At 34.6% G+C, this 122,161-nt stretch overlaps 15 protein-coding genes and 3 pseudogenes across 16 annotated transcripts; 13 read left to right on the top strand and 5 right to left on the bottom strand.

The window, feature by feature from the left end:
- The first annotated feature begins 4,925 nt into the window (after positions 1–4,925).
- On the top strand, positions 4,926–8,712 carry LOC145577514 (cysteine-rich receptor-like protein kinase 25). Its single transcript, XM_081635001.1, has 7 exons — positions 4,926–5,474; positions 5,572–5,766; positions 6,284–6,417; positions 6,505–6,715; positions 7,554–7,793; positions 7,934–8,084; positions 8,188–8,712. Exons 1-5 carry the CDS (start codon positions 5,015–5,017, stop codon positions 7,613–7,615), a joined length of 1,062 nt encoding a protein of 353 aa, XP_081491127.1. The 5' UTR covers positions 4,926–5,014; the 3' UTR covers positions 7,616–7,793; positions 7,934–8,084; positions 8,188–8,712.
- LOC145578337 (cysteine-rich receptor-like protein kinase 10 pseudogene) lies at positions 7,705–8,511 on the top strand (annotated as a pseudogene).
- Positions 8,713–9,963: 1,251 nt separating the features above from the next.
- LOC145578336 (cysteine-rich receptor-like protein kinase 25) lies at positions 9,964–14,216 on the top strand. Its single transcript, XM_081635674.1, has 3 exons — positions 9,964–10,732; positions 13,820–13,942; positions 14,074–14,216. Exons 1-3 carry the CDS (start codon positions 9,964–9,966, stop codon positions 14,214–14,216), a joined length of 1,035 nt encoding a protein of 344 aa, XP_081491800.1.
- Positions 14,217–14,245: 29 nt separating this feature from the next.
- LOC145578335 (cysteine-rich receptor-like protein kinase 19) lies at positions 14,246–16,539 on the top strand. Its single transcript, XM_081635673.1, has 5 exons — positions 14,246–14,257; positions 14,432–14,642; positions 14,760–14,994; positions 15,084–15,234; positions 16,012–16,539. The coding sequence occupies exons 1-5, from the start codon at positions 14,246–14,248 to the stop codon at positions 16,327–16,329; spliced, it is 927 nt and encodes a 308-aa protein (XP_081491799.1). The 3' UTR covers positions 16,330–16,539.
- A 1,359-nt stretch (positions 16,540–17,898) lies between these two features.
- Positions 17,899–24,421, top strand: LOC145577501 (cysteine-rich receptor-like protein kinase 26). 2 transcript variants are annotated; one of them, XM_081634982.1, is made up of 8 exons: positions 17,899–18,756; positions 20,557–21,276; positions 21,367–21,492; positions 21,598–21,716; positions 22,995–23,205; positions 23,307–23,544; positions 23,694–23,844; positions 23,952–24,421. In XM_081634982.1, the coding sequence occupies exons 1-8, from the start codon at positions 17,952–17,954 to the stop codon at positions 24,267–24,269; spliced, it is 2,688 nt and encodes an 895-aa protein (XP_081491108.1). In that variant the 5' UTR covers positions 17,899–17,951; the 3' UTR covers positions 24,270–24,421. The 2 variants fall into 2 exon arrangements, with proteins under 2 accessions (XP_081491108.1, XP_081491106.1); XM_081634980.1 differs by having other exon boundaries at positions 21,367–21,498.
- Positions 24,422–30,441: 6,020 nt separating this feature from the next.
- On the top strand, positions 30,442–40,723 carry LOC145578334 (cysteine-rich receptor-like protein kinase 26). The gene is made up of 9 exons (XM_081635672.1): positions 30,442–30,671; positions 31,590–31,837; positions 38,087–38,806; positions 38,897–39,022; positions 39,113–39,231; positions 39,452–39,662; positions 39,763–40,000; positions 40,151–40,301; positions 40,406–40,723. Exons 1-9 carry the CDS (start codon positions 30,442–30,444, stop codon positions 40,721–40,723), a joined length of 2,361 nt encoding a protein of 786 aa, XP_081491798.1.
- A 238-nt stretch (positions 40,724–40,961) lies between these two features.
- LOC145578333 (cysteine-rich receptor-like protein kinase 10) lies at positions 40,962–49,422 on the bottom strand (annotated as a pseudogene).
- A 10,616-nt stretch (positions 49,423–60,038) lies between these two features.
- LOC145577519 (cysteine-rich repeat secretory protein 1-like) lies at positions 60,039–66,486 on the bottom strand. The gene is made up of 2 exons (XM_081635005.1): positions 65,612–66,486; positions 60,039–60,289 (listed from the first exon to the last, which is right to left on the bottom strand). Exons 1-2 carry the CDS (start codon positions 66,426–66,428, stop codon positions 60,252–60,254), a joined length of 855 nt encoding a protein of 284 aa, XP_081491131.1. The 5' UTR covers positions 66,429–66,486; the 3' UTR covers positions 60,039–60,251.
- On the bottom strand, positions 63,759–65,231 carry LOC145579652 (uncharacterized). Its single transcript, XM_081636892.1, has 2 exons — positions 64,049–65,231; positions 63,759–63,812 (listed from the first exon to the last, which is right to left on the bottom strand). The coding sequence occupies exons 1-2, from the start codon at positions 65,229–65,231 to the stop codon at positions 63,778–63,780; spliced, it is 1,218 nt and encodes a 405-aa protein (XP_081493018.1). The 3' UTR covers positions 63,759–63,777.
- Positions 66,487–70,043: 3,557 nt separating the features above from the next.
- On the top strand, positions 70,044–70,880 carry LOC145578332 (antimicrobial ginkbilobin-2-like protein). The gene has a single exon (XM_081635671.1). The coding sequence runs from the start codon at positions 70,044–70,046 to the stop codon at positions 70,878–70,880; it is 837 nt and encodes a 278-aa protein (XP_081491797.1).
- Positions 70,881–71,969: 1,089 nt separating this feature from the next.
- On the top strand, positions 71,970–73,707 carry LOC145578331 (cysteine-rich receptor-like protein kinase 10; annotated as a pseudogene).
- A 4,167-nt stretch (positions 73,708–77,874) lies between these two features.
- Positions 77,875–81,892, top strand: LOC145578330 (cysteine-rich receptor-like protein kinase 19). The gene is made up of 8 exons (XM_081635670.1): positions 77,875–78,598; positions 78,937–78,962; positions 79,652–79,733; positions 80,320–80,417; positions 80,500–80,633; positions 80,748–81,044; positions 81,453–81,603; positions 81,695–81,892. Exons 1-8 carry the CDS (start codon positions 77,875–77,877, stop codon positions 81,890–81,892), a joined length of 1,710 nt encoding a protein of 569 aa, XP_081491796.1.
- Positions 81,893–91,890: 9,998 nt separating this feature from the next.
- Positions 91,891–95,278, top strand: LOC145578329 (cysteine-rich receptor-like protein kinase 15). Its single transcript, XM_081635669.1, has 7 exons — positions 91,891–92,692; positions 92,972–93,100; positions 93,422–93,609; positions 93,745–93,955; positions 94,051–94,288; positions 94,694–94,844; positions 94,940–95,278. The coding sequence occupies exons 1-7, from the start codon at positions 91,891–91,893 to the stop codon at positions 95,276–95,278; spliced, it is 2,058 nt and encodes a 685-aa protein (XP_081491795.1).
- A 9,075-nt stretch (positions 95,279–104,353) lies between these two features.
- On the top strand, positions 104,354–105,716 carry LOC145578328 (cysteine-rich repeat secretory protein 9-like). The gene is made up of 2 exons (XM_081635667.1): positions 104,354–104,837; positions 105,640–105,716. Exons 1-2 carry the CDS (start codon positions 104,354–104,356, stop codon positions 105,714–105,716), a joined length of 561 nt encoding a protein of 186 aa, XP_081491793.1.
- Positions 105,717–106,593: 877 nt separating this feature from the next.
- Positions 106,594–107,421, top strand: LOC145578327 (antimicrobial ginkbilobin-2-like protein). The gene has a single exon (XM_081635666.1). The coding sequence runs from the start codon at positions 106,594–106,596 to the stop codon at positions 107,419–107,421; it is 828 nt and encodes a 275-aa protein (XP_081491792.1).
- Positions 107,422–110,100: 2,679 nt separating this feature from the next.
- On the top strand, positions 110,101–110,841 carry LOC145578326 (antimicrobial ginkbilobin-2-like protein). The gene has a single exon (XM_081635665.1). The coding sequence runs from the start codon at positions 110,101–110,103 to the stop codon at positions 110,839–110,841; it is 741 nt and encodes a 246-aa protein (XP_081491791.1).
- Positions 110,842–111,263: 422 nt separating this feature from the next.
- On the bottom strand, positions 111,264–112,910 carry LOC145578324 (peroxidase 56-like). The gene is made up of 4 exons (XM_081635664.1): positions 112,692–112,910; positions 112,347–112,532; positions 112,086–112,251; positions 111,264–111,893 (listed from the first exon to the last, which is right to left on the bottom strand). Exons 1-4 carry the CDS (start codon positions 112,908–112,910, stop codon positions 111,475–111,477), a joined length of 990 nt encoding a protein of 329 aa, XP_081491790.1. The 3' UTR covers positions 111,264–111,474.
- Positions 112,911–117,544: 4,634 nt separating this feature from the next.
- Positions 117,545–120,611, bottom strand: LOC145578323 (cysteine-rich receptor-like protein kinase 19). The gene is made up of 7 exons (XM_081635663.1): positions 119,822–120,611; positions 119,530–119,652; positions 119,067–119,188; positions 118,744–118,954; positions 118,396–118,636; positions 118,112–118,259; positions 117,545–118,014 (listed from the first exon to the last, which is right to left on the bottom strand). The coding sequence occupies exons 1-7, from the start codon at positions 120,555–120,557 to the stop codon at positions 117,703–117,705; spliced, it is 1,893 nt and encodes a 630-aa protein (XP_081491789.1). The 5' UTR covers positions 120,558–120,611; the 3' UTR covers positions 117,545–117,702.
- Positions 120,612–122,161: the final 1,550 nt, after the last annotated feature.

Raw genomic sequence — 122,161 nt, 5'->3', positions numbered from 1 at the left:
AAAAAACAATACTTCCTCCATTTTTTTTTATTGCTCCATTTGCTATGGGCACAAGATTTTAAAAAAGGTGAAAAGGATGGAGAATGTCATATGTGCCCATATGAAACAAACAAATACTCCCTCCTTCCCTTAATGATAAGTCCTCTTTGGTTAAATTTCACGAAAATTAAGAAACTTAAATAAGTACGAGTAGTAAAAAGTACTAAAGGTAAATTTATGTTGGGAATGCAAAATTGTAAAGAGAGAAAATAATAAAGTATATGGAAATGCAAAATTTACTGGAGGAAGTTAAATTTGCATAAATATTGTTGCAAATTGGAGGGAGTTTTGGTAAACAATTTATATTAATGGCTGGAAAAAACAAATAGGATGAACATTTTGAGACTAAAATTTGGCCAAAAGAGACTATTATTAAGAAATGGAGGGAGAAAGAGAGGTGGTGTAATAATTGTTGTTATTACATGCAAACAAGGGTAATAATGATATTTTGTTTGTGAACACATTTAAAAGTGTATAAAACATATTTTGTCCGTTTTCTTTTACTTGCAACATAGCCTTTAGACACAGAAATTCAGAAGAAAGTATGTTTTCACTCAAACGACACGAGTATTTTAGAGGATCACATGAGTATTTAAGAGGACGACATCTTTTAGAGGATCACATAAGTATTTTCACGGAATTTTAGAGGATTGCATGAGTATTTTCACTCAATTGACATGCATCAATGGATTTTAAGCTGAATTAGTGTTATTTTACAAATTGTAATGGTTCAGATGAAGTTTTTTATTAAGGCGATTGTGGATCGAATCTGCAATGTATTTAGTTTAAAGGTGTTATGCATTTGTGTTAGAAATCTTGATTTCTTAGGAATTATATGTAAGTGCCGTTTGGCTAATTTTATTAATAAAATCCCTTTTTTCTCATAAAGTGAAAAAAAAAAAAAACAATCTTATTTTGTTGTTATTTGAATTTATTGGAAAATTGGTCTTCCGTTTGGTTGAATAATTATGTTTGTTCAAGCTTCAAAGCATGTGAATATGTTTAATCGTTATTTTGAAATTATTGGTGCTTCTGAAAGAAGGTTTTTAGGCTTTTAGCTATTGTAAGTTGAATAATCTAATTGGAGGTAAGAAGATCAAAGGTGAATTGATTAAGGAGGTTAACTATGTTGAAAAATTAATTTTTTTTGCTTCTTAAAGGAAGAGAATTTTCAAGGAAGTCTTGTGTTTGATACGGAGGTTGAGGAGATTTATTTTTATAATACCTCTAAGATGAGGCAAATTAAGTTGAAAACTTGTAATTGAGTCAAATGAGGTGGAATTCCGCAATTCTACCAATGTATGTTTGCTGATATAATCATGGTATATGAACTTATGAAGTATATATTAGCGGCCACTGGCTTGTTCATGGAGAAGAGCTTAGAATTTTGTAAGGCTTTTGAATTGTCAAGATGAAACTTTTGTGAGTTTTCCTATGAATTAGTACTTCTATATGATGATCTGTGACTCTTAATTCAAGGACTTAGAAATTTATGTGGAGTCACGATAATGTGTGTGGTTTTATGGTTGCTGTGGATGCTCCCAATTGCTGAAGAATCTCTCTAGTATTTTTTGTAGAATTTGTATCTCCATTGTCCATAATTTTTTCGTATAGAGATTGATTGAGTTCATGCATCTATTTATTGTTCCAAATCTTTATGGTGTACATTTCTTCTTCTGAAAAGTGTCTTAAGTTTGAAATGATTCCTTTCAAATGGAAATATAATCCCTAAGATTTCCTCTGTTTTCCCCTGATTTCATAATATATCAGTGTCTTCCTATTCTTTTTCAACTTATATGATGTTTTTTAGGCTAAATGTTCAGAAATGACCTCATGATCAATTATTTATTGTCTACGTATAAATGTATAATTTAACTCTTGGTATCAACTCTATGTGTTCACTACTTGCAATTTATGCAGAGTTTGACCTGCATACACCAGCTTCAAGAACTTTCTACAGTCTGCTGCCGAATATATAGGTTTGACCTGCATATAACAGCTTCAAGAACTGTCTACAACTGTTCTAAACTGTTAATTTATATTATTAGCAAGCTACTTTGCATAAGACTTTCTAAACTGTTCTTTTCAATATTTGTTCTATTATTTTTTCAGGTTCGTATGGTCAGAATACTTGGTTTCACACATGTGTAGGTAGAGAGTCTAAGTGACAGCTGCACCGGATGATTACAAGACCATTTAAAATCAGATAAGTACTCCGTATTATTTTAATTTTTTTTTTTTGGTATTTTGGAAAGCATGACTTTGGATGATTATAATAGCTCTTAGATATTAAAGGGCTCCAAATTGCAAGTAGCACAAAATCTCAGACAGCACTGATGGAAATCCTGCTTGAGTTTTTTGCATTTTGAGTTTGGACTGGTGGACTTGGTGGTAATGCATGTTTTTATCAGTAGGTTATGCTCTTGTATGATGTCAGTCATCATCTGTATTTTAATAAATTTATAATCTTCTTAATTCTCTTTCAAGTAGTATTTTGCTCTCCTATCCTTATCCGTCTTTCGGCCGACCCCACTTATGGGATTAAGGCTTTGATTAATTGATTGATCCTTATCCCTCTTTCTCATACCACCCTCATGTATGAAGCCTTGTTTTGTCGACCTTAGTTTCACTTATTTCAAATTTTTGATAAGGCTTATGAGGTTTACATAAGTTCAATTTGCAACTAAAATAGGTTCTCAATTAGAGGTTAGATAAGTTCACATAACGGTGTGTTTGGATTGAAAGAAATGAAGAAAAAGGAAGAAGGAAGGGAAATAGAGAGATAGAGTATCTTTCATTTGGATAACAAATGAAGAAGGAAGGGAATTGGAGGGGAGAAAAAAAAGGAGGAATTAAATTGTGGGAAATTGATCCCTCCAAAGAAATTTGGAAGGAAAACATACCATTTTTCCCTCTCCTCTCCTCTTCTCTTGCCTCCCCTTCTTTTCCTTCCCCTTTCTTTATCCAAACACACTGTAAGTTTAAATAAGTTCCAGTGAATAGAATGTAACCTTGTTCTTCTTTTTCAATAGGGGAAGGAAAATGAATTCTTCCAATTCCTTCCCCTTCCCTTCTTGCATTGGACATCCAAACAAAAGATGATGCATCCTTCCTTTTCTCTTCTCTTCCTTTCCCTTCATTTCTCTCTTTCCAAACTTTGTGTAAATTAGGCTAATGAAGTTGCTAGCCAATTCACAACTAGTTAGAGCTTTCTACCTTTTTTAATTTTAATTTATATTTTATACATGTATAATCTGTTTTTGAGATAGATATTAGTTTTCTCAAGACAATAAAAGCACAAGAAAATGTCCAATGCCAATTATTATTAGAGGGAATTGAAAATTTCTAATCAAAGTTTAGCACCTAGTCAATAAATCACTTGATTAATTATTCTAGCTCAGAACAGTCGCTTTTAAGGAAATTTAAACCTGTTGTCCTGTACTCTTTAATGTACTGTAACTCAGAACATACAAACAACAGAAAATAAATCAACATCAGCTACATCTTGATTACATTCAAGAAAACACATAACAAATGAAGCTATTATTTTTCAACTACGGAAGTACTTTTGTGTTGTAAGGTTGTGTATCTGTCCAATTTCTCTCAAATGGCTGTTGAAGAATCATATAATGATCATCTTAGGACCAAGAGTAAACAAAAGAAGTGTCTCAACTTGCAGACATAGATACTATTACAATTTAACATCAAGGCCAGGCTTGTTCTATAGCATATAAAAATATTTTAGTAGACTAAATCAAAAAGCGAGTGTTTCTTCATAGCACCTAGTCAGAGATATTAAACTATACATGTAACTGCATGATCTTCTCTAGATGTGGCTTAATGTGATGACCGTCACATTATTATTCCCTCACTTCAGATTATTCTTTGGAAGACTAGATAATTAGTGGGTGTTTATTAGGCTTTCTTATACATTATAAAATTTTAGTCAAGTTGATGTTAAATTTTTTGAAATACTCTATTTTTGTAAATTAATAGTATTACAAATGTACTTCTATGAGTTCTATTCAAATTGAAACTAATATAAGGTTGAACTGTTCTACATTAACCATTGGTACTATCTTGCAGGCCATATATGTTAAAATACGTATTATGTTAGTAAAGGAATAAAGTACTAACTGTTTGGTCTTTGCAAGCTAGCCTGCATGTTATTGATCACTTTCCTACTGTAGATTTTAGGCTGTCTAGCCCCTTTTTTCGTCTTCATGGGAAGGTTAATGTTTACTTTCACCTTACTAATATTGATTTGCTTTGGCCTACTCTATGGAGGTGACGCCGAGGTAACCTACGTTAACATTACTGGCTGTGCACCTGCAAAAGGTAATTATACCGATGGCAGCTTCTACCAACAAAATCTCAATCGTCTTTTCACCGATCTCTCATCTCATACCTCCTCTCAGAAGTTCTATGATTCAACTGTTGGCAGTATCCCCAACAAAGTTTACGGCTTGTTTGGGTCCAATTTAGTCCAATTGGGCCAAGTCATTAAATGATCCAATTAAAAGCCCAAGGTCAAGGTTCAACTCTCCAAATAATGCTAAAGTCAAGATCAGTCCACAAGGCAAGCCAATTGGGCCCAAGCCCATTTCTCCCATATATGCCAAGGTATAAAAGCCATCAATATTACATTTGTACAGGACATACACACAAAACCTCAAGCAATTAATTCTCTTGCATAGCTTTCTCTCTCTACACATTGTACTAACTTTAGCATCGGAGGGGCCTTCCTCGGCAACACCCCCGAGGCTAGTTTACGTGTGTTTGCTGTGCAGGAAATCTTCGGTCCATCGTCACTTGGATCGAATCCAGTTTTCACCACCTTATTGGACCTTCGGCAAGGTCCCATTGTTTTTACCCGAAACACGGCTTGTACCAATGTCGTGAGGATGTTAGCTTCAATATCTGCAGTGAATGCATCCAAGCAGCAACCCAAAAGATAGTGGAAGTCTGCCCTTTGATGGTAGAGGCAACGGTTTGGTATTATGAATGTATGTTGAGATATGCAAACAGGTCTATTTTCTCCTCATATGAAACATATCCAGCGGCTTACCTTTGGAGCTTTAAATTCAATGTTTCAAACTATGGTGCATTTGCTCTAGTGCTTGCAAGAGAATTTAACAGCTTAATAAGACAAGCAGTAATCGGTACATCATCCGGACGTTTTGCTACCGGAGATGCCAAATGGGCAACTTTTGAACGAGTTTACTGCCTCGTTCAATGCACCCCTGATATAGATGACTTTGGGTGTAACAGCTGCTTGACAAGTGCTTTAAGCGACATGGCAGGCTGTTGTAATGCAAGTGCGAGGGTGTTTATCTTCAAGCCAAGCTGCCACTTGAGATATGATACCACAGAAAAATTCTATTTTGACATAAACCATGAATTACCAGCTCCTCCACCATCAAATGTGACTACAGGTTAGTCCTTATTCGATCTGTTTTGTTTTTAAATGGAGTTGACATTGTTATTATGTTCTTATGATCATTTTTTCTATTTTATAATTTTTGGTAAAAGGAGAAACCTCTAATGAACCTCCTGAAGCAACCACTGGATTGAAGCGGCCAATAATTGTCGCGATAGCTGTTGGGGCATCCGTTGGATTTTTGTTGCTTCTTGTTGGTCTATGGTTGTGTATGCGGCCAAGTATGAGAAGAAAAGAATCTACGCCAACTCTTACGCAAGCTCCACCACCTCAACAACTAGATAATGGTAACCCATTTAACATATTCTCCCTTGAACCTCATCCAATATGCTCCATTTGACTTTTAAGGCAAGACTCGTCATACTTTTTTTTTTTTTGAAATAAACTCTACCTTGAAATTTTTTTTAAAAAATAAATTAGCTGAAATTCAACATCTAAAATACAATGGCGTACTTTTATTAGTAAAAAATTGCTCGTTGACTTTTCATATATTTTACTAACTATATATATTTATATGGAGTATAGTTATTATATGCATTACTTGAGTTTGGACATTTAGGAGACACATCTTTTTATGATCAATATCGAAAATTTAATTATAAGAAGTAAATAATTAAAGTAGACATTGCGACCAATCTAACATTTTACATGAGCAACATTTATCCTAAAACCGATTGGTGATGAAGGTGATAGTCTGGGTGATATTGGAATAGTCCCAACTCAGATTTAGATTATTTTAATAGCTAATACAAAAATCTGGATCAATCTTTTTTAATTTTTATTTTATTGTTATTCCCAATACAGTTAGAGGCAAAGAAGGTGATAGTCTGGGTGATACAGAGTTTGTGCAATATGATTTTGCTACTTTGAAGGATGCAACAAGTAACTTCTCAAGTGATAACAAGCTAGGAGAAGGCGGCTTTGGTGCTGTTTACATGGTAATACATCCTTTGTATAATACCATTGATCTAAATTGTACTCCTAGACTATATATTATCTTTAGTATTCTCTGTGGATATTGATAGGGGACCCTGAATAGTGGACAAGTATTAGCTATAAAGAGGCTCTCTGGCAACTCGGGACAAGGTGCTAAGGAGTTCATGACCGAGGCTCATCTTGTGGCCAAGCTTCAGCACAGGAATCTCGTCAAGCTGTTGGGATTCTGCTCTCAAGGAGATGAAAAACTACTTGTTTATGAGTTCTTGCCTAATTCAAGTGTTGATCGGTTCTTATTTGGTACTCTCTTTAAACTCCTTATTGTTTTTACCTTTCTCTTCTAAAAAAGTAATAGATAAAAGTCTACAGCATTTATACTTCACATATCTCTGATTCTCTTTTGAAGGAAGTAGTTTTATTTATTTATTTATTATTATTATTGTTGTTGTTGTTGTTGTGAATAGTTGTTAAGGAAAGTAATTAAGCTGACATTTTTTAAGAAGTTTTTGAAGAAAAATAAAATACTACGTACTTCATAACCATTAAACAAAAATACTGTTCGATTAATTACTCTTCAATTCTCAAATTGTGTAGCCCATTTTTCATTTAAAAAAAAAAAAAAAAAAAAAAAAAAAAACCAAATAGTCAATTTTTAAATTTAAGTTCAATCTTAAACTTCCCATATTACAGTTGATGGAAAGCTGTAATAGAAAATTTCAAAGGAAATATTCGAAGTACATGATTTGGTCAACAACGAAATATGGAGTATAATTTTGTTTTAAAAAGTCAATTCTTTTGTATTTGTTTGTTTGACAGAGCATTACATACCGTATATAGATGATTGAAAACTATTTGATTAACAAAAAACACAAAAGTACAACATTTGGGCAAGATTTACATATCACAAAATGAAAGAAGCTTGATATTGACAAGTGCGGTTTCTTAATTAAGCTACATGAAGTATTAGAACATCTCAATGTTCACTAAATATTTCAAAAATAAATATGATTACTCTTGTAGATATTACTCTTCACTTGCTTAGATTTGTAGCTATGAGTCCGGTGAAGATGATAACCATGACATAGATGCTCCAAATGACTTATTTGCATTGTGTTTGTGTGTATTCATGTGACTATAGATCCAAGAAAACGAGGAACACTAGATTGGGAAACACGGTACAAAATCATAATGGGGGGGTAGCAAGAGGACTTCAGTATCTTCATGAAGACTCCCGCCTTACAATTATACATCGTGATCTTAAACCCAACAACATTTTATTAGATAAGGACATGAATCCCAAAATAGGTGATTTTGGCATGGCAAAGCTTTTTGGAAGGGAACAAAAGTTTGGAAATACCAGCCAAATTGTCGGAACACAGTATGCTTTTATTGCCCTCTTGCTTCATTCAAAACTTGCCTAAAATCTTTGTTATTAATTGCTCAACTTCGCATTTGCCATGATATTTATTTCTAAATTATCTTATATGTAAACATCTTATACTGTTGTGGTGCATGCAGTGGATACATGGCACCAGAGTACATGTTAACAGGGGAGTATTCTGATAAATCTGATGTTTATAGTTTCGGCATCATAATTCTAGAGCTTATCAGCGGTCTGAAGAACAGATTACATTACCAGTCTTCACACATGGAAGATATTCCAGTTCTTGTATGTCTAGCTCACTCGCATGAAACTCTTAATTTCTAGTCCTTAATTCTGTATCATCTATAAAGTATGGTTAACATGTGTTTTTCTACTCTTTCTTTCGAAGGCATGGAGACTGTGGAATGCAGGGCGATCTTTGGAACTATTAGATTCAACATTATTGCATGACAATTATACAAGAAATGAAGTATTGAAGTGCATCCAAATTGGGTTGTTATGTGTTCAAGGAAGTGCGGTACGACGACCTACAATGGCAGCAGTAGTTTTAATGCTTAATGGTTCTGTCACCCTACCGTTACCCTCAACACCTATAATCTCTCCCCATCAGTTTAATGATGGACAGCAAACTGATTCAACTGCGGCTGATCAATCCATGTCCAAGTCTGTAACCTGGGATGCAGAAGTCGAGCGGGATTTATACCCGAGATAGACATGGGGGTTGCACCATTTGAATACTTTAGTTTGAAGACACAATAGGTATCATACTTTGATGAATGCTGTAGTACATGTGATATAATTTGATTTGGCTCTCTCACTATCTGTTGTATGATATCTTGAGTTGTGCTTATGATCAAAAAAATCTCTGAACATTCCTTGAATTCTAATTGAACAAAAGCGTGGCAGTGTGAGTTATTGTTTTGTGTTACTATTACTAAAATTGTATACACATGTACGTAAATTTAAATTCTCATTGCTTTTTACGGTGTTGTAGTATGGAGTATATAATTAAAGGTATTAATGGTAAAAACATATATTGAAGCTGTATAGAGCTAATGTTAAGGTTATTGTAAAATAGAGAAAATGTTAAGTTCACTACTCAACTTCGCGTATTTTGCCTTGTATTATAGACTCTATTTTTCCATCTAAACTTCAAAACTATAATGTAAATTTTAGGCATGGAATTTATGGAAGAGCAACTCAACATTCGACTTGGTAGATCCTAGACTCAACATTCAAACAAGAGGCCAACAATGGCTATGATTGTGTCGGCACTCAATGGCCACAAAGTAGCTCTCTTGGAACCGGAACCACCTTTGATTGGTCTATCAACCAACATTACATTTGGCGTACACCAAAATTTTGGTGTATCATCTTCAAGTGAATTTCTTTCTAATAGTGATAACATAACAGAAGTTTATCCTCCGTATAGTAATGATTTTTAAAGTTATCCTTACATAGACCGTCTTACAATAAAACTAGAGTAAATATGCCTTATACAAGAATTATCAATTGTATTTTAAATACTAATCACACCAAAAAAAAAAAAAGAAGGGAAGATTCTTTGATTGGGAAAGAGCCCATGTACAACAATACAAGACTTCATAATTAAACCCAAACCAAACAACTCATTGGTCCCATTGCATTAATATTAATCCTTCCAACTAATTTCTTGTGCATTAATTCAAAGCATATTTAAAGCTTACGAGAAATGTTCACATACACGTATATATCTTAAATCTATCAAATCTTAGTGGATTTTGTCAAAGGATTGTATAGAGAATTTGTATATATTTGTTTTATTTGAATATATGCTAATAGTAATGAGCTTGCAAAAGATTACGTTTAAGATTTTACCCTTGTTTCCTATTTTAGCCTTCAAAACTTTTTATGAGAATGATATTTGTCAGGGAGGATGGCCTTGTCCGCCGTCCCTAGTTGGCCTAGTTGATCTACCGGCATTGAGGTTGGTGAATGATGCGACGCGTACGCTAATAAATCTCTATTGAAGATCCATCGAGACAATGAATTGAATTAATACTACAAATGAAGACAACCCAAATAAACTGCCATCTTCTTTCTACACTTGTATTTCATTTACACATACAACATGGTGAGACTAATTATTACGAGTATATTGCTTATTACCTTCCTATTCTTTCCAATGGCTATTGCTACCACCCACAATAATGCGCTCTATATTGGCTACAATTGCACGGGTAGTGCAAATTCTTCAGTCGGTAGTAACAAAGCCACGCCGTTATACCTATATAACCTTTATAATTTGCTAGGAACTTTCACTTCCCATGCCTCAATCTCGGCATATTACAACTCTTCCTTAGGCCAAACCCCCAATTGTGTGTATGCTTTCTACGTATGTCGCTTCGATCAAACTGCTCAAAGTTGCAGTGCTTGTATCAATGAAGCGAAAGACCGGATCCTCAAAGCGTGCCCTTACCAAACGGAGGCTATCATTTGGTACTCAAACTGTATGATGCGCTATTCTCGGTACTCATTTTTTGGGAAAATGGACGTAGATCCTTGGTTACCAATAAGTGAACGCCGGAACATTAGTAACAATCAAGAACAAGTAGCTCATTTCACAGTGAGTCTGCGAAAGAGCATGAACGATTTAGCGATTTTGACAGCTAATGACTCGTCTCCTAGAGGAAAGTTTCAAATGAGAGTGGCTAATATAACAGGATTTGGGAAATTGTACGAAATGTCACAATGTGTACCAGATTTAACCGCAAAGGATTGCCACGTTTGCTTAATGACCGCGATTGAGAGGGTTGCAGTAAGCGTGAGTGCGCGTGCCTTGTTGCCTAGTTGTGTTGTATGGTATCAAACAACTCCCTTCTACAACTCTTCAGCAATAACATATCCGTTCTTCAACTCAACCTCGGCGACACGTCAACCCACAACTAATTTGGGTAAGAGCAAACACTCCGGCTGGTAATTATTGGTTAAATTTTTATTATGAATTATTTGGTTATGATTGATTTATTATTGATAAGTTTTGATGGTTTTGTTTATAGTGGTGGTCATACATATTTTTGTTTGACTTGGGTGTTGTTCAAAGGAAATAAAGTGGTTGTAAAAGACTTCAAATGAAGGATGATGTAGGAGGCTAACTAAGGGATTGATGGCGAAAACTTTTATAAAAGGAAATGATAAAACATTATGTATCGAGTACTACATTTATTTATTTATTTATTTATTTATTTTATATCGAGTAAATATGAATTTAGGAAGTGTATCTTATACTTTACTCAAAAAAAAAAAGTGTTTCTAAATAACTTATACTTAAAAAAATGAAGAAAGTCCTTTAGATAATTTTGAATTTAGGAAGGAAATCCACTTCACTTATATAAACAAGCTCAGAGAAGCACACAATATGTGCGTCCGCAATATAAATAATCTATCAAGCTCGATTCTTTGTTTTGTTCTACGATATTATCTCCTTAATTCTAAATAAAAAAAATTAGTGGATGGATATTATTAGTGGGTTTGAAAATTCTTGATAATATATATTTTTTAAAAAAAATATGTTGATGATGTCATGTAGGATAAATAATATATTTTGACTTCCCTCAAAAAATATAATTAAAATAGAAAATATGGATTTTATTTATTTATTTATTTTTATCTAAGATGGTAGATTTTCTTTAAAGGATATGTTTTTTTTATAAGTTTTATTTATTTATTTTTTTATATTTTTTTTAAATAAAGAAAAAACATGAGAAGGTTGGGGTATTTTGGGAAAGTAAAATTTATCAGTCAAAACCCTTTTTGCTTTATATATAGGATAATTATTTTTTTTATAGGATTACTAATTAGTTAATTACCCTCCAGAACCTCTACCATAATTTTTGAAAATGAACAGTTAACTTTTTTTTTTATTTTGGAATTAACTTCAAATGTTAATATTTATTAAAATTAATTCAATTAATTCCTGAAAAAATTATTTAATTTTATAATTTTAAATATATTAATAATAAAAACTAATTTTCATTAATTAATTAGAAAAAAAAATCAAAAATCAAAAATCAAAATAAATATTTTCCAAAAAATGTAAAATGAATTTCTAAAATAAGGAAAATCAATTTTAATTAATTTAAGTATTTAAAAATCTGTAAATTAAACCATTTGTGCAGAAAAATGAGGCTTTTCTTTTAGAGAGTAAAGGATATTTATTTATTTATTTTATTATTTTTGTTTTTCAAACAAAGTTGTTTGGAGACTTGGAGTTGACAACAGTAAAGAATTGGAAATCAAATCCAAGCGGCAACATATTTGACCCATTGATTTATGGACATGTTATGTAGGGGCTATATATAAGAAGCTAATAATGGAAAACAAATGAAAATATAATATGTATTATACTGATTTGCGCGTGATTTTGTCATGCATTTTTCCAACCAAATAAGGAAAGTTATTAAATAATTATTCATAACCCTTAGGGCTACATATAGTATTACCCTATATTTATTTTCATTCTTTCCAACCATTTTCTAGCACTATATTTCAAAGGATTATTTAAGATAAACATCTTGATTCTTGACAATGATTGTCACCCAAAAAAAGAATCTCTTAAATCCTCAAAATAAAGCACATAATAAAACAGAAATCAGTCCAAAATCACATGCAGACTACGTCAAAGGTTTTAATATTTATTACTTTATTAGATACTTTTTTTATATATTTGGATGTATAATAGTTATGAGCATCGAAGCGGTCAAGATCGGCATTAAATGCTTGTTTTCTTATTTATCCTTAGAAACTATCCAAACGAAAGATGTACGGTGTACGTAGGTTCTAGAGATCGGTCATCTCAAGGCGGCAAAGTTGATCGATCGAATACAACAACGAGGAGGTTAGCGAGTGACGCGTCGCTTATATTTATTACAAGATTTCTATTGAATTGACAACGAGACTACTAAGAATAATGAAGACGACAACAATGTAAGCTAAGATTTGGTGTCGTCTTCATTTTTTTACACTTGCAATTTTTAATATTCATAGCCACATTTTGTAGTACACATAAAAAATGTCGAGACTGTATATATTATTGTTTACCATCCTACCCTTTCCAATTGTTATTGCTACAACACACAATGCGCTCTATATTGACTACAATTGCACAGGCAGTGCAAATTCGTCACTTGATAGTAATCGAGCCTCACCTTTGTACCTGTACAACCTATATAATTTGCTAGGAAATTTTGCTTCCCATGCCTCAAGCGCGGCTTATTATAACTCTTCACTAGGCCAAACCCCCAATCGAGTTTATGCTATATACATTTGTCGGTTTGACCAAACTGCTCGAGGTTGTAATGCTTGTATCAATCAAGCCAAAGATCGGATCCTCAAGGCGTGCCCCTACCAAACGGAGGCTATTATTTGGTACGAAAATTGTATGATCCGTTATTCCAAGTACTCATTTTTTGGCAGAATGGATGTATCGCCCTGGATAGCAATATCAACGCCGCAAAACAGTACTAGAGATCAAGTAGTCCACTTCGAGAAATATATGCGGAGAAGCATGTATGATTTGGCTCTATCGACAGCTGATAACTCGTCTCCAAAGACGAGGTTTAAAATGAGAGTGGTTAATATAACAGGATTTGGGAGCTTGTATGAGATGGCACAGTGTGTGCCTGAAATTACTACCAAGGATTGTCATCTCTGCCTAACGATTGCTATTGGGAGGCTCGCAAATATAAGCACCAGTGCTCGCGTCTTGTTGCCTAGTTGTATTGTTTGGTATCACACGGCTCCCTTATATAACTCTTCAGCAATAACTTACCCGTTTTTCAACTCATCCTCGGCTACACACCCACCAAACACAAAGATTAAGGCTCCAACCGGTAAAAGTTGATTAAATTTATGTAAGAGTACAACATAGTATAGAGATAACATGTACAATAGTATCATAACAAGTATACTCGCTCGATCTGATTTAATATGTTTGATTTTGCTTCACCAAATTGAAATTTTCATATAATTTGACTACACAGGAAGGAAGAAAAGATCTTCACATATTGTCGAAGCAACTTGTGTACCAATAGTTGTAGCAATCTTGCTTTTCTCCGGTGCTTGGTTTTGTATCTATCGTCGTAAGCACTCAAAACCATCTTCAGGTAATTTAACTTGCAGTATATTATGTGCAAGACTGTAATCTTAATTTAAATTACCACAATCACTAAACAATTTTATATTTTGAACCAAATTTTAAGCTTATTATTACATGTCTTTCTACTTATTATTACAGATATGGAAGATATTGCTGGACTAGAGTCATTACAATTTGAGTTCAAGGTGATTAAAGCCGCGACAAATAACTTTTCCCCAAGTAATAAACTTGGACAAGGTGGATTTGGTGTGGTTTATAAAGGTACAACTTTACAATCATAATTTAACTTCTCCCCTAGTCCCTTCCCACAATGCATTATCCAGTTTTTGGATGTACGTGTTTGCTAACCTATAACTTTAACCATCAACATATTTCGTATATGATTATTCATAAGCAAACCTTTATTTTTGGTTCAATCATATTTTTTATATTTATTTCTTTCATTAAGAGTGAACCATGTTTCTTTTAACCATGTTTAATATCGCCGCCTTGGTAGGGAAAACTTCAAGATGAGCAAGAAATAGCAGTAAAAAGGTTGTCAATATATTCCGGGCAAGGCATATCAGAGTTCAAGACGGAGATTCTTTTAGCAGCAAAGCTTCAGCATAATAATCTGGCTAAACTATTAGGATTTAGCTTACATGGAGAAGAGAAGTTACTTATCTATGAATTACTGCCTAATGCAAGTCTCGACAAAGTCTTATTTGGTATAATTATCTCATGAGTTAAACTATCAACTCTTTTTTTTTTATCCTAGACAGCTAATTTGTATATTAAAAATCTTGTATTTCATATTTTCATAACATGTTCTATATCAATTGTAGGCCAAAATAGTGCATCACTAGATTGGGAAACCCGGTACAAGATCTTACTTGGGACGGCCAGGGGACTATTATACCTCCATGAAGATTCGAGGCTAAAGATTATTCATCGAGATCTAAAATCTAGCAATATTCTTTTAGATGAAACTATGAACCCAAAGATTACAGATTTTGGATTAGCAAGACTTGTTGGAAGGGATCAAATTCACGCTGACACGAGTAAAATCGCTGGAACATAGTAAGTATATTATTACATGATGAATTTCTTAATTGATGGTACAAGTTTTATTTCAAACCATCAAACTTTGTTACATTCTATGACTACAGTGGATACATGGCTCCGGAGTATGCATTAACGGGGCGTTTCTCGGTCATGTCAGACGTCTATAGCTTCGGAATAATAGCTCTGGAGGTAATAAGTGGTCATATGTGTAGCTCAGTTGCCTTCCCTTATCATGAAGAAAGTCTACCTCTACGAGTAAGTTCACTGCTCAACTTCGCGTATTTGGGCATCCCCCAGTTGCTCTTCTTGAGAAACAAGAAGTGTTTCTCTAGTGGCAGTTGTGTAATATTTGTGCTTTGGGAATTGTAAACAAATATTATTATCTGCTGACTGTAATAAACACTGAAGTTGCTGATGTAGGCCTTGGGAAGACGGAGTTAACTCGTAGCAAAAACTTCCGTCAGTTTTGTTTTTCCAACAACACCACGATCGGCAGCCTAACAATACAATTACGCTATTCTTCTTCTTCCTCCTTTTCTCAAATCAAGCTCCTTTAATGGAGCTCGAACTTTCATCTTCACCCATCCCCCACCACACCGCCATTTTCGGCGGCTTTGCCGCCGAATTAAACGAAAACCCTAATAAAAAGGGGAGAAAAAAAGGGCAAGATCAACCCCTAAGGGTAAGGGCGTCATCTTCCTCCATTGAAGTAGCCTTTGAGCTATTGAAACTCCATTGAAGAGAAGGATGAAAGTTGAGAGAAGGGGGTAACAACGGGAACAGTGACATAACGTTTTCAAGAATTTGGGTTTCTTCCGTCAAATTATGGAGTTAACGCCTGTCTATTCTAGAGTTTGCAAATAGTCGGTCATACCCTTACCTGCTCATGGGAAATTCCCAATTCACCCTCATGAGAAACACTTCTTGTTTCTCAAGAAGAGCAACTTGGGTTTTCCCCGCGTATTTTGCCTTATTATATATAATGGACATATATTTTCAATCTAAACTTCAAATTATTATGTTTGATTTTAGGCATGGAATTTATGGAAGAGCAACTCAACAATGGACTTGGTAGATCCTAGACTTCAAGGAAAATTTCCGGGCCACGAAATGGAACGATGCATCCATATTAGCTTGCTTTGTATACAAGAAGATTCAAACAAGAGGCCAACAATGGCAACGATAGTGTCGGCACTCAATGGCCACCAAGTAGCTCTCTCGGAACCAGAACCGCCTTTGATTGGTCCATCAACCAACATTACATTTGGCTTACACCAAAATATGGGTGTATCATCTTCTGGTGAATTTCTTTCTAATAGTGATAACATAACAGGAGTTTATCCTCGGTAGAGTAAGGGATTTGTAGAATACTGTATATTTTCTTCCCTATTAAAAATGTTTCTCTTAAATCACAAATGATAGAGCCAAAATTGTAAAAAAATTATACTACTTTCGATTTTTTTAATTTCAACTTTGGAATATTTTATATCTCACAAATAATACCCTAAAGTTGCAACTAAAAAATCGGAGGTAGTATATATAATATTATTGTCTTACTCACCTATTGTTTATCCTATTGTGAATTAATAATATTCAAAAGAACTAAGAAAGGTGGAACATTGCATGCATGCTTGGTTAATATGTACATCCATGATAGGATGGTGGAAGGAGTATTGGAGTTGTCACAATTTATAATCATATGAACTATCATTTTACATTGCTGGTATTAACTTGTTACTTTTATATTCACATAGTTATATATATAATTGTATCAAATTTTTTTTGATGATAATTGTAAGACTCAATGTGGACAAAAAATTAATTATGTGACTTTATTTTGGAACTCCCAAGTCTACGCTAAGAAATACTAATGAGATCGAAAACTATTAACCATAAATCCATGATCGAATTAAATAGATCATGTTTAGCCTATTTCTTCAGTTTGTTATCGTCATATTTATATCACATTCCACAATTTTGTCATATGCTAATCCGAATGGGAAAACAAAAAAGTCAATAGGTGTAGTTAGTGGACTGATAGACATTACTTTTTTATTTTATTTTATTTTTATAATTTATTTTGGTAAAGACTGATATAGATGTTATAACAATTGAACTATCTTAGTCCATATATTTTCCCTAAATTCATCAGTTCACACAATATTTTCCCAATTTCCCTATTTTCAATACCATACTCTGTACTTGTTACTCCCTCCGTTTTCAAATACTTGCTCCACTTTTCATTTCATGTCGTTTTTAAAATACTTGCTATATTTCTTTATTTGAAAAGCTTTTACAATATTTAATTCAATTCTATCAACTAGTGGACCAAACCTAAATCTTTTATATTAATTTCATATTTTCTCTTCTCCAATTCTCCTAACTACTTTTACTTTTTACATTTTTTTAATTCTTCCACCTACCCCACTATCTCCATATTTTAGTACTTTCATCAACTTCTCCTAAATCTTCACGTATAGAGAAATATAACAAGTATCTAAAAATGGATGGAGTATCAGTTATGCCTTATAAATCTGTGTATTTATATTTTAAACTCATATGCTTTTATGGAAACACTCAATGAGCAAATCTGTGTGAAAAGGATAATAAAGGTTATGATGCTTTAAAATTTATAAAAATAATTGACGAGCCCCACCACCTAAAATAAAGTTTTATCTAGAAATAGAGGGAGTATATCGGCACAAACTTTAATTATTCCGTGTATATTATCAATATTCTATTACCTCGAAAATTTTCAAATTAATGGTCACACTGAAGGAAAATTTTAATCCTAAGAGGACCATATAATATTACAATCATTATCACTATCAACTTTAAGGCTATGACGTATAACACCTAACCCAACCTTATATGAGTTATTGTATCATTTCAACTTGCAACTGTACATACTATATTTATTCGAATACACAATTTTGTTCATATTTTCCCACTATTATCTTATTCATTCTAATATGTATATGAAGAGGCAACTTTTTGTTTCGACCTTAATATTGGGTGTTCTATACCATCTTTTAAGTAGTGTTTATGCGGTGGTTGTCTTTGAGTATAATTGGTGTTCTCCCAATTATGGTAATTACACCCAAGGAAGTGTCTACCATCAAAACCTTAATCATCTTTTTTCAAACCTCTCATCTCAAACTTTGTCTCGTCGATTTTATAACACCACTAGTGGCGATTATCCTAACAAAGTGTATGGAATCTATCAATGTCGAGAAGATTTTACCCTAGAGGTATGCAACCAGTGTATCGATGATGCAACACAAAAAATTACAGAAGTGTGCCCTTTATATGTCGAAAGTATAGTGTGGTACGATGAATGTATGTTACGGTATGCAAACCGTTCCATATTCTCTTTGAGCGAGACATCTCCATCTTCTGATGCATGGTATACGGATACTGTCCCTAACTACGAGGAATTTGTCCCGGTGATAGAGAAGACGACGAAGGCCATTATTAGTCAAGCTGCTCGTACTACTGCTCGAGGACATTTTGCTAGCACATATGCCAATTATACGTCGATCCATAGAGTGTACAACTTTGCTATGTGCACCCCCGATATAGATGAGGTCGAATGTAAGAATTGCTTATTGATTGCTTCGAAAAAGTTATCTACATATTATAACGAAAGTAAGGGGGTGACGAGCTTCTTACCTAGCTGCCAATTAGGCTATGATACCGCGATTAATCAGATGACGCATGTACCACTGACTCCAGACCAAGCTCAAGCTCCCGGTCAACCTCCAAGTCCGGCTCCAAGTAAGGCTCTATAAGATTGATCTATGTTTTTTTTTCAAGTTTTTTGAGAACTGTATTGTAAGAGTTGGTAAATATTTTTTTTACGTCTTTTTGCAACCATGTGGGGTAGGAAACTAAAGTAGAGAGGTAGTGTTTGGGTAGTTTTTTTATGAAAATGAAATTATACAGCTTTTTATGGACCCATTGGAGAAAAAATTAGTTAGGTAATCTTTTAGACAAGAAGGGAATATCAACAATAATGAGGCGTGATGGGCCGCTATCAATATGGTTAATACCAAGAGATGAAAACAATATAAAAATCAATAATAACAGAATAAAAATTAATAATAACATTATAATTAAAAAAAATACGCTCTTTTCTCTTTCCCTCTTTCTTAATCGAAAATCTTGCTAGAATATAATAATAACAATATAGAATAAGAATAATAGTATAAAATAAAAAATGACGATATATTTATCAATAATAACCGTATAAAGAAAAATAAAAAAAAAGTACAGTACTTGTTATGGAGGGTCTATACTTACTCAACAATAATTGATAAAGAGAGGGGGCCGGGGGGTTATGACTATGGGGCGACATACATATAGTTGTAAATAGAAAATATTTAAGAGGCGTAAATGCAATGGTCCCTCTAAAAATAAGTTTGAACGAGTCCAACTACTTGTTATTGACCCACATATCTTATCTTTTGAATAGTCCACAGTAAGAAGTGATGGGGTAGGTAGAGAAATAACTTTATAGGAGATAAAGATTACCCCATCTGAACCAGACTTGTTAAGATCTTGAACAAAATTATGCTAACCCGACTTTACCGGACTAACCAAACTCAAACCTAGATGAGACATGACGACAATCATAGCACCAGGTAACATACTTAGGTTGACAATTTTAATTTGGCTATGTTTGTTTGACAATGAACAACTTTGATATTTTTAACACAAAATTACTAATATTATTAAAAGTTGATATTTTGAAAGGAAATTTTGACAATTACCACCTTCTGTTATGTCCATTTTAGCAATTACCACCTTTTATTTTTTTTTTTTTTTTTTTGAAAATTACCACCTTCTACTTTAAAAAACATCAAAAGTTACCACCTTCTTGCCCCCCAACTACCACATGACGTCATTTTGGGCCCATTCTTTCCCTTCCCTCCCTATATCCCTCACATTTATCATTCCTATTTGGATTCTCATCCCCCTTTCACTTTTTTCCCCCAAACAATCAAAAACATTTCAATTCACTCCTCCAAATCAAAATTGACGAACAATTATTGGTGATTTGGGGAAAAAAGTGAAAGGGGAGATAAGAATCCAAATAGGAATGATAAATGTGAGGGATATAGGGAGGGAAGGGAAAGAATGGGCCCAAAATGACGTCATGTGGTAATTGGGGGGCAAGAAGGTGGTAACTTTTGATGTTTTTTAAAGTAGAAGGTGGTAATTTTCAAAAAAAAAAAAAAAATAGAAGGTGGTAATTGCTAAAATGGACATAACACAAGGTGGTAATTGTCAAAATTTATACTATCAAACAAATTTAACACGAGTATTTATTTTATTCGGTAAATAATTAATTATTGATTTTCAATATGATGTATGTACATGGTGTGTCAAAAGTCAATATTGCTTCACCACCTCAAAATGCACCACAAGTCTATCTACTAATAGCATACTAGCTAGTACGTCAACACGGCTGAAATAAATAGATCCTGTCAAGGAATGACATCATGGTTGGCGAGAATTAGCCAAAAATCTTGTTTGTTTATACTTTGCTTTTGCAACTTTTTGGTGTCGATGCAGCGGTTACCTTCGAAGTTTACGAGTGTTCTTCAACAAATGGTAATTACACCAACGGAAGTGTCTACCAACATAATATCAATCGCCTTTTTTCGAGTCTATCCACCAAGACATCTACTCGAAGGTTTTACAACACCACTACCGGCGATTTTCCAAGCAAAGTGTATGCAATCTATCAATGTCGAGAGGATCTAGACTTAGACATTTGTAGTGAGTGTATCAAAGAAGCAACAAAAAAACTTACGCAATTATGTCCATTTTATAGTGAAGCTATTGTATGGTACGAAGAATGTATGTTAAGGTATGCAAACCGTTCTATTTTCTCCTTGAGCGAGACAAATCCATCAAGGGCGTCATGGTACGATGGTATAGTCTCGAACTATGACAAGTTTGGTCCATTAGTGGAAAAAACAATGAATAACATGGTAACTCAAGCTTCAAGTGTCACTTCTCGAGGACATTTTGCTAATACATACGCCGATTGGACATTGATCGATAGGATGTACTGCTTCGCTATGTGCACTCGCGATATAGATGAGTTTGGTTGTAAGAACTGCTTGAGTACTGGCATATCAGAGATATCTGGATATTATAACATAAGTAAAGGGGTGACAGTGTTCTATCCAAGCTGTCAATTAGGTTATGATACGAAACTTGATCAAATGAAACATGTACCACTTGTACTAGCTCCAGCTCCTGCTCAAGCTCAAGACCAAATTCAAGGTTAGACTTTTAACGAATATATATTGCAAGTAGATTTTGCTTAAATTGACTTGAGGAAAATTTTCTTATTATGCAATATTTTTTGTATAGAAAGGCGGAAAAGATCATCATCTCATATTGTTGTAGCAATTAGTGTTCCATTAATTCTAGTAGTCTTGCTTCTCTCAAGTGCCGGTTTTTGTGTCTACCGTCACAAACGCAAAAATCCTTCTCCAGGTAATTGTAAGTCTTTGTCGACGATCTTCTACAATCATCACCTAAACAAATGCAACAAGGATTAAATTAATTATATCTCAAGTACGTGTCTTTGATTTGCCACAGATGAAGAGATTGTTGGTGTAGAGTCATTGCAATTCAATTTCAAGACAATAAGAGATGCAACAGATAACTTTTCCGAGCATAATAAACTTGGCCAAGGTGGATTTGGTAGCGTTTACAAGGTACATTCTTCTTCACAACTAGTCCCTTCGATCAATATATATCCCTCCTCAAAGTTTTGATTTACCAAAAATAGTGTAACAAATGTAAATTATCATTCTATTCTCATACAAGTACTTTTTAATATACTTTTTCTCTTAAGTTGGTAACTAATAAATATATCATTTATTATTTGATCATATATTTTTTGATTGATGTGATAAATTCATGTTTATTTTTGGATTTTTTTTGTGAAAAACTATCTTTTATATACAACTTTTTGTGAAAAACTACCTTTTAAAAAAGTTGTTGTAAATGACTACCTCTTTTTTAAAAAATGTTGTAAATAACTACCACTTGCCGGAATATCGTCGTTGACTTTTAATTCCGGCGTTGACTAGACCATCCCCACCCCCTCCGCCTCCCTTTTCCAATTTCCGACCACCCCCACCCTCTCCGCCTCCCTTTTCCAATTTCCGACCACCCCCACCCCCCTGCACCCATTCTTTTAGTCATCCCTTACCCCTTCTTGCAGCCCTCAAACATATTATCAACTTCCGGCCACTCCCCTCCCAAGCCCCACTTCCATTTCCGGCAGCAATTTCCGGCCACCCCCTCAAAAAAATTATCAATTTCTGATTTTCGGCCCCGATACTTCAAAAGCCCTCAAACAAATTATCAATTTCTGGCCAAATTTTATCTCACCCTCGAATTCCCGCCCACCCTCCTTCGCCCCCCTCGAAAACCTTACCCTTTTCAATTTCTGGATTTTGGGGTTTTTTTTTTTTTTTGAATTTTAGGTTTCAAAGACAGTGAAGTATGGTTTTAATGGTGGTTGCGGGGAAGAAGGGGTAGGGACGACTAGATTAAAGGAGGTTTGCAAGAAGGGGTAAGGATGGATAGGGAAAAGGAGGGCTTGCAGGGGGTGGGGATGGTCGGAAATCGGGAAGGGAGGCGAAGGGGAAACAAGCGCAATTTTCCGGTAGGGGTATGGGTAGGGGTAATCTGAAACTGGACAAAGGGAGGGGGAGGTGACGGCGAGGGGGTGGGGGTGGTCGAAAACTGGAAAATGGAGGAGGGGTGGGGTGGTCGAAAATGGAAAAAGTCGCCAAGTGGTCTAGTCAACGCCGGAAAAGTGAGTCAATGACGAGATTCCGGCAAGTGGTAGTTATTTACAACATTTTTTAAAAAAGAGGTAGTCATTTACAACAATTTTTTTAAGGTAGTTTTTCACAAAAAGTTATATATAAAAGGTAGTTTTTCACAAAAAATCCTTTATTTTTATGTATCTACTTTCATAGGGAAAGCTTCGAGATGGACAAGAAATCGCTGTGAAAAGGTTGTCAACATGCTCAGGGCAAGGCAGTACAGAGTTTAAAACGGAGATTCTTTTAGCAGCAAAACTCCAACATAATAATTTAGTTAAACTCTTGGGGTTTTGTTTACATGGAGAAGAAAAGTTACTTGTGTATGAATTACTACCTAATGCAAGTCTCGACAAAGTACTATTCGGTATATGATCTCATAAATATTCATCTTCCCTTCTTTTTCTTCCAAGTTTCTAGTGAAATAAACATTGAATTATCATTAATGCAACCTCGAAAATTTTGTAGGCCAAAACGAGCATCCATCACTAGATTGGGAAATCCGCTTCAAGATCTTACTTGGGACAGCTCGGGGACTCTTATACCTTCATGAAGATTCGAGGTTGAAGATTATACATCGTGACCTAAAACCAAGCAATATTCTCTTAGACGAATATATGAACCCAAAGATATCAGATTTTGGATTGGCAAGACTTGTTGGAAGGGAACAAATGCATGTTGATACGAGTAAAGTTGCTGGAACATAGTAAGTACTTGACACATTCAATTCAATTATTTTTGTCCCTTCAATTTTTTGGCTTCAATTTAAGCATAACACATATACTTGTAACAAATTGTCTCTTGTAACTCGATCTAATTGAAGTTTCTTTATGGTGACTATCTATACAACTACAGTGGATATATGGCTCCGGAGTATGCCTTGACAGGGCGTTTCTCACTTATGTCAGATGTCTATAGTTTTGGAGTAATAGCGTTGGAGGTAGTAAGTGGTCACATGTGTAGTTCAACCGTCTTCCCTTATCATGAGGACAGTCTATTAATACGAGTAAGTTATTACAAGACAAAAGTGTTAGTCTATTTCTAATAATCTAATTTGGACATATTTTTGCCTCTTAATATTCAAATTTAGACCAATTCTATGATTTGTTGTAGGCTTGGAAACTATGGAAAGAAAACGCAATTTTAGACTTGATGGATCCTAGACTTAATACCAACTATCCAACCGATGAAATGACAAGATGCATTCACCTTGGTTTACTTTGTATACAAGAAGATGCAAACAAGAGACCGACAATGGCTACGATTGTCTCAGTTCTCAACGGCCACAAAGTTGCTCTTTCTGAACCCGAACCACCCTTGATCGGTCCATCAACAAACGTTACATTTGGGTTGAAAAAAAATTTGGGTACATCATCTTCCAACGAGTTTCATTCAAATATCGACGACATAACAGAAGTTTATCCTCGATAAAGCAAGGTACACCACCAAAAAAAAGGCTAGAATCATAATTATCGTATTTATAATCAGTTTGTTACATGATGATATTAAACATCACACACACACACACACAACAACTTATAAAAAATCTTCATCTTGCTCGAATACTTTTTCTTTTTTCGAAACCTTATCAAAGCTTAAATTTAGTCTAGAAAATCATTGAAACAATAACTTAGACAACTCATCTATATGCATTCATCTTGGGTCAACCCCAGACATAGTTACATTATTTACAGACCCGCCAGACTTGCTGTCTACAACGTTTACTTCTCTTATGTTCCTGAAAACGAAAACCGGCTCTTGTGGCATTGGAAGTGTGTATGCATTACTATGTAACACAAGAACTGATAATTCCATTGTAGGTCTAACATCCATCGACTCTTGAACGCAAAGCAAGCCAACGTGCATACATCTCATAACTTCGTCACTTGAGCATGAGTCTCTTATTATTGGATCCACAAATTCAAAAGGCTTTCCTTCTCTCCATTTTATCCACGCCTACATATTTTAATACTTGTTTATATCCTCCCATATTTATCTTTGGTATGAAAATTGGAAAATAAATAACATGTAATTCAAAAGGCGAACTTACACGGCTTATAAGGTCATCAGCGTCACCCAAATCATTGAAACAACTATTTCTTCTTTTCCCAGTGATGATTTCTAGAACAAAGTACACATGATTTTTCGGAGAATTGGCCTTCCTGTGCATATTTTGGAGACATGTAACTGTTGGAAATAAGAAAGCAAATATAGTAGGAAACACGTTGAATATGAACTGATGCTTTCTCATTCATTCAATAATAGAAAGTTAGGCCATATAAATAGCCTTTACAAGATAAACCAAATAACTAAAATAAAGCAACTAACTAAGAAGTGGCTACTCCATGATATACTCCAACTACTTAGTTAACAAGTCCACTAACATCCACTAACAATAGGTAACACATGACTAACGTACTTAATTTGACTAATTTTAATTAACAAATTTAAACTAAGATATTTATCCTAAAACTAAGGAATGAAGCTAATTAACCACAAACTTGAAGCACTAACTTCAACAGTAACCACTGCCAGAACATATTGTACGGACAAATAAATGTATATTCTACTCAATCATAAATGATTTAATTACAATTTGAAGTTCCGACAATCCTATTTGTATTCCCTTGGCTTTGATCCATGTCAAAAATCCTTGCCAAATAAAGTCTGAAATTTTGAGGTTCAATTCTGCATCAAGCATAATGTTGCTTGCATCAAGCAGATGAATTATTTTAAGTCGAGAATCTTGGTGGAGATAAAGCATCCCATGAGCAATATTAATAACTGTACCGAATTTGTTCGATAATAAATGTAAGACTCGGTGTGACAAAAATAATTTTTTTTTAAAAAGAAAAAAAAATTAAAAAACTACGATTGTTATGCATGTGGCATTATTACCTTGGAATTGAACTGCCAAGTCTAGGATGTTTCGACTGTGTCATTCTTCAAAAAATGACACCGTAATATGATGATATGTCATGTTATGATTGGTCTATTTTTTATTTATTTTTAAAAACCTAAATATACTATACATGTATATGTATAATTGTAAATACATTTATCTTTTAAAGAATACATAACTATAGCTTCTTAAAATCTATTTTATTTTATTTTCTTATCAAAATCATTTTTGAAAATTAAATCCCTACCTTATAAAAAGTGGGAGAATACTCTTATAAATAGTGCAAGAACATTTATATCCTTAAAAATGTTATTTTACATCCTCATTGAATTCAAAAGCCTTAAAATTGTCTCTTGAATCACCAAAATTGATTAATTGATTGTGTTTATTTCAATGTTTAAAGCATTTTTTAGACTCTCCGTTTTTTACATTCTCCATATTTTACAAAGTATATAATTATTACTATGCAAATAGATATAATAAAATAGCATGCAAATATGCATAAGGTATGCTAATTATATCCTTCAAAATGTGCATTTACATGTTTACCCTTATTAATATGTACAAATTTTTATTTTGCCTCCATTAATGTTGATTGTTTTTTTTAAAAAAAAATTGGCTTTTATTAATGTTAGTTATTTATATAAAAAAAATATTTAGAAAAATTGGGACAATTTTGCTTCTAATGCAGACATTTTGTCCTCTAAAAAAAATTTTGTTTACATATACTATTTATCAATGTAACCAAAAACAAAAAAAGCTTTCCAAACAAGACTAGCTATGGTGTGCAACACGCGCGTTAGCCATCCTAGTTATAATTAAAATTTAGAAATTAAAAAATTCATCATTTTTCATCATTGTTTTCATTCATGATAGTAATAAACCACTTTCATAATCTTGTATAATCTATTCGCAACGCATACCAAAATTCCGACCAAAATTCCAACCAAAATTCCGTCAAAAATCCCGTCCAAATTCGTTTACAAATTTTGTTTTAGGGTTCGATTGATAATTTTGATTAATGTAAAAATCACATTATTTGATAGTTTTCAGAATGACAAAAGCATTGCGAGCGTGTATTATGATGATATAAAATGCAGGTCTTTCATTTTTTTTTAAACGATGAATGGATGATGAGGGTTTGCTCTTTGATCCGAACTTGTTTTGTGATTTTTGTAATCTGTTTGTGGTTAGGTAATCACCTGCATTTAGTTAGGTCATTACCTTAAAAAATTATTAGTTTTAATTTTGTAGTTGGAATCTACTTGTACGCTAATCGTATAACAAAAAAATGATTTATGGAATTTTTATCATATAATTTTAGCAAAAAATGTTTTTGGGATCATTATCTTATTATATTTTGGAAAAAAATATTTTTGAAATTTTTATCATATCATTTTAGAAAAAAATATTTATAGGATAATTATCTTATTAAATTTTGGAAAAAATTATTTTTGAAATCTTGGGCATATAAATTAGTGGCTATAATATTGAGATATTCCTAATTATCTTTTATTCACCTTTTTTTTTTTGTTTTTTTTTTGTTGTATTAGCTATATATTGTTGTTTATCAAATCTTATGTAGTAACCAAAGATAGTTTAAGTCATTACCTAACCCACAAACAACTTTAAGAAAACTTAATTACATTTATAAGATTAAATAGAGCTTGCGGTAGGTAAAAAAATTCGACCCAATTCATCTTCTACAAACTTGATACTCCTTGTTCTTTGACAAAATTACACAATTTGAGTGCACATAAATCATATTTTTGAACCATTTAAAGCGGATTTTTTTTCCTTTGCAAATACTTATAAATGAGATTGTTATTGAGTTTTTTTTTTTTTTTTTTTTTTTTTTTTTTTTTTTTTTTTTTTTTTTTTACGAACGAAAACTTAAAATAAAAAATTGCAAAAAACAAAATGCAAACACACTATTTATTTTCAAATTTTTATCACGATTTTAGTTGGGATTTGCAAATTTATCAGAAACTAACATTGAATTTAGGAATATGGGGCTAATTTATGACATGATTGATGAACAATGATGAACGATGACGATCGAACAATGATGATGAATGCAGACCAACAAAGATCGAACAATGATGAGCCATATGATTGAACGATCATGATAGAACAATGATGAACGATGATGATCGAACAATGATGAGCCATATGATTGAACGATCATGATAGAACAATGATGAACGATGATGATCGAACAATGATGATGAACAATTTTTATCACGATGATTTTTAATTATAATTATAAATTTAAAACTTAATTTATATTACAAAATACATTTTTATAATTTATAATTATGTATTTCTAAAAAAAATGCATTTATTAAAAATAATACAAAAAAGAATACAATTTTAATACATTGTAGACATTAAAAATAATTCAAAATGAAAATAAAAATATAAAATATAGGCCAATTATATTTTGCCACATCTGCAAATTGTGGTGTCATTTTTAAAGAATGACATTGTAGAAGTTTTAGTCAAGTCTACGCTACACGTACAATTTTCAGAAAACCTAATGAGAAAACTATATACGAAGTATTAATAAGACCATAATCCACGACCCGGTTAAATCATGTTTAGCCTTTTACTTAAGTTTGTCCACTTACCTTTAAATCTTCAGTTCACAAAATATTTTCCCAAACACATGTACCAAACATTGCATAAAAATTTAGCACAAATTCTCCAAAAAGGCAAGTGTATATTAATTTATTGTAAAACGGATAAATTTATGTTAAACGTATTAAAAGTTACCTTTTATATTGTCAAAGTTATTATTTTTCTAAGGATCTTGCTAACGAACTCCCCCGGGCGTTGGATAAGCATTTAAAATATTGACTAAAATGGTATTAATTTGGGAAAACATGACAAAATCATGTGTGGATCGGTGTAATTAATGTTCATTTTAATTTAATCTTACTTTAGCTATCTTATCTAAAGCCTCAGGACGTTCGTTAGCTTTTATCTTTTTTCTAATTAATAAATTTTATCTTACAAAAAACTTATAAGGTACTTCCTCTGTTCTTTTTTACTTGACCAGTTTCTTTTATCACGCTTGCCAATGCAAAACTTCAACGATTAATAACTTTAATTCTCCATAAGTAAAAATTATAAAAGTTATATATTATGATAGTACTTCTTGAGAAGAATTCAAAAATATCCAACATCAACATGTTTTTCCTTATAAATTATTCACAACAGACGGTCAAAGGAGGAGTGGTGAATAGCATATAAAAGTCAAAGCGGGTCAAGTAAAAAAGAACGGAGGAAAAATTAGATTTAGGGCTGTACCTCAATCCAAAACCGGACCGGACCTGACCTGACCCGAACTTGAATGGACCTGGACCTGAATCCTTGATTTTTAAGGACCGCAGACCGGACCTGAATCAACAGGTCCGGTTCCGGTCCAAACCTGAAGAATCAGGTCCGGTTCGAGTTTGGACCTAAATAGACCTGATTATTGATTTTTTTCTTTTTTTAAATAATATAAAATTGCTGACCTTTTTAGACCTGTTTGGACCTATTTAGACCTGTTTGGACCTGTTATGGACCTGTTTGGACCTGTTCGGACCTATTTAGACCTGTTATGGACTTGTTTGGGCATATTTATGGACATGTTTAGACTTATTAAATAAAAAAAAATTAGCTTTACCGTTTTCATGTCCGGACCTGAAAATTCCGAGTTTTACCCGGACCGGACCTGAAACCTGAAATCCTTGAATTTAAAGGACCGGAACCGGACCTAAATCTACAGTTCCGGATCAGGTCCGGTCCCAATAGGTCCGGTTCAGGTCGGTTTTCAGGTCCGGACCAGTTTTTGTACACCCCTAATTAGATTAATCCTATCAATCTTTGTAATATGCAATCACGAATCTATAAAAAAAAAAAAAATTACACATTTAAATAACATTTAAACCAACGATAAATTCAAAGTTACCATAAAAATGGTTAAAGTTATGTTCAAGCTGACCGTTTTACAATAAAATTAATGTATACTTGTTATACATAAGACTTATTCAACTTTTAGATACCAGTCAAACACACCCGACTTTCTGACATGAATAATTTCGTTGTACAATTAGTTAAACCCTGTATATCTATTTACTCCATCCATATATATTTTCTACGTACTCATCTACTTATATGGAAACACTAAATAATGAAATCCGTAGGAAAAAGAAATTAAACGTTGTAACTTGTAAGTGAATCGTCATATGCTGTACTGTATAAGAAATTAAAGTCTTATTTCTCGTTGGAGCACTTTTGAAGGAGAGAAGTTGCAATGGATACGGTTTATTAAAGTTGATCAAATATATACAAAAATGGTTGTTTTAAGAATAATTTATTAAAATTGAATATATAAGGAAATGACTGTATTAAAAATAAAAATGGTTTTTTTTTTTTTTACGTGATACCAAAGGTCACCAATTTCCAAAGAATTGGTCACGCAAATGGAATTTAAAACCCAAGAAAACCATTTGTCACTAATTTACTATCAACTTTATTAAGGTAGCAACATATAGATTACAACTACGGAGCTACCCAACCTAATATCACAACTTTCACCTATACTAATTAATATTACCAATGTGTACATCATCCCGTATGTCATATAAATGGCAAGTACCCATAATATACTTTCCTTCAAATTAAACTACCTTTATTTTAGTACTTGTGTCAATGGTGAGGAAAATTTTTGTTTCGATCATACTATTGGGTAGTCTTTCCCAATTTTCAAGTGTTTACGCGGAAGTTGTCTTGGAATATAGTGGGTGTTCCCATTATTATAGTAATTACACCCAAGGAAGTATTTACCAACAAAATCTTAATCGTCTTTTCTCAATTCTCTCGTCACAAACTTTATCTCGGCGATTCTATAACGCCACTAATGGCAATTTTCCTAACAAACTGTACGGAATATATCTATGTCGAGAGGATTTTAACCTAGACATATGCGACGAGTGTATTAAACAAGCAACCAAAAAAATTACAAAAGTCTGTCCTTTGTTTGTTGAAGGTATCGTGTTGTACGATGAATGTATGTTACGGTATGCAAACCGTTCCATATTCTCTTTGAGCGAGACTTCTCCAACAGGAGCAGCATATTATACATATATGATCTCAAAATACGATAAATTTGTGCCGGTGCTGGAAACGACAGTGAAGACTATTATTCGTCTAGCTGCTCGTACCACTGGTCGGAGACATTTTTGCTAAATTATAGAGAGAATATGATAAATTGAATAAACTCAATTACTTGATCCCCATTGATACAACCATAGCCAATATATAATACAAGGTTTCCTAATGTGATAAAATTAGGAAATATCACAACTCGGCCACGTATATGGTATTGTGATGCGTTTGTAGTGGAGGGAATGCATGAAAATCACAATTGGCCACCACATGGCAGCTTTTGTTGCAAATTTTATCTGATTTATCATTGAAATTGGAAGCTTTGAGTTGGGTAGAAGTTAAAAAATTCCTAGGTTGACCTTGCAACTCAAGGGACAACGTTTTATTGGTTGTAATTTCGAGATAATGAAGTGACAATAATGGAGACGTGTCTCTGACCATTGTGGAAAAAAAATTCAACCTGCTCTTGATACCATGCTAAATTATAGAGAGAATATGATAATTGAATAAACTCAATCACTTGATCCCCATTGATACGACCATAGCCAATATATAATACAAGGTTTTCCTAATGTGATAAAATTAGGAAATATCACAAAGATCTCAAAAGATTATATTCTAGGCACAAAATATAGCAACTAAATATTATCATATAATTTCCTAAAATATAATATTCCCAATAATTTTGCTAGCACATATGCCAATTTAACATCGACGGATAAGGTGTACGTCTTTGCTCTTTGCACCCCTGATATAAATGAGCTTGACTGTAAGAAATGCTTGAATAGTGCTTTAGCAGAGATATCTACATATTATGAAACAAGTATAGGGGTGACGACCTACTATCCTAGCTGCCAATTAGGTTACGATGCAGCAATTGATCAGATGATACATTTACCCCTGGCTTCAGATCAAACTCAAGCTCATAGTCCAATTCCAGGTACGGCTTTAATATGATCCACGTCGTTTGTCTTCAAATTACTAAAATTTTACTCCTTCTATTTCGTATTAATCGCAACATTAAAGTGTTTTCAAAGTTTAAGAAAATTTATAGGGTGGAGCCCAAAAGAGGATTTTTTATAATATGAAATACCGTTGGTATGTAGGAGAGAGAAATAATAAGAACTACGGAGTTGTATAAATGGTGTTGGTAAGAAAGTGAAATAATAAAATATTTGTGAAAATCAAATTAGTGAAAGAGAGAAATTATAAAATAATGGTGGATCATTTTCAAATATAGAAGTAATATAATTAATACTCCTATGAAATAGATGTAAAAGAAAAGTGTTGTGATTAATACAAAACGGAGAGAGTATTATATTGCAAGAGTACATATCGCGAGTAGTTGATAATTAATTTTTATAAACTCGTAAATAGACTTAGTTTACATTAATTTACCGTAAATTATTAATATTAAAATCATTATGTTTACATGTCATTGCTATTTAAAATAAAGTTTATTAGATTAATAAAAGGACACTATATTAAAAAAATGGCCATTATGATAAAATAAAAGTCATTGTGTTATTAATGTTATAAAAGATTAATATTTATTTATAATGAGAGTAGTGATTCACATGTCAATATAAATAATAAATTTATTATGTAAAAATTAGGGTCACTATGTTAAATACTTAAACATACGATAACATTGTTTGACACGTGTTGGTGGAATCAGATTCCCATTTTATTATTGAAAACCAAATCTACACAAGTTTTAATAATAGGTCATTACGTTAAATTTAGGTTCATTATGTTTAAAACAGCGTTTGATGGTACGGTACGTATGTGTGTGGACCTCAAGATTACAATAATTTTATTGTGAACCAAGTGCTCCTCCCAAGTATTTTCCAATAGCTTTAACCTGGCTTTTTACTCCAAACAATAATTACACACTCAAAACCCAAAGATAATTAAATAATGCCAAAAATTTAAATAATTATAATTATAGAATTTATCTTCTTATTATGAAGTACTACCTCTGTTTTGCATTTTTTGCAACTTTGAAGGGTGTACGGACTCCTAAGAAAAATTTGTTTATCAGTGTAAGATATGTAGAGAGAGTAAAATAGAAATTCATGTGATGAGAAGAGAGATAGATATAGAGAAATGAGTCAAATGACAGCCTAAAAAGGAAAGAAAACATTAGTTGCAAACAATATGTAGCATCCAATTTGCAAAAATTGCAAATAATATGAAACGGAGGTAGTATTATCTAGTTTACATTGAAATAAATCAAATAAAATTTTACATAAATATGTTATCTATTAAAGATTAATGAAAATTTATGGTTAAAAATTTTAAAGTATGACCAAAAATATTACTAATGGAGAAAAAAAAATGAAGTAGAGAGGAGTATGATCCCATATGATTAGATACCTAACTAATTAATTTATGACCCCTAAATTTACCGGATAGGTTAAAACAATATTTTTAAATGGATCTTGCTAACAAGAGCCCCACATTAATAAAGGAATAATTAAATTAGTTGAAATAGTATTAAGTTGGAATATTTCAAAAAAAAATAAATAAATAATAGTATTAAGTTGGGAATGCACGACAAAATTACGCATCCTTTGGTGTAATTAATGTATTTTTACTCTAATATTTCCACTATTAAGTTAGAGCAAGTTCAGCCCCAAGTCTTAAGATTTGGATGTGACATAATTTTTGGTGGTCCTTATTGAAAATGATGTAATCAAATTCTTGTTAAGACTCACTAAGACTTACACAAATTTATCACGTTAGCCCTAAGACTTAAATATTTGACATATTATTGTTAAACGACCAACTCAACCAAAAGCTTAAACTAATGGTTGAGGCCCAGGAATATATTTTATACTCTATCACTCCCCCTCACATGAAAGGCCCTTTGGGCTTGAAATGTGGATGCAGCACAGGCCCTCCCATACCCAGCGCGAATTAATTCCACTTTGAAAGAGGGGTGGATGTGATTCGAACCTGTGACCTTTATATCATGCTGGTTCCGATACCATGTTAAAGGACCAACTCAACCAAAAACTTAAACTAATGGTTGAGGCCCATGAATATATTTTATACTCTATCAATTATATGTAGAAAAGTGTAAAAAAAAAAGGATAATAAAAATAAAAATGAAGTGGGTGAAGTGGGTCCCAATCTCAAGTCTTTAGTTGAGTCTTGAAGTTTCAAGATTCAACTTGAGACTTGCTTGAGATTTTTGAAGAAAAATAGGAAAAGTCTTAAGTATAAATCTTAAAACTCAAAATGATGATGTCACCTTAAATCTTAAGACTTAGAGCAAAACTTGCTCTCAGGCGCTCATTAGCTTTTGTCATCATTTATTCCAACTAAGTTTGAATCTATCAACTGAATTCAATATTTTTGGCAAAGTAATTGTAACATCAATGTCAGAATTTAAGTGCCACCGAATTCAAAATTATTTAATGCAATGCACTACTACTCCGTATAAGTCAACTATAGTATAGTTCGTTAATGACATTAACATGATTGAAACGTATTTATACTCCTGTTTTCTGTACGTCGAGGACAATGACATGATGGTTGGCGGCTTAAAGAGATGCCCTAGTTTGGATATGGCATAATTATTACTATGAAATACTCCTTTTGTTTTTAAATACTTACTCTACTTTTCTTTTTCTGCAGTTTTTAAATACTTGCTCCATTTCCTTATTTGAAAAGTTTTTACAATATTTAATTCATTTCTTTTACCTATTGGACCAAACATAAATCATATTTTATTAATTTCATATGCTCTTTCCTCCAATTCTTTTCACTACTTTTGCTTTTCACAATTTTTTATTCTTCTACCTATCCCCCATATTTTATTACTTTCTTCAATTTCTCTTGAAACTCCATACATGGAGAAATGGAACAAATATTTAAAGTATCGTGTGGTATGATGAATGTCTGTTACGATACGCAAACCATTCCATATTCTCTTTGAGCGAGACATCTCCATCTAACGATGCATGGTATACAGACACTGGCTCAAACTACGAGAATTTTTTCCTGGTGATAAAGAAGACGACAAAGGCCATTATTAGTCAAGCTGCTCGTACTAACGCTCGAGGACATTTTGCTAGCACATATGTCAATTATACGTCGATCCATAGAGTGCAACTTTGCTATGTGCACCCCCGATGTAGATGAGGTTGGTTGTAAGAATTTCTTATTGATTGATTGCTTCCAGTGGCGGATCTAGGAATTGTACCTAGGGGGTTCGAACTTCATTAAACACTCGATATCCGAATGTAAGAATATAAATCAGGTATTCAACTATAAAATAGAGTGTTCAAATAAATATCAATACACAAGTACACAACAAAATAAGTCCAAATTTCAATAAAATTGAAAAATAGGTTTAGAGTTTGGACAAGAAAATTTTGATTTGATTTTTGAGATTTGTTCCAAAAATGCTCCAAACTTTTTCATGGTCATACACTATAATAATAATAATAAAAAAAATTAATTACTTCTACATCTACTGCCCATTTATTCGTAGTTCATTTCACAGTTAACAATACAACACATGAACAAAAGTTACAAATCAAACAATCAACATATTAGTAACAATTAAGAAAGTGATGAAAAACTCAAAAAGGGATTAAAAAAAAACATATTAACACTTACAAATACTTAATAGAAAAAAGATTAACAATCTACAATTTTAAATTTTAAACAAGTACTAATAAATAAATTTCAAAACAAATTAAAATATTTAAGAAATTGAAAAAAAAAAAAAAAAAAAAAAAAAAACTGCGAAAGAAAGTTACGGGACAACAAGTTATAGGGGAAAAAGAAGGAGAAAATTAAAAAGAAAAAAAAAATAATAAGAAAAAACTAAAATTGCGTCCAGGTACGTAGAGTCAAACCCAAGACCTGTCGTCCGATTTGAGACTTACTTATCCTGAGCTCACTCCTAATATGATATATGATTGTTTCAAATAATATATATAGTTTTTCTGTTTTTTTCTTTTCCAATAATACTCTGATTTTTTTTCCGGATCTAACGGGATCACGTTGGATCCGCCCCTCATTGCTTCGAAAAATTTATTTACATATTATAACTAAAGTAAGGGGGTGACAAGCTTCTTATCTAGCTGCCAATTAGGTTATGATACCGCGATTAATCAGATGACGCATGTACCACTGACTCCAGACCAAGCTCAAGCTCCCGGTCAAGGACGAATCTAGGTATTTTATGTAGACCAGGCAAATTTTTATAAGCTTAAGTTATTAACTTAAATGCACTTAATGTATGTTTGATTTTTATGACAAAGAATAAGAAAGATTAACATATTATTAAACAAACAAAGAAAAAAATGGGCTAGGTGGCCAAGCTGGTTTCGAACTTGTAACAAACAATCTATAAGATGTGAGCAATAACTAAGTCAACCAAGATACATTCCCTTTTACTAGTATGCAGCTTAAATTTGTTATACTACCGCCGTTAATGATTATCTGCAACTTTGGAATTTTTTATACCTCATAAATAATACCCTAAAGTTACACATAACCATTAACTGAGGTAGTATTTTTTTGGATCATAGGGGGGGACCGTGGTCTGGGTTGGCCACCCCTGGATCCGTCTTTGCTCCCGGTCAACCTCCAAGTCTGGCTCCAAGTAATGCTCTATAAGATTGATCTATGTTTCTTTTTCCAAGTTTTTTAGAATTGTATTAAATGAGTAGGTAAATATTATTTTACGTCTTTTTGCAACCATGTGGGGTAGGAAAGTAAAGTAGAGAGGTAGTATTTGGGTAACTTTTTATGAAAACGAAATAATGCGACTTTTTATGGAACCCTTGGAGAAAAAATTAGCAAGGTAATCTCTTAGACAAGAAGAGAATATCAACTATACTAAGGTGTGATGGGCCGCTATCAAGTATGGTTCATACCTAGAGATGAAAACAATATAAAAATCAATAATAACATAATAAAATTAATAATAACAGTATAATAAAAAAAATACGCTCTTTCCTTTTTCCCTCGATCTTAATCGAAAACCTTGATGGAATATAATAATAAAAATATACAATAAAAAATAACAGTATAAAATAAAAAAATAATAGTATACTCCATCCCTTTTTAAATACTTGCTGCACTTTTCATTTTCGACCGTTTTTAAATACTTGCTTCATTTCCTTATTTGGAAAATTTTTACAATACTTAATTCATTTCTCTCACCTTGTGGACCCAACATAAATCATATTTTATTAATTTCATATTCTCTCTCCTCTAATTCTCTCTACTACTTTTGTTTTTACAATTTTTTATTTTTCCACTTACTCAAATACCTCCTTATTTTATTACTTTATCTAATTTCTCTTAAAAAACCGCACATGAAAAAATGGAGAAGTATTTAAAAATAGAGGAAATATTTATCAATAATAAAAGTATAAACAAAATAAAAACTAAATAAATAAAAAAGACTTGGTATGGACCATACTAGATATGGGCCTATACTACTTACTCAACAATAATTGATAAGGGATTGAAAGGGGGGTTATGAATGTGGGGCGACATACATAGTTGTAAATAGAAAATATTAAGAGGCGTAAATGCAATGGTTCCTCTCTAAAAAAAGTTTGAACGAGTCTAACTAGTTGTTATTGACCCACATATCTTATCTTTTGAATACTCCACAGTAAGAAGTGATGGGGTAGGTAGAGAAATAACTTTATAGGAGATAAAGATAACCCAACATGAACTCGACTTGTTAAGATCTTGAACAAAATTACGCAAAATTATGCTGACCCGACTTTACCGGACTAGCCAAACTCAAACCTAGATGAGACATGACGACAATCATAGCACCAGCTAACATACTTAGGTTGACGATTTTAATTTGGCTATGTTTGTTTGACAATGAAAAACTTTGATATTTTTAACACAAAATTACTAATATTATTAAAAGTCAAAATACGATCAAACAAATTTAACACAAGTATTTATTTTATTCGGCAAATATTTAATTATTGATTTTCAACATGATGTATGTACATGGTGTGTCAAAAGTCAATATTGCTTCACATACTATAAAATGCACCACAAGTCTATCTACTAAATTACTAATACTACGTAGTATACTAGCTAGTACGTCAACACGGCTGAAATAATAGATCCTGTCAAGGAATGACATCATTTGTTTACACTTTGCTTTTGCAACTTTTTGGTGTCGATGCAGCGGTTACCTTCGAAGTTTACGAGTGTTCTTCAACAAATGGTAATTACACCAACGGAAGTGTCTACCAACATAATCTCAATCGCCTTTTTTCGAGTCTATCCACCAAGACATCTACTCGGAGGTTTTACAACACCACTACTGGCGATTTTCCAAGCAAAGTGTATGCAATCTATCAATGTCGAGAGGATCTAGGCTTAGACATTTGTAGTGAGTGTATCAAAGAAGCAACAAAAAAAATTACGCAATTATGTCCATTTTATAGTGAAGCTATTGTATGGTACGACGAATGTATGTTAAGGTATGCAAACCGTTCTATTTTCTCCTTGAGCGAGACAAATCCATCAAGGGCGTCATGGTACGATGGTATAGTCTCGAACTATGACAAGTTTGGTCCGTTAGTCGAAAAAACAATGAATAACATTGTAACTCAAGCTGCTAGTATTACTTCTCGGGGACATTTTGCTAACACATATGCCGATTGGACATTGATCGATAGGATGTACTGCTTCGCTATGTGCACTCGCGATATAGATGAGTTTGGTTGTAAGAACTGCTTGAGTACTGGTATATCAGAAATATCTGGATATTATAACATAAGTAAAGGGGTGACAGTGTTCTATCCAAGCTGTCAATTAGGTTATGATACGAAACTCGATCAAATGAAACATGTACCACTTGTACTAGCTCCAGCTCCTTCTCAAGCTCAAGACCAAATTCAAGGTTAGACTTTTAACGAATATATATTGCAAGTAGATTTTGTTTAAATTGACTTGAGGAAAAATTTCTTATGATGCAATATTTTTTGTATAGAAAGGCGGAAAAGATCATCATCTCATATTGTTGTAGCAATTAGTGTTCCAATAATTCTAGTAGTCTTGCTTCTCTCAAGTGCCGGTTTTTGTGTCTACCGTCACAAACGCAAAAAACCTTCTCCAGGTAATTGTAAGTCTTTGTCGACGATCTTCTATAATCATCACCTAAACAAATCCAACAAGATCTCAAGTACGTGTCTTTACTTTGCCACAGATGAAGAGATTGTTGGTGTAGAGTCATTGCAATTCAATTTCAAGACAATAAGAGATGCAACAGATAACTTCTCCGAGCATAATAAACTTGGCCAAGGTGGATTTGGTAGCGTTTACAAGGTACATTCTTCTTCACAATTAGTCCCTTCTATCAATATATATCCCTCCTCAAAGTTTTGATTTACCAAAAATAGTGTAACGAAGGTAAATTATCATACATGTACATTTTAATACACTTTTTATCTCAAGTTGGTAACTAATATATAATTTATTATTTGTTCATAAATTTTTTGATTAAAGTGATAAATTCATGTTTATTTTTATGTATCTACTTTTATAGGGAAAGCTTCGAGATGGACAAGAAATCGCTGTGAAAAGGTTGTCAACATGCTCAGGGCAAGGCAGTACAGAGTTTAAAACGGAGATTCTTTTAGCAGCAAAACTCCAACATAATAATTTAGTAAAACTCTTGGGGTTTTGTTTACATGGAGAAGAAAAGTTACTTGTGTATGAATTACTGCCTAATGCAAGTCTTGACAAAGTACTATTCGGTATATGATCTCATATATATTCATCATCCCTTCTTTTCATTCTAATTTTCTAGTGAAATAAACATTGAATATCATTAATGCACCCTCGAAAATTTTGCAGGCCAAAACGAGCATCCATCACTAGATTGGGGAATCCGCTTCAAGATCTTACTAGGGGCTGCTCGGGGACTCTTATACCTTCATGAAGATTCGAGGTTGAAGATTATACATCGTGACCTAAAACCAAGCAATATTCTCTTAGATGAATTTATGAACCCAAAGATATCAGATTTTGGATTGGCAAGACTTGTTGGAAGAGAACAAATGCATGTTGATACAAGTAAAGTTGCTGGAACATAGTAAGTACTTGACACATTCAATTCAATTATTTTTGTCCCTTCTATCTTTTGGCTTCAATTTTATAAGCGTAACACATATACTCATAACAAATTGTCTCTTGTAACTCGATCTAATTGAAGTTTCTTATTGGTGACTCTATACGAGTACAGTGGATATATGGCTCCGGAGTATGCCTTGACAGGGCGTTTCTCACTTATGTCAGATGTCTATAGTTTTGGAGTAATAGCGTTGGAGGTAGTAAGTGGTCACATGTGTAGTTCAACCGTCTTCCCTTATCATGAAGACAGTCTATTAATACGAGTAAGTTATTACAAGACAAAAGTGTTAGTCTATTTCTAATCTAATTTGGACATATTTTTGCCTCTTAATATTCAAATTTAGACCAATTCTATGATTTGTTGTAGGCTTGGAAACTATGGAAAGAAAACGCAATTTTAGACTTGGTGGATCCTAGACTTAATACCAACTATCCAACCGATGAAATGACAAGATGCATTCACCTTGGTTTACTTTGTATACAAGAAGATGCAAACAAGAGACCGACAATGGCTACGATTGTCTCAGTTTTCAACGGCCACAAAGTGGCTCTTTCTGAACCCGAACCACCCTTGATCGGTCCATCAACAAACGTTACATTTGGGTTGAAATTTTTTTTTGGTACATCATCTTCCAACAAGTTTCATTCAAATATCGACGACATAACAGAAGTTTATCCTCGATAGAGCAAGGTACACCACCAAAAAAGGCTAGAATCATAATTATCGTATTTATAATCAGGTTGTTACATGATGATATTAAACATCACACACACAGACACACAACAACTTATAAAAGTCTTCATCTTGCTTGAATACTTTTTTTTTTCTTTGAAGAAATCTTCTTTCTCGAAACCTTATCAAAGCTTAAATTTAGTCTAGCAAATCATTGAAACAATAACTTAGACATCTTATCTATATGCATTCATCTTGGGTCAACCCCAGACATAGTTACATTATTTACAGACCCGCTAGACTTGCTGTCTACAACGTTTACTTCTCTTATGTTCCTGAAAACGAAAACCGGCTCTTGTGGCATTGGAAGTGTGTATGCATTACTATGTAACACAAGAACTGGTAATTCCATTGTAGGTCTAACATCCATCGACTCTTGAACGCAAAGCAAGCCAACGTGCATGCATCTCATAACTTCGTCACTTGAGCATGAGTCTCTTATTATTGGATCCACAAATTCCAAAGGATTTCCTTCCCTCCATTTTATCCATGCCTACATATATATTTTAATACTTGTTTATATCCTTTCCTATTAATTTTTGGTATGGAAAATGGAGAATAAATAACATGTTATTTAAAAGGAGAACTTACATGGCTTATAAGGTCATCAGCGTCACCCAAATCATCGAAGCAACTATTTCTTCTTTTTCCAGTGATGATTTCTAAAACAAGTACGCCAAAGCTATAGACATCTGATTTGTCAGAGAATTGGCCTTGCATTGCATACTCTGGAGACATGTAACCGCTGCAAGAAAATGTTGTACACATAAATATATGTATATTCATCAATAATATATGAATATGTACATCTTTTGGTCCTATTTCTATTCAATTACAAATGATTTTGAAATTTGAAATTCTACTTACTAAGTTCCAACAATCCTATTTGTATTCCCTTGGCTTTGATCCACATCGAAAATCCTTGCCAAGCCAAAGTCTGAAATTTTGGGGTTCAGTTCTTCATCAAGCAAAACGTTGCTTGCTTTGAGATCACGATGGATTATTTTAAGCCGAGAATCTTGGTGGAGATAAAGCATCCCTCGAGCAATCCCCCCTATAATATTGTATCGCGTTCCCCAATCTAACAACCCTTGTCTTTCCGTATCTGCGGCATAATAAGTTACAATATAAAGGATAAAATAGCTTTAATATCTTAGAAAGAGACTTAAAAAGATTCTATCATGAGAAATCTATCATACCAAATAAAAAATAGTCTAGGCTTTTATTGGCAACGTATTCGTACACTAGAATCATCTCCTCTCCAGTTAAACAAAACCCTAATAGTCTAACCAAGTTTCTATGCTGAAGTTTTGCTACCAACAACACCTCATTCTTGAACTCTTCTTCCCCTTGGTAAGAACCTTTGGACAACCTCTTCACTGCTATTTCTTGTCCATCTGGCATTATACCCTAAGATAAAAAATTAAAAATATATTAAAATAAAAATAAAATCAACTAACAAATTTTACAGTTTTACAAGTCTATTGTGTAACCCCGCATGAAGAGAGAAAAAAAAAAAAAAAAAAACCTTATTTTATGTTCTACTTGATTGCTAAACATTTTTTGAAATTTTTTATAATTGTAAGAGGATGTAAGATATTAATTAGAAAAATGATAAAGTAAGAGCGAGAGGGTTTAAAAAGATGGAATGAATATGCAAGTAATGTAAGCAAAAGGTGTAACTAACTAATTATAAATTTATAATGGAGTAATAAGGGTGCAATGGTATAGAGTTTACACAAAATAGAAAAAAGTAAATGTATATAGATAGAAGATCAAAGAACAAAAAATCTAAGAATGGATGGAGTACCACTCATTATTGCCTCAAAATGACTCTTTAACTCAATTAAAATTGAGTTCAAATTATAGTGTAATACCTTATAGACGCCTCCAAATCCACCTTCGCCGACTTTATTCTCATCTGAAAAATTATTAGTTGCCAATTGAAGTGTAGCCACATCATATTGCAAGGACTCAATCATTGCGAAATCCTGACTCGCTGTATCATATCATTAATTGACCATCATAAGATTTATGAGTAATGCAACAATATAATTTAAAGAACTAATCTTAGAGAGTATGCAACAATATAATGCGCGATCTTCTTACCACTTCTAGCGTGCAATGTGTTATACTTCTTAGCTTTCTTAATCTTATAATATATTCCTAGGGCAAGAATTACAGCTGATATAACAACCACTGGAATCACAATGGCAATGATCACCTTTGCTGTGTTTTTTCTTTTTCCTGCATTTTTGTAGTTGTTCTTTTGTTAACATCATAATAATCTCATTGGGACTTATCTCATGAAAGAATGGGAAGAAAAGACAATTATACTAAATGTACCATATTAGGATACTCTAGATAAATTACAAGAAAAAAATCATAATTCTATAATTTCTTTATAGAAACAGATCAATAAGAAATTAAGAATGTTACTAATACGCACTTGAAAACTATTCTACAAAGAAAAAAGGCCATATATTCCAACAAAAAAAAAAAAGTTGGTATAAATACAGTATTATAATAATGCAAGTACAACCCGTTTTGTGTGTGATCACTTATAAAAGAACAAAATAACCCTTATAATACTGACCAATTAATCATTGTAATACTAACCGAGTAATCCCTATTACATTAACAAAGTAACCCTTATAATTAATGACTGGTCACACCCACATATAAGAATTTGTGATGAAAGTATGAGAATCAAACGAGATTAAGTGACAACTAAGACTATCATTGTAAATTAATAATAGGATTGATCATCTTACAGTAAGATGATATACGGTCAATGATTTTTTTAAGCAACTACCTTATAATATACATATATAACATATACATAATAATGTTATCCTTGTTTAACCTATTTTTTTATTTTTATTTTTTTAGTACGATGTTTGTAAAGACATATTCTTGTTTTGACAGAACTTAATTTATATTAACATGGTCCTCACGTCAAAGAAAATAAAACTTGTATGTTAAACGCAAAACATGAAGTAAATATATATTTCTGCAATAAATAAAAATTACTTGTACATACATAAGATCTGTTTCATAAGACATACCTTCATGAATTGTTGTTGCTGTTTCATTCATAATAGTAAGATCTGTAGAATAGTGTAATTCTCCTTAGCGGAGGCTTTCTCATTAATTGAATATATATAGGATTTACCACCTAATCATGAGATAACCTAAATTACACAAAGATATATTTTACATAATATTAACAAGATAATATAAACATATTATCTAACACACCCCCGCAGTCGAAGCGGGAGGAGGTCGAATGCTGAGACTGTCTCTGAAATCTAGGAATAGTTGGCGAGGTAACCCCTTTGTGAAAATATCCGCATACTGATATGACGACGGAACATGTAAGACCTTGATCTCACCAAGAGCGACTTTATCGCGTACAAAATGAATGTCCATCTCAATGTGTTTGGTACGTTGGTGTTGTACCGGGTTAGAAGATAAGTAAACGGCGGAGATATTATCACAATAGACCAAGGATGCCCGTCGAATAGGGCAATGTAACTCAAGAAGTAGGTTCCGGAGCCAACATAATTCAGAAACAACATTAGCGACACCTCTATATTCTGCTTCGGCACTTGATTTGGACAATGTAGCTTGTCGTTTTGCTGACCAAGAGACCAGATTGTCACCTAAATAAACACAATACCCTGAAGTGGAGCGTCGAGTGTCCGGGCATCCTGCCCAATCGGCATCTGTGTACGAAGTAAGTCTCGTAGGTGCAGAACGGTACAAATGTAGACCATGATCATAAGTGCCCTTAATATATCTAATAATACGCTTAAGAGCGTTAAAATGAGGTTCCCTGGGAGCATGCATAAACAGACAGATCTGCTGGACAGCATAAGCAATGTCAGGTCTGGTAAAAGTAAGGTACTGTAGAGCACCTGCAAGGCTCCTGTAAAGAGAGGGATCCTTCATTAGCTCACCATCATGAGCACTAAGTTTCGACTTAGTGTCGACTGGAGTGACAACCGGCTTGCAACTGTCCATTTTTGCCCTGTGAATAATTTCCTCAGCATACTTACTCTGACAGAGGATCATGGAGTCCTTTGTTCTGGTTACAGAAACCCCCAAAAAATAACTCAACTTCCCCAGATCAGTCATGGAGAATTCGGACTTAAGAAGAGCAATAATATCACATTTGAGTTGTTCGGAGGAGGCTGTAAGAACGATGTCATCAACATAGAGTAAGAGATATGCAACATTAGCACCATGTCGCAAAATAAAGAGGGAATTATCACTTTTGCTGCAAACAAAACCAATCTGCAAAAGATAGTTAGCAAATCTTTGGTACCAAGCCCGAGGAGCCTGTTTGAGACCATAGAGAGATTTGTTAAGCCGGCAAACATGTGTGGGAGCCTCGGGATTTACAAAACCCGGTGGTTGATGCATATAAACGGTCTCTTTTAAGTCACCATGAAGAAACGCATTTTTGACATCTAATTGATGAATAGGCCAGTCCCTACCCAAAGCAATACTCAAAACAGTACGAATAGTTGCCGGTTTCACCACAGGACTAAAAGTCTCATCACAATCCACACCAACCTGTTGAGACTTGCCATTCACAACAAGTCTTGCTTTGTGTCTTTCCAAATCACCATTTTCCCTGTATTTGTGTTTAAATAACCACATACAACGAATAATATTGACCCCTTCCGGTCTTGGAACAAGGTCCCAAGTATGCTGTTTACTAAGAGCATTAAATTCCTCATTCATGGCGGCATTCCAATTATGGTCAAGCATGGCTAATTTCGGGTTTTTAGGAAGTGGGGAAATAGAAGGAACCGTAATATGAGCTTGATATTTGGGGTTCAGCTTAAAAATCCCGTCTTTAGCACGTGTGGTCATAATGTGGGAAGGCCGAGAGATAGGCCGAGAGTGAGGAGAGTTGACCGGGGTGGGGCTCGGTAGTGAACCGAATTGGATTGAAGGTGAAATAGGAGAGTGAGGTGGGCTAGGAGGTGATATTTGTGGGCTAGGCAGGGGGGTCCGCAGGTGGCTTGCGGTAGAAGAGTGAATTCCGCGGCCCACCTGCGGAGTGGACTGTAAGTCCGTGGGAATTGTGGGATTTAGTGGATTTGGGGAATTAGTGGGTTTTTGGTGTGGGCCAAGTGTATTAGTGGGATTTATGGGATTATTGTGTTGCAAAGTTTGGCAGTGAGTTTGCATGAGGAAATTGTTACTGTCATAGGAATCAAAAAACTCATAATCATTTTCTTTGAACTGCTGAAGGTTGGAGAAGGGGAATTGATCTTCAACAAATGTCACATGACGAGAAATAATTATTTTGTTTAATGATAAGTCATAGCATAAATAACCCCGATGATTAGAAGGGAATCCCAAGAAAACACATGGTGTGGACCTAGGTGCAAGCTTATTAGGAGCGGTGGCACTAAGGTTAGGGTAGCAAAGACAACCAAAAATACGAAGATGATCGTATGTGGGCACTCGACGAAATAAGATTTCGGTTGGTGTTTTATTTTGTATGGTTGTGGAGGGAAGAATGTTAAGGATATATGCTACCATATGCACCGAATAAACCCAAAAAGAAGGTGGAAGGGAGGCATGAAAGAGAATGGTTCGAGACATATTGTTGATTGTGCGTATAATTCTTTCGGCTTTACCATTTTGGGAAGAAGTGTTTGGGCAAGAGAAGCGAAAGATCATGCCATTAGTAGCACAAAAAGTACGAAAAGGAGAATTATCAAATTCACGGCCATTGTCACTTTGAAAAGTTTTAATGTCCTTTTCGAATTGGGTTTTAATATATGCTCGAAAATTGACAAGAATATTATAGACTTGCGATTTATATTTCAACGGAAACACCCAAATAAAATGTGAGAAATCATCAAGCAAAACTAAATAGTATTTGTGACCCAATTTGCTAGGAATAGGAGATGTCCATAAATCCATATGAATTATGTCAAATGGTGAAAAAGTAACGGAAGTAGAGGACTTAAAAGGAAGTCGTACATGTTTTCCCAAAGGACAAGAATAGCAAAATTGAGAATTATTTCTCTTATTACAACGAATAAAATTGTTTTTCCTAAGAAAATCAAAAACTGGTTCGCCGGGGTGTCCAAGTCTATGATGCCAAGTTGAATGAGAAATAGCAGCTAAAGAGAGTTGACTATTGTCATTTGTTGCGGAAGTGTTGGAAAAAGGATAGAGGTCCCCCACACTATTGCACCTCGCTAGAATTGTCCCCGAAAGAAGGTCCTTCACAGAAAAACCGAGAGGGTCAAACTCAACAGACACAGAATTATCACAAACAAATTTCCTAACAGAAATTAAATTCTTAATAATATTAGGAACATGTAAGACATTTTTGAGTTGGAAAGGTGGAAAGGGTGAGGGAGTGGATGTAGTGCCATAGCCATGAATAGGAATACGTTTGCCATCACCAACTAAAATAAATTGAGGAGTGCTCAAAGTAAACAGTTTAGAGAGATTACCCGAGTCACGAGTCATGTGTGAAGTAGCACCCGTGTCCATGTACCATCCGTTGTCGGGACTTTGAAGACTCATTGAACTGTAGGCTTGCCCCAAATCAGTAGGTGACATAAGTTGTCCATAACCGGGTTGAGCTGGACCGGCGTAATAGGCCTGCTGTGGTCCGGGCCCTAACAAGGACGGCTGCTGGTATCCACGAAATTGGGCCTGGCCCGTTGGATAAGGGCAGGGTGGTGAAGCCCACTGCCCTTGTTGCTGCTGCCAGTTGGGTTGACCTCCCCATTGAGGGGCTTGTTGTTGCTGTTGGGCCAAGTGTGAAGGCCCAGTGGACTGACCTTGCTGCCCCTGTTGCGAATTATTGGTGTTGCCTCTCCCACGGCCTTTCCCCTTCCCCTGCTTTGGGTTGCCGCGGCCACGGCCTTTACCACCCCTACCGCCGCCGCGTTGCTGGTCGGCCGCTGCGGGCTGGGTGGTGGTCGTCGGTTGGGCTTGCGAACCTTGGGCCACAAAAGCTTGACCTTGATCTTTTTGCTTGTTCTTTCTAGTTTCCTCCAATAAGAACATGGACCTTGCCTTGTTGAAGCTCGGTGTTGGTTCGGATTGTGACACAATAGCAGCCACAGTGTCATATTCACCCTCAGTGAGTCCGGCAATTAATTGCATAACCATCTTTCGATCGGAGACCGGGCAATCAACATTAGCTAGTTGATCCGCAAGAAGCTTAATGTGCTTACAATAATCGCTCATGTTTGCATAGTGCTCGAGTTTCGCGTTAGCAAATTGTTCCTCTAGGTAAACAGCCCGAGTATGCTTATTGTCATGAAAAATCTCCTCGAGACGGGTCCATAATTCTAGAGCTGTGGCACCCGGCTTAATTATAGTTTGGACTAGGTCCTTAGAAATAGTTCCATAGATCCAATTTTTCACAATCGCATCAAGACGCTTCCAAGTTTCATCATCAATTCCCGCCGGCCGAGAAACCTTAGCGTCAATGTGGTTTTGAAGGTTGTAAGCACATGTTTGACATTGAAAAAGCTCCACCCACGTAGCATATTGGGCTTCTTCTTGATCAAGGGTAACGCTCATGAGGTTTTTGATGTGAACGGTGAAGGCTGGATGAAACGTGTTTGAGGGAGGAGGAGGAGGAGGAGGAGGAGGAGGAGGGGTATCACCGATTGCCATGGAGGGAGACGGAGAAGGCAGCAGGTTGATGGTGGTGCACGGCTAGGGCACGGCTAGGGTCCTAGGGATCGAATTAGGGTGTTGAAAGAGAGAAAAAAATGAAAACCCTAAGAGGAATCTGATACCATGTAGAATAGTGTAATTCTCCTTAGCGGAGGCTTTCTCATTAATTGAATATATATAGGATTTACCACCTAATCATGAGATAACCTAAATTACACAAAGATATATTTTACATAATATTAACAAGATAATATAAACATATTATCTAACAAGATCAAATCGAACATTACAACTAGGTAGCAACACCCATGTACCGATCCTCGTCGGAGCTGACTAATTCCGTTACTCAAGCACTGGTTACAATCATCGGAAGTCAAGTCCGGTGTACACTGAGCCATCGCGTAATACTTTAAGGAACTTGTAACATCACCGGTCTTACTACCATACTTCATCGAGCTATTCGAGACTAGGGGTGCTAAATCATTCATGGTTTTATTCCGTACATCTAAAAATGTTTGGATTCCATTACTAGGAATCGTTGGAACATCGTTATATCCCACAATTCTATGAGTAACATCGAGTTTCTGATAGATTGACACGTTAGAAAAACGAATTGTACAATTTTCACTCCATAGAACGGCCCAATTTTGGGTTGGACACTCTTTGAGGATATTTAAATGTGATTCATTAACACACCGGCTACAATATTGACTATCAGTGTTACCTCGACATAGGTAGAGGCCATAGACTCGATTGGGAGCTTGGCCAAACGTCGAGTAGTAGAATCGTGATTCGGACTGCGCTGCTTGGGAGGTTAAGTTGTTTAAGAGATTGTTGAGGTTTGTTTGATAAGGGCTGTTTATGATGTAATTTGAACTACCCGTGCAATTTGTATAGTAGTAAAAATAAGCTTGTGCACTTGGGATAATAAGTTGAGTAGCTACTAACAATGTAAAGGATATTATTATCGAGGCCATAGTATTTGCGCAAAAAGGCAAGACAAAAACGATGATGATAATTGATTGGACTATTTTGTAAAATATACGAAATATTGTAAGTAATGGAAGAAAACAAAAAATGTACTACGTATATATATTATAGAAAAATTCCATTGCATTATTAGGGTTGCCAAGGTTGACTTTTTCCACAATAACGACTTACTCTCCATAATAGGGTATAAGTATAGCACTATATATAGTTGACATTTTTAATTTGCTAACCAACTTTGATTGTTAATGTTATGTATAAGTTAAATGAATCTTAGGAAACTAATTTTTAAGCTTGCTCGATATTATTAATTCATACTCTCTATGTCCCCATATAATTTGAAAAGTCTCATTTCATCCGTTTACATTTCCTTATTAGTTATAAATAGAGTATTACTTAACAATAATTTGTTTCTATAATTGAATATCACTATTTTTCATCTATAATTTTTTTTGGTGTTTAGGGAGCCAGATAGACAAATAATATTTAAAAATTATTTATTGTCAAACTAGATCGAACCTCTCTCTTCATAGTGGACTTAATCTAAATTTTAATTTAGACAAAGTCATCTGTTGTTTAATAATTCGATTTCCTCTTTCCTTCTTAATCTTCTCATCAATAATGTAGGGCATTGTCTACCTTGCTCCATTGATCTTTAGCAACAATATAAGAACTAAAATAATAGAATAATATCAATAATTCTACTTTTAAATGTCATTTTAAATTAGTTAACTACACTGTCCTAATTTTAATGTATAACTAATTATTACTGGTCCCACCAAAACATGATTCCTAGTATAATCCTACACCGAGTACACCCCATTGTGCCAACTGGCCTAGTAGATCATATAAATCCATTTTTATAACTTTAAAATAGTCTTTCAGGTATATAGAATGTAAAAGCATATTCTCTCTCCATTAAATATATTAGTCTCATTTAGTTAGTGGACAATTTTAATAAGTTGATTAAAATTGGGTTTAGCATCGTATTGATGCCATAATAGGCTTGCATAGTTAGTAATATTGTCTTTTAGGAGAAAGATTTGTAAAGTAAAATCCCTAAAAGGAATGAAAATGGAAAATAAGTAGTAAAATATTATCAAAACACAACTTAAAACTATAGGAAGAAGCAGTTTGTAATGCAATGGATGATACAAGCAACTAATTGATTTTTGACAGATCGAACAAACGAACATTTGGGCATACTTGCTTCCAATTTGGGATTGGTTTATTCCAATGATTACTTACCAAAATACAACAATTTTGAGCTCATGCATGCATGACTTACGCAAAACTTTCCTTTTTGTTGATAATATTTTATTTTTTGGTAGAAAGAGAACTAGATAGATTAAATAAGCAAAGCAGTCATACAGTTTACAGGACTCAGCCTAAGTACAGATAACACCACCATAATAGTGGCACCATCAACTAAGGTGGGTTCAAAAGTGGTGTATTACCACCCAAATTACATAATTGGTTAGCACTAGAGATAAGTTTGCTGCCAATAAAAACATTACTGCTATTACAATAGTTACTACTCAAAGCAGGGGGCAAAATAATCATACAAATGTTCAAAATATTATCAAACTTCCAGTCATCCTTGGTGGAAGGTGTTAGATGCAGCATAACTTGCTTGGCCACCACATTTGCTTCCTTGACTTGATCTCTGGGCCCCTTGGATAGCTTTCCCCTTGGTATCTTGCTTAGCAGGTCCCTACAAAACAGTAGATAATGGTTCTCCATTTCATCAAAGGCTTTGTTTTGATGAGTAACTCCTTTAACTGTCCTTTGACAATCCGATATAATATGAACATCCTCCCAGCCTTCTTTAATGGCCCATGAAATAGCAGTAGAGATTGCCATTGTTTCAGCCATTAAGGCTGAGTTAGCCCAGGTGTGTAATGCAATGCCTTTAACCCAATTGTTGATGCTGGTCCCTGCAAATACAAGCAATGCTGGTAGTAGAACTTTGTTCCTTAAAGGAAGCATCAACTATTATGCACAGGCTAGACCCCAAACTAAGACAAAGCTTTTGGCTGCTCATTCATTATGGTATTGTTGGATGTTGCAGATTCAAGCCCAAGCAAGGATAGCTCAGTAACCCAAGCTTTTGCAGCATTCACATGGTTAAGGATAAGGGTAGAATTTCTATTAAAGACCCATTCATTCCTTTTTAACCATAGTCTCCAGGTTAGCAAAACAAAGGTTTAGTTCCAAGGGAGGTTCAGAAAGGTATGGTTAATGTTCAATTGAAGGTTGTTACACAACCAGTCAACAGTATCTAAGGCTTGGGTGGTGGAAGGAGGTTGTACTAGATTCCAGAGCTCCTTAGCTCTGTGGCAATCCTTAAGGACATGACATATGGTTATTTAGGTGTACTAGGACGGAAACTGCAAGATTCAGAGGTTATGATTAGAGCTGTCAAAAGTTGACCCGACCCGAAATACCAACTCAAACCCAATTATTAACTGAACCATTTGAACTCGAAAAAATGGTGACCAAAACCCGACTTGACCCAACCTGAAATCAAACCTAGACCCAAGTTGACCCGATTATGTGAGACCCAAACCCGAACATGAATTGACCTGGAGATGACCCGACCCGAATGTAACCCGTAAATTATTGACCTGAACCGAACCCGTTTTGAACCGAAATTGACCCAAACCTCTTTTAACCCATCAAAACCCGAATTTAACCCGACTTGTTACTAACCTGACCTGAATTCAACCCGACCATTTCCTAACCCGACCCAAATTTAACCCAACCCGAAATCAACCTGACCCGAATTTAACCCGACTTGTTATTGACCTGACCCGAATTTTACATGACCTATTACTAACCCTACCAAAAAATTATACTTAATATGTTACTAACCTGAATCAAAATCAACACGACTAGTTATTGACCCGACCTAAATTTAACCCAAATTGTTCCTGACCCGATTTCAAATCACCTTAAATGCAATTTAAACCACCTTATTATTGTTGATCAAAGCATTTTGTCTAGAGAGACCAAGTCGGTCCAGGCCAGCTAAAGAAAGGAGCATCATCCTCAAATTTAAGAATTAAATATAGTATATATTTGTTGTATGGTCAAAGGAGATAATTATCTTCCTAAATTATAGACTATAATTCCCTAGTATATTGCCATATATATTATAGTCAAAGGAAATAATTAGCTTGATAAAAATGATAATTATCTATTTATAGTTAGTTGAACCCGAATATGACCTGACTTGGAAATGACCCGACCTGATTGTAACCTGCAAATTATTGACTTGAACATAACCCGACTTGAATTCGAGAATGATCCGACTTGGAAATGACCCAACCTGATTATAACCCGCAAATTATTGACTTGAACCGAACCCAACTTGAACCCGAGACTGACCCGACTTGAAAATGACCCGAGCTGATTATAACCCGCAAATTATTGACTTGAAACAAATCTGACTCAAACCCGAGAATGACCTAACCTGATTCTAACCCGCAAATTATTGACTTGAACCGAACCCGAAATTACCCTAACCCGTTTAAACCCGTGAAAACTCGAATTAAACACGACCTATTGTTCTCCCGACCCGAATGTAACCCGACCTGTTATTATCCCGACCTAAACCCGATATATGGTTCCAAACGGCATTACATGACCCCGAGATGTATCCCCTAAAATCTCAATGTTTTTCGACACAAGGCCCAAAACAATCGAAATCTCTCAAAAAGCGTGGATATTTGCCTTCTATTTTGGAATTTTAACTTTTTTCGCCAGGATATAAAAATTGCCGAAATGTTTACCATGGTCCCTAATATCCTCCGGGAGTCCAATTGGGATGGTGGAACCATCCAATTTGCCTTTAAACGACCAATTTATCGGTTTATAACTTACACCGATTTTATTAATTCAAGCCTACCACGAACATTTATGACAACAAATAATGATCATATATGGTTCCAAACGACATTATATGACCCCGAGATGTATTTCCTTCAATTTTAAGACTTTTCAAAACCGGGCCCCGAAAACTCCAAAAATTCTCAAAAAGCGTGGATATTAGCCTTCAATTTTTGAATTTTTTGACTTTTTTCGCCCATAAATAAAAATTGCCGAAATGTTTTCCATTGTCTCTAATACCCTCCGGGAGTCCAATTGGGTGGGTGGAACATTCCAATTTGCCTTTAAACGACCAATTTACCGGTTTACAACTTGCGCCAATTTCATTAACTCAAGCCTACCACAAACATTTATGACAACATATAATGATCTTATATGGTTCCAAATGGCATTATATGCACCCGAGATATATATCTTAAAATCTAAAGGATTTTCGACACCGGGCTCCGAAACCTCAAAATTTTCTCAAAAAGTGTAGATATTAGCCTTCAATTTTGGATTTTTTTTTTTACTTTTTTTCGCCCCGAAATAAAAATTTCCGAAATGTTTACATGATCCATAATACCCTCCAGAAGTCCAATTAGGTGGGTGGAACCATCCTATTTGCCTTTAAACGGCCAATTTACCGATTTACAACTTGCACCGATTTAATTAACTCAAGCCTACTAAGAACATTTATGAAAATATATAATGATCATATATGGTTCCAAACGACATTATATGACCCCGAGATGTAGCACCTAAAATCTCAAAACTTTTTGACACATGACCTTGAAACATCCCAAATTTCTCAAAAGTCATGGATTTCAAATTTTGAACTTCGGACTTCTTTTCGCCCGAAAATAATAATTGCCGAAATGTTTACCATGGTACCTTATACCCTCCGGAAGTCCAGTTGGGTGGGTGGAACCATTCAATTTGCTTTTAAACAACCAATGTATCTGTTCATAACTTGCACCGATGTCATTAACTGAAGCCTACCACGAACATTTATAACAACAAATAATGATCATATATGGTTCCAAACGGCATTATATGACCACGAGATATATCCACTAGAATTTCAAGACTTTTCGACACCGGGCCTCGAAACCTCCAAAATTTCTCAAAAAGTATGGATATTAGTCTTCAACTTCGGAATTTTTTGACTAATTTTCACCCAAAAGTAAAAATGGAAGAAATGTTTACCATGGTCCCTAATACCCTCTCGGAGTCCAATTGGCTGGGTGAAACCATCCAATTTTCCTTTAAACGCCAATTTACCGATTTACAACTTGCACCGATTTCATTAACACAAGCCTACCATGAACATTTATAACAAATTATAATGATCATATATGGTTCCAAACGGAATTATATTACCCCGAGATGTATTCTCTAAAATCTCAAGGCTTTTCGACACCGGGCCCCGAAACCTTCAAAATTTCTCAAAAAGAGTAGATATATAAGCTTTCAATTTTGGAATTTTTCGACTTTTTTTTCGCCCGGATATGAAAATTGCTGAAATGTTTACCATGATCCCTAATACCCTCCGGGAGTCCAATTGGATTGGTGGAACAATCCAATTTGCCTTTAAGCGGCCAATTTACCGGTTTACAACTTGAATTGCATTTATTTCATTAACTCAAGCCTGCCACGAACATTTATGATAACAAATAATGATTACATATGGTTCTAAACGACATAATATGATTCTGAAATGTATTCCCTTGAATTTCAAGACTTTTAGACACCGGGCCTCGGAGACTCCAAAATTTTTCTAAAAGGTGGATATTAGCTTCAATTTTTGAATCTTTTAACTTATTTTCGCCAGGAATAAAATTGCCTAATTGTTTATCATGTTCCCTAATACCCTCTGGGAGCCCAATTAGGTGGGTGGAACCATCCAATTCGTCTTTAAACGACCACTTTACTGATTTACAACTTGCACCGATTTCATTAAATCAAGCCTACCACGAACATTTATGACATTATATGACCCCGATATGTATCAATCTTACCACGAACATATAATGATCATATATGGTTCCAAACAACATTATATGACCCCGAGATGTATCTCCTAAAATTTCAAGGCTTTTAGACACCAGGCCTCGAAATCTCCAAAATTTCTGAAAAAGCGTGGATATTAGCCATCAATTTTGGAATTTTTTGACTTTTTTTCGCCCTGAAATAAAAATTGCTGAAATGTTTACCATGGTTCCTAATACCCTCCGGGAGTCCTACTGGGTGGGTGTAACCACCCAATTTTCCTTTAAACGGTCAATTTACCGGTTAATACTTGCATCGATTTCGTTAAATCAAGCCTACCACAAACATTTATGACAACATATAATGATCATATATGGTTCCAAACAGAATTATATGACCCCGATATGTATCCCCTAAAATCTCAAGTATTTTCGACACTGGGCCCTGAAACCTACAAAATTTCTCAAAAAGCGTGGATATTAGCATTCAATTTTGGAATTTTTTGACTTTTTTTCGCCCGAGATAAAAAAATTCCGAAATGTTTACCATGGTCCCTAATACCCTCTGGGAGTCCAATTGGGTGTGTGGAACCATCCAATTTGCCTTTAAACGACCAATTTACCGGTTTACAACTTGCACCGATTTCATTAACTCAAGCCTACCACGAACATTTATGACAACATATAATGATCATATATGGTTCCAAACGACATTTTATGACCCCCGGATGTATTCCCTCAAATCTCAAGACTTTGCGACACTAAGCTAGGTCCTGAAACCTCCAAAATTTCTCAAAAGCGAGGATATTAGCCTTCAATTTTTGAAATTTTATGACTTTTTTTCGCCCGGAATAATAATTGCCGAAATGTTTATCATGGTCCCTAATACCCTCCGGGTGTCCAATTGGGTGTGTGGAACCATCCAATTTGCCTTTAAACGGCTAATTTACTGGTTTACAATGACCAATTTAATTAACTTTCACCGAACTCGACTTGAACTGAAATTGACCCTAACCCGCTTTAAGCCTTCAAAACCCGAATTTACTTTGACTTGTTACTAACTTGACCTGAATTCAACCCGAACCGTTCTAACTCGACCCAAATTTAACCCAACTTGTTATAAACCCGATTCGAAATCAACCCGAATTGTTATTATTGACCTGACCCAAATTAAACCCGACTTGTTATTGACCTGACCCAAATTAAACCCGACTTGTTATTGACATGACCCGATTTTTACCAGGTTTAATACTTACCTGACCCAAAAATTCAACCCGATCTGTTACTAACTCGACTCGAAATTAACACGACTTGTTATTGACTCGACCTAAGTTCAACCCAAATTTTTCTTGACCTGATTTCAAATCACCTTAGATGCAATTAAGATCAACTTATTATTTTTGATCAAAGCATTTTGTCTAAGGAGACCAAGTCGGTCCATGCCAGCAAAAGAAATGAGCTTCATCCTCAAATTTAAGAGTTAAATATAGTATATATTTGTTGTATGGTCAAAGGAGATAATTATCTTCCTAAATTATAGACTATAGTTCCCTAGTATATTTCCATGTATATTTCCAAATATATTATAGTCAAAGGAAATAATTAGCTTGATAAAAATGATAATTATCTATTTATAGTTAGTTGAATCCGAATATGACCTGACTTGGAAATGACCCGACCTGATTGTAACCTGCAAATTATTGACTTGAACATAACCCGACTTGCGAGAATGACCCGACTTGAAAATGACCCAACCTGTTTATAACCCGCAAATTATTGACTTGAACCGAACCCGAGTTGAACCCGAGAATGACCCGACTTGAAAATGACCCGACCTGATTATAACCCGCAAATTATTGACTTGAACCGAACCCGACTCAAACCCGAGAATTATCCTAACCCGTTTTAACCCAAATTAATCACGACATATTGTTCACCTGACCCGAATGTAACCCGACCTAAACCTGACCCAAACCCGATAAGAAGTATGACCCAACGTGACCCGATTCAAGCATGACCTAATCCAAACTTGACCCGCATAGGTTATGGAATTAATTCGAATTGACCCGACCCGAGTTGACCCGACCCACTTTTACCCGACCAAAACCCGACTCGTTTATCCGAATTGACAGCTCTAGTTATGATATGCCTAGAATGGAGACGGTTTGCAATGAGTAACCTATTCCATAAGCCTAACCAAAGGAAGAATTTAAATGAGGGGGGAATGTGAAGTTGTCATTGTCACAGCTTGGCAACACATAGGCATAGGTGTTGTGTTAATATAATCCAAGTAAAGTATAAATTTTCATTAATTGTTTTTATTTCATTGTATGTTTACATGTCTGCATATATTTCACATTATTGATATCATTTCATAACAATTATTGCATAGGTGTTGTGTTAATATAATCCAAGTAAAGTATAAATTTTCATTAATTGTTTTTATTTCATTGTATGTTTACATGTCTGCATATATTTTACATTATTGATATCATTTCATAACAATTATTTTATGGGATATATCCTATGCAACTTTGAGAAATTGGTATCAACAACACCAACAATGTAGACAATGGTGGTGTTAGTACTGATAGGCGGTCGCACACCTAACAAAAATAATACCTAACTAAACCTCCTAATTATGTAGTAGGGTAAGTCAGGGTCGATCCCACAGAGAAGGTAGTATCAATATTGGTTACTATGAATTAAAATTAGTCGAGTCAATCAAAATAGGGTTGAAAATATCAAAATATTATACTACTAAAACAAGAAAATCAAATAATAAAAACATCTAGAATTAAGTATCACCACTAGCATAATCAATGCAAGACAAATTCTTACCCCAACCAATTAATTATATGTTCACAAGGAAAAGTAATCCCTAGATATAATACCAAAGGTCTCTTTCGAGTTATCAATGGCTTCTCTAATCACAATCAAGCCTATTTTCATGGAATCATGCAAATTAGAGACATTAAGCACATTACTCTAACTTCCTAATCATCCATTCAACTATTTTCATGATGAACTTCAAACCCTTAATTAATCTATTCGATTCCGTTAAAATCCAACTTTCGTTGCGATTAAAACAAAGGAATAATCACAATACCAATTATCTCTAATCTAGTATTGGCATAAGCACAATTAATTAAGCATGAACAATATAACAATTAATTGAGAATTTCAAAGAATAAATCAAGTATCAATCATGGCTAGGGTTAAACCTAACCCTAGAATAATAATCTACTCTGACATAATAAAAGAAATAAAATAAATGAAAGAGATGAAGAAAATATAATACTTGAATTAATAAAATAAAACTAGAGAGAAAACTAGGGTTCTAAACTAATGGGGGTTATGGGATAATAAAGCCAAGGAGTATTTATAATAAAGCTAGGAATTAGGATAGAATTAGGAAACTAATTCGGGCTAAATCGTCCAAGAATTGTCCACACACGGGCGTGTAAGCATAGGGCACGTTCGTGTATCTCGCTGCTGCACGCGTAGCTCTTCTTAAAACGGTCATAACTTGAGCTCCAGATCTTTGTTTGAGGCGTGTAATATATCGTTAGAAAGCTCTTGAAGTCTACTTTCCAATGCAATTTGAATCACTCCAATATCATTTGTAGATCAAAAGTTATGATCAAAATAGTGGACGGGACTCATATTTGCCAAGTCTTTCATCAACGTCCTTGCTTTTTTCTATCCTTATTTCATCTCGAAGACATGATATGAGATCCTAGAGCAACGTAGCTTCATACTTTATTATTATTATACTCAAGATTAGCTAATCATAATCCATTTGCATCTAAATCACCTGAAATTCATCAAAACACACAAACGGAGAGTAGTAGAGCATAACCTAAGCAAATAATGTAAAAATACAACTTAGACTTCTAAATCCATAAACAATTGAGTGTAGATAAGCACCTAAAATATGTACAAATTAGGACCTATCAAGTACCTTTTGTCGTAGTTAGTGTTATTTTACTATTAACTTATTAAGAGTAATCAAAGGTGATGTTGGGTGCACCTAAATCATACTTCCTTCGTTCTTTATTACTTGATCCGTTTTGACTTTTAGACTATTCACCACCTCTCTTTTGACCGTCATTTGTGAATAATATGTAAGGAAAAATATATTCATATATGATTTTTTGGATTCGTCTCAATAAGTACTATCATAATATATAACTTTTATAATATTTATTTATGAAGAATTTAAGTTATTGATTGTTAAAGTTTTGCATTGACAAGCATGATAAAAGAAACAGATCAAGTAAAAAAAACAGAGAAAGTATATAGTTTAAGTTGTACGTTACACCAATTTTGCCTTTTTACATATGGGCATACTATCTTTTTTTCATAGTCGCCCGTACAAAAGTTGCATCGTCAATAAATCTTGTAATGCTTGATTAGGAAATTCAGACATTAGGTAGAGACCCACCAATCAAAAGTCCACTTAATAGTTAATACTAGATAATCTTCAACAAAACAATAAATTAATAATACAATTGCATGACTTACCATTGACCCCTTAATCAATGCATAGTTTTGAAAAGTCAAGTAATACCACAGTTAAATAATGCCTCCTCCCACGCTAGCTTAGTTTTATCTTTACATCATAATCAAAATAAACCGATAACGCAAACAGTCCAAATTACACCCTGATTGGAAATATTGATATAAAATTATAAAGCATCATGATCTTCGTCATTGTATGATGAAATATAATATATGTATCAGTCCATGCTTAATGATATCAAGTATATGTTATACAGCAATTCGATGCATGTTACATGAACATGTCTAATACAGAGAAAGTTTAATCTTATATTTTGTAGCAAATGAAACAACATAACTACCAGCAGTTTAGTTTATTACCACATTTTTTTTAATAGCAGGGAAGCTCATATATAGTTCGTGTGCTCGACTACAATCCATCGTTATTCCATAGATCATTCGCTTCTATCAGCAGGATCATCCAGTTGTGTTCCTGAATCAAAACAAACTTACAAAAATGAACGACTGCACAAATTATATACTTCCTCCGCCCATAATTATATACAACAAAGAGATATTATTTGTGAGATGTAAAATATTCCTTTGTTGCACATAACTGTGGGTGGAGGAAGTGTTAAAGTTACAAATGGATGGATTTAAATATAAAACTTCAAAAAAAGTTAATATTTCCTCTGTTTTTTTATTAGATTCATCACTTTTAAATAATAGAACTTTCAATTTAGATGCATCACTTTTGAGAGAATATGTGAATATTTGCCGTACCCTTCTCATTCATCAAAGATTAGTATATATACAAGATTAGGCTTCTAGGTTAAGCTATGCGAAACTAGGAAAGATATACACTAAATATATGCAATATAATTACAATAGATTATTTCCATAATCTAACACACCCCCGCAGTCGAAACGGTAGGACTACGAACGTTGAGACTGTCCCGAAAATCATCAAATAAAACCTTTGGCAGACCCTTTGTGAAAATGTCTGCAATCTGGTATCGGGATGGAACATGTAGGACACGTACTTCGCCGCGTTGTACCTTCTCACGAACAAAATGAATGTCCATCTCAATGTGTTTAGTGCGCTGATGTTGAACCGGATTACTAGAAAGATATATCGCACTCACATTGTCACAATAAACCAGTGTTGTTTTCGAAATAGGTAGAAATAGCTCAAGCAACAAATTTCGAATCCAGCAAGATTCAGAAACCACATTTGCAACCCCTCTGTACTCTGCTTCACAACTGGACTTAGACAAAGTGGGTTGTCGTTTCGAAGACCAAGAAATCAGATTATCACCGAGGTACACACAATAACCTGATGTAGAACGACGAGTGTCCGGGCACCCGCCCCAATCTGCATCCGTGTATGATAGAAGAGAGGAAACCGAAGATTTATGCAAGTGTAAACCAAAATCTGTCGTACCTCTAATGTATCGCAGAATGCGTTTCAACACATCCATGTGCTCAACACGGGGTGAGTGCATAAATAAGCAAACCTGCTGAACTGCATAAGAAATATCCGGCCGAGTAAAAGTCAAGTACTGCAGGGCACCACAGAGGCGCCTATAAGAAGTAGGATCGTCATACGGAGCACCCTCTTGAGTGCTCAATTTGCCTTTGGTGTCAACAGGAGTCGGCGAAGGCTTGCAATTTGTCATTCCTGCTTTTTCCAAAATTTCCTGCGCATACTTCTTTTGAGATAAAAATAAACCATTTTTACCTCTAGTAACACCAATACCCAAAAAATAACTCAGAGGACCCAAATCCTTCATTGCAAATTCAGAGCTGAGTCGAGAAATAATATGACGCCGGAGAGACTCCGAAGAAGCCGTAAGCACAATATCATCAACATATAGAAGGAGATAAGCAGTATCATTACCATGGCGATAGATGAACAATGAGGTATCAGATTTGCTGTTTGCAAAACCAATAGTAGCCACAAAATCTGCAAAACGTTTATACCACGCACGGGGTGCTTGTTTCAGACCATAAAGCGACTTCTCCAATAAACAGACATGATCAGGTTTATCTGGATCCTTGAATCCCATAGGTTGATACATGTAAACTGTTTCATTCAAATGACCATGTAAGAAAGCATTTTTCACATCTAATTGATGAATTTGCCAAGACTTTGCTAGAGCGATGCTAAGAACAACCCGAATAGTAGCCGGTTTAACAACCGGGCTGAAGGTCTCATCACAATCAATCCCTTCCCTTTGAGTTTTTCCATCACCAACAAGTCTAGCCTTATGTCTCTCAAAAGACCCATCAGATTTAGTCTTATGCCGAAAAATCCACAATGACCGAATTATATTCACATTTGGTGGTCGCGGAACCAATTTCCAAGTTCCATTGGCAATAAGAGCATCATACTCCTCCTGCATAGCAATTTTCCAATTATGGTCACGAATAGCATTAACCGGGTTCTTTGGAATGGGTGATATGGAGGTAGTAGTATGATGTGTTTGATTTTGGTATTTGGGATTAGGCTTGACGATTCCATGCTTACTTCGAGTAGACATGGAGTGAGTTGGAGTTGGATTAGAGTGAGAGAAAGATGAAGAAGAAAAGTCGGGTGGAATAGGAAGCACCCCTTGCTCGGCCTCACTTGCACCAGTGTGCGATGGAAAACCATCGTGCTGGGCAGTGGGCATGGCAGGAACGGCTCCCCTAGCACCAGCACCCGCTGGTAACCCGGCGGGGATAGCAGGTAGTGGCACGGGGCCACGCTGCTGGGTGCTGGGAGGAGAGCCACCTGCTGGCAGGGGGCTTGGAAGAGGAGAGCTGCGAGAAATGGAGCTGGGAGGAGGTGAAGGTGGTACGGACAGGGGAGTCCGCAGCTCACCCGCGGCCTGGGTTGCTGTGCCGCACCCTGGTTGCGGAGTGGGCTGCCTTGTAGAAGGAGGTGTGTGATCGGAGTCCAACAAAGAGTGCCGCAACAACGGATTGCTTAGAGGACTAGAATAATCACCTAGAAAATCATATGTGTGCGATTGAGGAGTGTGAACCTTAGAGAAAGGAAAACTAGACTCATCGAACCATACATGCCTAGCAATGATAATTTTCCCACTCGACATATCGTAACACTTGTAACCCCGATGATTGGATGGATACCCAAGAAAAACACAAGGAGTGGAGCGGGCTTGAAGCTTATGGATAGTAGATGAGGAAAAAAGAGGAAAGCACAAGCAACCAAATACTTGAAGGTGAGAATAATCGGGAAGTTTATGATATAGAATTTGAGTCGGAGAATTGTAATCAAGTAGCTTTGTAGGCAAGATATTGTGAAGATATGTGGCCATGTCAAGGGCATGATGCCAAAAAGAGGGGGGGATCGAGGCATGACACATAATGGTACGAACAATGTTATTGATCGTTTTAATTTTTCTTTCGGCTTTACCATTTTGAGGTGAAGAGTATGGACAACTAAATCGGAAAACCATCCCATGTTGATGACCAAATGTTGTGAAAGGATCGTTATGAAACTCACGGCCATTGTCACATTGGAAAGATTTTACCTCTCGTTCAAATTGAGTCTTTATGTATGTTCTAATTCGGAGAAATAAGTTATGGACTTGAGACTTGGTAGAGATAGGGAATGTCCACAAAAAATTTGTAAAATCATCAAGAAATAGAACATAATATTTATGACCTTGAGAACTAGAAACTGGAGATGTCCATAAATCACTGTGAATGATATCGAAAGGCATAGTAGTATGAGATGTAGAGTCGTAAAAAGGCAATTTTATTAATTTTCCCAAAGGACAATAATGACATACATCAAGTTTAGCCCTATTACATTGAACAAAATTACTACTACGCAAAGAACTAAGAATTGCATTTCCCGGATGACCTAAACGGGAATGCCACACACTAGGAGACACAACTGCAAAAGCTGACGGAGTGGAAGAGGAAAAAACTTGACGATCCATGAAGAAGGGATAAAGATCGCCATTGCTATTACATCTCACTATTTTGCTCCCCGTCTGCAAGTCCTTCACAGAAAACCCAAAAGGATCAAACTCTATAGAAACTCGATTATCAGTAGTGAATTTTCTAACAGAAATTAGATTTTTGATCAATTTAGGGACATGTAAGACATTTTTGAGTTGGAGTGTGTGTTGGTTAAGAGATTCGTGACCATAACCTGTAATCGGAATTTTGCTACCATCACCAACAATAATTGCATTATTCACATGCGGACGCAAATTAAAGTATGGAGATAAATTACCTTGAGCATTTGTCATGTGAGATGTAGCCCCCGTGTCCATGTAGTAATTCGGATCGGGAATAGACAAAGTGTGCATTGCTTGCTCAATGTTGGTAGGTGCATACCCCGGAGAAGGAGGAGGGTTGGTCACATAGTAAGCCTGTTGGGGACGAGGGCCGAGAACACCGGGCTGATTAGGCCTTGCAGACCACTGCGGATTCTGGGCTGGTCCCTGAGTCGGGTAGGGGCATGGTGGAGCACCCCAAGGCCCTTGATTCCAATAGGCCCAAGGTGGAGGATAAAACCAAGGAGCCTGCTGCTGAGCCGTACCCTGCTGCTGGGGCTGACTTGGCCAGCGCTGCTGTTGCGGCGGCTGCTGCTGGTTGCTCCGGTTAGCGGCGGCGGTTGCGCCACCCCCTTTCCCTTTACTGCCCTTCCCTTTGTTTCTCCGGCCACCGGAACGAGATTGCCCACGAGAAGAAGAAGAGGAATTTTGTGAGTTATCTCCAATGCCCTGCTGACCCGTAGAAGGTGCGTGAGACAGATGCGCTTCTTCATGAGTGTCAATAGCAGGGTCGGTAGCATTGCTATGCTCCTCAAGCTCGAGCATAGAACGGAGAGAGTCAAAAGTAGGCAGAGGGTTCATATGACGAACAGAGGTTCGAAAGGGCCTGTAATCTTCTGATAAGCCTTTCAAAAGTTGTAGAGCCATACGATTATCAGAGACTTTATCCCCTACATTTTTCAGACTATCAGCAAGGGATTTAAGATGCGAGCAATACGCCTTGACACCATCAAATTGCTCAAGCTGAGTATTAGTAAATTCGGCATCAAGTTGTAACGCCCTAGCAGCCTTGTTGTTGAGAAAGAAATCCTTCAACCTTGTCCACGCATCCAACGCTGTGTCATCCGGGTCGATTATCGAATTCATAAGATCAATAGAGATTGTCCCATAAATCCATTGTCGAACTAAGTCATCGAGACGTTGGGTGAAAGCTTTTTCAGCGGCTGTGGGCTCGGTTGGCTTGGCCGTAGAATCCACTGGAGGGGGAAGAATATGATCGATAACCAAATTCGCACGGCAATGAAGTTGGAATAAGGTTGACCATGTATTGTACTGCTTACCTGCGTAATCAAGGGTAATAGGAATACAGGACTTGATGTTATTGACGAGGGTAGCAGGGTGGATCTTTTGATCAGCCATGGAAGAAAAAGGAGAAGAAAATAGTGCGGAAGAGAATTAGGGTTTTTAGGAAAGAAAACCTAGACTCGTGATACCATGAGAGAATATGTGAATATTTGCCGTACCCTTCTCATTCATCAAAGATTAGTATATATACAAGATTAGGCTTCTAGGTTAAGCTATGCGAAACTAGGAAAGATATACACTAAATATATGCAATATAATTACAATAGATTATTTCCATAATCTAACAACTTTCCCTTTTAATTAATACATTAAAGGTCTTACTATAGACTGATGAGATCTCTAATCAAACTATTAACGAAATCAAATCCAAAGTAAAACCAAGATTACTAGCTAGTGAATCTGATCATATACGAAATTTTAGTATCTTCGTTTACCTGTTAGTGAAATTGGTGCTGAATTAGTGGCTGCTGTAGATGGGAGAAACAACAAGGGCTTAACCTCTTCACTTGCAGAATACTTGTTACTGAACGCAAGAGTAGTCTTATATTGAGCCATACAACTACTGTATGTAACATCTCCCCTTAAACTACCGCGAAGACTCAGTAGCTTCTGTCTCGCGCTTGTCAAGCACTTGTAACAATCACTAGCCAACAAGTCCGGCGTACACTGGACCATCGCGTGAAACGAATCAAACCTTGTATACTTGACAACTTTTGAAGCAAATTTTCTTCCGTTTACAACATTCGAGGCTTGGATGGCCAAGGCCTCCATCGTATTCCTTAGAATTTTCATGAAATGAATACGATGCCTACCCTCGATTTTATGATTGTCCCAAGAGGCCATTGACATCCCTGTATCCAACTTGCCAAGAAACGACTCATTCGAGAATCTTATCATACAAAGGTCATACCAAATTAAACCCTCTCTTACATAAAAGGTGTTTTCGAAGATATAGTTTTTAGCAGAATTGATACAACTATAGCAAACTTGGGGATCGACAACATCACCTCGACAAAGGTATAGGCCATGTAGCTGATTGGGAGTTCCGGGGAAGGTAGTACTAAAGTTATAAAACCCGGTACTTAAGGTTTGGGATGTTAAGGTTGCTAGGAGATTTTGAAGGTTGTTTTTTCCACAATTATCGATCGTTCCAATTCCGGATGCATGTGCAAAGACAAAGGAATGATTCGAGGTTGATAAAACACGTTCAAGGCGTAGGAAGATGATAAATATTAATGGAAATATCATCATATTGGTGTTTTGAAGGTGTGGGATGAAGGTGATAAATAACAATGACTACTAGCATGGCTTTTATTGATTAAGTGATAAATTAAGTCAACATCAAGCGTTTTTATTTTTCCTAAAATTAGGGACCCATATTGTTTTGGTGGATACAGGGTGACCAATTAAAATCGATTATTTAGCAAGCCCACTATATTGAATATTACATGAGTTGACTTCAAAGTCACGAGGAACCCTCATAGAAACCCCTATTACTCCCTCCGTCCCCGAATGATAGTCACTTTTGGGTGAAAATCACAGGAATTAAGGAGAAATAAATAAAAGTACATGGGAATTAAAATCCAATCATGTGCAAAACAAAAAGAAGAGAGAGAAACTGATTGTCATTAAAAAGGGAGACAACTCATTCAATTAAGGAACAAGTACAAAGGCAAATATGAGGGTATTTTGGGAAGCACAGATAATACAACCAAAAAAATGAGGGTATATAGGTCATTTTGTAAGATTGTATGGGATCTAAAATTGTGAAATGTGACTAACATTTTGGGTGTCCAAAAATGAAAATAGTGACTATCATTCGGTGACGGAGGCAGTATTTTTTAATCTTTTATATCTCTTTAGAGATGTATTTTTTCAAACCGAGAGGAAAGCGCTAAGACCGCTAATCCCCTCTAGAGAATACCATAATAAGATTAAATTTTGGTTAATTTTTAAAAACCACCCAAAAATGTATCCTTTTTAAAATAACCACCCGTTAAATTTATATTTTTATTTTACCACCTCTTAAATTCAAAAACTACTCAAATTACCAACTATTTCAAAATTCCGGTGGATTTCTCTTATGTGGGCCCCACCTAACGACTCTTAGTGGTAACAGGAAGAAGATGATCAGTAGTAGTGGCAATTTAGATAACAAGCTCTTGATTTTTTTTCATTTGTTTTCTTTTGATTTTAGGTTGCCTTATACTTAATAAACTGGTTTAAAGGGGAGGTGGAGTGAACACATGGTTGATTATAATGCTTAAACATAACCGTTACTAGCCATTGGGTAGGTCCACATACCAGAAATCCACCAGAATTTTGCAATGGGTGGTAATCTGAGTAGTTTTTTTAATTTAAGAGGTGGTAAAATAAATAAATAAATAAATTAACGGGTGGTTATTTTAAAAATGGATACATTTTTGAGTGGTAATTTAAAAATTCTCCTTAAAATTTCAATAATGTTAATAAATGGGTGAGAAAGAGTTCTAATCATGTCCCGTTAAATTTTTTTTTGCTCACATTTCGAAATTTGACTTGGTTATTTTCGACGTTGGATCCTCCAGGTCACATGACTTCTTCTTTTTTTTTTTTTTTTTTTTTTTTTTTTTTTTTTTTTTTTTTTTTTTTTTAATTTCACCCCTTTTCTTCCAATTTTCCTCTAATCACTATTTATTATCAAACATTGATAAAAATGTATCAGTAAACAAAAGAAATATATTAGTCAACAAATGAAAAGTATCAACCAACAAAAGGAACATATCAAACATATTAGCTAACAAATGAAGCATATCAGCCAACAAAATGATGAATTAGCAAACAAAAGCAACATATAAGCCAACAAAATAAGCATATCAACTAACAAAATGAAACATATACTCCATCCGTTTTCAAATACTTGTTCAATTTCTTTATTTGGAAAGTTTTTACAATATTTTATAAATTTCTCTCACCAATTGAGCCCGACAATATTAATTCCATATTCTCTCTACAACTTTTTTTTTTTTTTTTTTTAATTCTTCCACCAACCCCATACTTTATCACTTTCTCCAATTTCTCCTAAAACTCCACGCATGGAGAAATGGATCAAGTATTTAAAAACGGATGGAGTATAAACTAACAAAAGATACATATCTGTCAACAAAAAGAACATATCAGCCAATTAAAGCAACATACTAATCAACTGATACCTGATAGCAGCCAACAAAAGGAACATATAAAAAAGTACATGTCAGTCACCAAAAGAAATATATATTAACCAATACAAAAAATATATTATCCAACAAATGAAACATATTAGCTAACAAATGAAACATATCGGCCAAATCTGCCGCAGATAATCATACATACAGAAATCCTTACACAATACCTTCTCAGTTCCAATGACCTATGACTTCTTTAAATAAATTGCGTTTTTTACCACCTATCCACATATTTGACTATTAATGCATTTCTACTTCGTATTACATATGAAGTACATGATAAATTTATAAAAACTTGATATTTTAAAATTGAAAATTAAAAATTAAAATAAATTTCATAAAATCTCACATAATATTGTTGTGACATTTATGTGACAATGAGAATTTACAATCATATTTGCATTTGTAAGATTTAATTAAAAAATTAGTTTTTGGTCATTTTGTATATTAAAAATTATAACAAAATAATGTGAAATATATCATTTTTTGCAAAATAATATGATTTTATAAAAATAAATACGAAGTATCATTCTTTAAATTTTGTAGATATGATTGAACATCAAAATGCATGATTTAATATGCAGTAATCTAAATGTTATATTGTATTAGTTTGTTTTAATTGTTAAAGAGATTTTTTTATTAATCAGCTGTCACAATAAATTTCTTCGATTAAATAAATTTTGTGGTAAAAAAAAACTTGTAAAATTATTATGCATTTTTGGGTTACATATTTAAATTAACATATATATGAATTATGGTTGAGTAACAGAAAGAAATGTAAAAAAAAGTTGTAATCATCTAATTCCCTCAAAAAAAAAAATGTTATTGTTAAAATATCCACATATAAGTTCACAATTATAATTGTAGAATTTATAAACATAAATAAATCTTTTTAGGGTAATGTTGTATGTAGCCATAACAGCCATGTATAAGCATTAAATGCACTTTTGGAAATTATTTAAAATTAGGAATTTATGACAAAAATACGCGTGAATCAGTGTAATTAGTGTCTATGTTTTTATGATCACTTTAATTCTCTTATCTAACGCTCCAGGGACGCTCATTAGCTTTTGCCTTTTACGATTACTTAACTTTTACTATTTTCAAGTGTAAATTTAATGCTTATATGTATATTTAAGGGCTATGTATAACATTTTCTTTCTTTTTAATACAACTTTATTATCATATTAGATGTGTCATTGGAGTGGTGGTCAAAGTTCAATATGAATACAAAGTTATGGCTTATGCCTCATGGGTTCAAATATTAATGCTAACAAATAATAAATTTTTACGAAGAAAAATTGGTAATTAATAACAGTAGTGACATGGCATCAATAATTTAATACCAATAATACTTTGCATCTTGTATTCTCGGAAAAAGGTAGTCAATTTAGTTATAATTATATGGGGCAAAACAAACTACAATATCATGGCTTCAAAAAAAAAAAAAAAAAAAAAAAAAAAAAAAAAAAAAAAAAAAACCTACATCGTTGATTTGACAACAATATCGACCATTCAGGAAGCAACTGAAAACTTTACCAAATACTTGTACAAGTAAACCATTGCTTTTAGAACACTTATGTAACCGAAAATTTTAGACACTCTTTCATCATACTTGCTCCATATATACTTCCATGCATCAGCTGCCTACGGCAGCGCAACTATGGTCATGTTGATATCCTTAACCTTATTACTTGTGTTTCAACTTGTTATTCCAAGTTCACAAGCTTTTGATTACTTCACCAACCGCACAGGTAGTTCTAATTACACCCAAAACAGTCAGTACCAAAAAAACCTCGGTAATCTCTTAGCCGAGTTAACTGCCAAAGCTTCGCTTTCTGGTTTTTATTACACATCTGTAGGTCAGATCCCTGATAAAGTTTATGGCCTTTACCTATGCCGGGGTGACATTGGTAGTCAAGGTTGTGGCCAATGCGTATACGTAGCTCAAGGTAGTATCCTCAAAGAATGTCCGATCCAGATATGGGCTGTTCTATGGTATGATAATTGCATGCTTCGTTTCTCTAATGAGTCATTTTATCATCAGATGGATGATTACCCAAGTAACGTGGCATGGAACCCTGAAAACATTACTAGTAACGAGACTCGAGCATTTTCTAAGGTGCTTAACAATACCATGATGGATATGACACCAGAAACTGTGAACAGCAAGGTGAAATTTGGTACCAAAATGGCTAGCATCACAGGCTCAAAGAAGTTATATACCTTGGGGCAGTGCACGCTAGACTTGTCAGCAGATGACTGTGGTCGGTGCTTGAAAATTGCGATTGGGAAGCTTCCAATGATGCTTGGAGGGAGAGCTTTGCTACCAAGCTGCAATGTAAGATTTGAAGTCAGTCCGTTTTATGGAAATACAGTTAACACATCATTTTTGCTATCTGCGATCATCAATTCAACATCAACCGTTACAAGAGGTATAAAATTATGCAAGTACTTTTTGTTAGCTTGTAGTGGCAATTTCATAGACTTCATATGTTAGAATGGATTTTTAATGAGAGGATTAACAGTTAATCACTATCATTCGTGTACGTAACCTATCACTCAACTAAGCACAGTTGTCTAGTTTTGCACCATTAGTTTCAAGTGTCATACTGACCCTGTGATGCAAATATCTTACAAGTTAATATAAAGGACTAAATATGTACTCCACTCTTCATTGCCAATTTGCCATTCAAGGTTATGAATAAGACTTTAGGAAGCATCACTTATTGCATAAAAAGAGACGAGTAATAGCGCATTGATACTTTAAATGAACAAATAATAGTGTATCTAAAATCAAAGTAACATATCAAGGGCAGACCTACATGATCCTGTACTGAGCAGTTACAACCCCTGTTTTTTTAAGATGGTCAAGTAAAATTGAATTAATTCTTGAATGAGAATGAAATGTTCTTTCCAGGAAATGAGTCAGATTAATTTTCTCATTAGGGAACTAGTATTTGTTTGTCCATGTACACTTAATTTCACAAAAGGGATGAAAACAACACAACTTTGATTAAAGGATAGGACAACTCAAAAAGTCAGGTCGAGAAACAAAGTCAAAACAGAGCAGAACAGAGGAATAGTTCAGCAGTGACTTTTTGTAGGGAAAATTTACAGAAAAATTGATGAAGAGAATTTAAGTTGAACAAGCAAACTAAATTAACCAATTGAATTCAAAGATGACTAATATTATCAATATGATGTATGAAAACTTTAGTACACCTGGATTAAGCACTGATTACATTGCAGCAGCCACTAAGTGAGGCAAAATACAGCGTATGAAAAGTTTAAAGTAAAACAAGCAAGCTGATTACTGTTTAATTTTCTTATTGGACTAATGATGCAATATCATTTTAAGCTTGACCTAGTGAAAAGTTTTATACCCTCTAAACTTGAATTAGGGGTTCAATCTTCACTAAAGGCACTTTGAGAGTGAGGATCATCCCTTGCCCATCCATCCACTTTCAAAGTGCTAGACTGCTAAGTTACTAACCTAGGCCGAGTAAGCGGAGCTTCGGCCTGGATAAGATACTTATTAACAAGTCCAATATTTTCAAGATTTGTATTTAGTCCAATTCCGTGCAAAATGATAAAATTTTTAAATCTATACCTTAACTATGCAGACAAGCAGCAGAAAAGATTGTCACACATTGCCATTGCTGTCAGCATTCCTGTAATCTTTGCAATCTTGCTCCTGGCTGGAGCTTTCTGTTGCATATACAATCGGAAGGCAGCAACGCCATCTCCTGGTAAATCAAAACTTTATGTTGAACATTCTTCTTTGACAGTCATAAAGCATGCAAAGAACATCACAAAATTCTTGTATTTTAAATAATATCTAACCATTGAAACAGAACTAAAGGAGATAGTTACAGTAGAATCATTACAATATGATTTCAAGACAATACGAGTCGCAACAAATAATTTCTCAACAGACAATAAGCTTGGGCAAGGTGGATTTGGTGTTGTTTACAGGGTAATATTTCTAAGTATAACAAGCTACATATTTGAACACATTTAAATCACAAGTTTTCACTTAAGGTTAATCAAATTTTATTGGAATATACTCAAACACATTTATTAAATCCAACTTTATAGGGAACACTTCCAAATGGACAAGAAATAGCAGTGAAAAGGTTGTCATCCACCTCGGGGCAAGGTATTGCAGAATTCAAGACAGAAGTTCTATTAGTTGCAAAGCTTCAGCATAAGAACTTGGTCAGACTCTTGGGATTCTGTTTGCAAGCACAAGAAAAGTTACTTGTCTATGAGTTCTTGCCTAATTCAAGTTTTGACAAAGTCCTACTTGGTATCATAAAATTAATTGAAAGCAACCAGCATTTCAATTCTGCTTTTGTTTGTAGTATATCAAGATTTTTTTTTGCTAATTAATAAAAATTGCAGATCAAACAAGCACATATCATTGGATTGGGAAACCCGATATAAGATAATAGCAGGAATTGCAAGAGGACTCCTCTACCTTCATGAAGATTCAAGACTAAAGAATACATCGTGATCTAAAATCAAGCAATATTATGTTAGATGAAAACATGAACCCAAAAATATCAGATTTTGGTTTGGCAAGGCTTGTAGGAGCTGATCAAATTCAAGGTGATACCAATAGGATTGTTGGGACATAGTAAGTACTAAGTATATACAAGTTTTATGATGATTCTTGTATGTTGAATTATAACTGTTCATTTCAATATTCTTAATTATAACTTCTTCCGCATTTACTTGACTACTATTGCAGTGGATACATGGCTCCAGAGTATGCAATGGCTGGGCGTTTTTCAGTCAAGTCAGATGTTTATAGCTTTGGAGTAATAGTTTTGGAAATCGTAAGTGGCCATAAGTGTAACTCAACAGCCTTCCCTTTTCATGAAGAAAGTTTACTTCAACGAGTAAGTATGATTCTATAAAGAAAAAACCTTCTTAATCTAAGAAATTATAACTTAGGACAAGGCTTATTAGTTTTCAAACTGAAGATCTGATAGTTTATATGTGATGTGTGAATCTATTCGCCCCAGGCCTGGAGGCTTTGGAACCTCAATGCAGCTTTAGAGTTGGTGGACCTCCGACTCAAAGGTAGCTTCTCAAGTGAGGAAGCGGTGAAATGCATTCACATTGGCTTGCTTTGCATCCAAGAAAATGCAAATAAGAGACCAACAATGGCTCCAATTGTCTCGGCACTCAATGGCTATCCAGTGGTACTCCCTGAGCCAACACCACCTCAGTTAATAGCCACTAGTAGTAGCACTTCTGGTCAATCTTCAACAATATTTTCAGGAAGTAAGGACATCACAGATGTTTATCCTCGTTAAATGAACAGAGGATAGGAGGGAGTAATATGTTCAGGACACATGGTCTTTCTTTTGCAGGGATATAACATTCCAATATTCAGCAAGGCTACAAGTTAGCTAAAAAAGTGTTCAATTACAGGAGGAATTCATTCACATACTCTAGAAACTGTTGGGAATCAAGTAACAGATAAAAACAATATCGACAGGAAGAAAATAAAGTACGGAACAACAAGAAAACAACACACAAGATTTTTACGTGGAAAACCCCTCCTCAATAAGGGGAAAAACCACGGTCCGGATCTCCACGGACGAAAACAACTTTACTAGCAATAATATCGGGAGTATAATGACCACTGCTACAATTACAATATTAGATACAATGTATTTTAGAATAGTCTACACTAAGTACCCTATAACTTTAGTACTTATACTAATCCTAAAATAACCCTTACACTAATATTGTGTTTGCCTCTCTGTCACTTCCTCCCTCACAACTACAGCTATAAATCTCCCTCTCTTTGAGATTATGGCTGCTCTACTATTTTGCTAGTGAGGTTCTCCTTGCCCTCTATACTCACGGCAACATGCTACATTATATATAACAAGATGGAGCTTCTTCATCAAGTTTCCCATCTAGCATCACTACCTTCTTACGTACAACAAGCACCAATTTTGTCAACACTTAGTAAATGTGTCTCCCCCTAGTAGACAAAATGGTGACAACGTCTTCTTGCATTTAAGACTCTTACACTTTGGACTTTTGTGTCCATACACCCAAGTCCCAACCGTCACCTATCTTCTTCATTCATTTCCTTTCCTCTTATTTTTGCTACTATAATTATTATTGCTACTAATAATAATAATAATACTACATCACTAATTGGGATTTGGGGAGATTAACCCAACAGAAACGACATACAGGATCTACTTCTTGCTCAGATACAACATATAGAAAGGACCAGTCATGTTGATCAATATTCTCATCAGAGATATGAGAGGAGCACAATCTAGTTCATACTACTAAGGCAATGCATATATATGCAGAAAAATCATAAATGGGAAGTCCACTTATGAACAAAAAGTGTAGGCGACTGTGGCCATTGTTAAAGATAGAATATATGTTAGAACTTAGAATCCTTATTTTTCCAAACAAATGAAAATAAATATAAGCAAAATGGTTGAATTATTACATAATGAACTATCACATTCAAATCAAACATCCAAAACAAAAATTCTAACTGTATTTAATTTGGTTATCATATAAGGATTTAAAAGACTTTTATGGAATCCGCACTGCAAAATAATGTGATCTATGTTCAGTTTGCTCAGAACTGTAAAATATTGACAAACTAGAGAAGGAAGTTTAGAATTGTACCATTTTGACGAATGATAAAGGTAAGACACTTTCTAAAAAAACAGATCCAATATACTGCAGCTGAAGCAGAGTTCCAGACACAGTTCCAAAACGAACAAACCTACCTGCACACAGAATAGTGCACCATATTTCATGTTAATAACATCAATAATATAATGGCTCCAGTTTCCACTCATAAGTAAATATTGAGTCTCCAACCACCAACCCTGGTTTTATGTCCACACTGGATGTCAAATTGTCAACTTCTTAGTTCACAACAGCATCAAACATCACCAAACAATTGCTACTGGTTAACCTTGATATAAATCTAATATCAGAGGCTAATAGAACAGGTGTGAGCTTTTGAACTTTGAATTAAATACTACCTTTCATTTCTTAAAAAAACTACAAATTCACTTTGTTAAAGATGAATACATGATCATTGTTACAGATGCATGGACCCAAAATATATTAGGTGTGATAAATTGTCTGTCATACCAGATGTCTACAATTTTGGAGCCATTGTTCTGGTGGTCAGACAGTAAGAGATAGAAACATCCGTAATACAGCAGAAAAAAACAGACTTAAAAATGTGTGTTGAAGGAAGGGGGGGGGGGGGGGGTATCTTTAGATAGTTTCTCACAGATTACACATACACTAGCTGAAAAAGTAAAAATGATTCATGGACTCATGCGACAGCAATAGAGGTCAAAAGATGCCGAGACAATACTAGCTTTTAGTAGACTCTGGCAATTTTTTAGCCAAAGAAGTAATACAATATATATTGGCTTTCAAAATCATGCACAAAAGGAATAACAGAATAGACCCACAATGTCATCATAGTTTCTGCCCTAAATAGCAACTAAATTTGTCAATCAGATGTACCATCAGAAGATTACCACAAAACAGGTAACAGCATTTCATCAGCAGGGATTTATCAATCTACTACTACACATTCAGATATGCAAGATATAACAGTGTTAAGAGCTCGTTGATGGTCATTGCTAAATCAGGTACATTTAACAGAAGAACAGCTAGTTCAGAAACAGCTTAGATGTATTCATGATTTTATGCAATCGTGCTAACATAGCTTCTCAATTAAGCTATCTTCCTTGTTAGACATAGCAGGCCAAAGCATGAATAGGCCACCATTCTTGAGGAATGAGATAGATTTACATCTAAAAAAGTGTTTGCATCACCTTAAGGCTTTTAATATTTCTTTTCATTGACCATTCTCTAACTGCTACCAAAGTCTTATAACATTTTTCTTAACCTGTGTCAACTCCACTAAAAAATAGGTTTAGTTGACAAATAGTTATGAGTAGAATATACTCTCTAATAATTCCAAATATCCTGATCTGACATCAGCCTTACCACTTGGCAATTACGTCAATCACAAATAAATTTTTAAACATTATTTGAAATAATATTCAATAAATACAAGAAGCCAGTGAAAAGGATATGCTCGGACTTGACACTTTTAACAAGGCCTACAAGGGCATTGATTAAAGGTTCAACTGATAATCATGTATCAATTTGGTGTCAAAGAATATATAAGACCCATCTGTTCTGAAGTAGCCATATTCCACATTATTGCATGCTCATAAAAGATAAAACAATGTAGTAACAAGCTGATGAAATCTAATGACATCATTTTAGCATATCTCTATTCACAAATACTTCAAATCAAATAATGTATTGTTTGGATAAGAAGTTACAAAGACCTTTGGCTTGGCAAGGCCTGTGAAGATATAATATACAAGATTCAATACTACATACCAACAATTTTGGAATATAACACTATTAAAATAAAGAAAATATATATTTAAAACAGTTTGAATTTATGTATCAATATCAGAAGCCACGTTATATACTTAATTATATTCTTATATACTGAGAATTTTACTACAATATCCTAAGAAGCTAGGCTATAAAATAAAGTAACCTTCTCCATTTGCTACGTCATTACACAAACGTGCACAAAATGAATCTAAAGAATGACAACATTCTTGATTAATCAATCCCAGCAACAGCTATGCTCCAAGCCACTTTACTTTTGGCAACTCATTCTTTAAAATATCATCCCCAGTTTCTCACCCTTGCAAAGATCTTATTTTTGTATGAGGGAGTTACGACAAATGATCATACAATTTGATCATTTCAAACTTGGCTACAGCAAGCTGAGAACAAACTAACACTAACAGTTCTTTGCATTGGAAAATTCAGACGACCCAGCTTTAATTAAAAAATTATTACAGTTCTCACATTGAAAATTTCAAATAGCTGAGCTTCTCCCTAGCATGGAAATCTTATAGAGAAAGATCATTGAGGTTCATTGAATATGAGCAAAAAAAATATTTTCCCATCAGGCCATTACCCAATCAGTAGTCCCTTGCTGAACTTTCTAGGTCAAATAAACTCATTCCTAACACCAAATAAATCCAAATTAATCACTTTTTCAGGTCAAGTTGACAGGTTCAGATTCATAATAAAGCTAAATTCATTAAATCATTCTCTTATACTACTAGATAGTTTCAAGTAATATTTAACAATTGCATCCAAGCCTACAAACAAAGTTATGCTTGCTCTTTGCAATACATAACGGGGCATCTATTTAAAGAAATAATAATAGATCTAGAGCCCCATCTCAGAAAAAGTCAGATATATTGGTTTTAAGTAGCCAGATTTATCTCCATATGCCTTATAAAACAACAAATATAGTCTCTCCCAAACAAGACAGCTGAGCTGGGTTTAATCATATGTCAAAAGTGGCATCATTTTACTATATCTTAAAACCTTTCCTCCTAATCTTTCTTCAAATTCTGCAGCTGAAAATGGTTACTTCACAGATAAATCTTATTGGCTCTTACTGCTATGAAGCTGGTAATTATACACAGAACAGTACATACCAAAGAAATCTCAATATTGTCCTATCAGATCTCAGCGTAAAAGCTTCAACAACAGGCCTATATAATTCCACCAGAGGCCACAGCCCCAACATAGTCTATGGCCAATTCTATTGCAGAGGTGATGTCAGTCATCAGCCCTGCCAAGAATGTGTACAGTCTGCGGCACAGGAAATAGTCACCAAATGCAGTAACCACAAAGAAGCAAGCATTTCGTATGAGGGATGCACCCTAAGTTATGCAAACAGGTCAATATTCTCGCTGTTAAAAACTGATCCTTTTAATTGGCATCAGAACAGCAATGAGAACATATCCAATCCCACACAGTTAGACCAAGTAATGTCAACAACTATCAACAATCTAATCAAGAGGGCAGCTTATAATGAAACTTACCACGGTTATGAAACCGTAAAGGCTCCTCTCCCACCTGATCAAACGTTGTATTGTGTTGTTCAATGCTCCCCTGGTATACTTGGCTCACCTTGTGAAAGTTGCTTGGGTGGCTGTTATAGAGAATTGCAGACTTGTTGCAGAGGAAAAGTATGGGCCGTGATTTTCCGGCCAAACTGCCAAATAAGGTATAATACGTCACGTTTCCATCCTCCACTAGCTACACCTCCAGGACAATCAGGCAAGCAAACATCGCATTCAGGTAAAAACATTAAAAAAAATGGGAAGAACTTTGGAGAATAATAAACCCTTTATAATTACAACTATTAAATATATATCAAATAAGAACATAAATTTTCCATGGAGTATTCAAATTGAATATATTAAAGCACCAAGGCCCTCAACCAAAAACAGACTTAGTAATGCTGTCAAAGGCATAGTTGGGTGTCTTGGCACTATATATATATGTTGTTGACTTAATCTAATATGTTTTGGAGCAGTCAGGACTAGGAGTATACATTTTTACATAACAAGAGCTGTTGTTCCAGCCTCCGGCTTTGTATTGTTGCTTCTCTTCATTATCCTCTTGTTCATGTACAGGAGGAAGAAACAGCACAGACTTGCAGGTATATAACTAATTCATCCCAGAATGTTTTTTTCTTTTTATTTTTCTAGATTATAAGATATAGGCCATGTTTGGTAATTGGCTTTTTAATGGCTTTTTGGTTAGCTTTTGGCTTTTGGCTTTTTAAGGTGGTCAAACAGCCAAAAAATGTGTTTGGTAATTGGCTTTTTAGTCAGCGAAAAAGCTGGCTTTTAAGCCAAAATGAAAAAGCTGCTTTGAGTAGCTTTTTTGTTGGCTTTTGGCTTGTTGGCCCACAAATTATCTAATAAACAGCCAACAACCACCAATTAATTTACCAAACACTTTTGTAAACAGCCAATTTCAAAAGCCATTATAAACAGCCAAACATTCCAGCTGGTCAAACAAGCCAAGTGAACCAGCCAACAGCCAACCGCCAACAGCCATTTGCCAAACAAGGCCATAACCTAAGTCCTATATACATCAGACAACATTACAAATGCTTATTGTCATTCATTAGTAGCAACTGCATTAAAAAAAATAATAATAAAATAAAATAAAACAAATAAATAAATAAATAAAAATTAAAAAAAAAAAAAAAAAAATGTAAAATCTCACCTCGAGAAGAAACAGAAAACAAACTTGTCGTCTGGTGTCCTCACAATAGGTAATCATCAAGTCTGCATCATACACAATCTTGTCATTATTGTTATTGCTGTACTATATTCCCAGTACCTACGGCAAATAGGTATTAGATCAATAACCATGCATGACATGCACATTATACTATCACCTTTCGGTCCTATTGAAACTGGTAGTTTCTTTGAACATTTCTAAGTTACGCAACTTAAATCCATTCCTCTCTCAAAATAAATTAAAATGTATTAATCAAAAAACCAAATCCCATGTCAATTTGAGTTGTATGGATACTTGAATGATGACAGTTATATACGGAGTAGATATATGACAAATCGAGTTATAGAATTTAATATATTTATCTTTCCTACATATGGTTTTTTACGACTCAAATGACTTTAACAAGACTTGACTAAATCCTGCATGGGAGTGCTATTCACTTCAGCATGGTTGTGTTTCCTCAGTAAACTTGTAAAGTGTAAAGTATCATCAATTAGTGAGCCTGATCTCAATAAAAACTTCTCCTTCACAAACTGTCCACTAAACGTGTAGTTGTACCATTGAATTGGAGAGTAGATTATTGTCCAAATAATATAGTCCACATAAAGAAAAAAACAACACTTGATAGCACCACATAAAAGCCTATTGCAACTACTAATAACAGAAGTATTACAGAGTTAATGCTGCATTGTAATTATGGTTTTCCAACTAATAAGAAACTTGTTTTACTGCTGTTTACTCAACCACAAACAATCCTCTTCCAGGCGTCGTCAAATACAGCTTCAGCGTGATTAATTCTGCAACAGATAACTTTTCAAATGATAACAAACTTGGCCAAGGAGGATCTGGAGTTGTTTACAAGGTACTACAAAGTATACGCCCACTCATAACAGCTTTTCAATTTTCTGTGACAAATTAAAGGGTTTTCCATATACATACTGCAGGGGAAGCTTCCAGGTGGCCGGGAAGTGGCTGTTAAGAGGCTCTCAAAAGCCTCTTGTCAAGCTCTTAGAGATTTTGATAACGAAGTTCAGCTAATAGCCAAGATTCAACATGAAAATCTTGTCAAACTGTTAGGGTATAGCTCCGAAGGCAAAAAAAAGTTGCTTATCTATGAGTTTTTACCCAACTTGAGTTTAGACAAATTCCTATTCGGTAATATGTTTTAGCTGAAAAAAATAGTTTGTATTAGGTACAAAGTTATTCAGATTGTAGTTCGTGCTGTCACTCATGATCATGAATATTCTATAGATCCAAAGAAGGTCAAGCTATTAGATTGGGAAACACGATTCAAAATCATAACAGGAATTGCACGAGGACTTCTGCACCTTCATCAGGATTCAGACTACAAAATTATTCATAGGGACCTGAAACCAGACAACATATTGCTAGACGAGGAGATGAACCCAAAGATAGCAGACTTTGGGGTGGCAAGGCACCTGAGAATAGGTCAAACAAAGGCAAAAACCAAAAAACTTCGTGGAACACGGTAAGATCTAAAAGCTTCTAAAAGTTATTGTTTGCATCTAGTTCTATTTTTATTCACTTTTTCACAGATGCACACCTTTGTGATTATTTGAAAACTTTAAAAAAAAAAAAAGTTACTAATTTTGAAATAACACTTTGAAATAGAAGAGATGTCACATAATCACATATAAATGCTTACCAACTTTGGCAATTAAATAAGAGTACTCAGTTACGAGTGAGATATTTTCACCATAACATCCGAATCCTATATGATGGTTACATGCTCCCATGACAAGCCTAAATGTCATAGAGCATACAGCCAGGCTCCAAGTTAAGCCAAAAGGTCTTCCAATTTCTAATATTGGATAAAAGAGTTATTTCACACTTTCACTAAGAATCTTAATGTTTACGGCTAAATATTGTTTTGCAGTGGATATATGGCTCCTGAATCTGCAAATGGTGGAGAATTCTCCATCAAGTCAGACGTGTATAGTTTTGGGGTCACCCTCTTGGAAATCATAAGTGGGCTAAGAAATAGTTTTGTTATTCGCGTACTAAAGAAGAACGGTCTTACGGATCATGTAAGACACCCTATTCCCTATATATATTCATGTTTCAAATTAGCTTCAAAAGGCAACAATAAGTCATAAATAACGTGTCACGTTGCTTCAGGCAAGGAGTCTTTGGAACAGTGGAGATGCCATTGAACTAGTTGATCCATCTTTAGAGAGCAACTTTTCAAGCACTACAGTCATAAGTTGTATCCGAGCAGCACTATTATGTGTTGAAGATAATCCTTCAAGTAGGCCAACAATGAACGGAGTCCTTGATCTCATTCTTCATGACAACTCCGCCTCTAATATCGAATAAAGTTTTGTTGGGTACTTCACCAGCATCATTCAACACAAATACACAAGGCAAGCACATAATTAAAAGGGAAAGTTTTTGGAAGTCAAGAAAGTGAGCCAAGTTCGTTCTTTGTGCCTAGTGTGACACTGACACCCGCGCAGCAAGACATATATTCAGTTATTTACCAACCTTGTTACAAACAAGACTACATATTGTTACAAATGACCTTGAGCACAGAGGAAATTCTCAAAATCACCCCAACACTACATATTCCGGTTTAATTTCAAAAGGACTTTTATGTAGGACAGTCGCATTACCTTTCACATTTCCTAAGATAACCTTCAAACATTACAATTACAATCATTTAAGAGAGATTATACAGCTTAGGGTTGGTCCTAAATTCAAGTTTATTTACAAGCAAAAAAATTAAAATGATTATTGTATTTCATTTTTATACTTCCAAAAGTGTTAATGGTTATACATCATTATATCGAAAATGGAATTGTTTCCAAAAAAAAAAAAAAAAGCTTTTTTTTTTATCTAGGCATTACCCCTAACACTTTAATCAATTAAGCTACTACGTAGTTGACATCTATGTTTCTTCTATTAAGCTGGATTGCCTATATTTGATCGATTACAACTTTGGTTCAACTATCTTCGGTTCTAAGTCAGTGGTCAGTAGAATTGAAAGCAATAAAATGTAATCTGGTCTATTTATGACTTTATGCCAAGCATTATCAAATACCAAGATCATTAACCAATTAACCATATAAACATTATAATTAAACATAACTAAAGCATATTATATAATCAAATGTAACATAACATACTTACATAACCAAAGCATATACCATTAACAATTATTATTATTATTAAATATAACAAGAAGCAGTCAAGCAAGTGCAATTAACATTTAAAATTAAACTACTACCTCAATTTCAAGAAGAGAATTGCGGCAAAATTAAATTAAAGAAGAAAAAAACGGAGATTTACTGATTTAGTACAATTAAAGTGGAAATTACCTCATTATGAACACCACTGAAGAAAGTTTAGATCTTTCCTGAACAAATTGTTGGGCCGCTGTGCCAGAACTGTGGAATTGAAGAGCAAATTTTGAGGAATTTCTGCCCTAAAATGGTTCTTCAAGCAAAACCCAATTTCATGACACTCTTCTCAATAAAATTTTTGGAATTGAAAATAATACTGTAGAATTAAATTCGACTGGGAAAAAAAATGATGTTTACATTTCTAGGTGAATTACCCACGTCGTGTCATTTGTTACACTCGTGTGCTACAGTGCTAGTAGGGAGACTTGAACGGGGCTTTAAGATGTTCTGAGACTTCTGACGGTGTGTTTGGTATGCGGATATAGAGCTGTCAATTCGCGTAAACGTGTTGACTTTGGGTCGGGTAAGAGTGGGTCGGGTCAATTTGGATTAATTTCATAACCTATGCGGGTCGGGTTAATTTGGATTAATTTCATAACCTATGCGGGTCAGGTTTGGGTTGGGTCATGCTTGAGTCGGGCCTCCGGTTCAAGTCAATAATTTGCGGGTTAGAATCAGGTCGGTTCATTCTCGGGTTTGAGTCGGGTTCGGTTCAAGTCAATAATTTGCGGATTATAATCAGGTTGGGTCATTCTCGGGTTTAAGTCGGGTTTGATTCAAGCTAAGTCAATAATTTGCGGGTTATAATCAGGTCGGGTCATTTCCAAGTCTGGTCATTCTCGGATTCAAGTCGGGTTATGTTCAAGTCAATAATTTGCTGGTTACAATTAGGTCGAGTCATTTCCAAGTCATGTTATATTCAAGTTCAACTAACTATAAATAGATAATTATCATTTTTATCAAGCTAATTATTTCCTTTGACTATAATATATACGACAATATACAAGGGAACTATAGTCTATAATTTAGGAAGATAATTATCGCCTTTAATTTGACCATAGAACAAATATATACTATATTTTAACTCTTAAATTTGAGGATGATGCTCCTTTCTTTTCCTGGCCTAGACTGACTTGGTCTCCCTAAACAAAATACTTTGATCAACAATAATAAGGTGGTCTAAATTGCATTTAAGGTGATTTGAAATCGAGTAAGGAACAATCGGGTTGAGTCAATAACAAATCATGTTGATTTTGAGTCAGGTTAGTAACAGATCGGGTTGAATTTTTGGGTCGGGTTAGTAATAGGTCTGGTAAAATTAGGATCGGGTCAATACCAAGTCGGGTTGATTTCGGGTCGGGTTTGTAACAGGTTATGTTAAATTCGGGTCGGGTTCGAAACGGGTCGGGCTGAATTCGGGTCAGGTTAGTAACAAGTCGGGTTAAATTCAGATTTTGACGGGTTAAAACGGGTTAGGGTTAAAACGGGTTAGGGTCAATTTCGTTTCAAGTCGGGTTCGGTGCAAGTTAATTAAATTGGTCGTTGTAAACCGGTAAATCGGTGCAAGTTGTAAACCGGTTAATTGGCCGTTTAACAGCAAATTGGATGGTTCCACACACCCAATTGGACTCCCTTAGAGTGTTAAGGATCATGGTAAACATTTCGCCAATTTTTATTTCTGGGCAAAAAAAAGTCAAAAGATTCCAAAATTGAAGGTTATATCCACGCTTTTTGAGAAATTTTGGAGTTTACGTGGCCCAGTGTAGAAAAGTCTTGATATTTTAGGCTATACATCTCGAGGTCAAATAATGTCATTTGGAACCATATATGATCATTATATGTTGTCATAATTGTTCGTAGTATGCTTGAGTTAATGAAATCCATACAAGTGATAAACCGGCAAATTGGTCGTTTAAAGGCAAATTGGATGGTTCCACCAACCCAATTGGACTCCCGAAGGATATTAGAGACCATGGGAAACATTTCAGCAATTTTTGTTTTTGAGCGAAAAAATTCAAAAAAATTCCAAAATTGAACACTAATATCCACGTTTTTTGAGAAATTTTGGAGGTTTCGGGGCCCGGTGTCAAAAAGTCTTGAAATTCCAGGGGATACATCTCGGGGTCATATAATATCCTTTGGAACCATATATGATCATTATTTGTTGTCATAAATGTTTGTGGTAGGTTTGAGTTAATTAATGAAATCGGTGCAAGTTGTAAATCGGTAAATTGGTCATTTAAAGGCAAATTGGATGGTTCCACCCACCCAATGGGACTTCCTGATGGTATTAGGGATCATGAGAAACATTTCGGCAATTTTTATTTCCGGGCGAAAAAAAAAAGTCAAAATTTTCAAAATTGAAGGCTAATATCCACGTTTTTTGAGAAATTTTGGAGGATTCGGGGCCCGGTGTCGAAAAGTCTTGAAATTCTTGGGGATACATCTGGGGTCATATAATGCTGTTTGGAACCATATATGATCATTACTTGATGTCATAAATGTTCGTAGTATGCTTGAGTTAATGAAATCCGTGCAAGTTGTAAACCGGTAAATTGGTTGTTAAAGGAAAATTGGATAGTTACACCCACCCATTTGGACGGCCGGAAGGTATTAGGGACCATGGTAAACATTTCGGATATTTTTATTTACGGGCGAAAATAAGTCAAAAAATTCCAAAATTGAAGTCTGATATCTACGCTTTATGAGAAATTGAGAATGTTTCGAGGCCTGGTGTCAAAAAGCCTTGATATTTTAGGGGATACATCTCGGGTATATAATACCGTTTGGAACCATATATGATCATTATATTATATGTTGTCATAAACATTCGTGGTACGCTTGAGTTGATAAAATCGATGAAGTTGTAAACCAGTAAATTGGCCGTTTAAAGGCAAATTGAATATTCCACCCACCCAATTAGACTCCCAGAGGGGTATTAGAGACCATGGTAAACATTTCGACAATTTTTATTTCCAGATGAAAAAAATTCAAAAATTGAAGACTAATCCATGCATTTTGCGAAATTTTGAAGGTTTCGAGGCTCGGTGTCAAAAAATCTTGAAATTCTAGGGAATAAATCTCGGGGGTCATATTATGTCGTTTGGAACCATATATGATCATTATATGTTGTCATAAATATTCATGGTAGGCTTGAGTTAATTAAATCGGTGCAAGTTGTAAACTGGTAAATTGGTCATTTAAAGGCAAATTGGATAGTACCACCCAACCAATAGGACTCTAAGAGAGTATTAGGGACCATGGTAAACATTTCGGCAATTTTTATTTCCGGGCGAAAAAAGTTAAAAAAAATTCCAAAATTGAAGGCTAATATCCACGCTTTTTGAGAAATTTTAGAGGTTTCGGGGCCCGGTGTCAAAAAGCCTTTAGATTATAGGGGATACATCTCGGGGTCATATAATGCCGTTTAAAACCATATATGATCATTATGTGTTGTCTTAAATGTTTGTGGTAGAATTGAGTTAATGAAATCGGCGCAAGTTGTGAACCGGTAAATTGGCCGTTTAAAGGCAAATTGGATGGTTGAACCAACCCAATTGGACTCTCGGAGGATATTAGAGACCATGGTAAACATTTCAGCAATTTTTATTTGCGGGTGAAAAAGTTTCAAAAAATTCATAAATTGAAGGCTATATCCACGCTTTTTGAGAATTTTTGGAGTCTTTGGGGCTCGGTGTCGAAAAGTTTTGAAATTATAGCATATAAGGAATACATCTTGGGGTCATATAATATCGTTTGGACCCATATATGACCATTATTTGTTGTTATAAATGTTCGTGGTAGGCTTGAATTAATGAAATCGGTGCAAGTTGTAAACCACCTACTCAATTGGACTCCCGGAGGGTATTAGGGACCATGGTAAACATTTCGGCAATTTTTATATCCGGGCGAAAAAAAGTCAAAAAATTCCGAAATTGAAGGGTAATTATCCACGCTTTTTGAAAAATTTCGAATGTTTCGGGGCCCGGTGTCGAAAAGTATTGAGATTTTAGGGGATACATCTCGGGGTCATAAAGCCGTTTGGAACCATATATGATCATTACATATTGTCATAAATATTCGCGGTAGGCTTGAGTTAATGAAATCGGTGCAAGTTGTAAATCGGTAAATTGGTCGTTTAAAGGCAAATTGGATAGTTCCACCCACCCAATTAGACTCCCGATGGTTATTAGGGACCATATATAATCATTTTATGTTGTCATAAATGTTCGTGTGGTAGGCTTAATTTAATAAAATCGGTGCAAGTTGTAAATCGGTAAAAGCAAATTAGTTGGTTCCAACTACCCAATTGGACTGCCGAAGGGTATTAGGAACCAAGGTAAACATTACGACAATTTTTATTTCCGAGCGAAAAAATGTTAAAAAATTCAAAAATTGAAGGCTAATATCCATGCTTTTTGAGAAATTTTGGAGTCTTCAAGGCCCGGTGTCTAAAAGTCTTGAAATTCTAGGGAATACATCTCGTGGTCATATAATGTCGTTTGGACCCATATATGATCATTATTTGTTGTCATTAATGTTTATGGTAGTCTTGAATTAATGAAATCGGTGCAAGTTGTAAACCGGTAAATTGGTCGTTTAAAAGCAAATTGGACGGTTCCACCCACCCAATTGGACACCCTGGGGTAATAGGAACCATGGATAAACATTTCAGCAATTTTTATTTTCGTGCGAAAAAAAGTCAAAAAATTCCAAAATTGAAGACTAATATCCATGCTTTTTGAGAAATTTTGAAGGTTTCGGGGCCCGTTGTTGAAAAGAAATAAGATTTTAAGAGATACATCTCGGGGTCATATAATGTCGTTTGGAACCATAAATGATCATTATATATTGTCATAAATTTTCGTTGTAGGCTTGAGTTAATGAAATCGGTGCTAGTTGTAAACTGGTAAATTGACCGTTTAAAGGAAAATTGGATGATTTCACCCACCCAATTGGACTCCCGGAGGGTATTAGGTATCATGGGAAACATTTCGGCAATTTTTATTTCCGGGCGAAAAAAAGTCAAAAATTTCCAAAATTGAAGGCTAATATCCACGCTTTTTGAGAAATTTTGGAGGTTTCAGGTAGAGCGGTCAATTCGAGTAAACAGGTCGGGTTTGGGTCGGGTAAACTCGGGTCGGGTCAATTTGGATTAATTCCATAACCAATGTGGGTCGGGTTTTGGTTGGGTCACGCTTGAATCGGGTCATACTTCTTATCTTTTTGGGTCAGATTTAGGTCGGGTTAATTACAGGTGGGGTTACATTCGGGTCGGGTGAACAATAGGTCGATTTTAATTCGGATTTTCACGGGTTAAAATGGGTTAGGGTAATTCTCGGGTTCGATTCGGGTTCGGTTCAAGTCAATAATTTGCGGGTTATAATCAAGTCGGGTCGTTCTCGGGTTTGAATCGGGTTCGGTTCAAGTCAATAATTTGCGGGTTATAATCAGGTCGGGTCATTTTCAAGTCGGGTCATTCTCGGGTTTAAGTCGGGTTCGGTTCAAGTCAATAATTTGCGAGTTATATTCAGGTTGGGTCATCTCCAAGTCAGGTCATTCTTGGATTCAAGTCGGGTTATGTTCAAGTCAATAATTTACAGGTTACAATCAAGTCATGTTATTTCCAAGTCAGGTCATATTTTTGTTCAACTAACTATAAATAGATAATTATCATATTTAGCAAGCTAATTATTTCCTTTGACTAAAATATATATGGCAATATACTAAGGAAGTATAGTCTATAATTTAGGAAGATAACTATCTCCTTTGACCATACAATAAATATATATTATAGTTAACTCTTAAATTTGAGGATGATGCTCCTTTCTTTTGCTGCCCTAGACCGACATAGTCTCCTTAGACAAAATGCTTTGATTAACAATAATAAGGTGGTCTAAATTGCATTTAAGGTGATTTGAAATCGGTTTGGATACAATCGGGTTGAGTCAATAACAAATCGTGTTGATTTCGAGTCGGGTTAGTAACAGATCGGGTTGAATTTTTGGGTGTGGTTAGTAATAGGTCTAGTAAAATTCCTGTCGGGTCAATAACAAGTCGGGTTGATTTGGGTCAGGTCAATAATAAGTCAGGTTGCTTTCGGGTCGGGTTTGTAATAGGTTGGTTAAATTCGGGTTGGGTTAGGAATGGGTCGGGTTGAATTCAGGTCAGGTTAGTAACAAGTCGGGTTAAATTCGGGTTTTGACGGGTTAAAACGGGTTTGGGTCAATTTCGGTTCAAGTCGGGTTCGGTTCAGGTCAATAATTTACGGGTTACATTCGGGTCGGGTCATCTCCAGGTCAGTTCATGTTCGGGTTCGGGTCTCACGTACTCAGGTCAACTCTGGTCTAGGGTTGGTTTCAGGTCGGGTTTGGGTCACAATTTTTTCGGGTTTAGATGGGTCGGTTAATAATCGGGTTTGAGTCGGTATTTTGGGTCGGATCAACTTTTGACAGCTCTATGTGGATATTGGGACGCGAAAGGCCAAGGGATTTGAGGAGGTGGGAGATTATATTGTTTTGTTTATTTTGTGAGAATTGAGAAAGGGAATTGTAATTTGTAGGTCGGATTGAAAATAGAATAAGGTATGTTCTCTTCAACTTAAATTTAGTTCAGTTTATTTCATTTTGGTTCAATTTAGTTTCAATCATTTCAGTTCAATTCCTAATTTCCTTCTCTCATAAACAATTTATTTCAGGTCTATTCAGGGCCTGTTCACATTTACTAAATTGAATAAAGCTGAAATGAATATTTTATGAGAGAATGAAATTAGGAGCTGAATTGAAATTAAGCTAAAGTGAACAAACCCTCATTTTAGTTAAATATAGTTCAATTAAGCTCTATTCAGTAAATCAGATTAATTCCTAAGATTGGTCTATTTCTATGACGCAGAGTATTTGGTAAATATGAATATTTGGTTGGAGAAAATATTTGTTTGGAGAATACAACGTTCGGAATTAAATTGTTGGGGAATTAGATTTAGGGTCTGTTCACATTTACTTAATTTCAGTTTAGTTTAGTTCAGCTCCAATCAGTTGAACTCCTAATTTCTCTCTCTCATAAAATATTCATTTCAGCTCAGCTCAGTTTAGTTTAGTTCAGTTCAGCTCTAATCAGTTCAGTTCATTTCAGTAAATGTAAACAAACCCTTAATATAGAAAAAAGGTTGTACATAACCTTTAGGGCTAAGAGTATACTTAGCCTTAAGGGCTACATATAATATTACCCTATATTAAAAAGTATGAGAAAGTATTCATGAATATATAGTGTGTAGACAATTTATACTGTTAAAATGTTTGTTTGTCTATATATGCCTATTATAGCTATTAATATGATGTACTTTGCCTTTAAAATTTCCTTGTGTGACTTAGTTCTAAAAAAAAATGTTTGAACAATTACCTAGCTTTCAAAAAGTATGAGAAATTGCTTATGAATAGTGTGTGGAAAATTATATCCTTAAAATGTTTGTTTGTCTATATACCCCAATTGATATATATGATGTTAATTGCCTTTAGAACTTCCTTATGTGATTTTTTTTTTTTTTTTGAAACCTCCTTGTGTGATGTAGTTCTAAAGAATAATGTTTGGTTAATTATACTCTCTAAAATGTTAATTTACTTATTTTCCCTCTTTAATGATAATTGTATTTTTTAAAAAAAAAGAATAGTGTATGGCATTTATACCCCTAAGAATATTTGTTTACATTATGTTGTCATTGTCAACAACTAAAAGAGCTCTCGTAAATGGGTAGCAATGGCGCTCTCATCGTGGGCGTTAGTCACCCTAGTTTGTATTATCTCCGTTTCATAATAATCGCAATACTTTGACTGACACACATGTTAATGCACAACTTTGACCAATAATATTTGTAATTATGTATTATGAGTAATACTATACGTATAAACCTTAAATATACTCTTAAAAATTGTATAAAATTAGGAATTTATGACAAAAATAGACGTAAATTAGTAAAACTAGTATTTTATTTTTATGACAAAATTTATACGGTTGTCTAGTGTATATTTAATGTTTATTCCATAAAATAATTTAAGCTCCTTTCATATTACCCTACTTCTTCTTCTTTTTTTTTATTTTATTTTTATTATTATTTTTCTTTATTTGGTTTTTGGACGGGATCCCTGCGTCACTACTACTACTATGCCTTAATTAATATAAACTTATCAAGATTAATTCAATGTCATTATACTCTCTTCAATTTTCCTAAAAAAAAAACTTACAATAAAAAAAGTTTAGACTTTACTTTTAACAAGTTGCACGAGCTAAAAGGACTACTCTGTAGGACATAGTCCGAGATTCAATTTATAAACAGAACACGGAAGTAGCTAATAAGAAGAACGAAGTTGCATAGTGGATTAGTGGTACATCATTTCTATAGTAATGGACTAATGGTTACATATATGAGTAGTGTCATTAACTTCAAATAGTAGTATAGATCATAATAGGAATTATTATTTTTATGTGTCAAGTGTCATTAAAATACTATCCATTTAGTGAATTTTATTTTGCATAAACATATATTAATACTTCGTATATTCGAATTTCAATATTATTAATCAATAATCAAACACTGGACAATCAATTGACAGCAATACTGATCCCACTACATTAATCAAGTTGATATTGTTAACTACTGATTACAAGTAGACCCTTAATTATAATAGTACAAACTTAATAGTCAAAGTCAAGTGTTGCTCATTCTAACTCAAGAACAAAGCCATTTGAGGCATATATGCAGTACTTAGTCCAATTGACCTTTCAGAACTCTATGATATTATTCAATTTAAGAAATCTTAGTAACACCAAAAGTTACCCAATATCAAGCAATGACTAGAATAAGGAATTTGCATGATATTTATACTTAGTATTTAAAAACTATAACCAAGAAACTAAGAAAGACACATGTCAAACAGACGAAAGTATCTCATTATTTATAGTCATCAACAGTTCGTACCTGCACTCGGTAATGTCTCAACGAAGTTGATACCACGTATGTTCAACACTATAAGCTTTGAAGTGGCCGAACTTATGTTCATATAATCATGACTTACAAACCAACAAAAGTTTTATAAGAAAAACGGTTGAATAAGGCCTTATTATTATCATATGAAACAAATGGAACCATCTGATATCATCTCAAAATCGCTCCAACTAATCTTCCTTGTATTCCTACTGCTGAAAAATGTTGCCGCAGTTTCCCAGCCCAAACATTTCTTAACCGTTTGTGACAATGAACGTGGTAATTATACACAAAACAGCTTGTACAAAAGAAACCTCATTCAGCTCCTCAAAGAAATGGGTGGAAAAGCCTACGGATCTGATTTCTATGAGGCCACCAAGGGAGAAAGCCTAGACAAAATCTACGGCACATATTATTGTAGACGTGACATTAGTCCTGACTTCTGTCGTGATTGTGTACAGGCAGCAGCGCAATGGAGCATAAGAAACTGCACTAATCAGAAAGAAGCTGTTGTCTGGTATCTAGAATGCACTCTAAGGTATGCAAACAGGCCAATCTTTGATCTGGGTGAAGATGAAGAAAGTAATTGGGCTTCATCGTACGACGATGACAAGGTATCCAATCCCAATCAGTTACAGCAGATTCTAAACCAAAGCAAGAAAAGCCTTATTCAAAAGGCAGCTTACAACAGCACTTACCATGGTTATGCAACCGAAGAGACCCCTTTTCCCCCATATCCAACCCTATACAGTCTTGTTCAGTGCTCGCCTAATACTCTTGGTCTACCGTGTGCACGCTGCTTGAATCTTATTTATAGAGATATGCACTCTTGCTGTAACGGAGGGAGAGTGTCGGTTACTATCTTTAGGACCAATTGCCAAATGAGGTATGATACGGCGTCTTTCTATGAACCACTGGCTTCACCTCCAAGCCTACCAGGCTCACCATCATCTACAGGTAACAAGGAATAGTAATGACGCAAATAAATAGAATTTTTTTTTTTTTTTTTTAAAAAAAAACAAACTTAAAATCATACATGCAGCTTCCATTTTTAAGATTTTTTTTCTTGGCAAGGAACCAAGCTATGATTTTGGCTTTAATTATTTTCTTTTTCCCGGGATATATAACATTTTCAAATAAAGATGGTCCTCGACCAAAAAGAAGCACAAGTGAGGCAGATAAAATGGCATTGTATGCAATTCATGTTCCTAACCATTTCTACAATTTATGTTGCAGACAAGGGTGTACTATTCTACGTTATAAGAGTTGTTCCTGCAGTTGCTGGTTTTGTCTTGTTGCTTCTATGCATCCTCGCATTCTACGTGTACAAGAGGAAGAAAAATCAGACGCCTGTACCGGCTATAGGTAATTGTCACTCAGCAGACTGGACTTTATATGTTACCATAAAAACTTTAATTCTAATTACATGCTGAACGAGTAAAAGAATCCAGTCACGGAATTGATACAACACAAGAGATGATTATAATTTACAACTGCTTACCTAGAGCTAGAGGATCACAAAATACCAATTCATATTTCAAAACATATTAAGCCTAATTAATATTACAACATATTGTTCTTGAATATCACATAATGAATACCCTTTAATTAATCCAAGCTTGCAAGTTGCATTCATTGATTTCCAACTAATGGCAGTTTTTTTTTCTCCTTTTTTTTTCCCTACAGCTCAGGATCCTTCCACAGTAAAAAATGATCCTGTGATTCCTGTCATCATTAACAGCAGTGAATCGAACATCGAGCAGTCCAACCCTTCAGAATCACTGCAATATAATCTGGACACAATTAAATTCGCTACAAGACACTTCTCCGTGGACAACAAACTAGGTGAAGGTGGATTTGGAGCTGTATATAAGGTATTATATCCTGAATCACCAAAAACACAATTTCAACAATCATGTTTCTATTTTGTTTTAACTACTAGGACTCAAAATGGCTGCCCAATTCCTTATTACGAGTACAAATTAATGAGTTCCAAATGCCCAAAACAGGGGAGGCTCCCTGATGGACAGGAAGTAGCTGTTAAGAGGCTCTCAGAAGACTCTCGTCAAGGTCTAAGAGAATTTACCAATGAAGTCCAATTATTGGCAAAGCTTCAACACAGAAACCTCGTCAAACTTTTGGGTTTTTGCATAGAAGGCGAAGAAAAGTTGCTTATTTATGAATTTGTATCCAACTTGAGTTTGGACAAATTCCTATTTGGTACTATTTTTAACTCAACATTATTCATGGTTGCATAAGGTACTAACTTATTTTGGTATTATTCGATTTCACTCATGGTTATGAACATCTTGTAGATCCAAACAAGCGTAAGTATCTGGATTGGGAAACACGATTCAAAATCATAATAGGAATTGCACGAGGGCTTTTATACCTTCATGTAGATTCTCGGGTCAAGATTATACACCGGGACTTAAAGTCAAGCAACATTTTGTTGGATGAACGAATGACTCCAAAGATAGCAGACTTTGGCATGGCAAGGCTTGTGAAAATGGACCATACACAGGCCAATTCTACCAAAATATTTGGAACATTGTAAGCTATAAAAATCTATTTTAAATTTCTGATGATGCTGTTCTTCAGCCATCAAATACAGAAATACTATATGAAAGTTAGGATGCCCCAGTTTCTCATGGATGTTTCTCACATGGCATTTTCGTAAATAAACCAATAACTTTATTCGATTGTGGAGCTCACAGTAATGAAAAAATTATTGATTAATTCACGAAAATGTCATTATGAGAAACAAATTTGTTTCTCACCATGAGAAACAGGGAATTTCCCGTTTAATATTACCACTAAATGCCTAACAGGTGCTTGAGGAATCCACAAAAATTAATATTGGTCTCCCACATTCTAATCATGTTATTCATGTATACAAATACGAGATTTACTTCAATAATGGCAACCTTAATAATGTTGATAGGTAATGTTTTGCAGCGGATACATGGCTCCAGAATATGCAGCAGCTGGGGTATTTTCTATCAAATCAGATGTCTACAGTTTCGGAGTCATGCTTCTGGAGATCGTAAGTGGGCAAAGCAACAATTTGTTTATTCGATCACTAGGGCATGACAGCCTTATAAACTATGTAAGAGTCCCTAATTTCTGTTTTCTTGGGCGGTATTTGGTTCAAATGAGCTTACAATAAGGTTAATGACTAATATGTGTGCCCCATTGTTCCAGGCACGAAAACTTTGGAATGCAGGGACAATTTCAGAACTATTTGACCCATCACTAGGGAATAACTGTTCAAGAACTGAAATCCTAAGATGTATCCAAGTAGGGCTACTTTGTGTTCAAGATGACCCTCCAAGTAGACCAACAATGGAATCAGTTCTCCTCATTCTACAAAACAATTCCTCTGATATCCAATTTCCACCACGCCATTCAGCAGTTTCATCTGACACGAATGTGCAAAGTGACCACATAACAGGAGAACAAGGCCAATTTCGAAGTGTTGAAAGTGATCAACCTTATAGCGGGAACTCCACTGCACAATTTACAGACTTATACCCACGCTGACACTCTCTTAACAGCAAGAAACAACTTTTCCTACGTTATTTCCCTCCCCTCTCACACACACAAAAACAACAATGTCATTTGCTATTTGCTAAACTATGGTTGAGAAAGAATTATGGAATTGTATTCAGGCTTCTTTTTATGTTAAATTGTCTAAAGTTGATTGAGCAAGTCTTAAAATGTTGTACATTCAAGTTGAAATGTTTATGCCTGATTATGTTAAAGTGTTTCAAGAATAAGATCACACTCCGTACTAAAGAAGGAAAACAATAGCACGGTGTTGCTAACACAACAAAAACACATTATACAATCAATCGAGGGTGCCCAAGTTTCTCATGGTGAGAAATAAATTTTGTTTCTCACATGGCATTTTCGTAAATAAATCAACAACTTTATTCAACTGTGGAGCCCACAATAATGAAAAAGTTGTTGATTTATTCACGAAAATGCCCCTATGAGAAACAAATCACTATCAAAGTCTATAAGTTTACCTCAGATTTCAACCAAATAAGATCTGAACAGCATAAAGCCATACATGTAAGCCACTCGCTCACCAATCTGAATATCAAATGGAAGCAATCTAATATATATATATAAATAAAGTAAGCATTTTTGGAGAGCATTGGGAGCGCCATGTAAGCAAAGGTATATTTTCGACCAATTAAAAATTAGATTTCTATTTTATTTTAGAATTAAAAAAAATCACTCGCCACCTAAACAAAAGTGACGAATGAAATTTTAAATTTTTTCCACGTTGGTAAAAACGACGAATAGTAATTTATTAAGATTTTTATTATTTAAGAACACTAAATTTTATCATTTTTATTTGTTACAAAACTAAAAATTATCTTTAGATATTAGGATTTATATTATTTAAAAAACTAAAAAATATATTTTGATTAAATGATTTTATCTACCTATCCGATGAATGAGATAATATTTATTTCAATTTATAAATTCAAGTTCTATATACGTAAAATTTGAAAAAGAATAATTTAAAACTTAACAAAATATTTTACCTTAAATTAATGTTTAAATAATATAATAGAAAATAAAAACAAAAAATATTAAGATATTAAAAAAAATATATACAAAATGAAATATTTAAAAACCGTGCATCGCACGGGCTTACATCTGGTAATAATTAATATCAAGAACAATTATTGATCATACAGTATGATCTGTACACCGCAAATGAAGGCAAAATTAAGGAATTGCACATAAAGGGAATATAAGGGTAGATTGTTTATTGGAAAATGATGGAAATGATTTCATATAAACTTGAGCTTTTCCCCAAAATTATCACCTTATACATGCCTCCAAATCTTTTTTTTTTTACACACACCTCCAAATCTAATTTATACCATATTATATTATTAATGGATAATAACTTCCTCTTTTGCAAAATTTATAATTCACATTAATTGGGTTGGCTTTTAGTAATCAAAAATTAAAATTAAGATTACAAAAAGGAAGAACAACAGCCTAATTTCAATTCTTATCTTTACAGGCTACAATATTTCAATTTCATACACGAATTAAAGCTGAAAAAGAACGATTCTTCGAATAACATTTCAATTACACAGAGTAATCCGTAATACTAATTCTTTAACAGCTCAAATATCAAAAATTGAAAATACTAAATGATAAGTCGAAAAGATTAGTCCAATACCTAATTTTAATGAACAGATCCGCAGTGCAGAAATTCGGAACGTCTTCGTCATCATCAAATATTTTTGTTACGGAGTAGCAAAATTATCAAAAAAAAAAAAAAAAAAAAAGTAAAACTCTCTAATTTCTGGTTTTAATGCCGTTCCTCTTAACCAAAAAAAAAAAAAAATAGCAAAATTATCATTTTTATTTTTGTTTCTTTCTCTACTTTATGTCAAATCGTTGCACATAACATTTAACGGAGATAGTATTAAACAAATATATATTATACAAAATACTGCAAATTTTCTAACTTTATACAATTTTCAAGAGTATTTTTAATACTTATACATAGGCTAATTGACCAGATTGGTAATTAAAAAAGACCTCTAGCGACAATTTGGTAAAAAAACTTACTCCGGCGAAAGTTTGGTAAAAAAAACTAACAATATGCGACAATTCGGTAAAAATAATAAACTCCGACGACATTTAGACCAAAAAATCTATTTTTTCCGACAAACTCTTTAAAAATCCTTTTTTAATTTGTTTTTATGTTCTTAAATTTATTTTTTCCATTTAAAATTTTGAATTTACATTTCATCCCTTTTTATTTCCAACTCCTTTTTTAAAAAATTTCATTAATAAGAGGTATGAAACTTAAGTGAAAATTGATACTTAACGTTTTTTTTTTCTTCAAATTGTTTTTTCCGTAAAAATGGGTTGGTAAAATAACAAGAAAAACGAACTATATTAAGCATTCGCGAGTAATTTATCGGAAATTTTTATATTTTTTGGGTTAATTGTCGCCTGAGATTATTTTATTTACCAAATTGTCGCTTAAGGTTAGTTTTTTTACCAAATCGTCACCGGAGTAAGTTTTTTTACCAAATTGTCGCTAAGGGTCTTTTTTATTTACCAATCTGGTCAATTGACCCTTATACATAGCCCTATAACATTACCCTTCGCACCCCAATACCCCACCGCTTCAAACTTGACGTGTGCAGTAATTTTCGATGTCTTCGTAATAAGTGCTGATATTCCGATTCAATTATAAAGTTGATTACAAATCCTAATTCTATATAAAAAAAAATCCAAATCACCTTTGCAAATATTAAAACTCTAAAATTAAAATTCTCATCCATAGATAAGAATCAAAATTCCAAAAAATAGAAAAAAATCCAAATAAAAAATGGGACAAACTCTCACAAATGGAGAATACAAAGGAAAGCAAAGAGAAAGTTAAGCAAAACCCAAAAAAAAAAAATTAAAACCCTAAAACTCTAAAAGAGAGGAGAGAGAAAAGAGAAAAGGGATGAGAGGAGGCTAGTTTTTTTTTTGTTTTTTTTTTCCCACAGACTTTCATATGTGGCTAGCCATATTTTTAATTACAGTATTTATTTATATTTTTGAAAGAATGGTCGGGTTACTTGGTGAGAGGATACTCAGTTGTTAAAGGTTACTCACTCACTCAGGAACTACTCGATCGGTTAGGGGCTACTCGGCCGTTAAGGGCTACTTGGTCGATCAAGGGCTAATCGGTTTGTCAGAATTTGGCAATGAGTTACTCAATTTTTGGTTACTCGATTGGTCAGAGATTACTCTATTAGGAGTTACTTGATCAGGGGTTACTCGGTCGGTTATGGGTTACTTGATGATCAGGGCTTCGCTTACTCGTGTGTTAACTGGTCACGGTGTGGCCAGATACACCCAAAAGTTGGTGTGTTTTTTTAGAGCAAGTTTATCTTCTTCAATCTTGTAAAAAAAAAATTATATCTTTTTGATAATAAACAAATTTCTTTTATTTATTAAGAAAAGAAAATACGAGTAGAATTTTAATTTGGATAAAACTACTCCCTCAGTTTTAATAAATGCATGTTATACTTTAATTTGCACATAGTTTTAAAAAATAAGAGATAAGTGAGATAGTTGGACGGAGCTAGTATTACAAATTTTAAAAGAAAGATGATGGATTACTTGCTTCGTCCCCAAATGATTTTCCTATTTGACTTTTCACGGTGTCCAAGACGTGTCTATAAACATCTATAGTTGGAGTATTACAAATTTTAAAAGAATAATAAAACCGCGTGTTTTTTACACCATCTACACCAATAAATTAAACATCATTAAATGATTTTTTTTCCCAACAATTACCAAATAAAACCTAATTTTTCTTTGTGAAAAACTACCTAATAAAAAAAGGATATTTTGTGAAGAACTACTTTATACAAGTCAATTTTTGTGAAAAACTACCGTATTAAAAAATGTTATAAGAAACTACTTTTTAAACAATAATAAAAGTTGTAAGAAACTACCTTATAAAACAATTAATGTTGTAAAAAGCTACCTTTTGCCGAATTATTGCATTGAATAAGAGACGTATAATGACCCATTTTCAATCTTTTATTTTTCCTCCCTTTTCCACCCAATTTCTCCATAGCCCCCACATCATCCCTATTTTTCTTTCTCTTTCATTGTTAAATTAAATTAAGCACATGGTGGCTGTTTTGGGGTTTTTTTGTACATACCCGAGTGGAGGGCGTGTACGTCCCGCGGGAGACAGATCCGCAATGCAACACTCGAACGGCTTGGTCACCTGCAAAACAACGGACTCCCGGTATGCCGGAGGTCCGCTTCTGACAATCAAATTAGTGACCGAAAGAATGTAACTGAGAGAGAGAGAGAGAGTAGAGAGGAGGGAGAGTAATTGTGGGGGACATTGCCCTTAGAGGATAAAAGTGGATCCCTTGAAACTGATGTAAATGATCAGTATTTATAGAGCATTGGGACATGTGCATTTTAGGTTATTTAACTTAAGTAGATTGGCTTCCTACCGTTTACGGTTTCTAGGGTTATGGGCTTAGAGCCCAATTTTACACTTCTATCATTGAGTGACACGTGTTATATGCTCTAATTGGCTCATTGAGCGTTGAGCTTGCGAACACGTGTCGCGGTGGCATTAGTCCACATATAGAGGGTATTTTTACCCTAAACAATACGGAGTAGCAAATTACAACATTAAGTTTTTATAAGGTACTTTCTTACAACATTTTTTTTATAAGGTAGTTTTTCACAAAATTTAATGTATATAAGATAGTTTTTCACAAAAAGTCCTTACTTTAATTCATTTTAGTTGTACATTTATTATGTACACACATTTACTACTACTTTGTACTGAGTAGTATTCCATATATAATTTCAAACAATAATATATTTTCTATTGATAAATCAAAAAAGTAATTTATTTAATTAAATTGTTATTTATATTTCAAAGTAGTCAAAGTAACTCATACACATAAGTACATAACAATAATACAAGTTGTAATAATTAAAAAAAAAAAGTGTTTACAAATATGAAACAAAGGTGGAATGAATTACGAAAATCATCACATTGACAATGATTACGCTACACAAATCCAGCTATACATGATTGACCAAGTATTAGGCTATTAGCAATAATGTCAACGATATTATCAACAAAAGTAGAATATTATAGTCCATAAATTCTAAAGTAAACCACTGCATTACTAAATTGATAATGAGATGTGACCAAGTTAAACCAGATATATAAAGACATACTGGTTGTCAAAAAAAAAAAAAAAAAAAAAAAGACATACAGTATATTATTGACCGAATTTTATTTTGCTAATTCCTGAAAGGTATGCTATATGCATATAAGCATTTAATATATTTTCTTTTTTAGTACTCCGTATAAAATTGAAAATTTATCAACAATTCACGAGTAAATTGGTGTAATAAATGTTTATTTATTATCAATTCTTTCCACTTTTAACTTTTTATATGCAGCCCATCTATCTTTTTCCTTCCTAAAATGCTCCAAATAAAAAGTTTATCTAGCCAAAAAGAAATGTTTTTTAGTCTCATCATAGCACTGAAAACAGAAATTTTCCATTTTACAAAATATAGAAACTTTCCTTATTAAGATCATGATCGTATTATGCCTTACGCGAAAATGATTTATGGATAGAAGTTAAATAGTTAATTAAGATTATAAAACTAAGTAAACCAAGTTGCAAGTAATGAATATCATAAAATCAATTAGACTAAGTTAATTAATCCACGCATATGCTATTGACTTTTTACGATAATATTTATCACTACACTATATCGTTAAATTAATAGTCGTGAAGTATTTATTTTCATCTTTGTAAGGAAAATGAGCTAATTATATTAGACCGAAATCTCGCACATGTCAATTTGTCTCGAGTTCACAAGTAAGGTCTTTGGAAATGTGGGACAAGTGAGGAACTTTCCCCCCTAATTAAACATCTTTTTAGTGGCCTATTGATCCCCCAATATCATCATTGTGACTTTTATAAGACAAAATCCTTACTAGTAAATGAAGTAATATCTGCTGTGAAAGGGCAAATATGGCACACTCGTTCCCCTTATATAAAGTTGAACACAATGGCACCTATTTTTCTCCAAACAACACATACAACAAAACATGGCCACTTCTTGTCTTTCAAAAACTCAACTTGCTCTTTTTTTCATCATTCCATTTTTTCTTGGTGTGAGTTCCCAAATAACTTATCTAAACCATTTGTGTTTTGCTCCTTACACTAATCTTAACAACTTCGAAGCTAACATCGACTCAGCCATAACTCAACTCACATCTGAAGCATCAAACACCTATTTTGGCACCAACATCACAGGCTTAGGCCAAGACCAAGTTAATGCCTACTTTGACAAATTCAACTGAATCTCTCTTGACTTTCTCATTCACAACTCAAGAATATATATAGTTACACAAGATATTCCTAATCCTAAGATAATTAGGAATAAGATAAAATATTAACATAACTAGGAAATCTAAAGATATGATACAATATTTCCTAATATTATCTTAACATCCCCCCTCAAGGTGGAGCATGTAGATCTCGAATGCCCATCTTGCCAAGTAAGAATTCAAATTGCGCCTTCCCTAACGCTTTTGTAAAAATATCCGCCAACTGAACCTTCGTGGAAACATACGATGGCTTGATCACACCCTCTTTAATGGCATCCCTAATAAAATGACAATCTACCTCAATGTGTTTTGTCCTCTCATGGAACACCGGATTATTAGCAATATGGAGAGCCGATTGACTATCACAATACATGTTCATACCTTGTTTATGTTCTACACCCAAAGACCGAAGTATTTGTTTCAAATGTTTGAACTCACATTGCAACCCTGTCATTGCCCTATACTCGGCCTCCGTGGAACTTGTAGAAACTGTTGGTTGCTTTTTAGTCTTCCAAGACACAGGAGACAACCCAAGCAAAACGAACCAACCAGTCAACGACCTACGTGTCAAAGGACAACTCGCCCAATCTGAATCACACCACCCTTCCAATTGCAATGCACTATCGGATCTCAAAAGAATACCTTGACCCGGACATTTCTTCAAGTATCTTACTACTCTCAATGCCGCCTCCCAATGTTCCTCTTTCGGACATTGCATAAACTGTGACAAAATATGGACAGAATAAGCCAAATCCGGCCTTGTGACTACCAAGTATATTAGACGACCAATCAATCGCCTATAACGTTCACCATCTGCGAACTCCTTCCCTTCTGCTAAAGCAAGTTTATGATTTTGCACCATCGGAAAGTCTGCTGGCTTTGCTCCTAGTAACCCTGTCTCAGAAATAATATCCAAAGCATACTTACGTTGACACACATAGAAACCATGTTTGCTACGTGCCACTTCTAGCCCCAAAAAATATTTCACGACACCCAAATCTTTCATTTTAAAACATGTACACAAGTATGCTTTAAAACTCTCCAATGCGAATGTATTATTTCCTGCAATTATCATATCATCTACATAAACCAAGACACTCAACTGCATTCCACCTTTCGAAAGAGTGAATAAAGAATAGTCAGAATTGTTTAAACCCATATTTCTTCAAAGCTGTAGATAATTTTTCAAACCAACACCTAGGAGCTTGCTTCAATCCGTATAAGGACTTATTCATCTTGTAGACTTTATCTGAATTGCCTTTTTGAAATCCCGGTGGTACTTTCATATAAATCTCCTCCTCTAAATCACCGCGCAAGAAAGCATTATGTACATCCATTTGATGTACATCCCAATTTTTAATTGCTGCTACTGCTAAGAAAGTACGTACCGTAGACATTTTTGCCACTGGCGCAAATGTTTCATTGTAATCGATCCCTTCTTCTTGATGATTACCAAACACCACAAGTCTTGCTTCCAAGTGCTTTCTTTCCCGGAGGAAGATTCTCCAAGGTCCAAGTGCCTTGATCTTCGAGAGCCTTTATTTCTAAGGCCATAGCTTCTCTCCAACCTTCATGTTGCATTGCTTCCTTGAAAGATCTCGGTATGCGTGCCTCTGTTACTGCTGCAATATAATTTCTATGTTTTTCGGAAAACCGATCATAATTCACAAAATATGTTATAGGATAAGGAGTACCTGACGAGGATGAGGCCGTGGATGAAGATGTGACTTTATTTTTCCGAATGGTGTGTGTAACGCAATCCCGCAACTTCGTCGAACGAAATTTCAATCTTTTCCCCCGTCCTAGTTCTTCTTCACCCGTATTCTCACTCTCCACACTGTCCCCCCTGTTTTCAACACTCGGAGTGGCCGGAATACCCTGTGACTGCTGCTCGGGGCTGCTGTGAATCTCACCCAAGCTACTGTGATGTGGCAGGTCAGTTTTGGAGTTCGTAGCCCTGCTGCCAGGCCTCCCAGCTTGTTGGGCAGACCACTCCACGGCCTGGTTGCGGCTGGGAGTGCTTCCCCGCGACCAGGCTGCGGAGTTCTCTGTTTGGGAGTGCTTCGTGGCCTGCTGGGCAGCAGAGTTCGCGGCCTGGTCGCGGCCGGGCTCCTGCTCCCGCGGGCTGGCCGTGGAGTCTTCTGTCGTGGCCTTTGCACCCCCTGCTCGTGCATCTTCTTCACAAAAACCCATTAAAGCTCCACCTTGCCAAGCTTCAATCTCATCATCATCCCCAAAAAATTCCACCATGGGCACACCTTTCGAGCTACCCTCACTACCATGCCCATCTTCTATAAATGGAAACACCCGTTCATGAAACTTCACATCACGAGACACAAAGTATTCCCTCGTCTCTAAATCGAATAATTGCCACCCTTTCTTTCCAAACGGATAGCCAAGAAACACACATTTTCTACTACGAGACTCAAATTTATCTCCCTTACTTTGTTGATTATGTGCATAACACAAACAACCAAACACCCTAATAGGATCATAAGACGGAATTTTGCCAAACAACATTTCATATGGAGTTTTATTATGAAGAATCGGACTTGGAGTTCGATTTATCAAATAACAAGCAGTCAAAGCACATTCTCCCCAAAATTTAATAGGCAATCCCCCTTGAAACCGCAAAGCTCGAGCCACATTGCCAAAAATGCGTCGCAAGTGCCGCAAAAAACATGACATCGGCGTGCCTTTCTAGTGTAGAAGGCATCGTATACTACGAAGAATGCACCTTACACTACGCTAACCTCTCATTTTCCACTATCAAGGTAGAGCTCCCGCGGTTCATTCAAGCTAGCCATGAAACCGCGAAACTTGAAATCTATTTTAATCGGATTTTGGGTGACACCGTAACTGATTTAATCGGAAACGTTACCGCTGAGTTTCCTGTTTCCTCCCGGTACTTCGCCACGACAACGGCCAAGTACGGGTCCGAAACCATATACACACTCGGACAATGTAATCCGGATATTACCTCTGTAAATTGCAGTATGTGCTTGCGAAATGGATTCAGTGTGTTCACTACAAATTATACTAGCTCAATTTATGGACAAATGTTTTCACCAATATGTAGATTGAGCTATGTATTATCTGGTGATGTGCTAAGTCGTCCGTGGAAATTTTCTCGAACTTTTGAACAACGTCCAATTTTCTCAACAGGTATGACCAATTGGCAACTGCTTGAGTCAAGTGCGTGCCGTCTTAAATATTTAAGATCGAGGCCCTACTCCCTCTATTTATTATTGGTACATTTTAACTTTTGTGGTTATTTTTAAAAGGAAAAAGATATATCAGCAAATGAAAAGAATTGACGATTAATAAACATTTATTACATCGATTACTCGTGAATTGTTGACAAATTCCCAACTTAATACTAAAAAAGGAAGTATATTAAATGCTTATATGCAGCCCTTATAACATTACCCTTTTTAAAACTTTGACTAATATGTGACCTATAGATTCATCTTAAAATGAATTTTAATTTCCAAATATCATAATTTTATTACGTACGGAGTATAATTTTTAGAAAAATGATAAACATACCCTTAAGGGCTATAAGAAGCTAAATAAGGAAATATTGAGGATAAATTAACATTAATTGCACCGTCTGCGCGTAATTTTATCATGAATTCCCAACTTAATTTCATTTTAAGAAGTATATATTTAATGCTTACATATAGCCCTAAGGGCTACATATATCATTATCCTAATTTTTACACTCATCTAACTAAACATATACGTAATCAAAGATGTGCATTGAATACTGTAAAAGTCAAATTGTGCCATTGTGGCATATAAAATAAAATGGAGAGACTAATAATTTAGGGGCAAAGAAACATTACTATGTTATAACGTTCACAATTTGTCTAAGGTCCTTGTTTTATACCGTATAAATATACGTAATCTATATGTTACTTAATAAATGCGTGACTCTCTCTCTCTCTCTCTTCATTCTTTGCAGGTACACGAGGCGGTTCAATAATTGGTGCAATGATAGCAAGTATTGCTAGTGTGGCATTGTGTTTGAAGCTTCTCTAAGTTTCTAATTACTCGAATCATATATAAACATAAGTACTATATGTAACTTGTTAAAGAAAGTGTTTTAAAGCTTGTGCAATAATTTTATTTCCAATATCCTTTATCACTTTGTAACTTGTGTAACTGTATATCTTCTTTAAAGCTCTATATGTTGCGTCCACAAACTGTATGATGAATAAAATTAAACATTTTCTTTACAATTGAGGTTCTTTTTTCGCCAAGGAAGACATGAACGATTGATTCAATACATGTCATCTTTGAATTTTTGATGAAACTGTTGAGTAAGATTACATGTATAGTGATGCCAATGTGATGTATAGCTGAATAGCTGATTAGCTGGTATACATAAGATTAGGCACATTGTATAAAAAATTCTCGAGACATTTGCATTCTGATAATCGTCGTAGCATGTTTGCAATAATGATAACCATTGCCATCAAAGTTGACAAAAACTAATTAGCCTCGATCTGGTGGATGGGTGAATGTAGTATCGTATACTTACATTGGTAGGATCTTGGTTATTACGCGGAAGTATAGGCTTTTATGATTCTTCATAATCCTGCCATAGCAAGATATTATAGAAGAGTTGACAATCATGAACTAATTAGTTGTTAAAGAATAATTCAAAGGTACATATCCTTTAAGAGTTTAGGTCATACTTGGTGTTTTATATATATATAGTTGGATAATACAAGTTGTAAAATTAACTAAGGAGCTACTGATCTTCTCTCTAACTAACTTGAAAGATTGTGACACATATATAAATAATATGAAAACATGTTCTGAACTATTTTAATTCAATGTTCGTTGTAGGTCCATAATATATATCATTTCCTATCATTAACACACATAATAACTCTTAACATAAATTTTCAAAATGAGGAGGCAAAACATTATGATTTTTGTTTTCAATATTGTCATCCTCACACTCATAAAATTCACAATAGCACAAACCCAAGAACTACAACTTGATTTCGCCGGAGGAAAATGCTTAGAAAGTGATGTGATAAATACCAATGGCACATACCACAGCAACATCCTCACCCTTTTATCAAACCTCCAAGCATCCTCCTCCATCGACAACTTCTCCAACTCCTCCGTTGGTCTCGGCCCTGATCGCGTCAACGGATACTACCTCTGCCGTCCAGACATCTCCCTCGCCACCTGCGAGGCCTGCATCAATGCAACCATCAACACCATAGACCTATATTGCTTCGATAGGAAGGAGGCCATTATTTGGTATGACGAATGTATGATACGATACACCAACAACTCCATCTCAGCCCTTGAGAGCAACCAAACTAATGACCCTTGGTATTTCAACTACGGTACATTAAATGTCTCTGAACCTGATGGCTTCCGCGCGAAGGTGAATACCACCTTGCGGGGGTTGATTTTGGAGGCGATTTCATCGGATAATCCCCAAACGTTTTATGCTCATGGGAAGGAGAAATTTACTCTGTTTGAAGGGTTTTATGGGATGGTTTTGTGTAGGCCTGATATGACAGCAGAAGCCTGTGAAAGTTGCTTGGTGACAGCATTGGATAGAATACCAAGTTGTTGTGTTGACAGTTTGTCAGTTTGGACTATAGTTATGTTGCCTAATTGTCAGGTAAGGTATGATACTGCGCCGTTTATCTTTGATTCTCAATCGTCGTTGTCGTTGTCGCCACCGCTTCCTCTTCCGCCTACTCTTGCTCCTTAGCCTTCGTCGACATACTTCTTCATAGCTGAATTGTATGTATATTTGGTTTGATGGTTTTACTGATCTGACTCATCTGAGCTATGTTATGATGATTTAATTATATTGATGAAGATCAATATAGCTTTGGGATTATTAAGTACTTTAATTTTTAAGATCAATAGCCAAGTCTTTTAAATTTCAACCTTGTTGAATCAAGATTTTGTCATTAATTTTCCCTTTTCAAGTGAATTGCAATCCATTGTTTTTTTTTTTTTAATAGCTCTTTTGAAAAAAAAAAAAAGGACAAACTAGAATTGAAAAAACAATAACAGCCGTTGCTGAGCGTAACCAGCTAACCAGTGAGCCGGATAACATCACATTGTCATATGTACAATTTTACGCAAGTTATATTCACTAATCTTATGAAAACATCACGCACAAACAAGATAACCAAGGAAATTATGCATGATACCAAACGACAAAACGTAACATAATACAATTATCAAATTTCGGCCAATTATCAAATTTCGGCCATGTACATGCAGTTATAGTTCTATTTTCGGATTCATCTAATAAAGTTGCAACAAGTGTGAGTGTTTCTCCCTACATTATTATGGGTATGTCTACTCACTTATAGTACAAGTTTCTTAATATTAGGTTCATATAGTAATTGAATGGAATGGAAGATCAAAAATCATAAGAGTTTAATTTATTTTGTCATTTCTCTATGTAGTTAGGCCAGTACACATTTAGTATTTCAAAGAAAGATGTGAAGTCATTGAAGACCGAGCCAGACCCCATTGATATCCTATATCAACGAAATTTCGTTGATATAGTGGCATTTCCGCAATTATTAGACTTACTTTTAGTAAAATATAGTATTTGTACTACTAAGGCTGACTAGGACACCGTTTTATCTCCTTTTATGAGCCCGTTTTGAAAAAACCCCTTTTAGAGAGAGAAACCACAATACAGAGAGAAGTTACATTAGAACAACATCAATGGCGCAATTCCAGGTCGATCTTGCTCCAAATCGATTCATCTGAGCTGAATTTATGCACGTGGTTCCTTGAATTTTAGGTATGGTGTTCAAGGCTACCCAAACAGTAGTACACAAACTGGAATTTTGCAACTCTCGATCCGAAAGAAATGAAGAGTCGAAACCACCAATTGCCATGGCTCCATGCTTGAATGCTTGAAATTACCTAGTAACTTGATGTCCCCTATCTCATTCACCCTCTTTCACCTTTCCGGCGACAAATTTCCAACGGCTTCGCCGTGGAATTAAACGAAAACCCTAGAAAAATAAGAGAAATTGGGGCATGGTTAACCCTTAGAGGCAAGGTTTGCTTCCTTCTCCATTGAAGTTGTTCATGCTTTTCGATTTTGCCATTTTCATGTACTATGTGAGCTTGCTTTTTTGTTTCTCTCTCATGACAAAGATGAAGACAATGTATGGTTTGGAAGAAGGTAAAGACCCCACATCTATCAAAAACCGTAAGCATATAACGGGGTTTCCAGGGGTTTTCTTTTCTGTTCCAATTTTGGCCTTCATTTAATGAGTGAAATGACAACGCCGCCCCTATATCAACGCTCCTCGTTGATATAGGATATCAATTTGGATTTCCTCTTGAAGACCACACATGGTGTGATTAAGAAGCTTTAAATTAAGAGTTGTGCTTGATTACAAATTTACGATACATACACCCTCTTTTTATTGTCCAATTTTAAGTCAGTTCTCAGTATCTACTTTATATCTTTAAGGAAAATTTGCAAATTGCAGCCATTTAAAGTTCGTATTTTGCAAATTGCAGCCATTTAAATTTTTTTTTGCAAATTGCAGCCCAAAAGTTCGTATAAATTGTAAATTGCAGCTCGATTCAATTTTTTCATCGGTTTACAAGTTGAAAAATCTTCGGTTAAGGTTTTAGGGGTTATTTTAGCCCTTAAGGACCTGAATTGAGCTTGGAATTAGCAAAAAAATAACGTAAGTATCTCGTTTTGCATAACAAAATTGTATCGATTTGTGGGAAATTGTAAATATGAGACACTTACGTTATTTTTTTGCTAATTCCGAGCTCAATTCGGGCCCTTAAGGGCTAAAATGACCCCTAAAACCTTAACCGAAAATTTTTCAACATGTAAACCGATGAAAAAATTGAATTGGGCTGCAATTTACAATTTATACAAACTTTTGGGCTGCAATTTGCAAAAAAAATTTTAAATGGCTGCAATTTGCAAAATAAGAACTTTAAATGGCTACAATTTGCAAATTTTCCTATCTTTAATGACAACAAAAAAAAAAAAAAATTCTCTTTTACCCTTCTTTATCCAACCAGGCTACGTTATGTATTGAAAAAGATGTATAATTTTGAATGGAAGAATATGTCTATCTCTTGAAAAGTCAAAATGCTAAATGATAGATTTTCTTAGGTTGTGATGAATAGCTCACCACTAAGCATTCTTATAATTTCGTGCATCCACTAATGAGAAAAGAAGACCTTGACTTCGCTTAATATGTACAATTAAGTTGCTAATTAATTTGACATAATCTATACATTTATGATTTGAATGAACTTCTACCATTAGATTTATATACTAGTATAACAAGTCTTTTATTTATTTATTTATTTTTTAAAATAACTTTTCTTCTAATTAATAAGTGCAAAATTTAATATCCTTTGTCATCTAAAATTAGAGATGAAGCTCCCAATCGATCTTCGTATGATCTTCTTCATCCCCCTTTTCCTTACCATCACACCAGCTTACTCTAAATTCCATATCCACAGTGAATATTGCCTAAATGATGTTGGTAATTACACAACAGGTAGCAATTACGACGAAAACTTAATTGACCTTCTTCCTAACCTTATAGACAAAGCCTCCTTATCCACCTTCGATAATCACACGGTTGGACAGGGGATCGATCAAACATATGGCTTATATATGTGTGGAGGTGATCTCGATGGACAACAATGTCATGATTGTGTTGAGGCCGCATCCAAAACAATCGTCGAAAAATGCCCTACACAAAAAGAGGCCCTTGTGTGGTACCAGGAATGTATGGTACGCTATGCAAACCGCCCCATCTATTCTCACCAAGAACAAAATCAAATGAGCTACACCTGGAGTACACAAAATGTGTCTGATCCTATGAAATTCGGAAAATTGATTTCGAAGATGATGGATGGTTTAATCGCGCAGGCTGCCTATAACTCAAGTCGTCGAGGTTATGCTACTGACCAAGGCGAACTCACGTTGTTCGAGAATGTGTATGCCTTAGCTCAATGCACTTCTGACATACTTGGGAATCGATGTGAAAGATGCCTAAGAGTGGCATTCAGAAATATGGGAGCGTGTTGTGGGACGGCAAGGGTATCGATGGAAATGTATCAGCTAACAAATCGCTTATATGTCTCTTCGAAAGGCTGCATATTTTGATGGTACACTCAAGCAAGATATATTCTATTGTGCAAGATTGTCCCACGATTGCCATCAACCACAGTTTTGATAAAGAATACCTTTATTTGATTCATTTAAAGTCAATGTCTTTTGTAGATATTGTATGACTTTTTTGCAATTAATCAAATTTACTAAAAATATTAAAAACAAAAACTAAACTCTAGCTTACACAAAAATTATACTCCATAATAATTTTGTTTATAAATGATGATAGTTAATTAATATAGAAAGAGAGCATCCAACTACATGAAAACAAAGACAAAGTAATGGAAATTATTTTAACTACATACACTTTCTTGAGATCTTATGAAAGATCATCATTTTACCTATGTATATAGCAAAAATGAAAGTGGCTTTGACTCTTTGAGCATACATATACTCCGTTAAAGCCATATATTACTTCGATCATCAGTTGGAATCTTGGAGACGGCTCGATCAATCTCACTTGAACTTATAAGTTCTTGAAATTACCAATATTAAATCTCACAAACATACACTTAACTAATCTTCTTAATTATTCATGCAATAATTTGTATAACCAAATGAACAAATCAATTAATTAATATGAAGAGAATTTCGGACCACCACGAAACGTCACGTACGTGCATTTAATTAGTAGTTAATCTTTGAGCAAACTTTCCTTACTTGGCCAGCATTACCAGTAAGAACTTCAATTCTACCCATTCCAACCATGGATACACCAAAATCTTCGAAGAATTGCTTTTCGTTTTTACCATTCTTGTGCGCTTCAACATAATATTGAGTAGCGTAATCGTCGAGCAATGCAGCATCGGATTGAAATAATCCTCTATTCTTAGACACTGTCTCGAAGTAATCGTTATCGAATTTGTTGGAACTTTTGGGATCCATTTCCACAATCAAGTCAGGACCATTTTTGGTGCATTTCTTCCTTAATGCAGCGACGTATTTGGGATCCATGGTTGGATCGAAAGAGTTGTCACCTCCTCCGTTGAAGTTGTAGAGACGGTTTCTAAACGACGAACAATGAGATACACCTATTGTGTGAGCTCCTGCACAATTGTTTTCTCCAGTTACTATCTATTTTGACATAAGCTCAAACAGATTACATATAATTATTAAAAGACGAAAGACTGTTGCTGGCTATAGTGGCTAGGTCATGAGCTTGTTTAATATATTTACTGATAGACGATAAAAAAATGTAAGTAAAAATGAATAAAGAGTTGTTAAATATATTTACATACCTGATAAAACTACGAGATCCTTTATGGTTAGTCCTTTTTGGTTGAAACTATTTATCAAAGAGGAAATGTTGAAAAATGGTGGTGGCAAATTAGCTAGAGCTTCAGTATTCGAAGTAACAAAACCATCTCGCCTTCCTAACTCAACATCCCAGTACGATCCTCCGGTCTACGAAGACAACACACAGTACATTCACTACCAATGTACAATTATAACATTAGATGATTTAGAACTATTTTTTTTAATTTTTTAAAAATGTATACCTCAACCACGACGTCCCTTGATACTATGGCTAATATATCAGCACATGAAACAATTCCGGGGCAATGCATTTCCAATGCACTCTTGACTTTATCTATGACTTCATATCCTCTAAGAGTTAGATTTGGAATTGCTTCTTTCTCGCCTTGTTTTGTAGGAGAATCGAGTAGGATTGAAGCATCACAACCCTGATAATCAATATATTAAGAAAACGATTAGTTTGTTTGCAATTTTACTATGTTGTATATGTAAAGGTCATAAAAGAGTTGCATTAAATTTTTATTGAAAGAACATAGCGTAATTAATTCGCGCAAAAATAGATAGGAAAAAAAAAAGATATTACTCACCCTAACAAAGCAATCATGAAAGAACATTCTCAACAAGGGGCCAGCAAGAGTAGGATCAACAGCAAGGGATTCTTTGATGGCATTCAATGCTATGGACTCGGCTTGAGGACATGAATACCCATAGTATCCCACCGATAGGCCAGATGGGCCATCAGCAGGATTCGAGGCAACAAGAGGAAGAAGAAGAGCTAAGAAAATCATAACTTTAGGAGTAGCCATCGATTGATCTCTTAACTATTGATCAAGTATAGGCTAATTAAAGTTGCTATGATGAATGTTGTAAGGAAAATAGGAGCATCCTTATATAGTGTATTAACTAGCATTGTCAAATATTGCCAACTATTCCAATTTGCATGCTTCCAACACCTTTGTGTTTGCACGTTTGTCTTTGATTTTGGTTGGTGATAACAATAATCATATCGATCAAATGAACTTGACGAAGTATTACTTCAATTATATATAAACTACTTGTATATAGTATCAGTTACTAATCTTACTATTGGCAAGGAAGTTGGGCTATCCTTTTCATACAATAAACAAAACATTAACCAAACTATATTACGTGTATTAATCTAATACTTAAGTGATGAGCATGTAATACACTTGTAATACCAAATCATATGGGACTGACGAAATGCGGATTTTGATATCCTCAATTAGCTGAATTATATCCTCTATTGGCTGGATGATATTTTCTATTGGTTATATAATATCCTTTATTGATTAGATGATATTTCTACTGGTTGGATGATGTTCTCTATTGGATGGATGATATCTTCTACTGGCTATATGATATCCTTTTATTGGCTGAATGATATTTCTATTGGCTGGATGATATTATCTATTGGCTGGATGATAAAGCCTTAACGTTTTGACACGTGGCGGTAACAGGCCAATGATTCTCCTCTATTTTATTTAAAGTAAGTGGTTTGGAAAAGGAAGAATTATTGGGGTGTTACACGAAGTAACCCCTATGAGGCTATGATGGTTGGCCATACGATGTGACTAGCCACATTTAAGAATTTGAGTCATTTTTTTCATTTACAATCTTTATCATTACTCCTTCCGTGTTTTAGTAAGTGTTACACTTACCAAATGCGATTATGTTTTAATAAGTGTTATACTTTCTTTTTTTTTGGCAAAATACTACTCACATTTTAATATTATCTCTCTCCTCTTACGGTCCTCACCCAAACTACTACTACATTTTTTATTATTATTTTTTACATTCATTATTTTCCAATAAACTATTAACCTCACTGTCTTCTTTTTACAATTTTTTTTAATACTCTAAGTACCCAACTTACCTTTTATTTAATTTAAGTCAATTAAATTGCTTAAAATAATGTGTCGGTCAAACTGTAACAATTATTAAATTGTTAAAAAAATATTTGAAATTATCCACGGGGCTAGTACATGGAAACACCACACCACTAGTTACGTGGCTTGTGACTATATGGATCCTATGAGACTTTTTTTTTTAATTATTTTTTTATTTTTAAGAGTATGAGACCTTGGTGCCTAACGCAACCTCACCAATTATTGATAACAAAACATTCTTTAATTTATGTTGTTTTGAGGTTAAACAATTACTTGTATCAAACCTCATCTAGAGAAAGATCAGAATATACTTGTAAAAAAGGTCAAATATAACACCTATCTTTTATATTTTATTTTTTAGTTTTTTAACTATTTTTTTCGTAGCTGTTTTTAAGCAAGATATATAACACCTACGTTGGAGTCTTGGACATACCATGTCAACGTTCGAGCGGCACATGGGGCCGGCATACATGTTCTTGCGACGATGGCGCAAAATATTCATTTTTTGCACCATCCTTAAACATATAATAAGCTATTAAATCAGCAACAAACAAAAAAAATAAAACAATAAAAATCAATTTAACTTCGTTTGTTAAAGTTCATGGTACTCCATTACAAATCCGAGGCTTTTTTCAATAATTAGCTAGAATGACTTGTTCTAAGCTATTAGCTAGTAAGCTACACATTATCTATAAAATTATAAGGCAATATATAGTGTACATATGCACTCAAATCACTGATTTAGTAAGAAAACAAAAAACACATGGCTATCTTCAGAACTATTTTGCTTCAAATTATTTTACCATTTATACTTATGCCTCAAGACCTCAAGTAGCTGCTCAAATTCCTATTCATGACAAAGGTATCGATAGGATCCGACTCCATTCTTGCATTTTTAAACATAAATTCAGCGATTCCACGGTTATTGGTTAACTTATTACTTATGTAATTAGAACGCTAATTAAGTGATCTTCAATAAATAAAAAGATTTTAACTTGTTAATAATGCACTTCATATACAGACGTACACATACTCACCAAATAGTCAAGGCTTGATCTAGTCGAAATGTTTAACCTTATGTAGAATACTTCAACCCTAGAGTTAAGAGAATGAATGGAAACCTATACGAGTAATTAAAAAGGGTGCTTAATTAAGAATAAAATATATTCATGCCTGTCTTATGATATTTTATTTTAACTTATTTATAATAGGTTCTTTAATTTCATAAAAATATATCGACAATTGAATCCTTAATCACACGGCTGTGTATCTAAAAAGCTTATACAGAATAATTCAATTTTTTTTTTGACAGATAGAATAATTCAATCTTTGGAGTCATCGCGAACATTTAAAAAATACGCATTTTGCCAACTCATGCAACAAGAGAATTAGATAAAGCAAAAATAATCAAACATCAACAAGCATCATGCCACAAGGTGACAAGGATGAGAATTAAGTTCATGGCAGTCCATTACAAGTTTACAACCCGAGGCTATCTTCGATCAATTAATATATTTTGTTGTAAATAAACTTTATTATCAACAAATTTTTAATAAGGAAATATATATAGTTTCATTTTAAATCACTAATTTAGTAAGCATTACAAATATAACATGGCTATCTTCAGAACTATTTTGTTTATCATTCAAATTATTTTACCATTTATACTTATACCTCAGGTAGCTGCTCAAATTCCTATTCATGATAAAGGTATCAATACATCTCCATCTTTGCATTTTTCTTCATAATTTCAGCAATTTTATGGTTAACTTATTACTTATATAATTAGCACGCTAACTGACAAGATCGATTTTAACTATATATCTTGTTTTGTTTAGGTACTGGCAAGACAGTTTGGATTATTTTGAAACCTCTCATCATAATAGGCGGCATAATAGCCATTGTTGTAGTTGTGTTTGTTGGCTTAACAATTGGTTGTATTGGTTTATGCTTTGGCTGTATGAAAGAGGAACAATTGCAAGGTAATGATCTTATGTACCCTCTTGATCTCGTCCTCCTTTAAGTCTTGTTCATATTAAATTATACGAGTACTACATCTATATCGATCCTATATAAAATATAGGAAAATTTGTCTAAAAGGTACTTATATGCTCATTTTTTTTTTGTGAAAAAGGACCTTTTATGTTTAAAGCTGTGAAAAAGGTCCTTATAAGTTATTTTTGTTGTAATGAGGGATCTTGATATCGGAATATGACCATTGATTTCACTTTTCCGGCATTGACTATCATGTGACATGCACGTGATGTTTAAAAAATATCTTTTTTTTTTAATTTTTTTTTCCCATGATTTTGAGGAATGAGTAGGAATTTTGAGAGAAAATTCGGGGAAAGAAAGAAAGAGAATGTGAAAACGTGGGGAAAAAATGAACGAAAGGGCCATTTAAAAAATCACATGCCACATGCGTGATGATCAACACCGGAAAAGTAAAGTCAATAGTCATATTCCGATGTCAAGGTCCTTCTACACAACAAAAGTGACTTATAAGGATCTTTTTCACCACTTTGAACATATAAGGTCCTTCTTTGCAAAAAAGTCAACATATAAGTACCTTTCTAACAAATTTTCCTAAAATATAAATGCATGCTAGTAGTGTACGTACATGTATGTTGTCCCACATTAGTGAAGATCGAGAAATGATTCACCTCATAAACTTGAGGTATAAGAATATGATTCGATTATCATGCTATGATGTTCAACAGCAAAAAATGCTTATTTATGCAATGTTATATACATACGATAGCCCGCTTATGTTTAAATTTATTAATGCTTAAGTGTATTGTTAGCCACATTGACATTGCTAATGTGAAAATTGAATTTGTGTCATTGCAGAAAACAAAGGGCAATCAAATGATTCAACTGAATCTCCACAGGTTTAGGTCGCGATAATCATGAAATTACTGTATCCGCCAGTGAAAAACCATGCTTAATTGAGTGTAAGCAAAGTTAATTTGTGCATATATCTAGCTAGAAGCACGTTATCAAGAAAGTCTTAAGTTGTTCCTCTTTTTTTTTTCAAATTTTTTAAGGCAAACGTTTGGAATTAAGAATTTAAGTAACATGCATGCTTCTCTTTGTCATTGACTGAAAGAGCACAAGACTCTTACGTGTTAAAGGACCAACTTAACCAAAAGGACCAAGTCAAAATGGGAAGAACATTTAGCATTAGAAGGGGTAACAATTATATGCACCCGCCAAACAATTATTTAAAAGCTTGTGTTTTATACTTTTGGTGGTGTTATTAGTTGCTAAGATATGGAAGAGTAGTCTTGATACAGGAAGATATCTATCCTCATTCCTCAATATCAGTCTGGTAACATCTATCAAAGACTAATTGGAAAAAATGTTCACCACATTACAGAACCAAGAAGTTTTAATGGCTACCAACAACACACACAACAACGCGCACACATACACTACACGCACATTTACACAATCATCGTTGTTTCAAACCTCTAGGGGCTGGAAGACTATACATCCCACTATCCCAGCTTGTCCTTTCTGGAAGTCTTGCATATAATTTTTCTCTTGGCATTAACAAGAGCAGTATTTGTTTATGTACAACTAGTTATACCGTGTGTATGATACAACAAATGTTATTTCTTTGCTCGTGTGCTTGTACCCAATAATTACACGAATATGAGCAAAAAAAAATACCTTTGAAGGTACTCCTTTAACGAGGAGACAACTCGGTCATAATATCCTCCATTGGATTTACTCCAGAGCTTCCAAGTAAATCTGCCGATTTTTCTTGCTTGTAATAAGGTAAAATTGGAGGTGGAAAAGGCAGAGTCATGCTAATATTTAACTGGGTGTTAAGCATGATTAACACTGATGCCATGTTTGGTCGTTTATCTGGATCCTCTTGAGTGCACAATAGTCCAACTTGTATACATCTTTCAACTTCATCTTTCGAAAAATCGTTCTTACCTAGTGCTGAATCTACCAAGTTCAAGTGTGCCCCTTCATTCCAAAGTCTCCATGCCTGAGATGTAAATTCAAGAACGACATAAGTACAAGCAAAATAAGCAACGCGTGCTACTATAGTACTATAGGTCTCAAGTAAAACTTAACTAACTTACATAGCTTAAGAGGTTCTCTCCTTGTGCATTATTTATGTCCAAGCAACGATTTCCACTGATTATCTCTAGCAGTATCACACCATAACTAAAAATGTCTGATTTGCTTGAGAAGTGCCCTGTTCTTGTATACTCTGGCGCCATGTATCCACTGCACCATTTTTTTTTCGCTTAGGGAAAACCATACAAATATGTAGCATGCCATAAAATATGTCTAGTGTAATCAATAAACCAATTAAAATTTCTTGTTACATTAGTATTCCTAGATGAAAAAGTCGAAATCTTACAATGTTCCTCCGATTCTGCTAGTATAATTTCCTCGAGTTAAATCTCCTCCAAAAAGCTTAGCCATACCGAAATCAGCAATTTTGGGATTCATCTCTCCATCTAACAAGATGTTACTCGGTTTAAGGTCTCGATGAATAATTTTTGGACATGAGTCTTCATGTAGGTATAGTAGACCTCGTGCAATTCCTACTATGATCTTGTAACGAGTTTCCCATTTCAACAATGCTCCTCGTTTAGCATCTGCATCATAAACAATTAAGCAGATCAGAAATAAAACAACACAGTTGAAAATTCCAAATATTTGAAGTGATTTTGTTTTAGACTGCAAAAAACAAAGTAAAACTAACCGAATAAATATCGATCAAGGCTCTTGTTAGGCACAAACTCATAGACCAGCAACATTTCATCTCTTTCCAAGCAGAATCCAAATAGTTTAACAAGATTTTTGTGTTGAAGCTTGGCAGCTAAGCAGGCCTCGGTCTTAAACTCTCGGATTCCTTGTCCTGATGCATTCGAAAGCCTCTTTATCGCCACTGCTTGTCCATCAGCCAATGTCCCCTGAAATCATAATCTCTGATAAATAAATAACATATATATGCAACTGCCAGAGTACGTCGTAACAAATTTGTAGTATTACTAACATTGTACAGTGTTCAGACTTTGGTCATACCATGTAAACAATGCCAAATCCACCTTGTCCAAGCTTGTTGGAATCGGAGAAGTTGTATGTTGCTGATTTGATGGTTTCGAAATCTATTTGCAAATTTTCAATGCTTTCGATCTCTTCGAGCCCTGGAATTACATAAACATTTTCTAAGTGTTCAATATCATTATTTTACAGTTTTTTAAGTGTTACTCCGTCCTATTTTCTCTCCTAACTGTTTTCTATTAAACCTGTTTTATTTTTGCAGGTAGTCGTTTGTAATATGACTACCAAAATGATTACGAGTAGTTATTTTGGCTCAATTTTCCAGCAAGAGGTCCAATCGGAGGCAGAGACTCTGCCTTCAACCTGACCCAAGACCACAAGAACCGTACACTAGGTGATCAAACTATTAAGGTACAACTCTTTTTTTACATAAAACAAGATCGATCTATGTTTTAACATGAAACTTACAACAGTTAAAAATTACCATATGGTCTTTTTCTGGCCTTTCTTCTCTTTAGACAACAGATCAGATATACAATAATGATCAAGAATATGGCTGCGAAACCTGATACGACTCCCAATCCAGCATACAGCTTTTTATCTGGTTCTGAAAATGGGAAAATAAAAAAAATAAAAAAGTTCGGTCATAACAGCAAAAACAAGCTAAGGTGATATATATATATATATATCGAGTCGATTAGAGTATAAGAATGTTTAGCACTTCGTAACAGAAAAAAAACAAGAGGTGAAATCAGAGTCGAATTTAAACATATTACCTTTAGGTAGAAAAATTGATGTTTCAGTAAAGGTATATGTCAATCGACAACTCGGTTGCAGAATCATTCCGTATTGCTGACCCTGTGTATGAAGCCTGCCTAGTGCAGTTTGTAAACAACTGCGGCAATCTGATGGGCGTAGATCTGGTGTGCAGTCTACTGAAGAAGTTAACAGCATGTTTCCAGGGAGTTGACTGACTGTTGAGGCTGAAGCTAGCGATAAGCACCCAGCCGAGGCAACGTTAAATAGACCAATGAACGCGTTTGACAGTTGCTGATTGAACTGACTGTACTTTGTTGGACCAAATATGAGTGGAAAGTAAGGATTAACATCATTAATGGAGAATATGGAGTGGTTTGCATAGCGTAACATACACAACGGATACCATACTATGGCTTCTACACTCGACGGACATGTCTGCAGGATTCCTTCTGATGCAGCCTTAATACAGTCTCGGCACAGCTGATTGTCTGCACCACTGTTGCAGAGGTATAGGCCATATACTGTATTTGGGCGTTCCCCTGTGGTGAAATTGTGGAATTTTCGTGTGTCCGAATTCGAGGTGAGATTTGATAATAGGTAATACAGATTGGTTTGGTATACACCTCCCTGCTCAAATTTCCTATTAGAACAGCTGCCATTGATGTAAACATTTAGGTCCTGAGAACTTGCAAATTTGAGAAAATGAGTTAGGCAAATAAATGAAAATATAATTGGGCTAAGAATGTGCCCCATAATTTTTTTAATGGGAATCAAGAACCTGCCTGTATTATTTGTTTTAGAAGTAGGATTTTATCATTTTAATTATACCAATAATTTAATTCAATGAAAAAGAGACGTATTGATGCTACAAAGTATTGATGCTTTATACTGTACTATGTTGGAAAGAAACACAAATTTTTAAATGTAACCAGCCACACCATTATTAGAGAGGTTATTGACTTTATTTATTTATTATTTTTTTGTAATGCATTAATGATTGGAAATTCCCTCGTTATTGAGAAACAAAAGTACATTGAAGAAACGAATTATTGCAATTAAAAAGATGACTATAATAATGTGATTCATATACACACATATAGGTACTCACCAAATAATCAAGGCTTGATCTAGTTGAAATGTTTGACCTTATACAGAAGACTTTAGCCCTGGCCTATAATTAAAAAGGGTGCTTAGTTAAGGATACATTTTCCCCTAAAAAAAAGAGATACGTACAATTTATTCATGCATGTCTTATGATATCATATTTTGAATTATTCAAAATATGTTGAGTCTTAAAAAATATATGTATCAACAATTGAATTTTTGCTGATCACAAGGTTGAATTACTCTAGATCTTCTAATCCATTACATGAATTTCATTTATCTATCATTTTTTACCCTTTGATTACAATTTTTTTCATAAGAAATATGTAATTTACTATATAGATCATATAAAAAAATCCTTCTTTACACACACGTCGCGCACATAAAAAGTTAGTATAAAATAATTTTACCTTTGAAGCGATCACAAACAATTTAGAAAATATTCTATTTGCCAACTCATTCAACAACAATTAAAATATATAGCAAAAATAATCAAACATCAACAAGCAAGCATCATGCCACAAGGTGATGACAAGGATGAGAATGACTTAGTCTGGACCAACTTCCTTTGTATTTCAAGTAGAAGTACTTCCTTTGTTAAAAGGGGGATGGGTGAGGGATGATTGGGCGTTGCCGATAGTGAGAAGAGTTTTAAGGGTTTTTCGAATGGGGGGAAGGCTAACGGGTAGGGTAAACATTGGTTAGGGGAAGGGGGGTATGGGTGGTGCCGACGTTGGGGTAGAGGGGTCAGACTGGGCAATGGTGGCTGGCGTGGGGAAGGGTTGTTGTCATTTTTTATTTATAAAATTATCAATTTTGTTAAAAGATTTTTAGACCAATCACGTGTTGACATGTGTGTTTTTGACCACTTGTTAATTGTTTGGGATTGCTAGATGTGAACTGTACCAAAATTGAAATTATTAGATAATAATTCAAAATTAGATTTTTTTTTTTTTCACACCAAAATTAGAATTGTTAAAATTAAATCGGCCAAAAATAAAAGGGGTTGTTAAAGTGAATTTTTCCTTTTTAGTTTTTACTTGTATTATATATGAACCTTTTTTTTTTTTACACAAATTATATATGAACCCTAGAATTGTTTATATAGTTTAGTATTATACCGTTTACCACTAGATAAACAAATCAATAATAATAACTTAATACTAAAAGCAAAACCAAAAATGACACATGTCATTTACTGGTTAAAAGTTTTCCCTCCATTTTTCCTTTTTTTTTTTTTCCTTTCTCCAAAA

Source organism: Chenopodium album, chromosome 14, assembly GCF_948465745.1.
Source record: "Chenopodium album chromosome 14, dcCheAlbu1.1, whole genome shotgun sequence".
Lineage (NCBI taxonomy): Eukaryota > Viridiplantae > Streptophyta > Magnoliopsida > Caryophyllales > Amaranthaceae > Chenopodium > Chenopodium album.
This window is presented reverse-complemented; position numbering and strand designations above follow the sequence as displayed.

Excerpts from the sequence above, each read along its gene's own strand:
- LOC145579652 (XM_081636892.1), bottom strand. The coding sequence starts at position 65,231 with ATGGCTGATCAAAAGATCCACCCTGCTACCCTCGTCAATAACATCAAG. Across the intron at positions 63,813-64,048 it reads TCACATGACAAATGCTCAAG|GACTTGCAGACGGGGAGCAA; the intron begins GTAATTTATCTC and ends TTTTCTGTGAAG.
- LOC145578332 (XM_081635671.1), top strand. The coding sequence starts at position 70,044 with ATGGTCATGTTGATATCCTTAACCTTATTACTTGTGTTTCAACTTGTT.
- LOC145578324 (XM_081635664.1), bottom strand. The coding sequence starts at position 112,910 with ATGGCTACTCCTAAAGTTATGATTTTCTTAGCTCTTCTTCTTCCTCTT. Across the intron at positions 112,533-112,691 it reads TTCATGATTGCTTTGTTAGG|GGTTGTGATGCTTCAATCCT; the intron begins GTGAGTAATATC and ends ATTGATTATCAG. Across the intron at positions 111,894-112,085 it reads GGATCTCGTAGTTTTATCAG|GAGCTCACACAATAGGTGTA; the intron begins GTATGTAAATAT and ends ACAATTGTGCAG.
- LOC145578336 (XM_081635674.1), top strand. The coding sequence starts at position 9,964 with ATGGCTATTGCTACCACCCACAATAATGCGCTCTATATTGGCTACAAT. Across the intron at positions 10,733-13,819 it reads TCAACCCACAACTAATTTGG|GAAGGAAGAAAAGATCTTCA; the intron begins GTAAGAGCAAAC and ends TTGACTACACAG. Across the intron at positions 13,943-14,073 it reads GCACTCAAAACCATCTTCAG|ATATGGAAGATATTGCTGGA; the intron begins GTAATTTAACTT and ends TTATTATTACAG.
- LOC145578327 (XM_081635666.1), top strand. The coding sequence starts at position 106,594 with ATGAGGAGGCAAAACATTATGATTTTTGTTTTCAATATTGTCATCCTC.
- LOC145578326 (XM_081635665.1), top strand. The coding sequence starts at position 110,101 with ATGAAGCTCCCAATCGATCTTCGTATGATCTTCTTCATCCCCCTTTTC.
- LOC145578334 (XM_081635672.1), top strand. The coding sequence starts at position 30,442 with ATGGTGAGGAAAATTTTTGTTTCGATCATACTATTGGGTAGTCTTTCC. Across the intron at positions 38,807-38,896 it reads AGCTCAAGACCAAATTCAAG|AAAGGCGGAAAAGATCATCA; the intron begins GTTAGACTTTTA and ends TTTTTTGTATAG. Across the intron at positions 40,001-40,150 it reads AGTAAAGTTGCTGGAACATA|TGGATATATGGCTCCGGAGT; the intron begins GTAAGTACTTGA and ends ATACGAGTACAG.
- LOC145577519 (XM_081635005.1), bottom strand. The coding sequence starts at position 66,428 with ATGATGATATTTCCATTAATATTTATCATCTTCCTACGCCTTGAACGT. Across the intron at positions 60,290-65,611 it reads AGCACCAATTTCACTAACAG|GAACACAACTGGATGATCCT; the intron begins GTAAACGAAGAT and ends GTTTTGATTCAG.
- LOC145578329 (XM_081635669.1), top strand. The coding sequence starts at position 91,891 with ATGGAACCATCTGATATCATCTCAAAATCGCTCCAACTAATCTTCCTT. Across the intron at positions 92,693-92,971 it reads AGGCTCACCATCATCTACAG|ACAAGGGTGTACTATTCTAC; the intron begins GTAACAAGGAAT and ends TTTATGTTGCAG. Across the intron at positions 94,289-94,693 it reads ACCAAAATATTTGGAACATT|CGGATACATGGCTCCAGAAT; the intron begins GTAAGCTATAAA and ends AATGTTTTGCAG.
- LOC145578323 (XM_081635663.1), bottom strand. The coding sequence starts at position 120,557 with ATGGGGCACATTCTTAGCCCAATTATATTTTCATTTATTTGCCTAACT. Across the intron at positions 119,189-119,529 it reads GGCCAGAAAAAGACCATATG|GGCTCGAAGAGATCGAAAGC; the intron begins GTAATTTTTAAC and ends ATGTAATTCCAG. Across the intron at positions 118,260-118,395 it reads AGCAGAATCGGAGGAACATT|TGGATACATGGCGCCAGAGT; the intron begins GTAAGATTTCGA and ends AAAATGGTGCAG.
- LOC145578328 (XM_081635667.1), top strand. The coding sequence starts at position 104,354 with ATGACATCGGCGTGCCTTTCTAGTGTAGAAGGCATCGTATACTACGAA. Across the intron at positions 104,838-105,639 it reads ACGTCCAATTTTCTCAACAG|GTACACGAGGCGGTTCAATA; the intron begins GTATGACCAATT and ends CATTCTTTGCAG.
- LOC145578335 (XM_081635673.1), top strand. Across the intron at positions 14,643-14,759 it reads TCTCGACAAAGTCTTATTTG|GCCAAAATAGTGCATCACTA; the intron begins GTATAATTATCT and ends TATCAATTGTAG. Across the intron at positions 14,995-15,083 it reads AGTAAAATCGCTGGAACATA|TGGATACATGGCTCCGGAGT; the intron begins GTAAGTATATTA and ends CTATGACTACAG.
- LOC145578330 (XM_081635670.1), top strand. The coding sequence starts at position 77,875 with ATGGTTACTTCACAGATAAATCTTATTGGCTCTTACTGCTATGAAGCT. Across the intron at positions 78,963-79,651 it reads GAAACAGCACAGACTTGCAG|TACCTACGGCAAATAGGTAT; the intron begins GTATATAACTAA and ends CTATATTCCCAG. Across the intron at positions 81,604-81,694 it reads AGAACGGTCTTACGGATCAT|GCAAGGAGTCTTTGGAACAG; the intron begins GTAAGACACCCT and ends ACGTTGCTTCAG.
- LOC145577501 (XM_081634980.1), top strand. The coding sequence starts at position 17,952 with ATGTATATGAAGAGGCAACTTTTTGTTTCGACCTTAATATTGGGTGTT. Across the intron at positions 21,277-21,366 it reads AGCTCAAGACCAAATTCAAG|AAAGGCGGAAAAGATCATCA; the intron begins GTTAGACTTTTA and ends TTTTTTGTATAG. Across the intron at positions 21,717-22,994 it reads GATTTGGTAGCGTTTACAAG|GGAAAGCTTCGAGATGGACA; the intron begins GTACATTCTTCT and ends CTACTTTCATAG.
- LOC145577514 (XM_081635001.1), top strand. The coding sequence starts at position 5,015 with ATGGTAGAGGCAACGGTTTGGTATTATGAATGTATGTTGAGATATGCA. Across the intron at positions 5,475-5,571 it reads ACCATCAAATGTGACTACAG|GAGAAACCTCTAATGAACCT; the intron begins GTTAGTCCTTAT and ends TTTTGGTAAAAG. Across the intron at positions 6,418-6,504 it reads GCTTTGGTGCTGTTTACATG|GGGACCCTGAATAGTGGACA; the intron begins GTAATACATCCT and ends GGATATTGATAG.